This window comes from Hydractinia symbiolongicarpus, chromosome 12 (genome assembly GCF_029227915.1).
Source record: "Hydractinia symbiolongicarpus strain clone_291-10 chromosome 12, HSymV2.1, whole genome shotgun sequence".
NCBI lineage: Eukaryota > Metazoa > Cnidaria > Hydrozoa > Anthoathecata > Hydractiniidae > Hydractinia > Hydractinia symbiolongicarpus.
In genome coordinates, this window is record NC_079886.1 from 17,855,233 (window position 1) to 17,987,606 (window position 132,374).

General features: G+C 33.2%; 8 protein-coding genes and 1 long non-coding RNA gene across 37 annotated transcripts; 3 read left to right on the plus strand and 6 right to left on the minus strand.

Annotated features, from left to right (window-relative positions):
* The first annotated feature begins 10,834 nt into the window (after positions 1-10,834).
* Positions 10,835-14,746, plus strand: LOC130622249 (uncharacterized). 3 transcript variants are annotated; one of them, XM_057437691.1, is made up of 6 exons: positions 10,835-11,220; positions 11,712-12,469; positions 13,152-13,220; positions 14,095-14,184; positions 14,258-14,323; positions 14,538-14,746. In XM_057437691.1, the coding sequence occupies exons 1-5, from the start codon at positions 10,968-10,970 to the stop codon at positions 14,294-14,296; spliced, it is 1,209 nt and encodes a 402-aa protein (XP_057293674.1). In that variant the 5' UTR covers positions 10,835-10,967; the 3' UTR covers positions 14,297-14,323; positions 14,538-14,746. The 3 variants fall into 3 exon arrangements, with proteins under 3 accessions (XP_057293674.1, XP_057293673.1, XP_057293672.1); XM_057437690.1 differs by having other exon boundaries at positions 14,258-14,746; XM_057437689.1 differs by lacking the exon at positions 14,258-14,323 and having other exon boundaries at positions 10,837-11,220.
* A 341-nt stretch (positions 14,747-15,087) lies between these two features.
* Positions 15,088-16,817, plus strand: LOC130622250 (5-hydroxytryptamine receptor 4-like). The gene has a single exon (XM_057437692.1). The coding sequence runs from the start codon at positions 15,564-15,566 to the stop codon at positions 16,563-16,565; it is 1,002 nt and encodes a 333-aa protein (XP_057293675.1). The 5' UTR covers positions 15,088-15,563; the 3' UTR covers positions 16,566-16,817.
* Positions 16,818-19,464: 2,647 nt separating this feature from the next.
* Positions 19,465-20,534, minus strand: LOC130621428 (adrenocorticotropic hormone receptor-like). The gene has a single exon (XM_057436713.1). The coding sequence runs from the start codon at positions 20,436-20,438 to the stop codon at positions 19,542-19,544; it is 897 nt and encodes a 298-aa protein (XP_057292696.1). The 5' UTR covers positions 20,439-20,534; the 3' UTR covers positions 19,465-19,541.
* A 4,676-nt stretch (positions 20,535-25,210) lies between these two features.
* LOC130621855 (protein lifeguard 1-like) lies at positions 25,211-36,327 on the minus strand. 2 transcript variants are annotated; one of them, XM_057437210.1, is made up of 10 exons: positions 36,231-36,327; positions 30,558-30,905; positions 30,201-30,214; positions 30,034-30,098; positions 29,448-29,501; positions 28,985-29,159; positions 28,020-28,061; positions 27,194-27,295; positions 26,827-26,874; positions 25,211-26,058 (listed from the first exon to the last, which is right to left on the minus strand). In XM_057437210.1, the coding sequence occupies exons 2-10, from the start codon at positions 30,874-30,876 to the stop codon at positions 25,915-25,917; spliced, it is 963 nt and encodes a 320-aa protein (XP_057293193.1). In that variant the 5' UTR covers positions 30,877-30,905; positions 36,231-36,327; the 3' UTR covers positions 25,211-25,914. The 2 variants fall into 2 exon arrangements, with proteins under 2 accessions (XP_057293193.1, XP_057293192.1); XM_057437209.1 differs by having other exon boundaries at positions 36,200-36,301.
* Positions 36,328-39,346: 3,019 nt separating this feature from the next.
* Positions 39,347-44,976, minus strand: LOC130621146 (uncharacterized). Of its 2 annotated transcripts, XM_057436457.1 has the most exons (6): positions 43,816-44,976; positions 43,592-43,671; positions 42,860-42,896; positions 41,694-41,775; positions 41,478-41,603; positions 39,347-40,829 (listed from the first exon to the last, which is right to left on the minus strand). In XM_057436457.1, the coding sequence occupies exons 2-6, from the start codon at positions 43,647-43,649 to the stop codon at positions 39,375-39,377; spliced, it is 1,758 nt and encodes a 585-aa protein (XP_057292440.1). In that variant the 5' UTR covers positions 43,650-43,671; positions 43,816-44,976; the 3' UTR covers positions 39,347-39,374. The 2 variants fall into 2 exon arrangements, with proteins under 2 accessions (XP_057292440.1, XP_057292441.1); XM_057436458.1 differs by lacking the exon at positions 42,860-42,896 and having other exon boundaries at positions 43,592-44,976.
* Positions 44,977-45,149: 173 nt separating this feature from the next.
* LOC130621147 (E3 ubiquitin-protein ligase CHFR-like) lies at positions 45,150-50,386 on the minus strand. Of its 2 annotated transcripts, none has more exons than XM_057436459.1 (3): positions 49,899-50,386; positions 46,162-47,047; positions 45,150-45,640 (listed from the first exon to the last, which is right to left on the minus strand). In XM_057436459.1, exons 2-3 carry the CDS (start codon positions 47,045-47,047, stop codon positions 45,318-45,320), a joined length of 1,209 nt encoding a protein of 402 aa, XP_057292442.1. In that variant the 5' UTR covers positions 49,899-50,386; the 3' UTR covers positions 45,150-45,317. The 2 variants fall into 2 exon arrangements, with proteins under 2 accessions (XP_057292442.1, XP_057292443.1); XM_057436460.1 differs by lacking the exon at positions 49,899-50,386 and adding an exon at positions 47,674-49,184.
* Positions 50,387-53,496: 3,110 nt separating this feature from the next.
* LOC130621148 (endoplasmic reticulum junction formation protein lunapark-A-like) lies at positions 53,497-67,658 on the plus strand. The gene is made up of 12 exons (XM_057436461.1): positions 53,497-53,614; positions 56,107-56,148; positions 56,756-56,943; positions 57,544-57,602; positions 57,848-57,888; positions 58,428-58,511; positions 58,740-58,797; positions 59,220-59,393; positions 59,584-59,642; positions 60,031-60,139; positions 65,514-65,678; positions 67,243-67,658. The coding sequence occupies exons 1-12, from the start codon at positions 53,579-53,581 to the stop codon at positions 67,386-67,388; spliced, it is 1,161 nt and encodes a 386-aa protein (XP_057292444.1). The 5' UTR covers positions 53,497-53,578; the 3' UTR covers positions 67,389-67,658.
* Positions 67,659-71,058: 3,400 nt separating this feature from the next.
* On the minus strand, positions 71,059-75,653 carry LOC130621149 (uncharacterized). Its single transcript, XR_008980803.1, has 2 exons — positions 74,836-75,653; positions 71,059-71,437 (listed from the first exon to the last, which is right to left on the minus strand). It is a non-coding gene; the product is annotated as an uncharacterized LOC130621149 (long non-coding RNA).
* An 18,650-nt stretch (positions 75,654-94,303) lies between these two features.
* On the minus strand, positions 94,304-109,699 carry LOC130622160 (uncharacterized). Of its 24 annotated transcripts, XM_057437573.1 has the most exons (18): positions 109,525-109,687; positions 107,579-107,617; positions 107,219-107,254; positions 105,732-105,770; positions 105,371-105,406; positions 104,095-104,133; positions 103,736-103,771; positions 102,460-102,498; positions 102,101-102,136; positions 100,826-100,864; positions 100,467-100,502; positions 99,192-99,230; positions 98,833-98,868; positions 96,927-97,013; positions 95,900-95,986; positions 95,185-95,298; positions 94,612-94,667; positions 94,304-94,527 (listed from the first exon to the last, which is right to left on the minus strand). In XM_057437573.1, the coding sequence occupies exons 1-17, from the start codon at positions 109,580-109,582 to the stop codon at positions 94,630-94,632; spliced, it is 834 nt and encodes a 277-aa protein (XP_057293556.1). In that variant the 5' UTR covers positions 109,583-109,687; the 3' UTR covers positions 94,304-94,527; positions 94,612-94,629. The 24 variants fall into 24 exon arrangements, with proteins under 24 accessions (XP_057293556.1, XP_057293566.1, XP_057293567.1 ...); XM_057437583.1 differs by lacking the exon at positions 95,900-95,986 and having other exon boundaries at positions 109,525-109,699; XM_057437584.1 differs by lacking the exon at positions 96,927-97,013 and having other exon boundaries at positions 109,525-109,693.
* Positions 109,700-132,374: the final 22,675 nt, after the last annotated feature.

Below are 132,374 nucleotides of genomic sequence, written 5' to 3' on the forward strand. Positions count from 1 at the left end.
TCTCGCATATAATTTTCATATTTTATTCTCGTATTCCATTCTCGTTTTTTATTCTCATATTTTTTCTCGTAATTTATTCTCGTGTATAATTTTCATACTTTATTCTCGGTTTTTATTCTCACATTTATTCTCGGACTTCATTCTCGTATTTTATTCTCGTATTTCATTTTCGTATTTCATTCCCGCATATAATTTTCATATTTTATTCTCGTACATTAATCTCGAATTTTATTCTCGTATTCCATTCTCGTATTATATTCTCACATTTATTCTCGTATATTAATCTCGAATTTTATTCAAGTATTTCATTCTCGTATTTATTCTCACATTTATTCTCGTATGTTAATAGCACTAACATGCTTAGTTTTGAATTTAATTCTATATATTCTTAGATGTAAAACTTGTATAGCATGCAACCTCTTTCCCAGTTCTTTTCTATTCCTCAAAAGAGACACTATAAAAACATGGCATTTGTTAGTATTTAGCTATTGTTCTTTTACGAGTATTTCACATTATTAGTCCATACGAAAAACTGATGCAGTAAAGGCGGGCAGAAAATCAAAAACAAACAGGTTTGTTATGAAACATCCACATAACCGTTTATGAGCTCTTTAAAATCGTTAAAGCATTAGTTTGCCTTCTGTGCAGGGCCGTACGTCCGAGAGCCATGGGAACAACGGTTGGAAGCCTATGTTGTTATGTGATGTACTTATTCTGCGACAAAATTAACTGAACGGATGTTTTTAAAACATCCATAACATTTCTATGGCTTCTTTAACGTTACATCGATTCTTAATTTACTAGAAATATAAAAAAAATTAGGAATAAACTTTTCCGAGCATGTTTTTTTAGCAAAGTTTTTTTACTATAATAGCGTGCTAGACGAGCCTTCATATAAGTACACTTAATGGCGATTTTTCCGCTGTTATGTATGTTTTAAGTTTTATTTTGTAGATTTCACGTTTGACTTGGTATGTACTTATCATATTTTCATAATTCTCGGCACGACATGCCTCTTCGTAAATAGATTTCATATGTTGTATCATATTATTTGAGAAAAAAAAGGCTAACCCTTTACCATAGGATAATGGCGACCAGGTTGTATGTTCCTGGATAATAAGTTAATACAATCCAATGGAGGTACTTTGAAATATTATTTTAAATAACCTCTAATGTGTTGCAAGACGAATTGAGGAGTATTTTCAGAAAAATTGATTTGGTACTCTATGATATGAAGTACATGAAGTGAGGCTAGCCATGTAAAATATGCACATCTATCTATCTAAGCGACACGAGTTAAAACGTGTACTGGCGTCATATGGAATTAAATACTAAAAAAAAAATATCAGAAACTTTGACCGAAAAATTTCGTATTCGCAAAAAGAATGGGGAAAAAGTGACTAATATTTTGCACCAACTAATATTTTGTACCGACTATTATTTTGTACAGGCATTTTTATCACCGACCGACTATTTTTACCGACTTTAACTTTTCAAAGATTAGGCTTTTTTTTCGCAGATTTTCGATTTACGTTTTTTTGTACAATACAAAAAAAACATAAATTAAGTTTGATATTTTAAGCTTATAATTTTAGTTAAAATTGTGACATTTGGATATATTGGATATATTTCAAATTTTTTAAAAATTTAACAAAAATTCGTCGGCAAAAAGTGACTATGTTGGTAAAATTTTATACAAGTGTCTAAATATTTTTGCCCCTTAAAATTGTTAATCGAGTTTTTTATCCGATTTTTTTTAAGGATAGGGTACCTAGATTGCTTTATATCGAACTTTTGCATTCTAACATAAAAAAAACAAACCATGTAACTATATACTTAAACTGTCAAATCCCTCACGTATTTAAACAAAATATGTGTGAGCGATCTGATGCATCGATCAATTCACGTAATTATCCATCTCCTATTGTTTTTAAATGTGCTTCAATGGTTCGGAATATCATGTACATTTAAGTTAAAGAAGTTGAAAATATCACAAATCGCATGTGAAAAAAAAATTCAAGTGAAGCGGCTTTTCAGATCAAATCTAACATTTGGGATAAAAGTAGAGAAGTTATGGATGAGGTATTATATATCCTGCTTGCATTTTCTATTATACGTCTTTTAGTTTGTATTTTTTCTATAATAAGAATTGTATTCTTTGAAGAAATTGCAAATTGGGACACTGCTATAGTTCCCTATATCTTAAAAAAACTTTTGAAATGTGTTCTTGATTGGGCAAAAACCTTCATCTTGATTCTATTTAAGCAGGCTTGTTAGGGCTTGGTTAGGAGGGGTACTAAAGATCCAGGAGAGAGAGGGTAAAGATTTGCTAACCCCTACTCCCAGTATTACCACAAAACTTGAAGCAAATGTTGTTAACACATTGGAGAATTTAGGATTACCAAAAATTTTGGATGACGTCGTTTATCGCAAGATGACGTCATCATATATTTCCTAAGACTAATTTAGAATAGAGAAATGTCTCGCACGGTTTAGATGTGGAAAATTACATTTAAAAAAAATCTGACTTTTTCTGTGTTCAACCGATGAGTCACCATATCAACATAGTTGGCATCAGATAATAAGTTTCTTGACTGTCCTGTAGCTTATTAAAAATGGTTAGAATAACTAATTTTTAATCCATTAGGGTATGCACTCCCAACCCTGACCTGAACAAGATTAGTAAAGTTAGTGAAATTCCAAAAATGAATATTGAAACTGGCACACTACACCAAAAATCTTCCAAAACAAAATTTTCTAAGGGCGTAAAAAATTTGTCTATCGTGTTTTTATTCGCGGTACAATATATGTACCAAATGAAAACAGTCCATGATGTTCTACTTTTATATATCTATGGTTTTAGTTAAAGAAAAAGAAAAAAAATATTCCAGCTATCTTCGTCGACATCTTTTTTCAGTATTCAACAATAAAAGCAAAGACTAGTTTGGATACTTTCCATAACTCAACAAAATTTGACGTCATATACTTGTCTGATTTAAACACAATGGATGAAACAACTCACAGTACAATCACAGTAACCCATACCTTAACTACAACAATAAAGTATTTATGCTGCGTTGCGTTACCATAGATACTCAAGTAAAACAAATCATTAAACTGTCTGTAATTAGAACGAGCACGGATAATTATATGCTAGTCTGTCGAGACGTGTAAAATATAACAACGATTGACACTGTAATTATGTCAAATTTGATTGCCCAGTTTGGTGCACAAATATGCGTTGATAAAAACTATCAACCTTCTCCTTTCTTCTTGCTTCTGCGTATCAGAACCAAACAAGTTGGGTTTTAGGCTGCTGTTAATTTATCGTAATTTTATTGATTCAAAGCTCTGATTTGTCCCAAATTTATCAAGTAACAAGAAAGTTAATGATAAGTCTGTCTTTTTAACAAAATATGTATTTCAAAGGAAAATATATATACCCTTATCTGCACCCTCGTCTCCAGGTTTTTTTGTCTTTTTAATATATCTTTCATATTAAATAGTCAAAAACGCTGGGGACGAGAGTGCCTTATCTGTAGAAAGATTTAAAATAAATTGTTCATTTCTCTTAAAGCACGCAAAAAAATGTTTGATTTTTTCCCAAATAAGGAATTTACGACGAAACACTTTTTGCTTTTAAATGTATTGTTAGAAGCATGGCTTAGTTTAGTTTTTTGTTTTAGCAAAACACAAGCCTTTTTTTTCTCATAAAATTGAATGCCCGTATATTTGGCATGAACAGTTTCCCCTTCTCCAAAATAAATAACATTTCTATTTAGAAATTATATAATTATTTCTAAATCGATATATTAACGGCAAGAAACATTTGGATACAAAAGCCTTAAATGTTTTCAGTGAAATCCTGACATTACTAGGAAATGTTTTTTATTCCTTCTTTGTCTTTAAAAATCATAAATCACATCGCTGATAGTCAGTTTCTAAGTCAAACCAAAAAAAGTTCAAAGTAATTTATCGAAAGAAAAAAATGTTGGACAAAAGTGACGAACATTTTTGACAATGACGAAAGGTTTCTCCATGATGATTTTGTGCGACTATATATGTTTTAGCGGGGGAGTGGGAAGAAGAACAAGAAGGAAAGGGAGGTGGAAGAGGTGAAAGTTATATTAAAAACCAACAAGAACATTTTAATAATAGCGCACAGAAACCGAAAAAACGTAGCAAAACCTTAGATATAACACAATTCTATTTATTCTTCTGTTAAACTATATAGCACTTAACTAAGAGAAGCATACGTAATATCGTATGTAATAGCATATGCGGCATGACATATATAATATCGTACACTCACTTTAGGGTGATTGAGAAAATTTAATTCAATGAAGGCGTCATATTTTTAGGTAGTTTTTTGAGTCACTTCGGTGCACAGTGAAACCACTTCTTGACGAAGTGAAATTTCAAACCGGTGCAAGATTTCTATTTAAACGCTTCACGCCAGAGGGAAATGCAGTTTTTGAACAGTGCACGTGCCTGAAAGTGACAGAAACAAAAGATTCTGTCCTTTACACGTCACCCCCAAAATTACATTCAACCTGAATTAAAAATATAATTTAAACAGTCACACTTTTCACAGCGATGTGGATTTTTAATTAATTAAACTTCCGTTTAACAGGACGGTCATTGATAGCAGTTTTTTGTATACATGTACATATAAACTGACCATCTTATCCTGTATAAATATTCAGAAAACAAAAAATATTGTGGCGATATATGAATTTTTGTGTGACGCTATGTTGTAATTTTGCATTGAAAACAAAGGACATGGGCGCGGTGGTAGTGAAAAAGAAAATATAAACAACAGAGATCAAGGAAATCCAGGGAGCAAATAAATTTATGTTATGTTTAAATTCTTGCAACTTATTCTTGAAAGGAGAATACTTAAGAAAACCAATTTCAGCGCCTTTAATATTTTTTATGGCTGAAAAATCTATCAAAGAAAATAGCCAATGTTTTCCTATGTGGTAAATTTCGGAGGCGGGGATATGATTGGGAAAATAGAAAACTTGGATACTTTGAGAAAAATCTGTTTTGATGGTTAATTAGTAATAGACTAAAAAACACATCCCTTTCAGAGTCATTAAACAAAAACAAATGTTCTCTTTTGTATATATTCGATTAGATGCGCGGTCATTTTAATTGTTTTTCTAAGAACTGCCGTTTAATCAAGACGGGGCGCCAAATCAAGCATGTACTGTAGCAGTCCAACACCTTTTTATATTAATTTTGTATATTATTCAGGAATCAGCGATGGAAATCAAGACCGCCATGGAACAAGAAACAACGGACAGAAATTCCAAAATCATTCTGCAAAATAACACTCTACCAAAGTGCAGATCTGAGGACGAAAATAGAAATAAATATGAAAGTGTACATGAAACACCATATTATAGAAACGCTGGTTTGATAATGCATGTTCAACCACCATACAATTATAACAACTCCACAGAGAACGAACCACCACCTCCCTATACACCATCAGCAATTTCCTCACCAATGCTCTCACCAATAACTCCAACTGCTCCACTATTGACGTCATTTGATTATCCATTGCCGAGCAGTACTCTGGAGTGTGAAAGGACATCTCAGTATAATAAGAGAAATGAAGTGACAGTAGCACATGATAATGATTTCTTTAAACACACAATACCTTTGAAGAAAGTTAGTACGATAGTAGGGGTAATAAGCGCAGTTTTTATTTGCAGCGTTCTTGTGCTTCTTCTTGTGTTAGGAAAGATGTAACACCAGCTTATCTACAGCCATTTTTCACATTCATGTTGAAACACGTCCTAAATTGTTAGCAAAAACTTTAGTTGTGTCGAACAATTCGTTTACAAGTTCTTTTATAAGAGTACCAAAATTTCAACCAGACTGGCCATTTTTTTATTTCCCCATTGTTTTAAACAATAGACCTATTGTTTTTGACCTGAAATCTCAGCCCTGATATACGTCAAGGGATATTTTTATAAAAGAAAAAGCGTGTTTTTCACATGATGGGATACTTCTTATCTACTCTATGAAATGTTAGAATCATCACTGTGCAACAATTATATACAACAGCCAGCGTTAAAACTTTGTTGGATACACATGTTACACAATTAATGTTCCGGACGTAAAAATATTCTTTTGCTACAACACTTTTACAACAACAGATGTAAAAGGATTAGAGCTTTTATTGGAAACCATCCTCCAGCAATTGTTTCTAACAGCGCAAAAAAAAAAAAAAAAAAAAAAACAGACCGCGAATTTGTGTAGTTGATTTAATTAGTTTTTATTCTGGCTATCATAATTCTTGTATTTTATTTTTTATTATTTTGTTTTTTAATTTACTATTGTTATATTGACATATTTTGTTAATCTCCTTACCACATTTTAGTAGGTTAAGAATATACAGCTTTTCAAAGAATTTATTAAAATCTTTTACTTTTAGTTGTTTTCATAAGTTTCATCTGTTTGCGTAACGATGTTTCATGACTGAATTGGTATCGCGGTTTTTTTATTACTGGGCATTCATCAAGGTACTGTACTGACCCAACTACGGACAACGGCCCAACTTTGGACGTGGGACTGGTCCGTCTATAGACAGGCCGGCCCGTCAAAAGACGGGTCGGTGCGTTCGCAATCGGGATGGCCCATTTTTTAAAAGCCCCGGCCCAACTTTGGACAAATTTATGCAAACACGTCTTAAGTTGGTACAGGCCAAACTATTGACAAACATTTCTCATACTTTTCAAAGACTGTGTCATAGGATGGGATAGGCCCAACTATTGACAAAGGACACTTGTGTTTTCAAAAATCGTAATAAAAAAGGGACGGATCCAACTATTGACACTTTTTAGAAACAGCCACAGCATGGGTCAGTTTGAAGACTCCCAGACTAAAGTTCAGCCTTGATGGGAAACACACTGTTTCAAATTTAATAAAATTAAAGACAGGTCTGGCCCAACTGTGGACAAATGCAGTGTCTATAGGTGAGGACAAAAGAAAACAAAAAATATACGGAGGAAAATAAATTATGAATTCTCTAAATATAATCTATTACAAATCTATTACCCACAACAATCTTAAAATGCATAACTCGATTTTATCTCAGCTAGCTATCTACAACAATACCTCAGCAAAAGTTGCAGCAGTTCAGTTTTTCACTTTATTGTAGTTAGTTCACGTTAAATACACCTTGTGTAGCTTGAAGTATGCAAACATATTTTAACGCCGTGTCGCAAGTTGATCCAGTTGATGTCAAAAGATTGGCCACCGTGTCAAAAGATGGGCCACCGTGTCCTAACGTGTTCTAAGTCGGGTCAGAATAGTACTTTGATGTTTAGTGAACATGTGTCACTTTTAATTATGTTGATTTTCCATTAGCATACCATAGGTACCAAAAAGGCTCTGAAATAAGTTTGCCAACCAGCCTAATTTGTCGTAAAACTTTGCCACGAAAACACCCCCTCTTTTCTTAATAATATGCACATTTTTAAATGACCTCTGAAAATTTGTTTTGTTAAAAAGTATGTGCGTGCCTCTTTTAGTCAATAACTTTTGCTGCTAAGAGATTACTGTTGGCAAGCGGATGTCCTCTATGGTTCTCTCTGAATAAATTAATATATAAATGTTAATTAATAGTATTAATTAATGATAGGAAATTAAGCAACAAATGTAGTCATTCCAACAGGAAGGAGTTGTTTTGTAATATTTATTATATATTATTTAGTATAATGTCATGTAAACATGATCTTTTATGATCTTTTAAAATTTTAAGAAATACATCTTTTAATAAACTTTATATATTATAATTTTTGTTTCTCAGTCATCAAAAACAGCGAGTTTTATAAGAGAAATTGCTCTCAAAGAAAAACAAAGTGCTAATGTAAGTATTTACAAGGAATACGAGAAAAAAACTTCTCCTCTAAATTTTTGTAATTATAATTTTAAGGGGAAAATTCTTTGTGTTTGCGCTAAACAGAATTAAAATGGAAAAAGAAAGAAAATTTATTTATTATGATGTTGTACCCCTTCTTTTTTTGTCTGTGTATATAAATAATCTATATTATAATACCCGTATACGTCTGTCCGTCCGTTCGTCCGTTCGTCCGTCTGTCTGTCACGCAAAATGGTAGCTTAGCTGCGCAGGTAGCGAGACGCACGCAATGCGGTATAAAAAGGACGGGCGAACCCGTGGATTTTTCCACGGGCTAACGACTAGTATTAATAATAATATTTAAATGAAACATAATAAAAAAGTGCTAAAAAAAGAACATGTAACGACATTTTAACAACATAATTCATCATCAATCTATTTGAAGATGTAGCTCTTCTGCCAACAAAAATTGTCCTCTCTGATGATATAGGTGTATTCCAAGATGCAACATTGACTGCAGTACGGATTCTTTTAAATCAATTTGATATGTGTAAAGGGGCAAATTCAAATTGTATTATTCTTTGAATTACTTGCTCAACTATTATAACATATTGTGACTGTTAATATTTTTATGAATTACATCTGCTTTAACTTTTTTGACTCCGCCTGATTAGGACGTCACGACTTATGAGACATTGCTCAAAACCACCATCGCGAATTCTTTGAAATAAACAATGGAATAAATTTTGACATAATGATCATATAAATATAAAAGTTTGAATTTCCCGATGCACACAAAACATTGTCTAGAATGTTCTCAAATAGGATTCTGATAGGCAATTGTATTTTCACAGATTTTGAAATGGTTTTTATATTTTATAGACGGAATTAATATTTTCAGTGTCCAAAAAAGCCTATAGAAAGTAGGGTTTTAAGGTTAAAATGTATTCTCTTTTCTCATTTCAAGATGTGGCGCATAGTGCATCATGGTAAGAATGTTAAAGAGAATGAAGTATTTGAAATATTTGTTATTCTGAGTATGAACGTAATTACCCTAAAACAGTCTTAAAAATCTTTTTTTTATATCTCCCTGTGACAAATTGACATTATGTTTGTGGCTTAAATTGAAGTTCGTCGTTTTGTGGATTAAAACATTTAAGTTTGGCTTACTTGAGTAAATTTTACCCGTCATCATAGAACACAAAGTAAGTACTATTCATGGATGCATGCTTTTTCTGATGCAATAAAATGAAATACAAAGCAAGATTTTTGATGTTCAATCGCGGTGCTTTCACACTGTTTTGGCGTTACTGGCTCGAGAGGCCTCAATATTCACAAGTAAACTGACAGAAATGATCGCCCTAAAAACGAAAACAACAACATAGCATGGATTAGGAGAAAATTTAAATTTACTCTCATTTGTGCCTAAGTGAGTGCACTTAGAGGAAAACGAAAAATGTCGCAACACTTTAAAGAAGTTGACCGGTGCAGTATTCCCCCAGACGCTTTAAATGACGTAAAGTTCGATCTTGCTTGTTCTTTTCTATGCTATGCCAACTTTTGCATGTTATTGTATCAGGGTTTAAAACAACAAAATCACTATATGTTAATAAATAAAACGCCGCATTGTCATGAAGTCAAAATCCGGGGATGCCAAAACCAATTTACAAAAATACTTTTTCTAATAAATTCACAACATTCACATCTGTAGCCTACAGGAAGGATATCGTCAAATGTGAAGGAAGCTGGATTATTATTATAGATCCAAATAGATTCAAAATATACGTAACTATAGTGTATTTTTATGGAGTGGTAAGTAATCAAAGATAGGGGTAAATCACGCTTCCTTCCTCAGCATTGAGGAACACCCATATAGCTCAGCAGGAATAGGGTTAAAATTTTTTTGCAGTTTTAATAAACACTCAGCTTCTTTTAAACGCCTACTCTATAAGTATTAAAAAGTATTAACGCGTAGCATTTGTAGAATGTTCAAAGATTACTTCGTGCTTGCAGGCTAAGAAGAAAAATTTCGGACATGCCCAATACAAACATATTAAGGCCGATTTCCATACAGCAGCATTTTGCACCCAGTCATAAAAAGTGCCGTGACTTTTGATCTACACGTGCGCATTATAAAAATAATTCAACTAATCTCGCGCTTTTTATGCGATAAGGCAGTTGAGAAAAAATTGAACAGGTTTAACTGTTTGTGTGTTATGTTCTGGGTTTTAGCTTAACAGCCACAGAATTCTACTAATAAGATTGTCATTTCAAAATGGCTAGCAACAGCGATCTCGCGTTTGTTTTCAAATTCTACCCAAAATTAAATAAAAGCGTCTAATTCATAAGCCACATAGCTATGCATTTTTTCTTTTAGATTTAAAATACAAATACCTATCAATCAAGTGATCTGAGTAAGGAACAAAACAATACACGAATCAGTAGAGGTGCAAAGCAATAATTTTTTTTCTTGGAGGCATTCAAGCAGGACTAATGATGATGATAACGGCGCCGTCTCACATGCATTCTTACATATCTTGCGTTGTTATTTATTTTGTGTCACAAAATGTTTGACCAGTCTCAAATTTTGCGGCAATGAATATCTTTCATTTACATCTGCATGCGAGCAAAAAATGTCCAAATGGAAATGGTTAAAAGTCGCGGCGTTTTTTACAACTGAGCGCAAAATGGTGCTGTATGTCATTCGGCCTTAACTCAGCAGGTAAATTTATTACGTGACGAAAAAAAATCTTTATTACATGAATTAACGTCATAATAGAACAAATTGGAATAATAAAGTGGGAGGTAGGATATAAGTTCGTTAAATATTAAAAAACTAAAAATTATTTTTATTTTAAAATGTCCACATAAAGTAAAATCAACAACGCATTCTATAGTTTGCACATTTTATAATTTTGCAATCAAACTTTTATGGCGTTTACTAACTCCTTTAATAAACAACAAATATTGTCAAATGAACATTTGCTATAGATTAAAACCTATGAAAGCAAAACTAAAAGAATGTTGGTAACTTTTTACTTCACCATTATCTCACAAAGAAGTGTGAACATATAATCCTCATATTTTAAAGATGGCGGAAAAAGAAGAATTCAGTCCTGTACCAGGAGATATCCCAGTTACAATGGGCGAAGAGATCCAGAAGAGGAAACCCGTGATTAAAGAAAGTCTTGCGCCGGTGTTAACACTAATGAAGTTGTTTGGATTGTATTATGAAGACACATGCGAGAAGATAGGATGGAAAAAAATTTGGAATAAATCTTCCAAAATATACAGCATTATTATGCTACTTGTGTTTATGACAGCTGTTGGAAAGTCAGTTGCAGGTAGGAAATTTTTTTATATACATGATCCCTGTAACTCAAACCCCTGATAACTTATTCTTGTATCCGGGGCTTCCCCGGCCCTGAGCTGTCACTACAGCCATCAAGTTAATCAAAAACGCAAAAGGGATTAGAAGTATATTTGATGAAAACCAGAAATTTCAGAAAATCAAACCATTTTTTTATTTCCTTTATATTTTAACTAATGCTTTCTCAAATACATTACTTGTAAATAGAACATTCGACAACTCTAACATTCGCTTAGTCTAATAATTTTTGCCTAGATTTCCTAAAATGCAGAAAATCTGTGAAATGTACAACTTTTTTTTCAGTTCGTTTAGCAGAGATACAAACCCTTTTTCTCCAGTAAACTATAAAGCAGACTTATGACGACATCACCAAATTATAAAAAAAAATTTGTTGCTAAAAAATTCAAGTTAGCAAGTAGCCTGATAGGTTTGCGTTTATACTCAATATATTTTTTATCTATTTAGCGTTATTTTATCAATCAAACAAAGATGGCTACTACACAGCTGCAATTTTCATCATCTATTACTTCAAATGCACAGTGCAAATATATGCTTGCCTTAAAATCAGTCCCTGCTCACAGACATGTGTACTTTGGACTTTTATCGACAGAGTGCAAACCTTTCTGGATGACATAAAATTGTGCCACTGCCGCAAAGTCGAAAATAATTTCCGAAGTAAATTGAAACGCTGGTTGTATGCTTTCGTGGGAATTTTCTTTACTTGCGTTGCAGCCAACGTCTTTGTTCTTTTTTATCCACTAAAAGAACTTGATATGGTTTTAAGCAAGTTGGTGTCTCCGTTACCCGACACATTCGGTGTTTATGCTGCGCGAACAGTATTTGAAGTTTTCGTTCTAGCTACCTGGTTTTTGCCAGTGGCGTTATGTGGTGTTTTGACTCAATCGATTTCATATATTTTTGAGGAGTTCTTCCGATACCTAAAACACCGCAAAATGAATGGCCTATGTTTGCGAACTTACATTAAAGAAATTCGAGAAAAGTACGTCGCCATGACAACTATGTGCTCGGATTTGGATGATATGTTGAGTTATATATTCATGATATCATACCTGACGGATATAGTGCTGGTGTGCTTGGAACTGAGGATGTGCGTGGTTTCAGTTGGAAGCCTAGTTTCAAGATTTCTTGTCCTATTCTGGTGTGTGCCATCTCTTTTTTCGCTGGTCACACTCTCCTACTATTCGTCAAGATTAGTAGAAAAGGTATGTATGGTTCAACGTTCACCTGCTGCTGTGCTTATTCAAGATGGTGTTTAATCACTGAATGGTACTAACTTTTGCGAGCATTTATTTGCTGGTGTAAAAATACTGTTTTAGGTTAAAATTCCGCTTATATTAATTTCCGTAAATTAGCTCCGTAAAAAACAAAGAGTTAGCAACATATTCTGGTACGCACATAATGTTATAGTTAATTCATTTAAGAAATAAGACATGTTGACGAAGAACTACTTTGTTCATCACTAACATACTGCCTAGCAGTGAGCGGGATTTGATCTGCGGTCCCCAGAACTGGGAGCCTCAGACAAACCCACTACACTAGTGATGAACAAAGTAGTTCTTTTTCAATATGACTTACACGCATTATACTTGCCCGTCATGATTAGAGGTCTGCTGGGGTGAAACATTCTCCGTTGGGAATGAAATACTGATGTGCTATGATAACTATTCACCTATGAATAAGACGAGGTTTGAAAAGACTATTTTTTCATTAACGAATTACAAATTTTTCGCGGACAAATAATTTCGCCGCTTTGGTCCAAATTCGTGAAATTAATATTCGCAAAAAGTAGTACCATTAATGTACTGTGTAAGTATTTTGTCATTTCTTACGTTCTTTTAAAATGAAAATTGAACACATCGCAATCAAACTGAACTTTCTTGACAGGGAGAAGAAATGTTGCAGTACATACAGAAAGTGGATATTTATAATGTCGACATGGACGCAAAGGTTCAGGTAAAAGAAATTGCTGCAAATTTAAGCAACAAGAGATTTTGTTGTAGAATGTTTTTTTCTTGTTTTCTCTTTTTCTGATGTTTTTTTTGAAGGATGCATTGATGGTTTTAGTCACTCTAGTTTATTAAAAAGAACAGATAGGACTTGGTGACTGTCTAAACTGGAATTAAAATTTTGCAAAAGTTGCCGTGTATTCATTTTAGATATAAAAAATGAGATGTTAATCTTTTAGACGACAAATCACGAAAATGTTCGGGCGGGAATTTAGAAAACCGCCTTACAGCTGGACCGTCGTAAATCCTAAGGACTAGGTTACCATGAAAAGTGTTCTAAATTCTCAGAAAGAGGTCTTGCTCTGAGCTAAAATATGCGGTCCAAATTTCACAAAGCTAATTCTTTTTTTGCCACAAAAAGGTCTTTAGCCAGAAAACCCAGTCCGGTTTTAACACTTGGGCGGATTCACACACTCTAAATATTGCTATAATCAAGTCTGCAGGTTTTCAATAGCAATACTAAAGATACACTCATTAATTAACAATGTCAATATCAACAATAAGTACCAAAAAAAAAATTGTATAGGAGAAAGAAAAAAGAAGCACAGTTGCAGAAAAATTCAAGAATTCAATTTTTAAGAACTTTCCAATATGCTCGAGCGCATTACACTGCATTTTACAGTATAGTACGAAAACTTCGAAAAAACGAATTTTCTAGTACAAATTTCGAGTACACAATTAAATCCAGCACATTCAAGTACAGTGTCCAGTAAGAGTGTCCACCAAGCGTCTCAATAGCGGACTTTATTTTTGAGGTCCAGATGGTGTCTGCTAAAAGAAAAATAAATATTAATAAAATTTATAAAGTAAATACTTTTTAGTTGGATTTGTTGTTATTTCACTTGAGTGCACAACCAGTTGTTTTGACGATATGGAAGATGATTCCACTGTACAAGTCAATCATTGTTTCAGTAAGTTCTTTTGGTATGCCTTAGACGCAGGTTGTTTTCCCATCACGTAATCTTTTCACAAGAATTTTTTTAGAAGTTGCAAGAAATCTTTTGGAACACCAAAAATTATTAATTTTGGGAATAATTGTTTTCGCAACAGGTCTGGTAATGTTTGATATTTTCAGTAATATACTTATGGAAGCATAAAGAAACTACACAGACATACCGTTTTTTTTACCAAAACGTAAATTACAACAGCGACAAAAAAAGACGACAACAACGGCAAAACACGAAGACAACAACGGAAAAACACAACTTTGACGGCTGCAACAACAACAAAGAAACAATTAGGAATTATTTTTTCTTTTTTTTAGATCTTTGTCAGCATCATAACGTACTTTACCATTCTCATTGCGTTCTGATGATATCACCAAATTACAACATTGATGCAAGATGATCAATATCTTAGTTGCATGGAACCGAAACGTGAAAGTTTAAATGAAAACCAAAAATACGTTGACATTATAATTTTGTTGATCAGTCGCAAAAAACACTGTAATATAGTTGAATTTATCATTTACAATTCTCTTTAATTGTATGTTTCGTAACCCTATCAAACTATCATTTTTAGGGCTCCTATATTTCGCCCTGCAACCCCTCCCATAACTTCTGACGGAAATAAAGTGTAGTAAATATTATTAGTAAAGACAATCAAGGGTGGCACTCAAGGGCCAAAATATGCTGATATCAGCAGCAAAATAAATAAAAATAGAGAAGTACCTTCTTTCACTTAACTTGGAAAGTTCTAACAGACGTCATCATTAAGGCTAAATTACCTAGGAACAAGGTTGCTTCTAAGATATGCTGACCAAATTAACAAATTGGACAGGGTCCAATTTCATCTAGAATTGAGCTGATATGGAAAAACAAAAGTAATTTTTCAACGCAGACATGATTATTGATCTTACACAAAGAAAAAAGAACAACAATAGAGGCTTTATTTTCTGATATTATAAATTGTCTACATAAGAGAGAAAAAAACTTCACCTGTTTCAATAAAATGAAGATGAACGAAACAATCATTTTATCTGCAAATACGAAAGAAAACAAAAAAGAAAAATTAGTATTTGTAAACAAACTGAAGTTTTTATTGTTTTGTTGCTAAGCGAAAGAAACTGAAGCAATAAGGTAGTTGAAATAAAGTGCTATATGGTTAAACAAAAAAACAACTTCTTATCTGCGGTGATTTATTTGTGTTAAGAGAATTTAGGGTTGTTTACGTAATTGTACAGTTTAAATGAAATGAAACCTAAAGATAAAGAACAAGAATACAGATTGCAGAATTAGCATAAATGAATACGTGAAAAGAAAGAAAAAGGGTATCAATATAAACAAAAGCAATGACAGATGCCAATTCAACATGTCAATTTCGAATGTCCTTACTACACGAGCCACTTGTAACTGTATTTGGTGTACTTTTCAGCTTCATTGCAGTTGCTACCGTTTTAGGCAATATACTAGTATTAGCAGTCTTAAGGCTTGGCATAAATGGGAAAAAATCAAATCATATTTTGACTTCATTGGCAATTTCAGATTTATTGGTAGGCTTGATATTAGCACCTCTGACCTCCTGGCAATTGATTACTAGAAATTTACACAATTGCGAAGTTGAGGCGGTCCGTGTTTATTTCACAGCATTCTTGATATGCACTTCATTGTTAACGGTTGCTTTGATTGCCTTGGACAGGTACATTTTGCTGACTAAATTGGGACACTACCGCCGTTGCATGACAAGTAAAAGAACATCGATTCTTATTTTATTCGCCTGGTTAATCCCTGGAATTGCTCCGTTACTTCGCTTTGTTGGGAAATATACATATCTATCAATACTAATTTTGATATGTTTTGGTTCATTTTTATTACTGATTCTGAGTTATTATTATTTAACGAAGGCAGTTCGTGAAAAGGAGAAAACATTGAATTCACATCGGCGTGATTCGAGAATTTGCTTTCATTTAGACAGTCGGCGTTCAAAGAAACAAAGAGCGAGGGAAAAGGCACATATAAAATTAGCAAAAATTGTCATTATTATTGTTATGTGTCATTTCTTCTGTCTCATCTCAACTAACATTTGGATCGCCTTTGATTTACTCAAAGTTGCATATTCATTCATAAGTCCTTTGACACACCAATGTTTATATCTAGCTGCGTTGGTAACATCTCAAATCAATTCCTGCTTAAATCCAGTGATATATTTCTTGAAGAATCCAGAGTTTAGGAGAGGCTTTCGATTTTTGATCAAACAAGAATTGGCTTATTCGTCAACGAAAGAACATTATGATGTTAGTTCTACTTCAATGACCGTGTTTAATATTACAATGAAAGAGAATTCGAAATGCTGATGAAACTTACGTAAGTTAATGTCATACAGAGTGGAATCATTAATTAGCGGACACCATTGATGAGGAGAGATTTACCTGATAATTAGAGAGGTCTGCTAAAGAGAGAGTCAACATTTTTTTAGTCATTTTTCTGACCTATCCAATTAATAGGTAATGGATATAAAAACTTTTCAAGTAAAGGCATCCATATATATTGTGGAATAATGTAGTTTCAAGCCATTTCTTTTACATTATATTTTTTTAAAAAATCTTTATGCGAGTTTGTTTCTGTTATGTGCTTGTGAAGCCTTCCATTTTTTGCGTATACCGATGGCGTGATCTACACTCGTGCCAGCTACATTGACTAGCCTATCGGGCTAGTTTGTAATTTGTGATAAAAAAGAAGCTAGACGAAGAAATTAAAGTTATTCAAGAGATGAAAACTAAATGTTTAAAATGACAAATTTCCCTATTATTCCTTTCGTCCGTTAATTAAAGAACTAATACAAGGCGATATGTACTCTGTTCGCTAGCTAATCGACTATCCGTTAATTAGAAATTTTAATGTAAGCTTTCGATCATTAATTAGAGGCGCCTGTTAAGAGAAATTTACTGTAGCAGTCGGCAGTCCCTTGCTTAATCTTATCACGAAGAAAAGATGTAGTTTTACTTGATATGGTTTTTCTTTTAGAACATCTCTTTAGACTTCTTGTAGAAAAATGTTTCCACAAAATGGCTTTAAGTCATTCATTTTACGCTTCTTTGCAACGAAAATATTCTTTTTCGAATTATAACACGACTCTTGACTGTGCTATCGCACATAGGTGAAACTTCTTTATACGACACATCTATCAGTTATCGAGAGATAACTGATAGATGTGTCGTGTAAAGAGATAACTGATAGATTTATTGCGTTGTTTTGAACTCGTTACACAGGTATAAAAGAATTATAACTGAGAAAATGATCGCAAGTTTGTAAAAACTTATTATGTATAAAGCAATATCAATATAAAACAATAAAATTAATGATAACCATATGGCTTGCAAAAAGACTAAAAAGATAGACAGCGATATATCACAATCCTTAGATTAGGAGCCGTCGTTGTTATCCCAAGCTTCGTTATTTCGTGTACCCTTAACAAAAAGTACCGATTTAGTTACCATTTTAAACTATATACGATTATCATTATAGAAAATTGTAAAATAATCTACGGATCTGCTGGGCCTCAGATTTCCGCCCAATTTTCCGCATCGCTACAGTCCGACCTGGTTACATCGGACATGCTATATAACAGACACCTTGTTATAACGGACACAAATTTTCGATGCCGTATAAACATTTTATTTGAAAATCTCGTATAACGGACACATCATTTTTTCGGGGTAAATGAATAAACACGAAAAATAAACTACTTTTATTTATGCCACACATTTGCTTACCTCAAACCAATGCATCGGACAAGGTTATCAACGGCTTTTAAACCATTCTATGATTCCACTTTCTCCATAAAGGAAGTGGCGTGTAAGAGTTTGATAAGGTCGTGACGGGTAGCTAATGACGCAGAAATATTCAAATTACATCTACATAAGTGGCTTTTCTCTGAAAAAGACCGAACCTCCATATAGTGGACACCTGGTTATAGCGAAGATCCCTTTCAGGAACCGTAGGTGTCAGCTATAGCCAGGTTGGAGTGTATTCCTAAAGTGATGTTCACCTACCGTTTTAAACAAAATATGGCTATTATTAAAGAGATAATAAAGATAATAAAGAAACAACTGACGGAAGCTAGGTCAAGTAGAAATTTTTTTGATCATTTTATGGGTTTTGAGAAGGAACTTCCAATCTTGTTTACACGCTTAGGCATGCTTTGTCAAGGATTACGTCTTCGCTTGTTACAACAACAAAAATAAAGAACACTTCTCTCTGAATTAGATTGACAATCTTCCCTCGTTTACGACGTCTATACACGCAGACAAATTACTTCTTGTTGGAGAGAAGCCAAAAAACAGTCGGGAAACAATAAAAACAAGTATTTGCTAGCTCTTTCCTCCGAAACTGTCAAGAAAACCAAACATCTCTTTATCGACCGCATGACGTTAACTTTGGCGGGAAATTATATAAGACAAAAAGGAAGATCAAGATCATACAGGAAAGTAAATAAAATAAAATAATTTTCATTAAAACAATAAAATGATGGGAAATAAAAAAATCTGTTTACTGCCGGAACAGCACAAAAACCTCTAAAAATCCTCGAATCGCTAAATCTGGACTATTTTTTCTACTTTTAAAGCGTGCTCTCCAGGACGTATTAAGTACCTTTTGTGATTTAAGTAATATAGATGCCCGAAAAGCGGAACAAATAAGCTAGCGCCAGACTCCTATTAGGCTTCCTTGTTTTATCGATTTAAAGAAGTCTTGTTGGCTATAAACCTTTTTAAACCGTCGCAGAACGTGTTGTTTACTCGCCAAGATAGAACAGGTTTTTAAGTATGCTGTAGACCCAGTTTATTCCTTGAATATCTCTTTCACTTGGTACTATTCGTGTTATAAAACGTAGATTTAAAAATCACACTACGTGTAGGAGCGTTTAAATGAATTTCCCTTTTCATGCGTCACAGAATACAGAATTAAAGCACTCAGGAGAAGCTTGATAATTGTTATAAAGTTATATATACAATAAAGCTATTATGTTTAGATTATTTTCAATTGGTGTAATTTACCTAAAAAATATCATAACTTGATGAGAAACTTAGATAAAATAGGTTACAATTAAACTGATTTTCTTCGTCATTTAACTTTTGGTTCTGTTGTCAAAAAATGCTTCAGGGTCATTTAATGCTTTTATAGCAATTTCTGGTTCTTTCAAATGCATACATTTTTGAAACATCAGTCTTTCGATATATGGTACATGTTTCACTGGACCAGCTTTTTTTATGAAAACGCATATTCTTTATCTCATTCATCTGCACAAGGAAATCAAAAATCTTCTTTGCTGATCATCCCTGTAAACCTAAAATGCGATATAACGATTTTCGAAATTCCGGAATCTTAACAAAATATATAAAGGGATTTAAACTGGAGTTGATTGTCAACATTAGCATAGCTGTGACGTATAAAATTTGCATGTTATATGCCGTCATAAATGGCGTCACAGTATTGATGACGTATATAATAGCCCAAGTAACAACTGTAATACCACAGACAAAATGGCACCCAATTAGGATTGTAATCGATCGAGCTAACTTAATAACATGTTTATTGATTCGTTTACTTCTACTCTGTGCACGGCTGGATATAACAAATACTGGATTGCATTTATACGTGTTTAAATGTCTTTCTTTTTCACGTAAAATTCTCAAAATCTGCACATAGCCAACAATGAGAGAAAGAAACAGACCAATGTATACAGCTGATGTCATCAACAAGCATTGAAATTTGCCAGCATATCGCAGCAATGGTAACGCAGTAGGAAATGACCAACTAAGCGTAATTAGAAAAATAACTTTTCTTTTCGGCATGTAAAGGGAATAATTACTCAGCTTTGTCAATAACATATATCTGTCATAAGCTGTGAGAGCCAGCGTGCAGTACGAACAGCCAATTAGAACAAACGTTAAGTTAGAGCGTATGATATCAATCTCACAATCATACCTCGCCTTCTCATCTTGTAATTGCCATGAAAAAAGAGGTGCCACAAATACACCAGTTAAAATATCAGCCACAACTAATGATGTTAATATTTTATTGCTTTTGTTTTTTTCCAGACATGCTTTTAATATAATCAATACAATTAAGTTAGCAGTGACAGTTACTATGGAAACAACACAAAATATAATTCCAAATAGATTGGTGACAGGCGGTGTTAATAAATTCAAATTTGGAACGCATATCATAATGACGTGTTTCTGTAATATATAAACCTTTTCCTTTCCTTTTCAAGTCTTCTATTTCCCTCCCTGTCTTCTTTCTTTGCCTCTCTATCCTCTATTTTTTTTCTTTAATACCATTAATAAATGTGTCCTTCTTTCCCAAACATATCGACCGATTATTTTATTTAAATAAGATAAGCAACGAATGAAGTTTCCCGCAAGTTACTGATAATGTACAGAATTACAGTTCAGAAGCATAAAATAAAAGAAAAACATGAAAATTACGTTTTAATGACAAATTATTTCCGTTACATGTTCGACGACCTTTACAACTCTCCACGCATCTGCGCGTCGGCGATGTATTTATTTATTGCGTAAAAACGAGCAATAAAGTATAATTGCGGCATATGTAGTGGTATTGTATGCAATCTTTATTTAAACAAAAAGAAGGATATCGTAAAATGCACACGCTTATTTTGAAAAAAAATGGAGAACGACTAAAACACACTTGGATTCAGCAAAAAAAACCATTCGCTTGCAATTCCTGTGGATAGAATTGCTTCTGAGAGATAAAATTATTGCGTGATAAAAATAATCCAAATAATAACTATTTATTTCGGGCAATACCTCTAAATATTGACCTCTGTCACGTATTGCCCTTACAAGCTCGGTCAATACTTTGACATCGGTCAATATTCTCCGGTATTGCCCTCATAAACAGTTATTATAGGGTTAGCTTCTGACAAATGAAAAACGTGTAATGCGGCACGAAAAACAAGTTAAGTTCGTTAACTTATCGGTCCGGGGATAAGAGGTTGTGGGGGAGGGGGCATGTGGGTTCGATTCCATCGGGTGTTTTAAACAACGCTTTTTTGTTATGCCATTACTCGAAACTACCCCTACTACCCCTACTCTTTATAATAACGGAAATCTAATAATTTGTATTAAGATTACCCTTAGAACTTTTATCACGGAGAAAATTCTGTAAAATTTGGGTACGTGATTAATTCAACTTTTTCGGGGTATACATGAAAATCGGTAATATCGGATTTTCGGGCAATGTTTTCATTAGAATTATGTGAAAACTGAAAAAAATCTTAGCTATCCGAAACTTAAAACAGAACGTTAAAATTCCTTCTTTAACTTAAGTAATTAAATTTTAACCAGATATAGTGGTATTTTGGACAAAATTTCAAGCGTCCGTTGACGTCACGGAAAAGTGCGAACACCAGTTAAAATATCATCTACAACTAATGATGTTTTATCGCTTCCATTTTGTTCCTTTCATGTCGTAATAAAAGGGTGCCCAGTTTGATTCCATTTTCAAAACTATAAAAAGAAGGGGGTGAAATCATCCCTACCTTCCCCTACCCTGTCATAATATGTAGTAAGTAAGTAAGTAAGTGGGAGTTTGGTTGGCTCTTCCTCCCCTCTATGTTACATTACCGCTAGAGTAATAGCATTGCTCTAATTTGCTTGTCAAGCCAATTGGCGATCAGTAGATGGCACTGAATGGGCTGACACTACATTGAAAGTGCGCCGGAGTGGGACTCGAACCTGAAACCTTATCATTACAAGCCGAATGCGCTACCACTACATCATATCCGCCGAAAAGTTGAATACTTATCCGGGTACTGCATTTTACAAAAAATATAACATCATAATCAGGATGTAGAAACCATAGACACTATTCCCATGGAACAGACATTCGAACTAAAAATATATATTTTTTTTGAATCGAATATCGTGTAACATTACAGGTTTTTATCGTAGCTACAAAAAAATAAAGTAAGTTTCACTTCTTTTTTGCGTTATTTAAACTATATACACGGTTGCTATGGTAGCGGGCAATACCGTGGAATATTGCCCGCTATGATGTGAGTTCTAACCAATCACATTGCACGATTTTCGAAAATATTGATGCCGCCCTTTTACCCGGGTAATAACAATTTATAACACTCACTAGTTTTAAATACGTAAATTTTAAGCAAAAGAGTTTTTTTACACGTACCTCCCATCACTCAATGGCATTCAAGTATTATTACCTGGTACAACAAGAAATTGGATGAATATGGAGTATGCTGACAAATCAAAAGACTATTTAAATTTTCCCAGGACAGACATTGGTTTATATATTGCGTAAAGGACGCATTTTTTATCTTTTCTTGTATAAATGTTGATAAAGGTCCCTGCATTCCCGTCTCCAGAGCTATTTAGATTAAAGCCTTGAAAGTTTAGGGGTCGAGAATGATCTCTTTGTTGTGTTAAAATCATGTTTTAGTTTTTTTTTTTCCCTTTCATGGACCTTGCCAAAATAAATAAACCTGCAACAAAACTTTCACTAGTAGAATATAAAGCAAAATCACCGAATTTAGGAACCTCTTACCAGTATACTCTTTACTTGGTATCTGATAAAAAACTTGTATTAGCGAGTGACCAAATTTTTGTATTTTTAGAAAACTAGTGTTTAAAATCCACATACAAATATTGTTTTCTTACGTACGATTTTCTGCGCCTTTTTCTTACTTGGTTCCCCAGAAAAGTTTGGCTGGGATTAGTCGTTTTTTCAGAGAAACACTTTTAAAGCACATTAATTGTACCCAACCTCGGTCCCAGGACTTTTTTCTCTTTCCAATATACAAGAGACAGCAAGAAAAAAAAGACGAAGTGCGCGGGGGCTGATGTTGGATTATACCTACACCCACGATGGTCAACAATCAATTAAAATTTCATTTCTTAAGAGCACTACAGACACGATTTCAGGCGTAAGCATTATTATACGCAGGATAAGCATTTATGTTAATCTTATTCATAGGACTTCCTCAAAAAAATTAAAAACATTTTTATTTGAATTGATTGGCTACTGTTCGAAAATAAGGTTTTTGCACCGATTGCTGTAATATTCCTTGTAAATTGCATAGAGCAGCGTAATGAATAAACATGTTTTGTCAAGAGCACTCTGTTAGCAAGCTAGATGCTACCTTAATGGTACAAAGTTTTGAGGGTGGATATTGTTTCCAGAATTCTTTAACCCAACGTCGTTCCTAGGGCCTCTTTCTCGACCACCACCGATCGAATTCACAATATGCCTGGCAGCCTCGCTTTTATTAATTATGCTTAAAATTTTAGAGCAACCGCGAGTGTGAAACGAGTTGAATTACGGTCCTAACTCAAGTAATTACTAAAAATGGTAGACACTGCACATGGGGAAACAACTTGAAAAAGCTGGTGTTCATTCATATAAAATGTTATGGTTTGGTTACTCTAAAGAATGAAAAAGAGAGATTTATGTAGCTCTAGCTATATAATGGAAAAAAATGTTTTGTTCATGTAGTTCTGTATATTACATTACAATAGTTAGCTTACCTAGTAACTGGCAGTAAAATATTTTGTTAATATTGGTGCCTTACCAGCTAAAAAGCGCAAAGGGGCACTGGGGAGACTTCCTAACCCTAAATATACGTTTTGGAGGCCTGTAACCCTAGACAAGAAATAGGAAGAATTTGGCACCTTATTATTTTTGATAAGCTCCTTAGATTTTTGGATGGGAATTATAAATATTTTTGGAATTCCAATTATAGAATTTCCGTGAGTGAAAATGGGGTGTATGACGCAACATGAAATAACAAAAAAAGCAAATTCTGCATTAAAATGAAAATGTATATTAGATGCCCAAAACTGTAGAGATAAAGTGTAAAGGATCAATTACTACAATCTTGCTTAAAATCTTGAAAAAAAAAGATCAAATTTTAAAGATCATACACACCATCAATCAAATATTTTCAAAACAACAACAATTCTTGCTGATTTTTATGATCTTTTTGGGCCGTGGTGTTGATTGTTTCATCCGCACACAATGCTCATTACCCGGCCTGCAAATCTGCAAAAGTTTTCGAGGTTTGTGGATTATTGATATTAGGACGCGATGAGAAGAAATAGGCTAACTTAAACACAGTTACGAAAACAAGACCTTGCGATCTGCAGCACTCTTTGTACTTTAAGGTTTTTGATAATGCTTGTGGAAGAGCAAATTCATTAAAAAATATGCTGCCAGTTGCGTTAAACCTTGGCTGCACATGAAACTTAAAGGCCCAATGTTTCTGGGTACTAACATTTTAAAATAGAAGCTTTTACTTGTGCTTTAGTTATCAGTGAACCTCCCGACAAAAATTCCCTAAAATTGTGTTGAGAACCCCCCAAAACCCCAAAACCCCAAAAAAAAAGAACAAAACAAAAAAAAGTTTCGTTGTTAATGAGCCAGTCATTTGTAATCGCAAACTTAGAAATTAAATCTGCTGTCAAATTCTTCTCGCGATACTCATATTGGAAGAATCTGATGTTTTTATAATTTTTTCATAGCAAACCAATAAAAGTATATTGATATATTATAAATGGGTGGTCATAGCAACATGTATTAAAAATATCTAACCTGTTTAAGGTCAAGTTTTTTGCAAAAGTTTTTCATCAGCACTTTTAAGTTTTAGAGCCAGTCTCATATTAACAACTCCCTTCCAAGGACAAACTTTAATGACATAACGACAAGTAACAGATATATGACGACCATGGAAATTTTCTTGAACTGACGTCTTATTTCTAGGATAATCTAGTGATTTTAAAAATCGTACTGAATTATCCAAAAAAAACACCTCCAAATACATTCCAGGGTTTAGAGGACACAGCAAACTAGAGTAATATTCAGGATTTCTCAGGACTTATGTGATTAGATTAGATGTCAAGAAAGCAATCAATCTTAAACATTCATAATGTGGGAAATTATGGACAATAACAAGACTATATAAAATAGGGATATTATGTAATTATTCAATGTTTCCAAAGCGAATTACAAATAATTATACACAAAATTCACCTTACAATGCAAATGTGCAACACACAACACACATTCTCTGCGGTGCCAAGTTGCTGATTAAAAGACATTCAAGAAGGCTGTGGAATTACTGTTAGTTTTAATTTTCACAAAAAAACATTACGCTTGTTAACCTACTTTGCCAGGATATAGCATATTGATCCGTCATTATTTTTTTTCAATTCAATATTTGAAGAGATTGTGGTATTGTAGAGGTATAGAATAGGGTGAGTGGAAGAAGCTGGGAGGGAGTGTGGTTTTTATATTTTTCAATTAAAAAAATTCAAATTTTTGCGTGATTTGATGTTGTCTCACTAAAAATATGGTTTACTTAAAAAAATAATATAAAATCTAGAACAAAAAAATAAAATAAAAAAAAAATAAAATAAAAAAAAAATAAAAAAAATAGAACAGATAAGTTTGGGGAACGTAATTTAATAACAGAATAATTAAAAAAAAACACAAGAAAATACAAATTGTTTTTCTCATTATAAAGAATAACACAAACTTGTAAGATTGCGAATTAAATAATCGTTTCCCGTCTCTACCCTAAATATACAGCCCACGAGGCTAATTTTATCATCCAATCAAATTGCGTATACATGACCACATGGAAGCATTGGTGCGTTTCTTTATTTAATTATTTCCAAATAAGGAGAGAATGAACAAGAAGATGTAAACGATATCCACGTACAACATCATGGCGGCAAAAACGTAATCCTCAGGACTGATCTCATGTTTTTTACCACCCATGATTAACTGTGTGTCAAACGCCAGGAACTAAAAATAACAAATAAAAATAGATTTAATAGCCGTACTATATACTTGGAAATTTTAGAGACGAGTTGCTATTAATTATAAAGTCTATCCAGTAAATTTTTTTTTAAAAAACATGACCCAGTTCGCGAATGACATCCTCTACATTTTAGGCATTTTCCCAAATTCGGCAATTATTCTCTAAATCGCAAAATTTTTGAATTAATGTTTTTCTAAGAATCATAAAAAATAGCGCTATAGAGTCAGTAATTGAGATTTGGCAAGGAGAAGAACACAGGTACTGGGGTTTGAGAAGGCCATCATCATACATACATATATACATAAACATACAGGGGAGAAATTTTTTTTCAATTTTCGAACAAAAGTTAAACATACGATAGGTTATGTTTTAATAATTTTTTGCTCTATTTTATCAACACTGTCATGGTATGTCGTTTTTAAAATCCTTAGATTTCTTATAAAAAAAACCCGGGCAGGTCTCCTTTTCAAAGGTTCGCAGCATGCATTTTTTCAAAAGTTAGGCAACATTATCCCATAACCTTCTAGCGTCTGCACCAAACGGAAATAAAAGTACACTCCTTGCCTAGTATAAAATCAAATTAGTGTTTTTTTTAATAACTGACTTAGATTGCTGATTTTAGCATTTTCTAAATCAAAATGTAAGCCTATTCTCCATTACGAGAACTACGAGTTTTATCTTCCTGGTTATTACAGGTTGTCTCAGCGCCTCCGAAAAGAAAACGAAAAAGAAAAAAATAGAAGGAATCTTACCGCCATAAAAAGCATCGCACCAAGCGCAGAATACACAATATTTACAATCTAAGAAACAAAAACAATTTCCTTTACACATTATAGAGAAGAGTAAAAGCTCTAGAACATTTCAGAATTCTAGCAATTCTTTCACTTTCCTATCAAAGAGCGTCTTTAAAAAGTAATACATGTTTATGTGCAATTAAATCAGGCTGGGCTATACTTTTGCGAAAACACAATCTGGCTTACAGTATGCTTACCTTATTAATAAAGAAACAAAAAACCCTTTTCATTTAAGATAGATCTAAGTTGACCAAACTGTGTAGTCTGTTATATCATTCACACTGCAGAAGGTTATAAAAGGAGAATGTAAGACTAGAAGTCATACCTTAATGCTACCAGAAGGAACAAAAATGGCAGCGAACAAACCAAACAGGAACAATGAGATACATGCAATAAACAACGCACCGCTGCATACGGTAATATCATACTATAATGAATAAAAAACAAATGTTAAACATTAAAAAATATTACAGCCTGTTCGTACCGTGTTAACTTTCTTCATGTTGAGGATAAAGCACTAAAACAAACAAGTTTTCTTTAATCCAAAATCTTATTTATAGGGGTTAATTTATTTTGACTTGCAATGAAGTTAAGCTTTATGTATCAATCATTCTATTTTTCAGTTTTTATGCGGTTAAGGTGAAATGGTCCTGTTTTACCTTTAAAAGAACAGCAACAAAACTAAAGGTATATTTACACAAAGCAAGTTTACATAGTATAGCGGCGTTGAAAAGTCTGTGTCTTCACTCAAGAAACACACATCAAAAGCACTCGCTGAGTATATGCTTAAAAAATTTCCCTATCTGAGCCTACAAACATGTAATTGTTTACTTTGACAAATGAAATGATCATTTTCACTTTCTTTGCAAGTGACACACTTTTTTTATTATTGGTTTCTTTCAAATGACAGTAGAGATAACCAGACTTTAAAATACATGAATTGCATCGTTTTTGAATGATCTCACTGGACTTAGTTTTGCTAAATTGTCTGCCCCTCAAGGCCAACCATGGTAGCCTCTCAGGTATGCGCCACACCATGCCCTTATATGAACCTAATACATACATTATATAGCACAACCAAACTTTCTAAAACCAATGTCAATACTAGGTTTGTCATTTAAACAATACAAAAACAATGCATCAGTTCTTACCTTCGTCTGTGATGCGAATATAATAATGGCAAAACTGCAGATCTAAAGAAAATATTTGTAACAACCATTGTACACAAAAAAACATTTTTTTAACAGCAAATGTTACTGTTGCGTATGTATGTCATAATTTATAAAGCATAAATAATTCTGAAAACCTATAAATGTGAATATACTTATTTAAAGAAATGGATGGATTTATGGATCCCTCTAAAAAACCCTCTAACTGCATTTAAAGAAATGGATTTAGAGGGTTTTAATAATATATAAATCAAAAATTAAAATGAAAATAAACAGGACAGCAGGTGTTACCGGTAAGTTTTATCATAACTGTTCAGTAGAATAGGTTGAAGTATCTGAACACAATTTACCCCTTACTTCTTGTGGAGAAGATTCTCGCTGCACAAGATGTTGCTTTTAAGACTTTCTACTTAAACTACACAGAACACTTTAAATCATTTAAAAATATGTTGCTTTTTGCACAAGTTGGATTCTTAAATTATGGCGGTTATTTTCGGTTTTAAAAGAGGGTTTCTATTCAAGGGGCGCAAAGGGGGTGTCCATTCGAGGGAGCGCTCGAAGGTGGCGTTTATCAGGGGCGTCTATTAGTTTAATAAATTTTTAGATTTTTTCTCTTCCTAATGGATTATAATGTTCAAATTAAAATTTATTAAAATTATATTTATCTAAACTATCATTAATATCGTCCAATTGTACAAAGCTTATGCAGCATCAGCTGTATTTCACTTGTGTTTGGAATCCGTTTCTATGAAAATAATTAGGGTCGAAAGTTAATATTTACATTTATTTTCAAATATTCCCAAGACATCTAACGGGGGCGTTCCTGCTGACTACATTTAGCCATGATTTCCGTAGGCAAATTAAATAGGTCCACGTACATCATTGTGAACAGGAAAACAGGTTATCATTTATTCAGAAATCACACCACTGATTAATTATAAACCTACCATTGTCATTCCAAAAGCAAGCATTACAATCTTTGTTTCGTGAAAACTCGAGATGACCGCAACCATGTACGACAAAGTCAATGTAAATAGGGCCAATAAAATAAGATTAATCGGATGTTTTCGAGCAACACTGGTACAGCAAGCAAGCACGATATATAACACCAAAAATAAGACACTGTAAAAAAAATAGTGTTTATATACAGTGTGAAATTTATTCTAACCAGGAACACCAGTTTCATTCTAGTTTATCGCACACAAAAGAATAAGTTATATTATATTTAGCGTCACGTACGCTCTGATCGGTCAAGAACATGATTCAAATGATTCAAAATACTTTCCTTGATTATACTTGCTATTATAATTTCCCAAATTTTAACATTGAAATTTTGAACTGGTAGGCTACAAGGAGCATATCTAATTTCATCAAAATACGAAGAACAAACGAGTCACATAGAATACATACTAAGCAGACAGGTACAATCCCAGGTTCTGTTTAACATATTCTTGTATTGGTTTACTAAAGACAATTTAAAAATTAATAATAATTGTAAAATTAAAAAATTATTCTACTACACACTAAAGAATACAATTATTAAACTTTTGATCCTCCATATTTTTCATCTCTGTTTGTAAATAAACAGATTTAATATCAGAAAAGTTAATCAAAGCGTAGTGTTTTTATTACAGCTTGATCCCTTTAATTTGGATAGTACCATGTACTCTTTTAGAGTTCAGAGGCATGGGTCTAGAATTTTACTTTTTTCTGTATCACACACCAAAAAAGCTTCAGTCTACCCATCAGTTTAAGCATAGCAAACAATTTGAACATACTAACCAGTTATTGAGTCAAAGTAAGTAAAATGGTTGCGCAAAGACCTGAGTATATTTTAGATAATTTGAAATATAACTAGTGATCCAATTGGATAATTTTTTTTTATGCTTTTTGTTTTGTACACAAACTCTTCATCTCCCCTGTTTTCAGCTTGTAACTTACGTTGTACAATTTCCATCTTTCTATTTCAGCATAGCTTCTAATTTCAAAAACTTACTGAAAAATAAACAAGGCAGACATTGCTACCGTAACAGCCATTTGAAGGGACAATATTGCAAAAACCTAAAACAAGAAATTGGTTATCATGTTTACGAAAGTAAAAAGCGTCTAAATTGCATAAAAAATAATTCTTTCTACAATTAAAAAAATAAATAAATTACATACCTTTCGAATGAATCCTATAACAAAAAATAACGAGAGTTTATTATTAAAAAATATTATACTTGAGGTAAACAATATCACCTATTCTAATTCAGTTTTTTCGCCTCAGCAAAAATGTCATTTTTTCTGTCTGCCTTATTAACACTCCAGCATCAGGATCTGCAGGTGTCAAGTGTCAATACAAAATAGAAAGGCAGTATATAAAACAGTCTTTTTTGTATTTTATTTTTTAGGTAGATATGCATCACCTGATTTTAATAATCAGTTTTTTTTTCATAACATAAATTAGATATTCTATTACATAGTATTATAAAAAAAACAGAAAAAAATAAATCAGTTCTAACATATAAGAGCACTCACCCAAACGCAGAGATTTATTATCAAATGAAACAATTCCAACCATTTCATCTTGGCTTTGTTTGCGATATCCAGACTCAACATCGTCAGCTGATTGGTTATATTCAGGGTATTGGTATGGCACATTCTCACCAACATTTTGAGAAGAATATGCAGGTGGGTATGCCCCTTGTGTTGGAGGAGGATATGCCCCTTGTGTTGGAGGAGGATATGCACCTTGTGCTGGTGGTGGATAAGCATTGTTTTGGTATGAAGGGTAAGGAGGCCCAGTTGGATATTTTTCTTCACTCACCGCAGCATTGTAAGATGGTGGCTGAGCCATGTTTAATCTATTTTAGAGTTGAACTTATCCTAAAGAAAAGATTTGGGTTGAACAAAATCTTTAGATTTATTCTAGACATTATGTAAAGCCACCTTTACACCTCCCATTTATTTTTTATTTCTCTGGTTTAGGTATTTCCTTATTCCATCCCTAATTCCATGCTAAACTTTGCCGTGTCATGAGAGGTTTAGGATAATAAAAAAGGTTGTGCAGAGTGAACGTAATAATAATCTGACAAATGTCAAATTCTGAAATATATACTGAACAAAACTTACTAATAAATAAAAAAAAATCACTTAATTTTCAATTAATCACTTAACATTCAAACTTAGAATAGAAACCTGCATAATCTTTTTCCCCTTTAACAAAGGGAAGGGCACAATATTTATTTTTGCCTGATATGAGTTTCCATGTCAAAATATTGCAAAAAACAAATTTTTTTCTCGTATTTCCATAACAAATGTAAACTCGCAGTAGTTAGTTATACAGTTTGGAGACTGGCTGACGTGAGTGTGAACCACCAACTGAGCTTAGTCTGATATAAAAATTGCTTTTAGTTTAGACAGTGTCAAAGTAAAAAGTAAATGATATAATTTCACTCTTTTGCCAACCTTCTGTTTATATGAAAACCACATGGTTATAAAATCATATCTTTAACCAGAAGTTTAGGATTTATAATTACATATTTCACTGGTACCAAAATGTGAACTTTCTCTTCTGTAACTTGTTACATAATACAAGACCAAAAACAAGTTGTGTTGTTCACTATTAAGTAAAATTAGTGCATGGTGAAGCACACATATTAATCTATTTATTTTTTTATTCTTTATTAAAAACAAAACAAAATGTACATTATCAACACTAATTTCATTAGTAGTAATGAGAGCCATACTTATAATGGCCTACTATGGACGATATAAAATTAGAATTTACCTTGAAAAGTAACAAAATCCTCAAGAAATCCATAGGTACACTTATAATGGCCTACTATGGACGATATAAAATTAGAATTTACCTTGAAAAGTAACAAAATCCTCAAGGGATCCATAGGTACTTTTACAAGTTGGATTTACCTGAAATATTTGCATGGGAAACTCACAATGATATATCCATTTTGTTCAAACTAGCTCCTGTTTTTTCTGTAGCATATGAATTTCATGTCAGCTTCAATTATTAGTAACTGTTATAGCCAAAAACAGATGTCTTCTCACCCGAAGTAAAGCCATTTTTATTGAATTTCCGCGCCCGAAGGCGTAGGAAATTCTTTACAACCGTTGTTTTTTTCTTTCCGAGCATTTTTTGAGAAAAAATCAACCCTGGGATTTCACGTTCCTCTGAGAGGAGGATAGTATTGGTATAACCGACTAACTAACCCTGTCCCAAATAGTCAATTGCAACTTCACAGATTTAAACTTCGTGCCCAAAGTACTGGGAAGTCATCTAAATGATGTATGGTATTTATTTTTGACAAAATTTGGCACAGTTAACAAATGAAGTATGCTGAAAATGATGATGATACAAAAGTTTGATTTTTTGTCACCTAAATGTCATTTCAGGCCAAAATTTGTCCAAAAATTAAAACTACTTTATTTTCAACAAAAATTGGCACAGTTAAAAAAAGTATGCTGAACATGATGGTCACATCACAATTTTGATTTTTTGTCAACTAAATGCCGTTTAAGACCATAAATGTTTCAATCGCAAGACTTTCAACCATGAATGAGAGGCTGTAATTTCTGTTTGCAATTTCTTTTAAAATGTGAGTTTATTATGCCACGTTTCGTTTTGTTTGCGTTTGTTGTATGATATAATGTCACTTGTGTGCTTTATCTTCAGAGCTTCATGCACCAAACCTCTTTGAATGTTTGGCACAATAACACAACGAATTAGCAGGTTGTCATCAAATGTTTTGGTAGCAAGTGGAAATTCTTAGAGCCCTAGGGCTTCTTGTTTTTATTTCAAAAATATTTATTTTAAAAAAAACAAGTTGTAAAAATATTTATGCCGCACTATCTATAATAGTATAAAAAAACAACAATATTTTATCATAAATTACCTAGTGATTAGTGTCTGTAGCATTTACACCTTACAAATCTGACCAAAATAGCGTAAACCATGGTTGCCCTAAAATGAACTGCAGTTTTGACTTATTAGAGGACACTAGGTGCTAGCAAGTATAGAAAGTGCATAGACCCTTTCGTTGAGTACAGCTAAGCCTTGCAAAATATATACTCATTGATAGTCAGCACAGGCGTACAAAATTATTCACAAGAACATTTGCCTAAAAAGCCGAATGTGGCTTGTAACCTCCAATCTCTCCAATGTCCGGTTAAGTAACTTACAGTACCGCTTGAATGTAACTTTACATGTGCGTGAATTATAAGACCTTGCATAAAGTCTTATGTCTACATAAAGAGCCTATTTTACACATGACCTTAAGAATACTGTAATGGTTTAAACTCAATCTTTTTAATAAAATATTTTTTAAAACAAATATCTGAAGTTTGATTTACTGACTTTTAATTTTTTTTAAAAAAATGGTAATTGGAAGTAGGATAAAAAAGAATTTACTTCTTTTGGTTGGTAAACTTCAAACACAGTTTCTTTTAATCATCATCATCATCATTCTCGGCTTAACGTCCGTTTTCCATGCTAGCATGGGTTGGACGGGGTATATTAATGACCCTCTTCCAGTCTGATCCAGACTGTGTTAGATCTAAACTCAACTTCCTCTGTATCAAGTCTGTCCTTATAACCTCCTGCCAAGTCTTTCTCCCTCTAGGCTTTGCCCCAGGAACTATGAAGTCTCTGCACTTTCTTACCCAATTATCCCCCTCCATTCTTTCCAAGTGCCCCAGCCAATTCAATCTTCTTATCTGGACAACATCTTTAATTCTACGGATACTTAGCCTGCTTCTTAGCTCATCTGAACGTTTTCTGTCTCTCAGACTGGCCTTGCACATCCACCTAACTATTCTCATATCATTCCTTTCTAAACGGTCAAGATCTTCCTGCTTCACTGCCCATGTCTCACTACCGTACAACATAACACTTCTTACACAGGCCTCATACAACCTCTTTTAACTTAATTGACAAGACTCTGCTAGTCAACAAAGGAAGTAACTCTCCGACCTTTTCCCAAGCAGAACCTATCCTACAAGTAACACTTCTTCCAACACCCCCTTCACTGTCCAACATATCACCTAAGTAACAGAAGTTCTCAACTATCTCTAACGAGCCACTGTTGTACATCATTGAAGCTGGTAATACTTCATTCTCTATAATCTCACCTTTGCAACGCTTGCATACAAACAGGATGTCAGCTCTTAACCTTCCACCAATACTACTGCACTTCTTATGTACACAATGCTTGCAGGTCTGACAAAAAATGGAGTTACTACCAACCCCTTTCCTGCAAACTTTAGAAGGGAACAAAGAAATATGTGTAAATCTTATTTTGAACATTCCATGAATTTTAGCAATCACAAGTGTGCATAATTATTACACAAACAAGCTAAATTATTGCAGCACATTTTTTAAACTTTTTTAAAAATAGGTAGATTTAATGTTGTGAAAAGCCTTTTAAAAATAAAAAAGAAATCGAAACTATAAGTTAAAAAACTAAAGAGTTTAACATAGAATTGAAACGTCAACTTCCCACTACAAAGCTTTATGGTTGAACAAAGTAAATGTAATGATATAGAAATCGATGATGAAATCGATGATGAAAAAAATGTAAAGTAAGTGCCAGTCACCGTAAAAATATTAAAGGGTATTGAGGCTGATTATAATGACAATGAGAACGCCCAAAAAGATTTTTAATTATGGACATAGCTATATTGGAAGACACTATAAAAGAGTATCTTGGTTGTAAATAATATGGTGGAGAAGTAAGAATAAAAGAACAAAATTTATTTTGATGGGGGTTGGGAACGAAATAGGCATTCAAATGTTGCGAAAAAAGTGCAGTTCACGAAATTCTGATGATTCTTTCAACAAGAAAATGTTGCCGCTACGTTATTGCTTTATGTGTTATTGACAGAGGTAGAACAGCTGCTGAGAGCTTGCTTTCGATCATGAGCCTTGGATCTCCTTTATGGAAAAATAACAGAGATATTGAAAACAAATGAACAAAGATTTCTGAGCAAAATATGTCTGAAGCTGTGGACTAAATAGAAAAATTGTCTTGTGATAATTTGACTGACAAAATTTGAGTCGGAGTGAGCTTGGATGCAAGCTGGGGTATATTAAGGACCCTCTTCCAATGTAATCTAGATTGTGTTAGATATAAACTCGAATTTTCTTTGTATCAAGTCTGTCCTTATTACCTCCTGCAAGTCTACCTACGGGCTTTGCAGGAACTATCGTGTCTTAATCCTATTCGGTCTGGGGTTTTTCCAACATATTAAAAAGCAACATCTTGATTTGCAGTTCTTACAAAAAGTGCATATGCCATTGGAAAAATTCCTCATGCAAATCTTTTTGGTAAGTCCAACTTGTAAAAGTACCTCTGAATCCCTTGAAATGCTTTAGCTTTAAACAGATTTTTTTATGCGGGTTTCTTCAGGCGAATACTTGAATTTTTTTTTCAAAACTTGCCCAAAAACGCCTGCACTTTTTACGGTGTCTGGGCTTATCGGCACCTTCAAAAAATTTTTTGGGCCCTGTTAAGGGGATATCGCCGCTAAGGGCGGGAGGGTGTCTCAAGTTTGAAAAAAAAATCCGCTAAGGATTGAGAAATTTCAAAATTTTGTTCTTGACCGGAAAATTCTTCGTCGTTCGTGAGCATAATTCCTCGTCATCAATTCCGATAACTTTTATCTACAAAACCGAATGTGTATGCGAATGTGTGTATTTCACGGACGGAAATCCGCTAAGAGGGAGGGGAGGGGGTCTGAATCTTAGAGGAGATATCTTGCTAACAACGGGGCCCTAAAATTTTTTTTTGAAGCCCCTTGCTTTGGCCTGCCCAATACACTCAACCACATGTCCATGTTTTTCCTGCGTACACAGAAATGAAGGTAATGTGTCCGCTTGGTTTGTTTACATTTTTACCTCCATTTCTGCGCGCGCACATCGGGCATTACGTAATCACTTAGATGCGCGCACAAGTAAACATCGGGAATGTGATTCCATGTATTGTGGCGTATATTACGGAAGTTTGTGAAAAGTTAGTTTAGAGCTAAATAAAGATGCTTGTTGTAATTTTCTTGACCTTCTGATCCGAGCAACAGAGTAAAAACATTGGTATAGCATTTACACAAGGTACATCTACAAATGTACGCTACATACTCAATCTGTCCTCTGACTGTTAAAGATGTACCTGAACACGTTCTGTGTTTATTTACTTTTACCTTTGATTTTGATCGACTCTCTAGTTGCGTGCCTTTCTGTGTTTATGTCTTTCTAAGATAGAAGACCACCGTTACATCATCTTAAGGGCCGTGTGATCTTTGTAAACACTTTCGACCCTGCGAAACACTTTTGATCTCGTCCCCCGGGTTCTGTTACGCCCTCTATGAACCGCCCTAACACCCTTTCGAGGCCCTGGGAGCCCGTTGTACTAAAATAACCTTTAGTGCTACCTGATTCCCAGAGTTTTTTTTGTGTTTCAGCTTCCTTAAAAAAGCAAAAAGAATCCTAGAAGCGACGTTGACTTACAAGCTCATAGTTTTTCAGATAAACGGCACTTATTTTAAGCTGCTATTCCTTGCAAAATATATTGAGACCAACACCTCGATCTTGCATATCGGACGGCGAGAATCTATCAATAAGCGCAGCGCCGATAAAAGATAAAAAAACCTGAGACGAGATTGTATTGAGATTTTGCTTTAACTATGAAAAATGTGCTAATTGCTGCTGACGCAAGCTGCTCAACCCTAGGGCATCCCGGGATCAAAAAGATACGAGATGCCCTGGGGACGAGGTTGGCCATGGCTATATTTTTTAACGTTTGGGGCGTTAGTGGGCCCCGACGTAGATTATTCAGTAAAGCAGGTGATAAAATAATGTACAACCAGCGTATTTTTAACGTTATATACCTAACCTATGCATCTAAAAAAGTAGCACTTCATCTGCCTATTCGCCAACTTTTTAAAATGGCCGCAAAAGTGCCATTGTCGTAAAATTTTTGAGAGGGATTGTAGTTTATTCTTTAACTTAAGCTCCAGCTTTTTTTTGTAAACTTGCCAGACAAATTGGTTGTTTGAAATTTTCTCAAACAGCAGACGCTTTTTATGACATTTCCTTGGGCGTTTGGACTTGTGACAACGTTTTTAATGACAAAACTTACAAAAAGCTATTCAGGGAAAAACAGTTTTGAGAGCAAGAAGCTAGAACGTGCTACAAACAAATTATCAAGTGATGTTGCATAGTTTTGCTAGACGCTTAGATTGTCTCCCCAGCAATGTAGTTTTGGATCAAAGCGCGATTGCGAATATACTAATTTTTCAGATAACACAGCGCTATTTAGCATAAAACTCCCTTTCGGCATTATTACAATGAAAACTATTGCCAATATTTCAGGTTGCAACCTTGTTCCCAAGATTTTTTGTCTCTTATTAGCGCTGCATTTATTGGCAGGCCTGAAGAAAAGGGTGTTCATTATGTTCGTCTGGCCGTCAGATGTACTAAAAGGAACAAAAGGTTTCATCGATGGTTGCTGGGCCTACATTTAGCAAAGAAGAAATTTTGCAAACCAACAACTGCAGAGCATTGACTAAGTAATGCTGTTTACCCCTGTCAAGGATGATCTAAAAAACGGAAAAAGTCTCAACTATAATTTCCACGGTTTTAAATGGTCTACACCATAACAGAAAAATAGTCATGTGCGACATGTTGCATTTCATAACTTTTATTTTAAATGGTATGAATTTGACAGGATTATGTTATTTTATGAGCCTCGTCCATATCGTTGGGGTACTGGTGATAAGTGGCAGGATACAAACTAATCATAATAAATACATTGCCGGAATTAATTTTTGCGTACTTAACAATTCGTAACATTTTTCACAAGTATTGAATTTTTTGATTCTGTGTTCAGAACAATGGACATGCGCACTTTTTTCTGTAGGTAGAAAATGTAAACAACACACTACAGAAGTCAAATAAATTCATAAACGAAATGCTTGCTTAAAACGGAAAATATAGTTTAAGTTAGTGCAAGAAAGGCGGCTTTGTGTCCCTGTGGCACAACAAAGTGAGAAACATAACCGCTAAACTTCAACGTAAAGTTTGAAAAGATATTAAAGTGGAACCACAGCTACAGCCTTTGACCGGCGAATCGAATCTTTTGAAGCGAAAACTGCAAACATTTCTGATGAGGCCTGCGTAGATCTAAGCGCCAGAGGTTTTTGGATAACAAGCCAATTAGTATTTTTTGACGTACGGGTTTTTAACCCAACTGGTAATAGGTATGTTAGCCAAAAGCTTCTGAAAACATATGAAGTTAACGAAAACGAAAAGAAGAGATCTGTCGAGCATGGATCTTTTACGTCCTTAGTCATGTCAGCAACGGGCGGTATGGCACGCGAATGTAAGAGGTTTTATGATCGTCTTGCTGAAATGACGGCAGGGAAGCGAAAGCTACAGTATTCCCTTATATCTGCGTGGATTAGGCGGAAGATCTGCTTCGCTTTTCTTTCATCAATTTGTATTTGTTTACGCGGCAGCAGAACACTGTTCCACAATGTAAAAGTTGGAAGATTCTATTTCTTCCAACGCTCTAGTTAGTGAGGTAGCATCATGTTTCTAATGATGTTACATCCTACATTAATCTATACGATTTAGTCAAGTCTGTTATTCTTAGCCTTTCGTAGCCTTTTTGTCTGTGTGTGCTTTATGCCAGTTGTTTCATACTCATTTACAATATATTTATATTTTTTATATAATATATTTTAAATATTATTTATTTAATTGTACAGTACTTTATTTTTCAAAAAGAAGTTAATTGTATTTAAAAAAAATATAGTTTAAAATAATTAATTTCGATGCTTTTTAGATCTTATCCTTCCCCAAAATATATAAGAATTTTAATAATAACCATTTAACCCTTACGGTCTAGGCCAGCCAGCCTGACGTTCTTGAAAAAAGTAAAGGAGTCAGACTAGCCGGGCTATGTATGGTCCTGCTTTTTCACTTTCAAGAATATGTGCGGATGCACACAAATCCTCAAAGTTTTGTAAGCTTGAAGTCATTGGTGAGTTTTCCAATTATTTTTTAAGCAATTGCAAAATTGACAAAAACTGTATTTCCGTGTAAAACAGTAAAGCTGCTGTTTTTGACTTTGTGTTGCATGGAAAACTTTTGTTGCCAGAAACACGAGAAACTGGCTAAGTAGTGAGTTTATTGACACCAAAAGCTGCCATTTTTAATACACCCTATCGGAAAATCACTATCAGGCCACACAACATAAAATTGAAATAAAATCAAGGTAGCAATGCATTAAGGCAAATATTCCATACACGAGATATTCCAGATAAATGTTTTGAACTAAGTAGTTAGAAATTTGTGTTTATCTTTCTACAAAACAAAATTTTGCTGACACAATCAAAACTATTCCTCCACAGTGCAACCCTGTGAGGGAGAGAGTTTAAAAATAAATTTTCCGTTTGATCTTCAAAAATTTCTGCATAGTCTTCAAACACTGTTATTATGCGTTCGCATATTAGCTTCTTGTACATCGATACGTCAAATTTAAACCAATGAGGTACCTCATATTTGTCCAAGCTACTCTCCTTCGTTAATGTTTCACTCTCCATCGTTGGTGTTCCAAACTCCATTATGGTGGTAATTAATTCCACAGCTTTTCTTTCAGCAAAGCCATTGCCTTTAATCAAGGACCTACCTCTTAAACAACAATTGGTTTTAGCTAAATAAGCATGAATTCGTTCTGACAACACATTGTACAGATCTAAGGTTCTCGAACACAATAACAACGAATAAAAATGCACCTTGGTGTTTTCCGCACTTTGAACCAACAATTGGTACGATAATTTATTTTTAATTGAAAAAATTCTTTTCTGTGATTGACTGGTATGATCACGTTGAAGGATGACAGAGACTCGGGCCGCCGCTGTAACAGCTAAGTCATTAAACTCGAAAAGAATATCACACGATAGCATAGTTGACAATGAAAATAACACATTGTAGCTGCTAACTGAAATAAGTAATACGCCTTGATTATCCAACGTACTTTTCATATCTTTTTTTACTTCACCGCGATAAAAAACAAGACAACTAGGGCAGGCTGTAAATTGTTTTTGCTTCGCATCAAAACTGACCTCCTCGATTTGGCTTGTTATTTTATAAAGTCTTAAATCTTTAGAATCTGGCAACATGTTGCCATAAGATATATTATTAACTAAAGCTACCTTTATACTAAGACCTTCCAGTCTTTTCAATACGTCAACAATATACCAGTCATCACATGGTATTATTATTCCGTTATAAACGCTCGATGTGGATTGGCTGATACCGATTAACGGTTCGATGATTATATTGTCTCGATTTAAAACAAAACTCTGAAAAGCTTCGTTACTGTCTAAATTAAACACGTGATTTTTGTATGCAGTTTCTACCACGTTTGAAATAATCTCATGTACAATTTCGTTGGATTGTCCACAAACATTTATACAAAGCTTCCGTAACAAAGCAGACTCTTTTTTACGGTTTATCTGTTGAAGATCATTTTCTACATCTGTCATTGCATGTCGGCTGTACCTGGAAAACCTGGACCGAGCATGAGTAGTATTCTTTGAAGTTTTTGATGTCATAATGGGGCGGTTTTTTGGTTCTTGGGTCCTGCTGGCAGCGCTTTTTGTTGCAGAGAGTTCGCTCATGTTTGTATACGCATCTTTAAAAGTCCTTATACTAAGTGAAAAACGAGACAACTGGCTGGTTATTACTTCCAGAATTTCTGACATGACGATGGATATGACTTGTGCAGGAACACCCTGAATAGAAAAAGTAGCGAGATGAGGTTTAAATTTGAAATTTTTCATATAACACGAATAAAAAAAAAGAAAAGGTTTACAATATTAAATGGGTGAAATTTATCATCAAAACCAGAGAGCTTGAAGTTATGTGTACACGAAACCTGTTTCTTATAAAGACAGAAGGTTATTGTTATTGGAGGGTGAATACGGGTGTGAGGGGCTGGGGTGGGTGGGTGATTATACCACCCCTATTGGTTTACTTATTTTCGATAACCTTTATTTTAGGTTAGATAAGTTAAAGACCAGAGACTTGCATGACTTTACTTTTTTCTTTTTACATAAGATGTGGAAAGTTTTAGTCGCGTTAATATTTATAAAGAAGCAAGTTTCTTGTCTTTGGTTTCTTGATGCCAAATCACTTAATGTTAATGTGTCTAGTTTGATAGTAATATCATTTGTCCTTTCACGAAACGTACGAAATTGGTAATCACAACGACCCCCTAAAACAGGGTTACGGGAAAAATTTGTCAGCACTTAATCATGGGAAAGTTTTTCTTGCAATTTTAGACCCTATTCGTAAAATTGCATTTTAGAAAGCAAATCGAAAGTAAGTCTCACAACTTTCGAATCCATCGAGTAGTTAGTGTGATACTTGTAAACACTTACCTGATTAAGTAATTGTATAAAACATCCACACCACTTTCCCACGAAAAATAAAAAAGATGCTGAACCATAACCATAAGTCTTATTAAATGCTGCACAAAAATCATGCACAATGTGATACACCCAATGCTACAAAAATAAATTATCATAAGTCATTTAAAACATTACTTGGCGCAACAATACGATTTCGTTACTAAATTTATAAGAGTGAGATTTTACCTTTCCTTGGATAGCTTGAAAAAATCTCAACCCATCTGCAGTCAGTTCGTAGTTTCCATCTTCGTCAATTATACACTTCACACTACAGATAAAAAGATTTGCAGCTGTCAAATTCACTGCTCCTGTAAAATAGATTTAACTTAAAGTACGAAAAGGTATTGCGCATTTGCTTATTTACGAGAACGGTATAAAAAAACCCAGCCTTCTTTTATAACTTTTAAAAAACAAGCTGTTTGTGCTCCATGACATACAAGAACTGATGTACCTAAGGAAAAGTTAAATCAAGGTAATTTTTTATGGGAAGCAGAAAGTATTTTATAAGCAAAAACGTTTGCCTTGAGACAAGCCAAATCACTTTGACACTTTCTAGCTGTAGAAAAAATATTGACAACAATCTTGAACTTAATGACAATGACGTTAAAATATAACAGTTGAATTATATGGTCAACACAAAGTTTTTAGTCAATGTCATACTGATTAAAAGTGCCAAAAATTTAGGAGAAGAAATGCATATAATAACAGACTTTTGGGTTTACACAATTATCCAAACACCTTGACGAAAATGGCCGCTTACTTAGTAATGCTAAATAAACATGGTTTTGCATCTACGTAAAATATTTTAAACTCAAATTTAATTCGGTTTTTATTGTATCATAATTATTTCATTGTCACTTGTCCAGCTACGTTATAGCACACTGATTAAAACTTACAAGTAAATATATTTTTTAGAAAAATTGCAATGTCTTTAAATCTATTTTTTTCTTCTAAATAAAATGTTTCTATTGACATAAAATGTTTCTATTGACATTTCACTTGCTTACACATAATTTCAATTCATTTCCTCATAGAGTCGTTATCATAATCTTTTTTAACCGTCAATAAAAATAAGCTAAAGTGAGTATATTTTGCGTGTCTATGATCATTAGAACAGGCTTAACTGTGATGGGCTAAAACAACATATCGCTTACTTTAATGGTGCCTGTCTCTATAATAATAGCCGTCGTTTGTCTGTTATGGAAACACGAAATGCGATATATAAAGATAGGGCAACTCCGTGGATTTTTCACGGTTGGCGACTAGTACAATAGATTTAGTCATTCTTATTCTATTTCTTCTCATGTCTATAGCACGTGACATAACAGATAAAATTGGAAGCGAGAACCCACCTGTCATTTCCTGTAATTAAACTGTCGACCGTGGAAACTACATGAAAAACAATAATATTACGGTATTAAATTAATGAACGGTTGATTCTAATTTTTAAAAAAATGTAGTCTGTTTATTTTTTGTTACAATTGTATAAACATGTTTTAAAAGTACATCTTCTTCATTTTATTGTAATTTCAAATCCTTATTACCTTACCGTTGGATTTCGCGGGAATTTATTTTCACATTTGACATATGAAAGCATTTTGCGAAATGAACAAAAATTCTCGAAATCGCAAAATTCAATTCTTGCGAAAAGTTTGAGGTAAATCAAAATCCACTAAAAAAATTACACTTTTCGCAACATAACGAAAGAAAAAGAACAGAATAATAAGACAAATATGCGTTTGTTACCAACATAAAGAGCTCAATCATCTCACATTCCAAAAGTAAAGGTTAATCAAAAAGCGACAGAACTTAAGGTATTTTATTGCGATTTAACTTTAAGATAAATTAAATTCTAAGAACATGATGTGATTTATATCTTAGGACTATGATGTATACATCCATGATGTACAGAAAAATTTACTTGGACGCGGGTTATTACTATAAATATAGGCACCCTTATTATGGACTTATCAACTACCAAACCCACGGGTTTTAAATTAGCTCAAAGACAGACAACGAGCATTATAATACAGATGCAACAAACTGCAAGATGTAATTATATTTTTTGAAATAAGGAGTTATACCTAACTTGATTACTCTGAGCAGGTCAATTTGTTTCATTTCCATCGTTTCAATTTGCATCCCAATAAATAAACTGTTTCATCTATAAACAAAGAAGACACATAGTATTTAAATAAATGCGCAATATGATAATCTTCGATCACACAAATTGATAGAAATTAATTTCTCTGTTTAGAACACTTTTAAAACTCAAATGCTTTAAGCATAGATGGTAACTTCTTTCCACCTACTGTTCTTTCATATGCCACAAGTACAGTTACTTTCGTGTGGCAGATTTCATTACCTTTCACCCCCATTTTACTACAATCACTTTCACCGTTGATAATTTTTTTTCTACATAATAAAAAGTTATGTAGTTTTGAAACTTTCAGAAAATATGTCTAAACAAAATACACGTATTTATATAAAAGCAACCTAATTACTAAAGATTGTTTTTGAGATCGGAGCCAAAAACTAAGCAACAGCTATAAGCGACGTGAAACAAAACTGCTGAAAATTTGAAGAGAAGCTTCTATTCCTACTAGGCTGTGATTGACTTCCCTTTCCCTTCTAAAACTTGACATCAAAAAATTAGTCGTGATGTCATCATTTTCTGCTAAGGACGGTATCAAAATTGAACTAATTTCTGGTGATTAATTAATTTAATTAGTTATTCATAGCATTAATTTTGATGCTATGTCATATTCACAATCTTAAAGTGATTTTCAATCTAAAGATATATAATACACATAAATTTGATTAAAATTAAAAATTGGTAAAATAATTTAGTCCACAAATGGATCATATAAATAAAAATTTAGATTACTTTTGGAAACCAACTGAAAACATCAAAAATGAGAGTTAAAAAACTGGCAAGGGGGGACAAAATAACCCCTCCCCTAGTAGGAATAGGGTTAAAGATTCAAACAGTTCTATATAAGAATAAGTGCTTTGTAAACTGGTTACTTGAAATAAAAATAACATTAAAATGCAAAAAATGGCAAGTGTAGGCTAAAATCTTGTAAAATTTGTATATTATATGATCCGCAATTTCTTAGCAATTATGATGCTGACATCAACTTTTTGCCCTTAACAAATTAGACTGATTTGTAAAATAAAGTTGCTCAAGGACAATGTAAATATGAGAAAATAAAAAATGTTCTCCTTAAACTGGTTTGTACATATAATATACGTTTATATAATCTAATTAAAACCTAAAATACTTACGGATGATGCCATGCATCACAAAAATATTAAAATACTTTCTATGGTATTTATAAGGTAAAAACATAACTTTCATATACACATTAAAAACAAAATAAGTTATAAGGTATTTGTTTTAAGTGCAGAAACTTTTGCAGTCAGAAACTTTCGTAGATAAGAAATTTGCAAAATTCTTGCATTTTGAGATTAAAAACATTTGAAAATGAGTACTAATCTGTGCTCTTGCAAACTTTAAAATGTGTTCCTTCAATCAGCAAAAAATTGGAGTGGAAATTGTTAAAGGAATTGTATGATCATATATTTGCAATTTAAAATAAAATAAAAAAAAGATATAAATTTTTTCTTTTCTTTTGTGAACATAAACTTTTGCGAATTTAGTCAAAATTCATAAAATTCACAAAAGTTTCTGTTAGCGAAAGTCTCTGCACTTACAGCAGTCATATTATATATAACATAGTTCCTCTATAAACATAATGTAACGCAAGATAAGTTGTAGACCATATTGAATGGTGCGATTATGCAACACTAGTCTTCCAAGCCTTTCATAAGAGAAGGTGATAGATTTTTAATCATTGCTTTCACTCTGTCCTGACTGCTTTTAAGTGTTTTTAAGGTCTTCTCAACCATTAACAGTTGGTGCTTTTGGTTTTCGTATTCTTTTTCTAAGTTATTTACAGTTTCCGTCTCCATGTTATGCTGTTCTTCTAAAGACTTCAATTGTTTTTGTAAAGTTTGAATTTGTTGTTTTATAGCTGTAGCATTTTCTTCAATTGATTTTATTGAGTCTTTTTTATTCACTAATTCCACAGTGATTTCTTCCATAGAATCAATAATTGATGTTGCTTCGGCTGAAATAAAATTGTATAGTGTGTGCAGAAAATATCATGTAAAACCATTTAGAAGACTTATATTGGATCATTTTGACAAAAGAAATTAACCATTGCCTCCCTTAAATTGCACTCATTTTGTAAAAAAAAATTGAAAGCTTATCTGTACTAATATTTTCAAGACTACCTCTTGAAAATGGCAGCTCACGCGAGGAAATGATAAAGTTAAACCATTTTTTATTTACTTTGTAACTATTCTTTGCCACAAATATTCAGGTTTTCACATTACTAAGAGGTTCAATCTATTAAGGTCCATTTACTAATAAAAGCAGCCAAAAAGGGACCAAAACATTTATCATATTTTCCCTAAATGTAAATTTTTAAGAAGAACCAAAGTACTGTTACCATACCAACCAGGCCTTCCTTTGTATTAAAGTGCATAGAATGTATGATGAAATGTAAAAATACACATAGCAATATAGTTTTTGCACAAAATACACATTTAAAAGGAAGAAACCACCAACAACTAATGAATTACAAACCTTCCATCACTTCAGTCCGCGTGCTCAATGATTTGTACTCTTTAAGATATTTTTCTGTTTCTGCTTCTTTTCTTCGAAGTTCCTCTCTTTCTTTCTCTAGTTTAAATTCTTGAATAACATTTGACAACATTGCATTTTCTTGCATACCAGCAACAACTGATTGACAACTTGGACAAAACTTTGCTCCTGAGACACATGCTAGACAAAAGGAATGTCCACATGGATACAAAATATAAGGTGCATTTCTTTTTCCAAGCATTAGTTGATGGCAAAGACTGCAATAATGATTTTTCATAACCTCTTCTTTTATTTCTGTTTTAAAAGTTCCGTCAACTTTTTCCCGCTTAGTAATGTTCGTTTCCAACTCATATTTTGTGCTGTCATATTCTGAATTACCAAAATCAAGTCTCGAAATATAGCCTGTCATTTTTTGGTCAAGGCTTTCTTCACTGTTTCCAGTGCTAGGACTGTTGTTATTCATTTTTTTCTTGGACTTGCTCTTCAAAAATTTATCAGATTTAGCTGAAGATGGCCTTGATGGATAGTTTCTTAATGATGAATGAGTTAAAACGGTTGGCTTTGAACGACTTGTTTCACTACCTGGTGTATGTGTTGAGGGCTTCTTGCGAACAACAAATCCATTGTAAGAGTTCGAAGTTCCTGTATTCCAAAGTAGAGCATCGTGTTTTTGAGCAGTATTTTTAACTGAAGTTTTTTTTGACAACACTTCAGCTCTTGATGATTTTGAAGTATTGTTAATTGGGGTTGAAGTTGTAAAACTCGATAGTGACTGTGAGCGTTGCTTCATCCACGTGTCCTGTTTTTGTTTCAACTCTGATAATTTGGCTTCTAGGTTTTGGTCCCTTTCTTTTCTTTTTGATGACATCTAACATTAAAAAAAGAATGCGAACAGCAAATATATAGATTTTATAATTATCTCACCCAGCTAACAACCATATTAGTTCCAGTCAACATAAAATCATATTAAATATACAGTAAGCGGGTAAGCATGTCACAAAGTCCATAATAGCACGTCATTTATTGCTATTTTTAAAATTTGGTGCTATTATAGACTTTGTGACATGCTTGTTAGAAAAATTAGAAAAGTAAAGTCAGTTCGCAAAACTTTTGGCACGCTGTAACAAAGTAAACCACCATATAGATGTGGCCTGGGAACACCTTAGATCAATTACTATTTTCTATCACCGTTCTTCCTTCGTAAGTTTCAATACGTGATCTAAAAAAGCATTTTTATTGCCGCTTTTCGATCTTAAATTTTAAAAACGCAATCTAAAGCATTTCTATCGCCGTTTTTCGTACTTAAACTTTTAAAATGCGATCAAAAAACGCATTTCTATCGTCCTTCTTTGTCCTTAAACTTTTAAAATGCAATCTAGAAAAACTTTTCTATCGCCATTTTTCGTTCTTAAAGGGAAACTCCAGTAAAAATCACTTTTTTTTGTTTCGTTTTATACGTACTCAAAAAAGCATAAGATATCAAAAAAAACTTACTTCACTTGTTTTTCTTATTTAAAATTGCTGTACAGGCCTTTGCATATTCAATTTTTTTCTCTTAAAAAAACAGACAGTCGCGATTTCATTTAGGACTGGACCTGATTATAAATATTGACATCACATCGTGCAGAAAGTTTAAACGAGCGCAGAGAACGTTTATGTTAAGACCTATAGCTTACGTTAAATCGCTTTTTGTATGAATTTACGTTTAAATCTTTAAAAATGGCTTGGCTAAACAAAATACGTCATGCAGGTGATCTACCAAGCGATCAAAGTTTTTATATTTGGTTGGTGCACTTCACAGATAGTTCGTTTAAAAGAAATCTGCAGGAAATAAACTTCCATATTAAAATATTTCCATTTTGTAAAAATGCCATATTAGCTGGTGAACACAATCAAAGTTTCTCATTTCTCATTTCTTTTCATTTCAATATTTGTACTTATATCCACAGAACACAACCAAATAACGTTTTGTACATTTTTATATTATATATATTTATATTTTTATATTTGGCCAGTACCTTTCCTTTATTATCTATTTACAAACATTTACTAAAATCAAAATAGAATGGCAAAATATTGCTCTAACATTCTTAAACACAATCCACTCAATCATAGTGCCGTGTTTTTCCTGCCCGCACATCAAATAACATTACGTAATGCTATCTAAAAAAAATACGTGCGCAGAAATGGAGGTAACGAAACATCAGTGCAGAAAAACACAACGCTAGCAAAGCGGAAAAAAAGGAAAAAGATCGACTAACTGCTGTGTTATAGGATTCATGAATAGCCAATAGTCCTTGGAAAAATCATAGTTACAAAAATGGAAAAATGAAGAGATGAATGCTCAATTCACGAGGGTTTATGTCATCATTCGTGCTCATGCAAAGGACCATTCGTTAATGCACATGTTATGGTTCAAATTATAGTTAAACGATTAACGAAAACGATTAAAATAAAATTGGGCAAGTATAGCATGGTTAAAACATAAAGTGAATAAATGTTGAAATCTGAATTTCTGCCACGTTTTTATTGTGGATTCTGTTTGTTTTGAACGTTTTCCTCCGTGTTTGCTTGGTTTGTTTACATTTTTACCTCCATTTCTGCGCACACATTGGCCATTACGTAATTACTTACAGTACTGTGAAAAGGTTTGTTAACATCGTGGTTCGTGTTTATTTCATGTTACGCACAAACCACAATAGCCCACAATGTGTACTTTTTTAACAATTGTGGACCTCACGATAATGTTTCGTGGACTACACGAACAAAAATTAAACATTACACCGTGGTGTTCACGATAGATAACTTCTATTGTAAAACATCAAAGACCGTATTAGTTTATCAATTAAATCAAAAACCGACTGCAAAAAAATAAATTAACACTTGTTGTTTTAATTCATTGTCATAAAGCTAGCTACATAATAGATTTTAATCGTTCATGAATCAAAATGCGATGTAAAAAAACATTTCTATAACCGCTTTTCGTCTATGAACTTTTAAAATGCGATCTTAAAAAACATTTCTATCACCGCTATTTGTTTTTAAACTTTTAAAATGCGATCTAGAAAAACATTTCTATCGCAGCTTTTCGTTTATAAACTTACACCAAGCAAAAACTACGAATATGCTTTTTTAACTTGATAAAACCTTAAACAAACAAATTAACTTTAATGAAAGACTTTTTTAAAAAGAAAAAAAATTAAATTATACTGGCTATAAAAATCGTTGAGCTCGCGAAAATAATCGTGGCACACACGATCCTTTGTGGAGATAATAATATTAGCGTGGTGGCCACGATAAAATGTTTGCATGTTTGTTATACATAAAGACCACAATTTTATCGTGCTTTGTGTGCACCACGCTCATTACACGAACATGATGTTAACAAACCTTATCACAGTACTGTAGATACACGCGCAAGTAAATATTGGGACTGTGATTCCATGTATTTCTATTATTGGTAATTAACATTATGTATTTCTGATACATCATCAGACACAATTATGCTAATTTATTCCTTATCTTACTACAATTATGCCCAGTCTTATGGCCACTTGTAAAAATTAAAGAAAAACTGAAAACTGATTTTTAAACATTAGAACCTGTAGCTATGTATACATTAAACCGATTGGCAACATATGAAAAGTGTATATATTTGCTTGTACGTTTTTTTAAATTCTACTGTGAATAGGTTTATTTTTAAAGAAGTTCGCGTTTACCCCATTTAAAGGTGACCATTGAACATTATCACCACATTAGGTGTCAAGAATCACTTGTCTGTTCTCTATAGCTATACCTAGCTAACATAGATAAGTTGCAAAGTTCTGTATGCATATATACATCCAACAGACTAGAAAAAAAATGACAAAATAAGACAGATTAGCTATATTAATCTTCAGATTTGAAGGAACAACATATTGAAAAAGGAACAGAAAATGTGAATTGATTTTTCTTATCTTCTCCTACTTTTATAAGAATTTTTTGATTATTTATTGTAAGTTTCTTATTTAAATTGACTTCATTCATTGATCGCTGTGGTATATAGCTAGCCAGCTATATTATATTGTTTATAAATTTCACTTGTAAAAATAAAAAAATTGAAACATCACACCAAAACTTGTAGTAGAATGCATCCGAAATAAAAGGGAGATTATGCTTGTCGTAAGACCTCCTCCCAGTACACTGTTTTTATAAGCAACTGTTTGAACAATTGCACTTGTCTGCTTATACATCAAAACAAACATGAAGAACTGACTGACTGATTGATCTCTTGGCTTGCCATGACAGTTCAATCGCGGTGCAAATAACTCGAAATTAAAAAAAAGACTGGTGCTACTTTTTCACGAAAAAGCACAACAAAAACAAGATGGGAAACGAAGAACTCGTGTCTTACTGGTGCAGTGAAATTGCGACGACACACCAGCAGTGACTGTCACAGTTTATCTTTTCCTTGTTCCTTTTTCGTTGCACTTCTGAATCATATATATATATCGGGGTTTTGTAAATCTATTCTCTATAATATTAAATTTTCAGTAAAGTAGATAATATAGTTATCATTCAGCTATCATTTAGCTAGCTAGCTAACTGATCCTGTGAGCCAACAACCCCTGCTAAAACGCATTCTCCGCAGTTGGTAGGATGTTTTCTGTTGGTGGGGAAGTGCCACTTTTTAATTGTGTTGGGCGTGCCCATATTATCACATACCTCTTCTCCTTAACCTAAATTGCTAAATGACAAGGGTTATTTTAAAAACATAATGTAAGAATCCATATATTAATTGACCTGAGTGTTTTTAATTAAAATAGTGAGACCATAGTATTGCTTTTATCAAGGTGGTTAAATCAGTTAATTTCTACTGTGCTATTAACTAGGGACCATCTGGGATTAAAATGGGCTAGTTCCTCCTCAACATTGTATTAATGGTTATTTCCTGAATAAAAAAATGTTCACGTTACCGTCCTAATTACGTGATTATCTAAACAAACAGCTCTAGCGACAATATAGCAACTCCGCTAGCCATATAGCTAGCGTTACGGTTTTGACTATAAAGTATCCCTATAAATTGCAAAAATGCCGGTGAACAAGGAGGGTGTTTGACCAGGGTTGAGCAAAAAAGAAAATGATTCCCATGCTTTTTGCATGATTTGCTTCTGAATTCCATAATGTGTATTTTCCACGTGAAATCCACTGAAATTATTTCTGAAGTCTATTTTATGATTAAGATGGTTGCAACACTTGGAGATTTGTGACAGATGGAGCTAGTAGCAGCTTGCAACATCGTCATGTACGTTTTTCTGATGCTTAAAACACATGTCACATTAAGAAAATTTAGTGACCCAATTTACCAAAGGAGATCTGTGGAGAAGAGCACATGTGGTAATAAAAAAGAATTTTAAGATATTTTTCACCCTGTCTAGTTTCATAATAATATAGGTTTGTTTGATATTTAATAAATGATTACAGATTAAAATGTCATACCCCCACCACACAATAATTTTCTCATATGTGATCTACCCCAGTGATATTCAGTCTGTCTGTTCTGTAAAGTGCACAACTTTCGGTTCCGGCGAAAATGGCAATAGGGTACATCATGGACGTAAAGCTCAGGATATCATTTCATAGCCAGCCATTGTTTTCAGTGAAAAGAGAAAGTTTCTGAGAAAGGTGAAATCACGGAGTTAAGACGTTCACGGAATCTGGTCGGTATACGTTAGGTAAAACGATGCCAAATAATGGAGTACTGGTAAAATCAATTTTTAACATATACCCTCGAGCTTCCCCTCTGAGCTCTTTCCTCACTGCCATTTTAAACGAGATACAAAATGCTTAAACCGCACTTTCTACATGACGAGATAACCCTGACTGCGCTGTATAGACACCGTCACTTTAACCCTTGAATTTTAATTATTTTTTTTAATTTAATTTTGAAAAAACAAAAAACACAATGTGTTTTTCTTACACAAACTTTTCAGAGATTTAAACTGAAATTGACAGGAATAACCTTTTGCTTGTTAGCTTGCTATTTTTTTGTACGCTGGAACAGAAACATGAACAGAAGACCTAACAAACAAGACCTGGAATGAGGTTCTCGCAGAAAGAAACTTTTGCAGTAAAAAATCACTAAGAAATTACATTTTGTGGTCAAATCTTATAAGAAATTTTCATGGGAATAATCTTTTGGAGTTGTCCAACACCCTAGCACAAAGAGACTTTCACTGAAATGAAGATAAAAATACCACATTTTTTACATTTAAGATATTCTTGAGTGTGGCCTGTATATTAATTTTTATAAAAGAATGCATTAAAAACATCAAACGTAAAAAAGAACATTATTTATGCAAAACATCTTACAGATTAGCCCATGGATTATTCCTACGCTTAATGTGCAAGTCTAAAGTAACATTTTAAATATCAGAACCTAAAAAGCAGTCAAAATGTAACTTACATTCATTAAAAGCCTCACAAAATAAGAACTAGTTACCCACAATGTTCCTTTCTGGTAAAAGTTATTATTTAGCGTTTATAAGAACATAAAAACATGATTATGTGCAGTATATATCAAGCCTATGAATAAGGAGAGAGCAATTGCTCTTGCTCACACAACAGCTCGCCCAATTCTGGAAAATGGGAAACTAACTGAGCAATTAATTGCTCCCCCAATTCCAAAAAACGTTTTTCTGGCTGAGCAATATCAACTCATCTCACATGGAAATCAATGTGCTTTTTCTTATTATTTACAGCCAAAAAGAACCAAATATATAAAAAAGTTAAATAAAATAAATAAAAAAGACTGTGATAAAATGTGCGTTATAATCTTATTCTATTTATTCAGATTGCTCGCCCAATTATTGTAACCTTGGGGGAGCGATTTATTGCTCTGGTGTTATTTTCTTATTGATAGATGTGATACATAATCAAGTTTAATGGAGTTAACAATGTTTATAGTGTCCAGCTTTCCTTAGTTATCTAATCGTCCTTAGTTAATTTTAAATCTCACGCATTTACAAACGTTGTTTGTCCCATAAATGTTTTTTCCTACCCACACACTACTATTTATTATTTCATTTTAGGGATGGAAATAAGAATATTTCGCCCACATGCTTCTCTGTTGAGCAACTCAGTGAACTTGAGTAAGGGCACAGCAGAAAATTATCCCACGTTTGTGTAACTGGCCTCACATTCAACTGCCATTAAATTTGCTGTAACCCACTAATTTACATTTTAGCACTATTTTATTTGTCTGACCTTAAAAAATGTCACAAACTGCAAATGTTAATTTTAACTGTCTTTAAAATTTGTTAGGTACAAATGTTGTCTGAATTGCATTGACACATAAAGACTCTTTTTTTTAGATAACATATAATGGTTTGTGAATGCTAAAAAACTGTTATGAGAAGAAATGGGGTTGTTATTATCAGTTGTGTCAAAGTTTCGTGTAAGTCCTCTGTTCAGTTTTTTTTAAAATTGGATATACTACAGCTTTTTTTATAAAAAAATTTAAGTGACAACAATGTGGGTTGCAATGGAAAACAACAATTAAACGGCTAAATTTTAATGACTTTTCCATTTCTTTCTAAAAAAACACTTTCATCACAGTTCTTTTCCTAGAAATTATTTTTATAATTTTGTGAAACTTAACAGATTTATCGTTCTGAAAATATTTCCTCTTTATCTTACAAATCTTTGGGCATGATTAACTGGTATATACTGATTTTACACTTTTATTAACATTACTTTTATTTAAATGGCTTATTACATCTGCCTATATGCTCATCGCAAGATAGCCAGCTATCTTTGTTGGGTAAAAACGAATCACGTTACACAACCTATCAGTTTGTACCACGGGTTTCTTCATCGTTGGCTCAATGTCAAAAAGGCAAGAACCCCTGAGAATGAGGTTTACCTCAAACACTGGATGCTTTGCAGCCCTCACCTTTACCGTAACATAAATCTCTTTTTTCCTAAGGCTAAATAAAATCGGTTTGTTCTAATTGTGCCTATATATATTACTGGTCATTAAATATTTCTTATGATTTTATACCAAACATTTTGGCTTTATAAATTCACTTTCTGATAATTTTGTGAGGAAGTGTAGATTTCTGCTTTGTGCATTTTAATTGAGGATTTTATATAATTTGACAATATTTAATCGTTAATTTTTTTTAAAAGCAACCCGTCCATAAGTAACTGAATTAGATTTAAGAAATAATTAAGCAGCTTCAGTTCTACACAATTGCAGCAACTCTTTAAATTAAATTAAAACACTAAAATTATATATAATAAATAACTAAAGCTGGCAGAAAAATAAAACTGCAATGACTTCTCACTTAAATCGCCTAATAACACAAAGAGATTGGAAATAGAGATGAAGAGAGTGAAGAAAGAAACATTTTTGATGTTCTTTTTTATTTATCCGTGACTTTTTTTTCATATTTTCCCTGCTCTTATAGAAATAATGAAAATTTATTCAAATAAAATTACACAACCATTAAGTAACTTTAAATCTAGGTATTAGCTGAAAAACAATTAACTTGAAATGTGACCAAACTTCTACGTTGCTTATAAAAAAAATGTGTATTTCAGTTTATTAAATAACTAAAATAAATTAACTATATAAAAGATATGAAAAATCTTTGACACTAAGAGAATATTATTTTAATGATTTGCACGATCCTGTTAGCATTGTGAACACAAAGTTATTATTAAATATTATTTTTTAGTGGCCCTTTTTGTAATGTAAAATATTTGTTTGTCCCACAAGTAATGACAAGAAGTATGCGTATTTTAAAAAAAACAAGAAGCCCAGGGGCTTTAACAATTTCCTCAATGAAGGCAATATAATGTAACACAAGCAAGGAATGTTTTGTGCTAAATTTGACATTTAAAGTGAAGCTTTAGTAGCCTTGCTTTATTTATAACTTATAAAGAGGAGGAATGACACAATAGAAATTTCAATGGCTGTTCCAACATAAACTTTAAAAAACCCGTGCACAAAGCCGTGAATAAAAGTTAAATGTTTCTGCATGATTTGTATTTTTTTTGAGTATAATCAACCCTCCCACAAAGTCCTTTTTAAGATCGCCAATATATTTCATAGTGACGCTAATCCATCTCTGTTTGAGAGCACATTTTGAACAAGTGAAAGGAATAAACATTTTTCTTTACAAAAGATTTTAAGGACTAAGTGTTATAACAATGCGACAGAAAAAGAGATTTAAACCAGAAAGATACCTTGTTAAAAAATAAAATCTAGGTTGTAAAACAAAATTATTTGTTGAAAAATAAAAGTTAGTAGATCATAGGACCATAATTCTGTGTTTTATTGAAAGTTGCAAGAAATGCTGGGTGGGCGGTTAGGATTTGGAAATCAAACAATTTCGCCTTGTATATAGCATGCGAAAATTAAATAAAATTAATTCTTCAACATTACTTTTTCTTTAGCAGGAAAAAATATAATGAACAAAGCATGCTATTGCATACCTTATGATGTAATTATGTTTTAACTATAACTTGTTTTCAATCACAATCTTGAAATTTTTTTTCTCACTTTCGTTCGTAAAAAATGATGAAAATCCCCCTGAAATTTGGCAATTGTTAAAAAAATTGGCAAACACCCTGGAGTGTTATTAAGAAGCCATTGGAGCATGCCCAAATGCGTAATACATACTTTTTGCTTCATATATGCAAAGATTACCCTAAAGAGCTGCATTTTATCTTATTTAAATATTCAACCTTTTAAGTGAATTAGCTTTTGTGATTTATTGAACGACAGGAATACATCTAGTTATCAATGTTCTGAAGGCTGCTTAAGAAGTTCTACCAAGCCTAGAAAGTGTAATGTCTTTTCCAAAGCAGGAACTCAATAAAAAAGTTTGAATTTGAAGGCTGCCTGTACTTGATCTAAACAGGGAATTTGTCCTAATTTAGAAAAAAACGACAACGAAAGAAACTTTGGAGCAAATAGAAGAGGTATGTTATATATATAATCAGATTATTTAACTGTCTTTTTTTCTATTTCTTAAGACTTTTGATCAGCATTGTGTATCCCATTAAACAATTTAGACTACATTTTTTGAAAAAAATACTAGTCTTTTGTGATATATTAAGAATCTTGAACGTTACATTGATTTATATCAGTAGCTTTTATTTTCTTCTTTTTTTCTTCTTTTATTCAATTAAGCCTTAGTGGTTGCACTGAAGGGATTTTTCAACTCCCTTGAAGCTATAGAAAGCTAGGATAAGTGTGATCGTATAAATTGCGCTTGATATGCACAATGTAAAGGTCATGTTGTAAATCATATGTGCTAATTCTGAACTTCTAATCATAGCTTGTTATTTAAAAAAAAACAAGTGGAAAACCTGGAAAGGATGTTTTTTTAGATGTAACAAGGCCAAAATAGTCTTCTTGTTTTTAATGTTTGCTTTTACCTACTTATAAGGGTGAAAAATTTGATGTTATTTTTAAATAAAAGAACCCTGTTTCTCTCAATGAATAAGTGCATGCTGTATAATTGTGTGTATCAATTTTCCATTGCAAACTTGTAGCATTTTTTATTGCAAGGCATTTACTTTATAGGACATAGAACACCTTGAATCAACGCTACGAAAAAACCGACAACGTCAGAAATCTGCTGTGCTGTTTTTGCTCTCCACATCTGTGTTTTTGTACTTGTTGGCTGCAGTTGTGTTTTACATGTGGTATATGCCAACAAAATGGTCTCAACGATTGTTGTATCTGTTACCTTTTGTTGGTTTCCCATTTTTGTAAGTCTTGTTGTGATGCAATTTACAAAGCTTTAGTGAGGGTAGACATTACACAGACAGGTAGACTTGAAAATAGCTAAAAGTGTCAATTGTAAACTGTAAACATGCACTAACATCGTAAGCATCAAGAAAATGTTTTTCTCAATATTTGCTCAAAACTAAATAATTTTTTAAACAATAACACTTCACACGTTATCCTAAAAATTTATGCTTTAGTTGGTTTACTCACTTAAAAAAATGCATTTTGTCAAATCAAGTTTGTTGAATTCGACAAATTCGATTGTGTACCACTCCTTTTTTGATTCAATTTTTTGAATCCAAATTGTTGAATTCTAGATTTCAAAAGTTGGGCATGTTCAACATTTTAGATTTGTTGAAAGAAATGTCAATTAATCTGTATCTCAAATTGTATAAAAAATTACAACCAATCACACCCTTTGAAATAAAATTTATTTTCGATTTCAAAAAATTGAATACAATAATGGATTTTGTATCGCATGCTATACGTTATTCAAGTTTTTTATCTTTTCTTTATCATTCTTTATCTTTATATTTCTTTTAATTTTGAATCACTTTATATATAATTTTATTTCTTACTAGAGTATTTATTCTAAAGAAGACATTACATTTTGTCTATGTAACTGGTATTAGCAAAAGCGGTAAGTATCTTTATCACGCTTTGTTGTTTCTGTTCTGAAAAGTTGTCATTTTGGGACTTCATTGAATAGATAACTTCAATACTGAAGCACTATAAACATGCAGATTTGTAGACAGCACGCCAACAAATGTTCTTAATTTACTTGCTGAGCTAATGATAATATGTTTCCAGTGTTACATAGTGTTTGCACAACTTGTTACTGTGCGTCAGTTTGTGTATATTGAGATTCTGTATTTTTTGTTATAGCAAAACAGCTAGAAGAAAAACGAAAAGAAAAGAAAAAAATTGTAAGAACTTTTTTTAACACCTTGAGTTTCTTGTGAGTGTTATGGTACAGGATTGGTGAAAAGATTAAAAAGGCATGGTTCTAAAATTTTCTATTTTATACTCACTTAAGCATTGATTTGATTATTTTTTGATTATTTTTGCTGGTAATTTCTACTTCATATTTTTGTCATGTTATTATTGCACACATTTCAATACAAAAAGTAAACACACTCACGAAATAAAATAATCTAATTGGTTAACTAATTTTTTGCCAGTCGTTTTCGCACAGAACACAAAAAAAAGTTGAACTAGATTCCACTTTCCCCAGAACAGAACGAAAAAGAAAATTTTGTGGAAAATTTCTTGAAATAGAAAGTAGCTGTAAAACCACGGGAAATATTATTCTTAAAATCAATGTTTATACTCGATGGTTTTACAAAGAAAATTCTTTCACATTTAAATTAGGTGGCGTGAAGCAAGATGTTTCATTAAGAGTTTTCACTGTACAAACTGAGGCTCAACTTTTTTTTTCTTAAGTTCTTAAACTGTTTCTTTTTAGTTGGAAAATGTAATGGAAACTGAAACATACAAAGTAGCTAAAGAATTATTACAAAAGTTTGATCCAACCCGAAAGCTCGTTGAGGTGAGTCAAATGTAACGTCAAAAATCTTACTGCCGTTATACAGATTTTTAATTTTATTTGATAACTTTAGTTCATATTCTTCCTGCTCGTTGAGCATCAAATTTCAAACTTTAAAAGTTCTGATTCCCCTGCAAGATTGAGATATCTCTTTCCAAGCATTTGAAAGTTGCTACTTTCTCGGAATAGATAACCTCTCCTTGTAATGCGTTCTATATACTTTTGCTTTAGATTGATGCAACTACTAAAAATTCTCCGCAAAACTCACCAAGTAATACTCCGGGCCAAGGTTTGTGGAATTGTACTAGAAAGCTGTTATCGCATTTTGTAAATCTTTTCCAGTCTTACAGTTCAAAATAAATAAAAATAATAAATCTCATTGAATGTTTTTTAAAACTAATGGTCATGTTTCTCATTATTTCTATATATGTTTTTTCAATGAGCCTTGCTCCATAAAAGAGCACTGGTTTTTTTTAGTCTAAGGAAGAACCCTTAACTAGACAAGGCGTTGCGTGTCTAATCTTTCACTTATATTATGGTTGTATTTGTATATATAAAAGACTCCTTTGTATCCATCCAGTGTGCTTTCCTAAAAAAAGATGCTCTTAAATATCCTGAAAATGTAGATAAAATATATGTTGACAAATTACTGCAGAGTCAGACTAAGAGTAATTGTTTGATAATGGTAGTGCAATTTCTACTACTTTTCAGAATTAAGAAAAAGAAATTTAGCAGGAAGTCAACCACATCCTGAAATGATCCGGCCAATTCTAAATCGACCGCAAATAACCCCCTCAATGAATAACACACCAAGAATGATTAATGGTTCAGGAATGCGCAGCCAAGCACCAATGCAACTTAGGTTTTCTTCTCCTAACCAATTAGGTATTACCTTAGGTTTAATTATGTTTTTTTGTGGTTTTGTGATTTTTTTTGTGGTTTTGTGGGTTTTTTTTGTTGTTTTGTGGGTTTTTTTGTGGTTTTGTGGGTTTTTTTTGTTGTTTATGTTTTTATGTTTTGTGTTTTGTTGTTATTTTGATTCTTGTGGTGACTTTGTTTTCTTAACTATTCGCAGGTGGCACACCACTCCCAAACGCTCCAATATTACCAAGAGATCGTTCTTTCTTTGATAAGGTATGTTCTAATGGAAGTTATCTCATTTTGTGACGTATCACCTAGCTGGTAAATGGTTGTCACACCTGTTCCATTTCAGGAATGCGACAACTTACTCACCCTTTTTTTATACAATTTGTGGAGTTTCAGGTTTCAGAAGTGAGATATTTTCAACTTTTCAGGTTTGCCAAAAGAAACACCGTCTAATCAGTTTTTTTAAAATTGTATCAAAATAATACAAACCACGAAACTGTGACCAAATAAAATTTGACTTTAACAAGTTGGATCAAAATGATGATACACGATTAAATTTGTGGAACTCGAAATCGATAAAATGGATCGTGTAATGCCCGCTTGAGGCATTAAAAAATATTAGTTCTAACGTTTCAAGACAAACTTTACTTTTCAGGTTGCTGAGTATTTTGTAGGAGATGGACCAAATAGCAGATACGCTTTGATCTGTTCAAATTGCTTTTCTCATAATGGTATGGCATTAATGGAAGAATTTGAATTTACAGGTAATTTTAGTGTACCGTAGTTTGTGTTTTTTGTCTACAAGTGGCCACACCCAAATAACCTAAACATATAATTAATCTTCTATAATTTGGACCAAAAATATTGATTTGATAAAAATTTGATTTCTTTTTCGTTTGAACTAATTAACTTTTTATTATCAAGGTATAAAAAGCTTTATGTGTAGCCTGAGGGCTTAACTAAGCTTAACTATGAACTTCCTTATATTTTGTCAAGTAAATTTTGACCTCAAAACAACCTAAATTCTCCTTTAATCTGTTGCCACCTAACTCAAGAACAGATAGACTCTATATGTTACCAATTTACAAATATGTTAGAAATCCTGTCTGGTTTTACTTCTTATATTTATCACAATCATGTGGAGTTAAGCAAGAAAATATTTTGTTAAGATTTTTTGTGCCTTCCTGCGTTCGTTTCTGTGACAACAACGTGAATAATGGGGCTAACGATATAGCGTTATTCACTCTTTGTTTTTAGGCTTCTTATTACTGTGACACTTTTGAAGTGCAAAAAACTTTCGGCTGTTAACGAAAGTGCCTTTTCTTTAGAAGTATCCGGAAATTTATTGCGCTTTTCGCTTTTATATCTAATCTATCGTGTTGTTAAATGTTTCATTACTTTTTGTGACGCACATCCTTCTTAGTGGTGTGGAAATGAAATACATGCCGATGTTTTGTGGTCTCGTTTTGACGTGTATAGTATTGCGGCAACAAGAAAGTTTTGGCAAGATTGTGTTTTTCTATCAGTTCTCATCGAGTTGTCCTTAAATGTGTTCATCTGAGGTAATTTCCCTGAATTTGTTTAGAATGAGTTATTTTGTGAACCACGAACTTAAATTTTTTTATTTAAAATCGTTTGTGACGATGTTTTCAAAAATTTGTATGATAATAAATGTGGGGAATTGCTTAAGTTGAAAATTTTATCATAACTTTTTGTTAAAATAACTTTAAAAAATGCCATATTTCTGTTCACTGGGCATCATCCAGTTCTTGGTTACGTAAAGCAACTGAATAACTCCATCCCGTTCTTGGTTACGTAAGCAACAGAATAACTTCATTCAGTTCATGGTTACGTAAAGCAACAGAATAACTCGAATCAGTTCTTGGTTACGTAAAGGAACAGAATAACTCCATCTAGGTCTTGGTACCGTAAAGCAACGGAATAACTCTATCAAGTTCTTGGTTACATAAAGCAACAGAATAACTCCATCCTGTTCTTGGTTCCGTAAAGCAACAGAGTAAACTCCATCCAGTTCTTGTTTGCATAAAGCAACAGAGTAAACTCCATCCAGTTCTTGGTTACATAAAGCAACAGAATAACTCCATCCAGTTCTTGATTACGTAAAGCAACATAATAACTCGTATTAGGTACACGTGGGCGTGATTTGTGTGAAATTTGTAGCGTTGTAATGATGATATTGTCAAAAAAGATTGCCATCATTGAACATGACGTTGATATTGTATTTTATCTTAACCACAATTACTAATTATCTGTCTGTAAAACAGTTTGATGGTAATAAGCGCAACTGCGGTCAGTTTCATTTTTGATAAAATGAAGGTGGGTCGGTGTAAACGCTCCTTTCTTCTTTCTCTTGACTATATGTTGACGAGTTACAAAGTCATTATTAAAATGGTACCTTAACAATGTAAACAATTAAAAAAAAAGAAATTTTGTAGCCGGTAGCAAAATATAAATTTCGTAAAACGTCTTTTTTTTTCGTTTTATTTAACAAAATTAATTTATTCATTTTTTTGTGTGAAGTTTTAAAAAGCTTAGTTAATTTTATAAAATGAAAAAGAACGGAAACTTGAAATTTGAAGCATTGGATTAATTTAGCACCGGGGAATTTACTTCAACATTTGAGGTCATTTTGTTTGTTTTGAAATTATGTACCCCCCTTTCTTATCAGTGTCATTGTTGATGTTCTGTAAAAGTTTGCCACTGTACGCTTATGGTTTTAAAAAACCTAACTTCGCTATACGACCTTCTTCTCCGCAGCTATTCGCGTTGAAAAAAGGATAAAGGTTGGATCTTAAATGCACACGTGGCGCCATGTATACAAGAACTAATTTTACTACATCGTTACAATAAACATAATTTAGGTGTATGTGTTTTTCTTTTTAAGTTTTTAATAATAAATAATGAATTTTTGGTTCATTCTCCTTTTTATTGTCCTTTACTTCTCTATACCTTTTCAATCTTCTTTAAATTTCTCACGAAGTTACGTTGCAGCAATTTTCGGGCACTTTGGACACGTTTGTGTGCAATTGTATCCTCGTTGCAAACTATCGCTGACAATCGGTCTGCAGTTCAACCAACACGTTCGACAGCATGCTTCGCGTTCTGCCATATATAATTCATTTTCTGTTCCTCGATGACATGTACCGTAGTAGCCGCAATAATCAATAAGGTCTGTTTCTTTGTCTCCCCCATCGTCTTGCTCTTTATCTTCTTGCTCTTCATCGTCCTGCTCTTTATCGTCTTGCTCTCCATCGTCTGAAAGTTCTAATATTACATTGCATATCTAAAGAAATCACATCGAATTAGTCGCTTGCGCGAAGCTTTCACGTTCATTTTATATCACTCTCACATTAATTTTCTCTTACTCTCCTGTAACTCTCCACCACTCTCACGTTCCTTCCCCACTCTTATCTTTAATTTCACCCACCACATGTTGTCCTACAGCCTTCAACCTGTCTACATCTAATCTCAGCTGATTAAGACTTATTCTCCAAAGGCTATTTGCAGTAGTGTTTTTCAAAAACGGAAATAATGTTCCTTCTCGATTTGTAAATCAGTTTTTTTTTACGTTGTTCGCTTCACACAGTAACACTATCTCACTACATACTATATTTTTTAAAATTCATAATAACCTACCCCGTTTGACAGGAGAATAAACAGAAACGCTTCGAGCAACTGTAATCTCATGTTGATTTTCGACTTTCGGGTAACGCACTGATTTTCTGACTACATAGCGCTCCCTTATATGTATTTTATTTGGTAAAACTTCCGAATTTAACGACGTGATTAAGAACAATAACATGACAATTGTTGTACAAAGAAATCAATCAAACTGTATTTATCATTAAAATGATATTGCAAAATAGATTAAAAGACATTTTGGCTCCTTCTTATTTCCTGACGACATATAATTGGTGAGCAAGAATCTTTATATGGAAATGCGTCCAGCGCTGGACGTTTTTTTAGTCAGTGCTGTTGGGACAGACTCTTTTAAAATAAAGGTCATATTTTTGCAGCAGAAATAATTTCTTGGTATTTAGGTTAACTGCAGATGAAATATTTTTGCATTCTTGGATTTTTTTGAAATAAGGATTAATATTTATTGAAATTATGGATATTAGTCTGACATGTTGTTGGAAACGCCACAACCCCTCTTTGATTTTTCTTTATGATCATTACAAATTATCTGTACGATACTGGATGTCGTTAAGACCTAAGCGGGAAATGATATCGCACAATTACATTCCTGGATTTATAATGGTTAATGTAGCCACATTTTCGTCCATTACATTTATATTTTAGCTACTCTGAAGTTTTTTATTCATTATCTGATTCTTAATCATTTGTTTATCATTTTCTAAATCAGTCATTGCAAATAATGAAGTGATAAAATGCGCAGAATTTCCTTGTTCTTCTTTTTGTTGTTGTTGTTCGTCCGATTCATCTCGTTAATAAATGCCTCCCTTTGACAAGTATTATTGTTACTCATACTAAAACTGACAGACAAAGCTGTTTCATGTCTCTATATTTAGTACTTCTGTGAAATAACAAAGTCACGACGCCGTTTTTAATTCCTTATTTATTCTAAGATGTTGTTCTGTAGTATAATCGGGTTTGAAGGTGTATTATTTAAGTTGGCATTACGATGTTTTATAATCATTTTTTTCTTTCTTTCATGTTTTACCTTATTTATCTCAGTGGCTGTTAATTTTCGCGCTTTTTGCGGCTTTTGCTGTAATTCGCAAAATTAAGTACCCGTGAAAGTTTCTTCAAGACACCATGAATTTTCGTGACAAAGTAATCTCATTAGCACGAAAATAAAAATGAAAGCCTATCAACAAAATCCTTAGCAAAAAAAAAAAAAAAATTCTGTAACTGTTCTAGTAAGAAAATGCTTTTTGTTTTCAACAATGTCTTGTACAGCTTACGTCATTCGTGGAGGTTTATACCTGTAAATACTCTCTAAAATAATACAATATAATAAAATAAAATAATATCCGCAGAAATTTTTACCCGCCAAATTAAACAACCACGAATATAGCAAGATAGGACAAATAGACATCCTACATTTTATACAATCCACTTTGCATGATAAAGTGATCATTTTTAACCATTTTGACTGTACAACTCATTGATTAAACTGGAGGTCTTACTCCACTAATAGCGTGCAAAGAAAAAAAATAATAATAATAATACCAAATTTAACTACTATCATAATTCCCTAAATTCACGGAAATCCTAACAGTTTCACTTGTAAATATTTTTTTAGTTCAAGTTTTTGATAGTAAAATGTTGTTTTGTTATGAAAATGTTCGTTTTTATCCAGCCATAACATCTACGGCGGACCAGAGTGGCGACGATGCAATGTACTTCTGTGAACCTCCTGTTACTTATTATTTCATCACGCCAATCTCTGCAGTGTAACGCACCACAAAGTAATGTCGTCATTTTTCAAATTGGCATTATATTTTAATCACTTCCCTTCTGTCTTTAAAAGAACAGAAAGCATTGATTTTTCCAATTTAAATACATTGCAATAGGTTAAACAACTCCCGTTATTGTCAGATTGCTTGTTAAATATATTATAACGCTTTGCACTTGATACTACCTTTTGCATTTTTTCTTTTTTGTGTGTGTCCTTTCGTAAAAGCTTAAAATCACACCTGCGAAAATTGGATACTGTTAGTAGCACTTCAAAGTTTAAAATCTAAAAAATAATCGATAAAAGGTCCGTTTGAAATAAACTGCCTCCTATACGAGGTATCCGTGGAAAAATGAATGAATAATGAGTGAATATAAATGAATAGATGAACGAATGAATGAATGAATAAATGAATATTCTTTGAAGTGGATTAAACGGAATTAGCTTATCGTTGGAGTTTGAGTAGGTTGTTACTTTTTATTTTGGCGAGCATTTAATTTGGCGATGGACCAAATTGATTTTTTTGGTAAGCACTAAATTTGGCGATTTCAGACGAAAATCGCCAAATTTAGTGCTCGCCAAAATTAGTACAAATAAGGTAAATGCGCGGTTACAAAAATGAAATTTTTAATGAACGTTTATTAAAAATTCCAAATTTCTACAAGTAAAACATTTTTCCATTTTATTTTTTTTAGCTTTCAAATGTTGTTACTGCGGTCAGTTCAATCCTGCAAGAAAGAAAAGACCGAACGCACCGAAGCTAGAACAAAATACACGTGATGAGGTCAAGTCAGACTCAGCGGGGAAGCCGTTAAACGAATCAAAGGACATCGAGGATAAAAATGATAGACAAAACAGTGGTAAGATCTTGTGTTTGGGTTAATCAAAATTTAATTTTTGACTGATTGAAAGATTGAAAAATATTTTTAATATTTTCTTTTTTCGTAGTTTCATATCCTTTTAATTGTTGTTATATTATTTGCTTCCAATATTAGAGAGCAGTCAGGGACCATAAATTATCCTGGGTGGATCGATATTTCGCAAATTCGTGAAATTCGTAAAATTTTGACATTTTTCGTGCGGGTTTGCGAAAATTAATCCTCGCAAAAGAAAGGGGTAAATGGCGAAATAAAACATCGTCTGCATGAATTGATTAAATAGGGTACGAATGGGGGAGGTATCATAGGACGAGTCTTTACTTCGACTATTCTCTTTAAAGCGTCATCAATTACACTCACTTTACACTTTTTGCTACTAATATATGTATCACTAGCCGTTTTTTTTCTCATTCGCAAATAAATTTTCGCGAAAATTATTAGCTTAAAGTAAGCATCAAAACAAAATATGATTATTCAGCAATAATTACTTGACATCTAACATTAGGTAGGTGTTTTTTTTTGAGAATTGAGTTCGAAAAACAGCCATGACGAAATTTCGCAAATAAGATGCCAATTCGGGAGAGCGCGAAAATTTCTGACATTAGAGTGCCTAAAATGTCGAAAACAATAGCTTCCGTGTCGCCTTAATTCTTTAAAAAAGTTTGGGTAAGTTTGTTGTTTAATATTTTGACAAAAATTTTGTACCAAACAAAAAAAATTTAACGAACAACCATTTTTACTGACTTTTAATTTTTGGTCGATTTTGAAAATTTTTATTTTACTTTTTTACAACGTTAAGAGCCAACAGGTTTCTAAAAATGCATAAAAAAAGGTATTAACACGAAAATCAGAGAAGAAAAAATGAAGTTTTGGATAGAAATGCTTTTTGGTACTTACATAAAAGTTTAAGCTGTATACTTTTTTCTTTACATTCAATCACGAAAACAATCCACATTGTGTTGACGAAACTACAGGAGCAGGAAATCGTTTAAATTCATAGCGATGATTACTAATGATTAATTTCATTAATTCAAATATTTTAAAAGAAATGATGTCTAATTTAGTTTTCCTATGTTTTGACTCAAGTATGACGAGTGTTTCTTAATTTTGCTAATCATGATGATAGCAATGTAATATCGATCGTCATTACACATGGGTGACGTGTTTTTGGTCACAGGCGATAGCGAAGTGTCTATGAATTAAGGTCCGTCTGTCCGTTCGGGTTTTTCTTTGAGTCCTTTCATTATTAGTTTTCTCCAATTTTTGCAAAATTAACTTGTCAATTAATGCTAAAAATGCATTGTTTATTTGAAACATGACAAATACCCTATCAAAATATCAAAAGACAATGTCAGAATAACCAATTATTCGGAATCCCTATAACAATAGTCATATTCGGTTTAAAATACTAGCCGAATCGCTACTTATGATGCATTAAATTGCTTGCTAGATATATCCAGCATGTAAAAATCGGAGAGCCGGAATATGTAGTATGGCAAAACGTGGGCTAAGGACTAGTCTATTGTACCTTTTCATAATGTTTTAGATGATGATAGCGAAACTTTGACCGAAGATTCTCAAAACGTGCATCAGGCAGTAGCAAAACAAATAGAGGAGACAGCAGATAAAGAGAATGGTGCTGAAGAAAATAAAGCTGATGGCGAATCTGTTTATAGTGAAAGCAAGAGTTGATGACCAAGCTAAAATGCGTGTTTATAGAAGATTGACGCAATTTGAAAACAAGTGGTTGGACAAAAGCTACTGGAATATTTAATACAGAAATTTTGATATATTTTAACTATAAGTCCGTTTCCTGAATGTTGAATCAATTTTGAAGAATAGTATAGTGTTGTTTCGTGAAGTATTTACAGAATCCTTTGTCTCGTCATTAAAACACAACGTTCCAATGACCTTTTCCTTACTTTTCTTATTGTTTTGTTTTTAAGTTAAAAACGTAATTTTGTTATTGTGTTATTTATTGCGAAAGAAATTTTTATTTGTTTTTCTGTATATGCGTAATTATGCGAAATCTTTTGAGTTATGTTATAGTTTTTGCCCTCAATATTCAATGCCCGTAAAAGGAAAAAAATGCATTCGAAAAAAGGGTCAAGCTGTACATCATTATTATCCAAAGCATGGAACATACATTGTTTTGTTTTATAAAATTATACACAAAATTTTGGATGAGGCAAAATGTTGCTTCATTGTTTCACAAGCTAAAATAACTGTTCCTTATTTGTTGCTTGTTGTCTATCTGTTTGCGAAACTAATTTTGTTTTCTGCACCGGTTGTTACATACGCAAGAACCAGCAAGCACAACCAATGAAGTCCGAAAATCTGAAATGTCATTGAAATTTCAAAATTTAGTGTAGTGACACTGAATTTTCCGCATATGCCATCAACAAATAGTATCAAAAATGCTCTAAATATGTGTACATCCCTTCGATTTCTAAAAGAAGAAATTAAAGTGTATTTGAATTAGAAAGACTCTAGAACGGGTTGGCGGTAATTACAAAAAACTTTTCCTGAAGCAAAGGTCGCAAATATTTCCAATCCTCAATGAGGAATCCAGAGTCGCCAATAATTTCAGCCCTCACTATCCTAAGAAAGACGGAGAGGATCATTGAAATTACAGTGCCGTTCTCTGTAGAGGGGTACTTCACATATTTTCGACCCTCTGAGTTCAGGGGAAAAATCGCCCACGGATTAGAAGTAAAACAGATTGTTTCTAACCCTTCTAACGCGTCATACAGCTTCACCTCACTTTTTTGTCTCGTTTTTTGATGGTGCTCCTTTGTTCAAACGGTTAGTCGCTTTTTTATGGAGAGTACTGCCTGTACATTTGCGGAATTTCCCCTTTGACGCTTCGAGATTATTTATCTCTAGTTGTTTAGTTATCTTTCACTTTCCCCCGTTTGAAGTTGGCAAAAACTATGCAATGAACCAGACTATACATTTAAATAAATAAGGCGGCAAACATTTAGTGGCATGTGGCAAAGAGATATACCTACTTCTTTTTGTTGCTTTGTTTTGCCTCTGAGTTTTATTGATTTCCAAAAGTAATTTAGCAAACTCCGCCTCAGTACTTATAAAACGCAAGCTCGTCTATTGACCTACGACCGAAAACGATTATTTTGCAACAGCCCGTTTCGTGCCCAGGAATGAGTGATCAAGGAAATCGTTAAATATGGCGACAAGAAAAACAAACAGGAAACTTAAGAAATTAAAGTATTATTATTTCCACTTCTAGTAACTTTAAGATCTTCAAATTTTTAGGATAGTCATAACTGAAAACTCTCCAAATCCTATTTGATTCCATTCCATAAACTATAACATCACTACTATGTCAGTATCACCCGCTACTTTATCACCCGCCACTATATTACCTACCACCGTGGGTGTTTCTTAAAAAGTAGCCTCACACAACAAGTCACTCAACAATTATTCAGTTCCAAAATTTATACAAACTTCATGTGCACAAAATTTAAATAGTAGCTCCACACCTCGCCTCCACTTTTTGTATAAGTCCACTTACGATACGGCTAGAAAAACTATTTTAGAAAACAAACCCGCTCCGTCAACAGACTGTGGTAGCTAAAACAGCCACTTAGCTGTTTTTATTTCATAGAATAAGTTCATAAATTGAACTTAACTAACTAAATAAGTAAACTAACTCAACATCCCGGATAAAAACTTCGATATCACTCAGTTTTAGCTGAAACAGTTCAGCCATTTCTTAAGATTATTACCAACAACATAGAAACCGAATGTTTATGTTTGCTGGTTGTTTTCACTTCAGCTAGGTTATCACTACAGTAGCTACCTATAACATTACTGGTCAATTAGACTTATATGAAAACAAAAATAATCTAGCTAGATAGCTATACAGCTAGTATACGGCAACAAGATTGTTAGCATACATTCAAGCAAATTCAAGAATTTTTACATGCTTAGGGTTACATACAACCAGATTGATTCGGGATAACATCGATCTGGAAATTTGTCCTGATTATTGAAATAATCAAAACGTTGAGAGGCTTTCACTGACCTTGACAATTTCAACTAAAAATACAAACTAAGAACATGCAAAGTTTGTATTTCATTGTTTTGGGGGCATCGCACCAAAGCAGTAAAAACAAGGTCAGTGAAAACTCTTGTTCCGAACAAACGAATCCGTCGCCTGTATGTCATATAACGTCAATCTGTTCCATTGTTTTTAAGTATGAAATATATCGATTGTCTTTATATTACACATGCTCGAATTTTCAAAAAAGCTTGGAAATTAAGTTTTTCTAGCATGAAAAGACGGGAAATTCTGTCTGACTTAGCTATACGATATAAGGAAACTTTGAGCTTATAAATATTTTCCCAACCAACTTGTAACCGTCATTTCTTTAATTTAACGAATCCGCTAGTTAACACGAATGGCCTTTCGAAGCGACCCTCATATCGCTACTTTTCGTTTTTTTTCTAATTTAGTGCGACAAATGTCGAATTTTCGTCTAATAATGGCGCGAAATAGTTAGATCCGAAAAAAATCGTGTTTTTTTCCGCTTAAATTTTCTCTAATATATTATAAGGCGTGAATAGATTATCTATGTCACATGTAAACCAATCGCAATACAGATTTTATCAGCTTGTACTATAAGTTCTTTCGAAAAAAACGTTATGCTACAGAAAAACGAAATATGCGATATATAAAGGACGGCAACCCCGTGAAAATTTCCACGGGCTACCAGCTGGTCTCTATAATAATAGCCGTATTCTGTCTATCTCTGTGCAAAAAATTCAATTAGCGAGACACAAGAAATTCGATATATAAAGGACGGGCGATCCCGTGGATTTTCCGCGGGTTAACTACTGGTATATATTGTAATACCCATATACATCTGTCACGCAAAATGGTAGCTTAGCTGCGCATTGCTGCTTTCCTTTAACAACGCCTGAGCAAGTGTGGAACAACCATAGTATTTGTTTTTTTTATAACCTTTTTTATCGTCTTACCAACCTTTTTATACATCTTTTTAAAGTCACGTTCCTTTTTACCACGACCTTCGCCACTGCAAAAAATTAACGTTTACTGAAACTTATTCTGCAAATTAAAATAATATATATTGACTATTTGTTTTTTGCTTTGACGGGGTAACAACCGGTTGTAAACTGTGCTAAAAGTGTATTAAGCATAAACTGTGTGCAACGCGGTTTACCTGTACTAAGAGCTCAATACAGTGTTTACAACGGGTTGCTTCCTGTGTTTCTGTTTACCCGAAGTTGCGTTAAAGTTTTTTTCGGAAAAGGGTATTATACCTATATTGATGTACAACATTGTTTATTCCTACAAAGTGCTCAGCCTGAAGTAAAATTCATGGTTATTATTACATTATTTCAGCTTAAGTTTAAAAATACATTGCTACCGAAACACTAAAATGTTCTGTTTGCCTTACAAGATCCACGGCATACTGCATACTTGTACTAAAACGCTCCACTCGAATATGTGACAATTTGCGGTTCTTATTAGGCGCTGCATTGGGCGTTCAACGCCAGGCCGCACTGCTGCTTGTGGCTTAACTCGGCCTTTCGACGGCGGGTCTCCCAGCTAGTTTAAATACATCACCACAACTTTCATAAAACGAAAGTCCTAATTACTACTTGTTTTTCTTTCGTAACCTCCATAGACCCATTGTTGCTCTAATCTCATCCCAAATCTCATATTGAGGCTGTTCTTCTTCCTGGAGGTGGTGCTATAAAAAAAAGCAGTCATGAATTTTTAAAAATAAAATTTACGATAATTCACACTACCCCACACAAAACAATTCTCAAGTAAATTAATGATTTCATTAAACGAAAGCTTGAGAGATAAGTTGCCAACAATGTAATCTTTTTAAAAAGATTTCGTTTGCAACCCGCAATATTCAAAAATCGTCTAACCAAACTATTAGTGAAAAGATAACACATCCTTTTAAAGTAAAACGTAAAAATAAATATTTTTTGAAAGTACATTTAAATAAGTTAAACACCACAGTCTCACACCCTCGTCCCCAGGATTTTTTGACTTTTTGATATGAAAGATGACGTCGAAAAATACCCTGGTATGGTTAACCGGATTTTGAAATATGACTGGCTTTCACATTTTTGTATAATTATGATGATTTTTTCCTTAGTCAGCACTTTTTCATGCTAATAACTTTATAAAGCCAGCAAAATTTATGAAAAACGTTTTTAGTATTACTCTGTTAGGATTATTAAAATATACCTGACTCAGTCCTGGTGCTGCGTTGTACATTAAGAAAGAATAGTAGACTGCTAAAATAATAAAAGAACAACCCTGTTTTTTAGAAAATGTTTGTAAACTAGCTAGCTATAGCTAAGCTAGCTAAAAGAAGGTTGTTAATACGCTAAGGAACTACTGCAGACGTGCTGATAACAGCTATTTTTAGGTATTTTAGCTTGGTATTTTGTTTATATTTAGCTAGCTATTAGCTACTAGCTAGCTCAACTTTTTCAACGTTTGCAAATTACGATAGGATTAGAGACTTTATTCCTCCGTAGAATGCCATTCTCGGATCCCGGTTAACATGCTTGAAATTTTCTGATCATTTTTAACAAAAATGATCAACATATTTTAATTCAGCACCAAAATTTAAGGAAACATGCAAATTTTCAAGTTTATACACTAAGTACAACTGCCTCTCCAAACTTTTGATGTTTTATGAAGAAATGACCACACAAATTAACTGCAGTTAGATATTATGGTCAAACTCTTATAAAATATACAAAATTTAAATTACAATAAATCCTGTTCTAATATTCTTTTGGTATTCTAAATTTCCTATGTATAATTTTTGCTGATAAATCCAAATATGCCACTTATTTTTCTCAAAAGTTCCTTGTTTTCTTTTTCAAAATTGGATAATGTTAATCCGGATCCAAAAATAGCAACAAATTTGTTTGAAATCAGATGCACGAGAATTAATCCTACAAATATGTATATTTCTGGGGAGCCTATTTTCAAAAATTTATCAATTATTTACTTAAATTAATGAATTTATTCAAGAAAAAGAAGAAGGGGGAATCTTAGCGTCTCTGAGAAATCTATGAATTTCAATAATACCCTAACCGTATTCATGCAGAGGTAGGTAAAATCAACTTGCAGCTTAAAAAGACACTGATTTCAAAAGTTCTCCTAAATTCTCCTCAAAAAATTTTGATTTTTTATATATGCTAGTTTTTATATTGTTTATTTTAAATCACACTTTTGTAAGAAAATATTGAGATGCCACTCTGTGTGCCTTCATTTTTACAAGTGCAAGTTTTTCGCCTCAAATCTCCTCAAGTTTGTTAATAAACGATCCTCAAAAGTGACAAAAATCTCCTCAAGAAAGTCCTCAAATCTTCTCAAATTTTGTTTTGAAAAAAAAAAGAGTGGGAACCCTGACCAATCAGGCATGGCACATATTTTTATTTAGACCCTATCTGACAATTTCAATCATGAGAATTGGTCATGTTTTTTGCACATTTATCTTTGTCAAAATTGATATACTGTCAAACATCGTTTATCGGTGTGCCTGAAAACTACCAAATTCAGAGACTCAGGAATTAAGATAATAGTGGAAATATTTTTTGACTCAAAATTATCAAACCAACATAAAAACAAGCTATAGCAAGATTTAAGTCTTTATTTCAATTTTATTTTTTGCAAACGGTATGGTTTCCAACAAGAAGTAATTTATAGCTCACTTTAATGGGCAGGTGCCCATTAAAGTGAGCTATAACAGCTATTTTCCACTTTAAGAAAATTTTTCATGGTATGAAATGAACAGGAATCTTCCATTTCATAGTTTTGTACATTTTTACACAGAAAGTAATCACACTTTTCGCAATCCTCACAAAATGAAATAACCTGATTGGCTAAACAATTCTGTACCTGTCTTTTTCGCACACAACGCAAAGAACAAGTTAAATTCGATTCTACTTTGCTCAGAACATAATAGACAAGAACATTTTTTGTTCATGTAAAAATTGCATGCTCAGAAATTTTCCTATCAGTACTTATACTCATACTAGTATTCAGATTAAGGAGGTATTTTAAACAAGAGTAGAACTTTTTATCTCGCAAAAAATAAGTTCTCGTAAAAATTTAAAAATATTTCAAAAATTAATTCGCCAAAATATCCCTTAATGGTGCTGCTGTTTTACATAACAGAATGCCAGAATGTCTAAAGCAAGCTTTTGTGATATCTGTGGCTGTCTACATACATTCTTCTCTTTATACCTTTGTTTTTTTTTTCATGGTTCAAAACGCCACAATTAAATAAAAACCTTTTTCATAAATTTGATTTGAAATCTAACAATGAACTATCTAAGTTTGTTTTCAGGAAGTACCTAGCTAGCTAAACTATATTAAAATATTATGTAACCTGCTAATAAAACAGCACATCTTTTTTTTCTTAAATTGAAAGACGCTTATTGCAGTTACCAAGTTAATTTTTCTTGTATATTTTAGACAATAACTTTCTGTTGCTGGTTGCTGGGACATAAAATTCTACCCGCTAAAGTTCAGCCATTGTTAGTCGCATAAATTAACGCATGACGCGTTCCCATAATCTGGCCATTTATTGGCCAAAAATCACTTAACAATACCAGGGTATTTTTCGTCGTCTTTTTCCATATCAAAAAGACAAAAAACCCTGGGGACGAGGGTGCAGGATTCATAAAACGAAAATCTTGATTACTATATTTAACTATAATAATCTTCAACTCTTCTTTTGGCTGTATAAAAAAATAATATTTTGTTCTTTACTTCCTTTTTTTTCTTGTTTTACTTCTACTACATCATTAGTAAAACATTGTATTTTGAACTTATGATGGAAACAAAAAATCTCATATAGAGGCTGTTCTGTTCTCCTTTGTGGACGTGGTGCTACAAAAAAGTAGTTATCAACTGAAAAGTAAAATTTACGATTATTTACACTGGCTTACACAAAACAATTCTCAACTATAACAATGATTGAATTAAACGAAAGCTTGCTAGATATTAGTTGGGAACACTGTAAACTTTAAAAGAAATTGCTTTTTTATACTAAACATTGCAATTGCAGGTATGGCAAAAAATACTAATTTATTCAATATATATAAATACCTCTTTTAAATATGGATAATAATTTCCCCATCTTCGTACAAATTTTACTAGTCAAAATATATGTGCAGTTCAAATTGTTTCAACTGACTTTTTGATTAAATACTGACATTGAGAGCAACAGCAGCAGCGGATTTATATTCTTCATCTCTTTTGGGAATTTCCCTTTCTTTTTTTATTACGAGACGTAAAATCTTACGAAGAGCTATGGGAATTATTTTGTTCAACTCAATCTAACTTTCTAAACGTAAGGTTATAAAAAGTTATAGGGAATAATTTTTGACTCAATCTTAATGTCCCTGCGTCATAAAATAATTACCATTTATTCCTCGTTTATACTACTGAATTATCTTCCTCACAAAGACACGTAAACACGTGTTTACAGACAGTAAAACACGTCACGCCATGACTCATTATTTACTCTTGAAAGCATTTCTGCATTAAAAATAATATTTTTATATGTTGTGTAGAATAAAAAGTTGTTTACCAAAACCTTTGGAAATTAATTTATTTTGTTTTTTCATTCTCAAGTTATTTAAGATTTAAATGTTTAAAATCCGGGAACTTATGATGTCATAAGTAAATTTTAAAAAATGCTGACTTTACATTACCACCTGTAGTTAACAGATGAGATCATTTTTAAAGAGGCTACGACGTGGCTGTTGGTTTTCGACTCTAGTGACTTACACGAAAGTCGAGCTAGTGGAAGTAGAACAGTTTATGATCAGTTAAAAAAACAACAACTTAAATCAACTCAAATATTATATATAACTGAAAAGTTCCCTATATATATTGGATATCAATGAATTATTGATATGAGTACTTACCTTGCTTTTAACTCAAACTTTCTAATAAAATAAACTTTAAACCTTTCGAACAACCAAGCTAGCCATATCCTTTGAAACTTCGCATAAAAGCATATAAGTTTATGATGCATAAAGCCAGTCTGAGCAACAACAATGAACAAAATCTATTGATTAAATCAAACGTTTTAATTACCTTCTGAAAGCTAGTAATATAGAATTTTTTAAAAATTACAGCTCTCTGTGTTGTCTTTGTTCCCCGCAAAACAAACTTTCGATTAACTGATATTAAATATATTTTACAGACCTTAGCCTAATTTACCGCAAAAAGAATACTGAAGAAAATTTTTCCTTTTTTAGAAAATTCGTCATAAAAAATTACTCATAAACAGGTTGTCTAGACGTCTAGGTAGTTCTGAAGTGTGTATAATTTCTTGCACCTTGACCTTTTGAGTGGTCCGTTTATTACACGTTTATTCTTTAAAATTGCGGAGATTGAGCTTATTCAATCATTTCGTAGCCTTTTTTACACGCCATTGTTCAGAAATTGCGTGGATTTAGCTTATTGAATCGTTTCGTAGTCAAGATATCGTCAAGAGCATAAGTTCACAGTGCTTAAAAGTTTTAATATTATGTAAGTTTGCAAGGTCCTTCAAGTATCAACTTATGCTTACCACCTTATTACGTCACCCAACAATGATGACGTCATAAGGTAAGATGGAAATCTTTAAAGCTCCATATTTAAAAATAACACGATATTCTCAAAATATTTCAAAACATTGACAAACTACTTTTTATTCTCTATAACATAAAATACTATTTTTAAAGGAATCCCTTTGAACATTAAAACATAGTTGATAGACAGAACCCTAACTTAGAAATTGGCAACCTTTAAGGGGTCGCAGTGACAGTATTTGTCACAAGTTTATCTGGAAATTTTTAGAGTAGTGTAAACAAATCACTTTGATTTTAGGAACTTCGTTTTAATCAGTCAAGGTTAATCGTAGCTTTTTATAAATTTTTATAGTCGCTAGTTTAAAAAACGTGCTCTTACAGAATCTATTTGTCATATGTTAAATTAGAAGTTTGTTAAAAGTATTATTTATACTTCGACATCTGACAAGGAGAAAGTCAAACCACTTTTTATGTTGTTTATTCTCTCAGATAATAGCATTAACAGTAGAGCGACGAGTTTCAAGTTCTTATGACGCCAACATAAAATTTTTAATATTAAATTAGTTATTAGTTGTGTTGTGTAGAGCTTTAAACGCTTTTAAAATAATGTGTCATGTGGTTTCGGTGATTTGGGTTAAGATGACACTGGGATTTCAAAACAGAGCATTTATATCCTTCACAAAGACTTGGAAGGGAATCATGAATTTCTAAAAATCTAAATTGGTTTTAGCCTATATGTGTTTTGTTGCAGAATATTAAATCACAAGACGTATAGTACACGTAAACTAACTAGCAAAACAACAGTTTAAATGAATTCAGGATAGGACTTACCCAAGGTACTTAAACCTATTTATTTAAAATATTTTTAAGTGGAGTAAAAAGCACTGAAAAGGAATTTGTTGATAATTTGTGTTTTCCTATAATGAAAACATCAGGAGACCTAGTGACAAACTTAGTTGTACCAATCCACGTGCTTGCGCGTTGACAGATGAGCAATTTTGCTTGACTTATTTCTTTTTTTTTACTACAGCTATGATGTGTTGACAAAAAACAAATCTTTCGACTCTCGGCTTTTGTTTATCGGATTCAGCATAATTTGCTTGTACAGTGTACCAATTGTTATTTTAATCCAAGCACTCGATCGCATTATTGTTTTTAAGAACTTCCCTACACATCTCAATTTTTTGTTTACGGGAAATCAATCAACTAAAATGTTTGCTCCACAATCAGAAATAATGACAAAAAGAGTCATTTAAGTTAAAGCGATGATCTCTCGTCGCTTTTATGATAATGAGGTGACAAAACAGCTAGCTGTAATGATATTTCTTGTCTAATGACAGCTGGTTCTACTATAGTTAGAGGTTGCAACCCTCTAAAGATTTTTCAAAAAATCAAAACCCTCCTTTTTTGAAAGAATTTTCTAAAAACGACCGTTAAGAGGCAGAAAAATACAACAACGACAGAACACAACACAAAACAATAGATATTAAAGCAATTCAAAATGTATTGAATTGGTACAAATGAGATAAATAAAACTTATCATAACGTGAATATCCGTAAACGGATAAATTTAAAATTATTCTAATCAAACAACTATCTGTGCGCCAGGACTTGTGACCCTGGCTGTAGCTTTCCACATGCGTTACGGGGCTCCAACACTCAACCTTACACAGATAATTGTTGCTGTGGACGTGCCTAATGACAGTACCAGCCTGTCGTAACTGGGTAATATGCGTGAGCGTAACACCACGAAGACCAGATAAAAAAATCTAACCTCCTTGCAAAGCTTTTTCTAAAATGACTAAGGGGAGCAGGATTGTCAATCCTGAAAGCAAAGTGAGCAAACTCTGCCTCCCTACTGGACTGGGGTAATAAGTGGGATCGTCAAGCCCAAAGACAAGATATGATGTCAAGCCCCCTTGCTGTGCTTCTTACAGTGTCTCTATACATTGAGTAAGCAGACTCCGGTTTCACGGTGCACTGACCTCCCCCATTTGTTGTGTGACATACAAATAAGTTAACTTCTGTAAACGAAAAGTATGTATGACGGAGAATTATTCAAGTGGAATGTGTCTACATGAGAAAAAAAACGATCTTTGCATTTGAACTAGGTGTTTTGTTGGTTCTTAATAAACGCCCAGTAATGAGCTGCTCTTAATGTACCTGAATGGTTAATGGTAGCAACCAAGTTGTACTTGTTGTTGAAAGACTTTTTAAGGCGATAAATTTTTCTCGTATCAGTGGGAGTGAAAAGCGATGGAATTTTTTTGCTCATCGCATGTTAAAATGCCCTAAAGAATTTACAAATTCATCCTTTTTTGAATAACAATTTCAACTAAAAATATAAACTAAAAATATCTGTACTGTCAGCCTCGATGTTAAAAAGGCAAGAACCCCTGGGACGAGTTTGTGGAATTTACTTAGCCGGGAGATTTTTTATTTTAAATAAACATTTTCTTTAGAAATATTCCTATTTCAAACTTTCCGTAATTTTTTTAAAAAGTTGCATCAGCCAACCACACTATCAGGAAAAAGAATACACATTCTTTTAAATCAATATAACGTATAAATCTTTTCTGAAAGTACATTTAAATAATTTAAAATAAAAACAGTTTTCATAAAGCGAAAGTCTTAATTACTATATATAAATACATGGTATGTATAGATATATATTATTCATTTGTCGATATAATAAAAATTCTTCGACTCATCTTCTGACCGTATAAAAAAAATTTTATTTTGTTCTTTACTTCCTTTCTTCACTTGTTTTTCTTCCTTACCCTCCCCAGCCTCTATTCTTCGTTTTATTAATCCACCATCCACAATCTGTTCCTGAGGCGGTTCTCTTCTGCTTCGTGGAGGTGGTGCTAGAAAAAAAGCGGCAAGGAACTTGTCAAAAAATTGAATTTACGGTAATTCGCACTGCCCTACACAAAGTTATTCTCAACTAAAGTAACAATTTGATTAAGGTAATGTTAATGTTACAAAGAAATTTTGCGTTTTTTTGTTAAAGAATGTTATTGCAGTATGACAAAGGATACTTGCACATAGATAATTTATTATATAAGTACCTTTCTTAAATATGGATAATATACCTCCCATCTTCGTACAATTTTACTAGTCAAATTATATTTCCAGTTCAAGTTGTTTCAACTGACTTTTTGATTAAATACTGATATTGAGAGCAACAGCAGCAGCAGCGTATTTATATTCTTATCTCTTTTGGGAATTTCCCTTTCTTTTTTTATTACGAGACGTAAATTCTGACGAAGAGCTACGGGGAATATTCCGTTTATTTTTTCACAAAGAGCTACGGGGAATATTCCGTTTAATTCGATTACAATTTCCCAGCGTAATTTTATGAAAAGTTAGGGGAATAACTTTTGACTCAATCTTAATGTACCTGCGTCATAAAGTAATTATTATTTATCCCTTACATACAATTATATCAGAACATTTATCAAGGGATCTTTCTCCAGCAGACAAAAACTCTTTGTTAGTTCGGCGTAAAGAAATACTTGAAAAAGTTAAGATATATATTAATGCAGAATTGAACCCAACAAAGAACAATTTTTTAACGAAAGTGCAGAAACTTATGAAGCAATTAAGTCTACTGATAAAATTCTTGGTTTTCCTAATATTGAAAGAGGTGATTATTATAAAGCCTATATATCAGAGGATGACAATTTTCAGATTCATTTGAAACGCAACCCAAACTCTTACTTTGTAAATAACTATTTTCATGATGGTTTATTAGCATGGGAAGCTAATTTAGACATACATCCTGTTTTCAATTATTATAAAGCAATTACCTACATGTGTGCTTATTTATCTAAATCCGAAGATGAATGTTCTCAGGCTATGAATCAAGCAGCCCAAGAGGCGTATGAAAACAACCTAGATGCTTTTGAGAAAATGAAAGTTACTTCTAAGGCGTATGAAAGCAAACGCGAAGCATCAGTGCAAGAGGCTGTGTATCTTGTCATGCCTGACCTCTGGCTACGCAAGGTCTTTCCTGGTGTATTATTTGCTAACAGTAACATACCAGCAAAAAGGTATAGAATGTGTTTGAGTGAAAAGGAACTAAAAGAACTACCTGAAGATAGTACTGAGATTTTTAAACACAATATGATAGATAGATATTGCGCCCGAACTTTGCCAAGGGTCAATATAGAGTACAAGATGGGCTTTGCTTTGCTGAGTTTATGAGATATTACAAATTAAAGTACAGGAATGCGGATAATAATTGTCAACCAGATGAATTAGAGCACAAATTAGTTGAAGTTAATCATGAATCAGTTGAGTACCCTAAACTAATTCCCCTGATGGATTCTAAGGAGAAACTGAGATGCCAAAAAGTACCTCTAGTATTATTATAACGCACCCAACAAAATTAAGCGCCCTGTGGATTATGCTCACCATTTGTTATTTTTGTATTACCTGTTTCGCTCTGATGCCTCTGAACACTAATGCCACTGCCAAGATGCATATAGTCAACAAGAAAATCCGGAGGTTCTAGATCAATTAGTAGATAATGAAGATGAAGGAGAGAATGATAAAATGCAACCTGGATCTTCCAACCCAGTCATTTCAATTGCTAGTACCTTATTGACAGATGATGATATAAATGCGTAGTATTAGAAGCCTAAATTGCCAGCAGAGAGAAATTTTTGAATTTGTTCATAATTATGCTAGAAAATATTTAAAGAATTTGTCTTGTAAAGCACCTACTGAAATTAAACCATTCTATTTATTCTGACCGGTGGTGGTGGTGTTGGTAAATCTCATCTTCTTATAACAATGTACAATGCTTTAAGTAAGCAGTTGATTTACAGGGGCAATGAACTCAGTAGAAGTAGGATATTAGATTTGGCGCCAACAGGTGTAGCTAGCTGCCATAAATGTAAATGGGCCAACAATTAATTCAGGGTCGACTATTCCAACAAGAGGCAGACTCTTTCCTTTAAATGACAAGGTAAATACTAAATTGCGCTTAAAGCTAGCTTTTATAGAATTAATTATGATTGATGAAATTTCTATGGTTACAAGTAAGTTATTCAAAGAAATAGATTTACGACAGCGAGAAATATTTAGCTGCGACATGCTATTTGGAGGAAAGTCAATTATCCTATGCGGAAATCTCTATCAGCTACAACAAGTACTTGGAATGCCTGTGTACATACATGACTGTTGTGGCGTAAATTCTGTATTGCAGAAGTGACTGAAGTTATGCGACAACGCGGAGATATTCAATACATAGATTTACTGAATCAAGTAAGAGTGGGTGAATTAGATGAGGAAAATATGAATCTTTTGAAATCTCGTTTTTTGACTAAAGATAGTGCAGACTACCCTCTTCAAACTAATCATATCTTTGCTGGGAATGCACCTGTAAAGGCCGATATACACAGAAGAATAATTCAAAAATAACTTGAGTATGTTAATATTCTTCCATTATTTCCCAGTGTATCTTGTGGAAGAATAAAAATTTTTGAATATTTTTTCGTTATTCTTCGAATAAAAAACAAGCTGAATATAATCAAATCAGTTTGATTATATTCAACAGAAAAAGAATATTCAAACAATGAATTATGTACAGCATTAGCATACTTCTATTGAAATATGACGTCATTGACACTTTTTCTTTCGAAACTGCAAAAACCCACATGACCTGAAAAGCTGTGAAAGAAACCTTAGTTATTGTTGAGTAAAGCCATAGTAAAGACAAACAATAGCAATTTTTTCAAAATTATTTACGTGGAATAAAAGCAATGGAAAACTCAGAAGCTAGATATGATAGCGGATCTTCAAAACCTTTTAGATACAGGACTAACGCTACAAAATTTCTACGTTAGGTTACATGAAACGTATGAAACGTATGGTAACAAAGAGTATAGGAGTCTTGAGGAGCATGGTAATGCTGAATATAATGAAACACCAACAACATTGACTAAAACAGTTGCTATTTCATCTCAGAACGTTGAGGAACGAGGGAGACCAAAAAAGTCGGATGATCACAAGATGAGGAGATTGCTGTTCTCATTGAGATTTGGTCTCAATTTGAGAATCTATACAACACTAAACACAAAATTTACTTTAAGAGAGACGAGCGACAGAAAAGTTTGGAAGCAATTGAAAAAGCTCTCAATGATCAAAACATCACGTCTACTACAAAGCAGATTCGTAAAAAGTTAACCGATCTGAAAAATTACTATGGTGCTCAAAGCAGAATGTGTTAAAAAGTTCCAAAGCAAGTGGCTGTGATACGGGTGATGTTTACGTGTGGCAAAGTAATTTGAAAACTGCCAGCGTCTTGTTTCATGTTCGTGCTCTTCCCACTCTTCTCTGGTACGTAGAACTTAAAAAATAGCTTTTCCTCTACGTGCTATATATCTTTGCATTAACAACAGGTATAAACTGTGAAATAGTAGTTTTATGAATCCAAAATTGATACATTAAGCTTTCATGCGACTCGGCAGTGGGCAAGAAACGAAGAGTAATAGCTAATTTTTCTCCAGGGGAATTGGCGTTCTCATCATTGTTGTTTGCTTGACCAACTTCGGACCAACCAATTCCACAAGTTTCTAGAAGAGGGTCAAAACGTCTGTTATTTATAGCATAGAGAGAGTTATACCATAGTGATTTTATCTTATTTTGCCTTCCTGCAGGGAACATTTTACCTCCCCTTGAAACGCAGGTTGTAACCTCGTTTCCAGAGTCCTCCAAGAACCATACAGCCATGGTCTCTAGGTTGCCCAACGACACGCATATCCATAATAAAACATAAAGGAACATGGATTCGAGGTTGAAGAAAGAAAGTACTATGCGTCTGAAATACGCTTACCACAAAAGCTGCAGTATTGATTTTTAAATAACGTCGAAAACTTTCAAAATCTCTTAGTCTTAATTCAGCAATTAAACCATGATAAGCTCCACTATCTCTTCGTAACCATTCCTTAACCCAAACTGTGAGCTTTTTACAAGACTTTTTTGTTTTACTCTTTTTTATAACGCTATTGCAAGTAGCGATGATAGTAATGAGAAGAACAGCTTCTTCCTCGAAGTTATTCATAGTTGCACTCTGACTGTAATAATCTTCCCGTGTATATGTTTGAGAAATAACGAAGGAATGTGAAATTAGTAGGCAGGTGTTACAATATTCTTTTAATATTTTTACGTGTATTTACCCAAAAAATATTACAAGAATAATGAAATAATATTTAAAAAGTGAATATTCTTTGTGAATATTATTCTGTATATATCGGCCTTAAATCAACACAATCAGCAAATGCTTGAGCATTTAGAGACACCATTAAATCAAATTTTAGCTATCGATGAACTTCCAAGAGAAGCCGAAATTTCAAATGTTGATTTGACATGGGTTAAAACAGCCAAACTGAGTAAAACTGGGGGCTTACTTATAAATTAGATATAAAAGTTGGTGCGCGAGTTATAATAACCAAGAATATTGACATCAGGAATAAGCTCATCAATGGACAAATTGGGACAATTTCTTTCCTTAAATTTAGAAACAGTATTGTTGCTCCCATTTAAGTTAGCGTTGATGATAATACTGCCGGGTTAAAATCAAAACAGACAAATTTAATTACAAGGCAAAATAACTGGGTAGTGATTGAAAGATCACAATCCAGAGGCGGATCTAGGTTTGACTGGTGTAAAAAAGCGTCGAAGAAGCTGTACGGTGGGTTTTTTTAGTATTTTTAGCTGACGAAGGTTATATTTTTAAATGTTTTTTTTAGCTGACGAAGATTATATTTTAAATGTTTTTTAGCTGACGAAGATTATATTTTTGAATGTTTTTTTTTAGTTGACGAAGATTATATTTTTGAATATTTTTTGTACAACTTGATTAATTAAAATGTTGTTTTTTAAAAATTTTGATGTCAAGCCTTATTACTTTTAGGAAATTTATATATGGGGGCCTTTAAGCAACAGATAATAATATACAAGATTTATTCCCTTTTTATCAAGACTGTTACACTTTTAATCGTTGTTCAGGATATTTAACATTTTAAGTCTTTTTGGATATTTTTTGCCGGCATATCGATTATGTCATCTAAATTTATTTTCATCTCGTTGTGGATATTTAGCAACACCAAGACATTAAATTGACCCTGAAGAAAAGTTTCAAAATTGTAATTAAATGTACTTAATGTGGTGTTTCACAATCAAAACAGATAACCCAATAAATTATTGGCAAGATATATACAACAAAATTAAAATTGTCACATTCTCCTTAATACGCAACGTCATATTGTGGAAACATACCTGGGTCATCGAGTTTCTTAAATATGTCTTAGCTCGTCGTAGCGTTGAAATAGATCTCTCACAGGAAACTGGTCGTTACTGGCACTACGGCAAGGCAAGAATATGAAAAATCTCGAAGATATTTGGGTGCAACTTACTTCTTACCTCTTAAACGTTTTGTCTTTTTTCATGGTGGTTGGAGGTATATACAAAGTTGGCTCAAATAACCCAAATGACATTTTTCTCACCTCACCCATAATGGTTATACATTCGCTCGTATATTCTGTACTTGTTCTTGAGGTAATCAACCCATTATTAAAACTTCCATGGATGTCACCTATATCATGAGGGTATATGGTTTTAATATTTGTCCCAAGCATATTCATTAAAGATCAGAATGTTGTATTTTTAGGATTATAAACGGCTTTCTTGATGACACATGATTTCCTATCTACGTTTTTATTTCCTGTAAATTCATCAGCAACATCATGAAAAAATATTGACGCAAAAAGTTCTATTTCATTACAAGGAAAGTTCTCCATAATCAAGTTCAAATATAAACAAAACACACTGTTTATAAAAATTCTGCTGAAAATTTTACTTGCTGGTGTTTGAACTTATCATGTGAGTAGCTAGGTAGCTAGTAACTATTTCTGTATTTAAAATTTATATTAAAAAATACACAAATAAAGAAAAAAAATTTCTTACCTTAAACATCAACAGAGTCTGTAGGAACTTTTGCTAAGTGAGGATTCAGTAGCTAGTGTCTGTGAGATTCAGTCCAACTTTTTCTTTCCAACTCCTGGATCCAAATCTGATACTTCCCCAATACATGTCGAAGTATGTTGCTTTACATCTCGCTCCAAATCTTCAATTAACTTCAGTTGTTTATCTGATATCGAATCCGCCACTTCAACACTCTTCGAGACATAAATCAAGTAAAAAAACACTGACCTGTTTCACAGCGGTCGTAAAAAAGAAAGTTTGCAGATCACTCAACTGAATACATGTCCACGTATAATGTCTCCAGTCGAATTTATATGTATTTAATGTAATTTTTTTAATATATTTTTTTATATCGGTATATCTCCGTTGGACACCGGTAAAATATACGTGTCCTGGATCGTCATACCGTATAATTTTCATTTTACACAAGTTGGCTACACCAGAGAAATACACCAGGATATTTATTGTCCAGAAGAATGCGCAGCTTACACCAGTAGAACTGGTGTAAATAGTGAAGCCGGTGCCGATTAGGATATTAAAAATTTCACAGGATGAAAAAGCCGCATTCGGCTAAATTGGCACAAAAACCCAAACGGCGAGCAAAAGGCTCATAGAAATACACCTAATTTTTTTTGAGCTGAATTTTTGCTGGTGTATTTACACTAGTACACCATAGCTAAATCCGCCCCTGCAATCAACATTTAACACAAAAAAAGGATATCCAATTCTCCTTGTATTAGACGAACACAATTTCCTTTGACGCTTTCTTGGGCTTGTACATGTCTTAAAGTGCAAGGTCTCAGTTTACCAAGCGCTGTTATTAGCTTCGAACTTTTACGACAACGACAATTTAACGTTGGTCAGATGTATGTTGCATCAAGTCGAGTTACTACTATTAATGGACTGTTTTTAATTGGTAAATTTTCAGACAAAGCAATTAGAATTAATAAAAAAGCAGATGCTGAGTATAAGAGATTAAGAGATGAAAATGCCCTTAAACCTTTGATGAATTTAGATATACTTCCTAACAGTGTAACAGTAACATTGCTTAACACAAGGTCACTCAATAAGCATGCTGTAGATTTTGCTACAGATAAACATCTTTGCAACAGTGACATTATATGTCTGACTGAAACTCAATTATTACCAGAGGATTGAAGATAAACTGAATGAATTTATTCTTGAGTATAACAATTGTGCATTTCATAAGTTCAAAAGCTTAGCAATTTGTTATAAAGATGAAATGACGTTGACAGAGCATGTTAAATTTCCTGGAGTTTCTATTGTTTCTTTTTTGAAACCTAACTTTTCACCAAATTATTTTACTTTGATGTTACTTTATCACCAACCAGATAATATTTCGTAATCTTTTTACGATAATTTGACAGGTATCTTTCAGAATAAGGAAATTGATGTTGTTCTTGGGGACTTTAATATTGATGCTTTTGATCCTATGTATGATAATCTTCGGACACTAATGACACATTTTACATTAGTTGATGACAAACCAACTCATTTGAGTAGTGGCCTACTTGATCATGTATATATTCATGAAGATTTTATAAATAGAAGTGTTTTCCATGCTTATGTCAAGAATGTTTTTTTCTCTGACCATGATGCAATTCGATTAAATCTTGTTATTGCTTAAATTCTTTTATGAACATTGTTAAAGAATTACTTCGATATTTACAGGGACAATGTCATCCAAGTTCATGCTGATGAAGATTATCAAACTAGCTAAACTTTTATTAGAAGATTTGATCTTTACTGCAAAATACTGGAAAGCAAACGTTATAACCACTATTGCATCCATTACTTCTAACATGTTCTGATTAGAGTTGATGTAATACTGCTGCATTTGAAACGATTCTTTATTTTTTTTTAAATAAACTTGTAAACCTTATTTTTGTTTTATTCCTTACCCCCTTTTGATTTCAGTGTTAAAATAAGCTTCCCACGCATGCATCCCTCGAAGACTATTACTTACTTGTTGTTTGTTCCCCAGTTTCTTATTTGCCGCTAGACAAAAATTATATTGAATAGGCAACGAAATTCACCGCTCAAATTTTGGCCGGGGCTAAAAGTTAAGCTTACGCAAAAAGACGTATCTTGTAAAGTCTGTCCTTCCAAGCTTTTTCACCCGTAAATCCCGATTTGCCGATTTGAATACAACTTGGAACGGACTTGTTTAACAAATGCCATCGATGAAAGTACTTTAAGGGAAGAAACTTTCGCGGTATGAAAAACACCGCGAAGTTTTTGGAATTAACTTTCGCAGTTAGCCTGCTCTATAAATTTCGCGGTTATAAACTTTCGCGTTTTGCGATTTTAAAAGTAAGACATTCAAACTTGAGGAGGCGGCATCTACCGCCTGGAGTTTGAGGTTTCTTCAAGAAGAAAACGTTCAGGTGTGTAGTTCTGTATATAACGCCGTTCTGGACTTTAATACTTTCTCAAATAATACTTTATCCATATTTAAAATAATATTTTTACTACTGAAAATAATACTTTCCTTGAAAAGACTTACTTTATAACGGTAGGGCTTTTCTTATCACGTGACTTAACTAATTAACAAAATTAAGTATTGTTTCACGAATAGAAAATATAATAAATGCAAATTAACACAAGTATGGATAAAAGTAATATTTCATTTACCGTAAATCTTCTAACAAAATCGCAAAAAGCATCGTCCGCAAAAGTTTATTCCATAAATTTTCTTCCTTAAAAGTAATACATATGGAAATCAAATTTTTGTTGTGAAAACGTTTAATGATCACGGCCAAGATACTATAAAATCATTCTGAAATATTTTTGGGGATATTACCTGTTGTTAGCATACTCAAATAATGGTCTTTTATTTACAACTTTATTAACTTCATGTGCACCTCGTGCATACAAAAGGAGAGCACCATTAGCGTGTTCGCTGCACCTTTATAAAGTCCTAAACGGCGCGCCATACGCTAGCAACGCTAATCCCTATGCTTAAAACCGTCCCAGTGTAATGTAATTTTCAAAAAAGTCTGGTAACGATATTAGTTGCGAAAGAAGATTTTTTATTTGCAAGCACGAGGTTCTTTCCTTCTTCGCTTTCACATCAATGTGCAAGCATGGCATAGGAAAAAGGTAGGTATTTTAATTTGATATTGTCACATAAATTTGATATTTTCAATATTACGACTTAACATTATATAACTTTATTTTTGTGTTTTTTTTTATCTAGATATCACTGGATATGTTTCCGCTGTAACTCCTTCAAAACTTTCAGCTAAACGAAATCAGTATTTTGATATCGAAATCCAAACTAATCCCCGTGAAACGCAAAAAATTCGCATAATGGAGAGCCAGTCTGCAAAAAGGGCAGCATTCCTGAGAGGTTTGAGCAGAAATCTTCTGTAGAACTCACCAAAATGTCTGTGGTAAAAAAATTGTGCTTTTTTAACTCAATTTCTGGATCTTTATTGGAAGAAGCTAACCAAATGGATTTCATTTATACAGAAAATACTTCTGTCACAAAGGTAAATAAAATTAACTTGGAACATTCTAGTTCAATTAAAGTTGTCAGCTTCGTGTCATGGTCTAAAGAAGCAGTAGAGGTCCAGGTAGGTTCAAACAAAGTAAATAAGAGTGTGAGAGATGGTTTTTTTGTTGATGAGACGGGAATTATACCAATATCTATATGGGGTGATTTAATCAATGAAATACAGGCAAATGTTTGTTATCAAATTTTAAAAGTTGTAGTCGTGGAATTATCTGAAGCTTTACAAAACATATCAAGCTGTTTTTTGTCTGGCATCCTGTAACAAAAATATCATGTTTTAGATCTAGTTCATTGTACAGTTTTTTTGCCTTGTGGTTTATGCCAATTGTATTCCTCATTTTCCAATCTTTTAACAAGGTAATACGTTGACACGCTATCAATTGGATGCAAGCGTCTGTTATATTTCAAGTGGTGTTTCATGTCACTTACGTTTACTTTGTTAATTAAATGTGCACTTGTTATACCATCGCATTCGTTTGTTCGATATTCTCGGTTCCCCAAACTATCGCGCAAATCTTTGTAAATGTCTCGAACAGGTACACGATAGCTACCTTGTGTTGAATATCAGTGCGAATTGACTTTGGAATTCGATGATGGACAGTGTTTTCAGGAGTAATTAGATGGTTATGCGAGGTGATATATCAAACGGATGTGATTCCAGAAAAAATTCTGGCAGGGCAAAACTTATCAGCTTTAATTTGGCCAGAACGAAACTTTTTACTAACTTTAAGGGCCGTTTTTACTCAGAAATATTTTCCATAGGCGGGAAAAATTCCCGCGGAATATTTTCTACTGGCATTTCCACAATGCGGAAGAATAAAAATGGCTGCAATAAATAGACGCTTGCTTTTACCGATTTTGCTGCCCAGAAGATTACTTAGAGCAAGGCAAGGAAGTGATGTTGGGTTTGTAAAATATGTTCCGAACCTACTTTTAAAGGTGAAGACATCTGCTCATTCAATAAATGAAATTGTTTGACCACGGGTACTTTCTTAAACAATTTCCCATGTCACCAAACCGGTTTGAGAATTTATTGTCACTTATTACCAGTTTACCCTTAATACCCAGAGGGTGAAGAGTTCAGCTTATTCTTCTCTGGTAACTTTAGGAATCTTAGCAAGGGGGTTTGCTTTTGTAACGACCCCATTTTTTACCCCAGTTCAGTAAGGTGCCCAAGTTTACTAACTTGCTCTTCAGGCTTGATAACCCTGCTGTCCTTAGTAAAAATATCGACAAGCTGGTCCTTCCATGACAACCTCCTGTGGCTAAGTAGCCTTGTAACACATGTGAAAAGCTACAGCCAGAGTCACAAGTTCTGGCACAAAGAAGGGTTTTATTTAATTCTTTTTTTATATTTATATATTTTTGACATATACATTTTTTCTATTTGTGTTTGTTCTGCAACCAGTCCGTTTATGTTGTTAGCTCTGTCTTGCGTTGTATTGTTTGTGATAGAAGGATTGTTTTTTCTCTTTAAGATTTTCTAAGAGAATAGTTATAGGTCCAAGTTGGACATTACTCATGCTTGTAAGAAGCAAGAAAGTGTATTCAGCACCTTCTTCTACAAGCCTAACCCCAGCTTTGACAACCACTGTCCCTGTAAACAAAATACTTCAGTGCAGCTCATTGTATTGTAAACCTTTTTCCTTTTATTAACAAAGTATCAACACTCATTTGTATATCTACTTTCTTTTGGAAGATTTTTTTCTTAATTGCTCAACGTTCTCCTGGAAATCTTCGTCAACAGTTTGACTTTCGATAGGTCGGGTACATTAGATGCAGTTTTTCAAAGCAAAAAAAAATTTGGGCAGCTTTTTGTCGCCTGCCTCTAAACGTGTCATCTTCCTTCGTCGAAGGCACTCCCTTACTTGTCACGCAGCTTCTCCCATTCTTTTTTTAGATATTCCACTTAAGTAAAATAAATCTTTTAACATATATATCTACTATTCGCAAAAAAAAACCACGCCAAAATGAGAAATGACATTAATTCGTGTAAATTTGAAAGTACATGTATAGCTAGACAGCTTCAACTGAAAAATAATTTTAAGTTTTGTATAAACTAAGCAAAAAGGGTAGTAGCTAAACTAGCTTACCATCAATGTCTCCCAAACTTTTTGAAATTTCCTCCCAGGACTTTTTTTTTCTGTCTTTGTCTTTGTATTCTGTTGAGTACACTTTCCATATGCACGAATACTGTGGTTTTAGGTTTACTAACCTTTCATGCACAGAGAGTTCTTCAGGTTCTCCACAAGCAGAATTATCAGCAAGATCTTGCTGCTGTTCTGAGATCAGCAGAATCACACAAATATGGATATTTTGAATTATATTATATACCTTTGAGATCTTTAAATGAAGCAAATTCAACCACTTTATGAACAAGTTCATTTCGACTTTTCTGGGCTCTTTTACATAAACTTTAGGTAGGTCCAGCATTGCGATGTCTCAAGTTCATTACGTTCTGTAACACATCAGGTATCGGTTTCTTTTTGGCTGACGAAGGTGAAAATTAACCAGAAATATTTCTCGTTTTAGCTTCCATTTGTGACATCACATCAGACAAAGTCAATCCGAAAAAGTCAAAACCTGACCAACACTTTGACGAGGAAACACTTAATTTTGACAGTGCCATCCTGACAACACCAGATATTTTTTGTGACGATACACTGAACATTTCATCACCTGATGTTTCACCTATAAAATATGGTTGATCACCTTTTTTATTATTTTGCAGTGTAACTAGTTGACGGTATCGTCTGTCAATTTGATATCGTGGACTGACTCGAAACCAGGAGGCATGCGAATAAATTTCTTTCCAACTTTTACAACGAAAGTTTTGACACGTTCAGTAATGTCAATGTCCCCGATGGATATCACTCCAGCCCATGCAGAGCTGTACCGGCTATAGCATGTTTTCACCATAATTTTATCAGTCATTGCACAGTCTGTGGTTGATATATTCTTCAAGGGAGCAACCTTTAGAGCATCAATAACGTCTTTTTTGTGAAAACCAAAGAATCCATTCACATTCCATACTCTTGTTGGTTTTACAGCGGTAGATTCAAATACATTCTTCATGGCGGCTGTTGGATATATTATATATATATATATATATATATATTTCAATTTAGACAAAATAATGTGCCACCATTTACCCCGATGCAGTAATATCCATAAAATCACCTTAAAAGGTACTTAAACAGTGTTTTAAACTACTTCACAAAGCGGACAGTTACAGTTATCTACCCTCTCACACAGTAGGTGCCAAGAAAACTACTACTAAAATCTCTTATCATTTCGGTGCTGCGTATGGGAGAATTTTATGAACTCTAAACCAAGCCCTTACAGAAAATTGTCCACAAAAATGACTTCTATTTATTTTAAGTACGCGATCAATTCAATTTGAGACTTTAGTTTAAGATTTTTAAATTTTGTGTGATATGTACAGTTACGTTTTTGCTCATTAGAAAAGAAATCTTGCATCCACATTTTTATAAATTAACTTAAGCCGTGGTAAAACAAACATTTCCTTACTTCATATTGAAGAACGGCGTTGATGAGAAAGTTTTGTGAAATTAAATTGATCGTGTATTACCCCCTGAATGAAAAACAAAACACTGCAACATATACATTAATGGGAAACACGTGAAAAAGGTATGCTTAATGAATTGCAGGATCTCCAATATCTATAAAGGTAGGTGCAACTCGTGCAACACTCGCCTGAAAAAATATATTAAGACAACAACCAGTGTAGCTGTTTGTAATGGAAATATTGGACTGTTTGTTCGGCTTCAGGAGGACAACATTCCTGGGATTCCTTTACGAATAGTTTTTGCAAAGAAAATAACGAATTCAAAGAAAGGCAGAGACAACATTACAATGTCATTTTAGAGGCCAGTGACAAAAAACTTTCATGGTATTTTACAGAATTTTTTGCGACCTTTGTTGGTGGGTCTAAACAGTTCTGTTTAAAGAATCTTTTTGCATGACAAAAATTATTTCATCTGACATATCAATGTCAATAGTTAGGGTCTAAACAAACACAAGTACACTGACCCATCCAAAAAATCTGCTTAGCGTGACTAAAGTGATTTATTTATGTCGCTGATTTGTGTCGCTTGCCCCTAAAATGATATTACTTAGTTACCTTGCTGCTTTAGTTTGGTCTGTGGCTTTCTTTTTCCTGTTAGCTACTTGTGTTAGAACATCTTTGCAGTTTGATTAGCCGTAGTTTTGTCTTTTATATCTTCCGTTTTTTAGACAGCTTGGAGTTTTTAAAGTAGTAAAGCTCCCCTGCAACATTATCATCAGCACCACCAGGAATTTTAATCTTTCTTGCTGACATATTCTTAGATACCACCGTAATTTATGAGCAAGGAAACTCACTGTTATCTGTAGTTAGTTAGGTCTCATAAGACTTGCACTATAACATAGACATTACAGACTGCGACACTGAGCTAATCATCAAATCAATGAGCGTGAATACTTCTGTCCCTTCGCCATTTATCTGTCTTTTATGTTCCTCTATGATCCTTTCCGATGCGTGCCTTACAAATATAGCAAAAAAATACGATTTTCATAATATATTTGAAAAATCATGTGTTGTGATTATCATAATATCCTTTCTGCGTCAACCTGGAAGTATACTACGAGATTTATTGGGCATACCTAATTAATGTATTGGTATTTGACGGTACTTGACAACACCTTTAAAAAAACTCAACTTGTAACTTTTGCCGTCTCTGTTATGTCAAATTAATGTGCCCGATTTTTATGGTTTTTCAGTGCTGAAAAACGAATACGGAATGATCGGAACAATGACAGACATTTTAACTTTTTTGTCCAAATAGCTTTTATTTTACTATACTTTTTTGGTATGGTTTTGCATGTTAGAATAAATAAAAATGAAGGGGGATTGCTTTAGCAAGGCAGGTCAACGACAGGTCTAAGCTTGTGTTTTTATTTAAACAGATGCTGCAATGCATTTTTACAACAACTTTTTCTACAGAATAGAACGTGTCGGGTAACTAACTGTTTCAGATAAACTGGGTGGTGACAGGGAAAAGGTTGTGTTTCTATTTAAACCGAAGTTTAATATGTTCACCACTTTACATGTTGTAAAAGGACCGCGACCTCGTTTTTCTTTACGTCAAAATGGGTATGTAAATAGGTTTATTGTAAAGTAATTCTATTAGAATATCTCTTCTTAATGTAGAAACGATACAAGGACGAAATTGTTTTTAGGGGCCGAAAATTGACCCCAAGGTATGACTTAACGAAACTATGTTTAATTCGCAATACGATTTGCAATATCCCTTAATATTTTTTGGCGCGAAATGCGTATCTTCATAAGCAGCGTCATACTAAAAAAACAGAAGTTTGTTTTTCTTGAAAAATTTTCCGCCCTACACATTCGACATGTTTGCAAGGAATCTTGTTGGTTATCTTCCAGAAAGACAAAGTGTACTGCGTTAGTTATTATTTTAGCTAAATCATGTGCAAAAATACAAAAGACGGTGTGTGCTCCTGTCTAACAATTCTACGGAGTGATGACTTTCGTTACATGCTAATTATTAAAATTAAAGTGTCTACATTGCAATGACGTGATAAATATTAAAAATAACATAGACGTGCAATTCCATTCAATATTTTTCTTCGGCGACCAATGTGAGTTATATTACTTGGCGCCTGAAAGAAAGTAAGTTAAAATTTAAGAAACTATTTACCTTCGCATAAAAAAATAATTAAAAGGAAGGGTTAAAAGAACTTTACCTGGAGGTGTTACCGAGATCACTCTGACAAACTTTTTGATGCATCGCGGTAAAGGGCTAGAAAATTAAGGGCCAATTGGGTTTTTTTTCAATGACTTTTCAGTGAATGAGACTCATTATACTTAATAAGCATATAGAAATTGTTATTAGAACATTTTAAATTAATCACAGTTAACAATATATTTTTGCACGAAAGCTAAATAATTTTCCCCCTTTACCTAGGCATATTTATGTCAATTCTCTCTTTATACTAATTATTATGCCTTAGAAATAATTTTAACACTCGTACGGAAAAAAATCAGTTCTAAATGCATTTTAAAAATATAAGTCAGATGGGTTAAGAAATGTGATTTTAGTAGCCACGAAATTAAAACCTAGAGACAGTTCTCCCGTGGTAATAACACATGAAAGAGAATCTAAAATGGCTTATTTAAAGAACAGATTTTGTGATAGTTTTAATGACTTCTCCTGTGCTATAACATTCTTCGTCTCTTTATGTGTCCCAGAACGTTATGACATAGATTTGTTCAAATTCTATCTGCCACAAAAATCAAATACGTGTAATTCCATTTACCTCTTCCCTTTCTTGCTTGTCCATTACCACGTTTGTAATCACGTATCCGAAGATCACGTTTGTAATCACGTCCCTGAAGGTCACGTTTGTAATGACGTGCCCGAAGGGCTGAATCTAAAACGATAAATTTATACAAAATTAATCTCACACGGCTTAACGCTTTTTCATTTTTCTTGCACGCAGCTTTTACTCCTAATTTAAATAGAAAATTCTTTACTACTTCAGGCCATTAGTTTTTATTAAGAGTCTAAAATTTCTTTAAGCCACATATCTTTTCTTTAAACCTGTTGCTTGGCAAAACGACAGGCATTGCTGTTAAAACTATTTGCAAACGCTCCAGAAGATCCAAATCAGAAACGACAAAAATATAACACTGTTTGAATGGATTGAAAAAAATATTAACCAATATTTTTTCTAGCAATAGTGATTGGTCTACAGGTTTATTTTTAGAGAGGTGACTATGTGAGAAGGGATATTTGGTCTCTCATTAATGACCATACATTTCCAATTTGACATGAAGAACGTTGATAAAATGCTATAAAAGCAGAGGATTCGGAAGATCTAAATGTCTTGAAGCAACGCTGTTATTTAAATATTATTTAAAAGCATTTGCCAGTTTCTTTTTCCGATAAAATAAACTAAATGTCTGATAAAATAAAAATTGATTATTCCAAATGCTATCTACCACAAAATAAAATGTGTATAATTCATTTACCTTTCCACCTTCTTGCTTCTGCACTAGCAGCTTTGTAATCATGTCCCTGAAGATCACCTTTGTAATCACGTGCACGGAGGGCGGAATCTGAAACAATAAATTTATACAACAGACATTTTATTTTAGTTACAACTTTTGTTTGTATGAGCCAAAGATTTCTGAACAAAAAGTCAAGTTCGAGGGAATGTAAAGCAACGAGTCTAGATTCTGCTCTGTTTGAATTTTAATGATGTGATTGGCTGGATGTAAATATGTTGACAAAGAATTTTTGCGGAAAATAGCGACACGAAGAACTCTTTAGTAACAAGGGCTTTTTGTTGAAAATAATGATTTTGCGTTAAACGCAACATTTTATTAGAACCAGTATCAAAGTAATGTTGTGAGCATCAAAATGTCACGCTACCAATGCAATTTAACATTTTCAGGCGATAGTAATTAACTTAAATTTGTCATTATCGCCTTAATCTCACGCACCTTAACGTTTTTTCATTTTTCTTGCACGCAGCTTTTACTCCTAATTTAAATAAAAATTCTTTACTGCTTCAAACCATTAGCTTTTATTTAGAGTCAACAGTTTCTTTAAGCCACATATCCTTTCTTTAAATCCGTTGCTTGTCAAAGGGAGAGGCATTACTGTTATAAATGAGAAATAAGATCCAAATCATAAACGACAAAAATATAACACTGTTTGAATGGATTAAAAATAATATTAACCAAATACTTTTTCTAATAGTAATGACTAGACTACGGGTTCATTATTAGAGAGGTGACTATGCGAGAATGGATATTTGGTCTCTCATTAATGACCATACATTTCCAATTTGACATGAAGAACGTTGATAAAATGCTATAAAAGCAGAGGATTCGGAAGATCTAAATTTCTTGAAGCAACGCTGTTATTTAAATATTATTTAAAAGCATTTGCCAGTTTCTTTTTCCGATAAAATAAACTAAATGTCTGATAAAATAAAAATTGATTATTCCAAATGCTATCTACCACAAAATAAAATGTGTATAATTCATTTACCTTTCCACCTTCTTGCTTCTGCACTAGCAGCTTTGTAATCCTTTCCCTGAAGATCACCTTTGAAATCACGTGCACGGAGGGCGGAATCTGAAACAATTAATTTATACAACAGACATGTTATTTTAGTTATAACGTTTGTTTGCATGAGCCAAAGATTTTTGAACAAAAAATCAAGTTCGAGGAAATGTAAAGAAACGAGTCTAGATTCTGCTCTGTTTTAGGTTTAATGATCTGATTGGCTGGATGCAAATATGTTGACAAAGAATTGTTGCGGAAAACAGCAACACGAAGAACTCTTTAGTAACAAGGGTTTTTTCTGGAAAATAATGATTTTGTGTTAAACACAACATTTTATTGGAACCAGTAACAAAATAATGTTGTGAGCAACAAAATGACACGCTACCAACGCAATTTAACATTTTCAGGCGATAGTAATTAACTTAAATTTGCCACTATCGCCTTAATCTCACGCGGCTTAACGCTTTTTCATTTTCTTGCACGCAGCTTTTACTCCTAATTTAAATAGAAAATTCTTTACTAATTCAAGCCATTAGTTTATATTTGGAGCGTACAGTTTCCTTAAGCCACATATCCTTTCTTTAAATTTGCTTGGCAAAGCAACGGGCATTACTGTTGTAAATATTTGCAAACGTTTAAGAAGATCCAAATCAGAAACGACAAAAATATAACACTGTTTGAATGGATTGAAAAAAATATTAACCAATATTTTTTCTAGCAATAGTGATTGGTCTACAGGTTTATTTTTAGAGAGGTGACTATGTGAGAATGGATATTTGGTCTCTAATTAATGACCAGACATTTCCAATTTGAGATGAGAAACCTTGTTTATTATTAGAGAGGTAACAATATCTTAGAAATTGAAAAATGTTAGGAGAGCAATAGAATATTGTCGTTCTTTTATGCAATGAAACAGTAAGTCACTTCAAGAAAAGTTGGTAAAAAGAGAGTTTTTTTATTTCTTCTAAAGGACACCAAAGTGCCTACATAGCCTTAATTAAGGTGGCAGTAACCCTTTTAAACAACAGGATTTTTTTTTACATAATTTGTTACGAAAGGTTACTTTCAGACTATATACATATATTTCTGCTGTTATAACACAATTGTCACGATTTTATGGCTAAAATACTATTATCTTTCACCAAAAATATTCAACCTTAACAATTCCTCTTTAAAATAGAATTCATGAATAATTAATTAGTTCTGCCGAATATAGTTTAAGTCTACCCGCTGGCGAACAGTGTTGTACAGAACGAAATGACGTAATTATTAAAGAGAAACGTTAATAACAACAAAAATGGCGCATTATGTAGATCTTCATTATGCTACACTGCAAGAGTTTTAACTTTCGATAGCATTTTGGTTTTACTTTAAAATTTTCAGACATGCTTGATGAACCATGCAGCCATGATACGATGTGCGGAAATCTTTTTGTTCGGAATATTTTTCTTTTAACAGCGTTCGATGCAGCAGGGGATGCTAACAAAGAAGCTTTTAAAAACAAAAACAAAAGGCTATTGTTAAAAAAATAAGAATGAACGAAAAAAATCCGCACACCGTTTTAGCAAGGTTAACCCAAGGACCATTTAAGAACAGAAGCTGATGAAAAATAATGAGATTGTAAAAAGTTGGAGCTCGTAGAAGCCGATTTTTTTCTTGTTTATGATATATCTTTAAATATAAATTTCTGCTGACTCAGCAATTTTAGTGTTAAGTTAAAATATATATATACGACACTGAGTAAATTTATTGAGCTATTTGGTCAGCTAACAAAGGGTTACTGGCACCTTAAAAGAAAAATTTTACCTTAATTTTTTTCCAATTGCATTTAAAAAAATAAGAGTTCGGTAAAATTGTATCAGTTTTTGGATCAGCAAATTAATTTTACCTTCGCTATCTTCAAGTTGACTAGCCTGGAATGAATCTAAAGAACGACAAAAGAATAAAATTATTTGACCTAAAGTAGATGTAGTTATTCATTCTAAAATAAGCAAAGTTGTACAAATTAACATAAATAAAAAATATTATGGGAACAGAAAATAATTTTTTTCTCACTTTGAACAGTGCATTTTTTTAATTTTAAAGAAAAACAGTATTCCGACATTAACGAGATTGAAGGAACACGTTAACATATTTTTGGATCATAAAAAATATATCATAAGAGACAACTGTACATTACGCTTCTCTGCATTGGTGAAAAGCAATGAGATTAGCGTACGAGTATGTGTTTTTTTCAATTTTTTTTACCTTGTGCCCTGATTCCTTGACGCCTTTTTAAAGCGGAATCTAAATATAAAAAGTATAAAAGTTACAATGAAACTTTCAATCAAAAAATTTCATCATTTCTATGTATTCATTATCATGGCAAGCTATTTAAACTAGTTGATTTCAGGAGACAGGTATAGCCGCAACAAATGTTTCTCAAGATGGAATGTACCATTTTTGAGATTATAAATTTCAAAGCAATTTATATCTTGACTTGCTTAGAAAAAAAACTGAGCGAAAAAAATTAATGCTCCAAAAATACATTGATAGACAATCTGAATGAGTCTAAGAAATCAAATTGATTTCTCTGATGTAGATATTCATTCTGATAGTTTTAAATGTTTAAAAATGAAATTTGGCCACTCAGGATCGAAGGCTCGACGGATCAAGGAGATAGACAAAACTGACAAAAACGTGAATTTACGGCAATCTCTTTAACAATTGGTCGAAGAAGAAGAAAGAGGCTGCCCGTAAGATCTCGGATCGATTCATAAATTTTAAGAAATGCTATTGGGTAACTCAGTATTAGACAAAGCTTTTCATAATTGTAACACAAATGTTAAAGTGATTGTAGACAATTTGTATATCTTAATCTTTTGTTAACACTCGAGATCAAAATTCGAAACAGTCCTGTCTAAAAAAAATTCTACTTAAAATTCGAAAGTACCTAAAGAATAAAACTTTGTAAACAAAACATTACGATGTTCGACACGTACAGAATAACGTGTAAAGTTGAATGCGGAGCTAAAATATAGTTACAACGAATATCGAAGTAATTTTTTAACTAGCTAGGTAGCCAAGAAAAACATCGGCTTCAACGAGCTTTATATCGACTCGGTACCACAAAGCTACACCAAGTAATCTGAAAACGAGAGGAGACGTATTTGTTATGATTTCGTCGCCCTGTATTTAGTAATTTTAGTAAAACTGGATATCAGCATCGTTCTTATGGCTAAAAAAGGCTATTGTTAAAAAAGTAAGAATGAACAAAAAAAATCCGCACACCGTTTTAGCAAGGTTAACCCAAGGACCATTTAAGAACAGAAGCTGATGAAAAATAATGAGATTGTAAAAAGTTGGAGCTCGTAGAAGCCGATTTTTTTCACTGAGTAAATTTATTGAGCTATTTGGTCAGCTAACAAAGGGTTACTGGCACCTTAAAAGAAAAATTTTACCTTAATTTTTTTCCAATTGCATTTAAAAAAATAAGAGTTCGGTAAAATTGTATCAGTTTTTGGATCAGCAAATTAATTTTACCTTCGCTATCTTCAAGTTGACTAGCCTGGAATGAATCTAAAGAACGACAAAAGAATAAAATTATTTGACCTAAAGTAGATGTAGTTATTCATTCTAAAATAAGCAAAGTTGTACAAATTAACATAAATAAAAAATATTATGGGAACAGAAAATAATTTTTTTCTCACTTTGAACAGTGCATTTTTTTAATTTTAAAGAAAAACAGTATTCCGACATTAACGAGATTGAAGGAACACGTTAACATATTTTTGGATCATAAAAAATATATCATAAGAGACAACTGTACATTACGCTTCTCTGCATTGGTGAAAAGCAATGAGATTAGCGTACGAGTATGTGTTTTTTTCAATTTTTTTTACCTTGTGCCCTGATTCCTTGACGCCTTTTTAAAGCGGAATCTAAATATAAAAAGTATAAAAGTTACAATGAAACTTTCAATCAAAAAATTTCATCATTTCTATGTATTCATTATCATGGCAAGCTATTTAAACTAGTTGATTTCAGGAGACAGGTATAGCCGCAACAAATGTTTCTCAAGATGGAATGTACCATTTTTGAGATTATAAATTTCAAAGCAATTTATATCTTGACTTGCTTAGAAAAAAAACTGAGCGAAAAAAATTAATGCTCCAAAAATACATTGATAGACAATCTGAATGAGTCTAAGAAATCAAATTGATTTCTCTGATGTAGATATTCATTCTGATAGTTTTAAATGTTTAAAAATGAAATTTGGCCACTCAGGATCGAAGGCTCGACGGATCAAGGAGATAGACAAAACTGACAAAAACGTGAATTTACGGCAATCTCTTTAACAATTGGTCGAAGAAGAAGAAAGAGGCTGCCCGTAAGATCTCGGATCGATTCATAAATTTTAAGAAATGCTATTGGGTAACTCAGTATTAGACAAAGCTTTTCATAATTGTAACACAAATGTTAAAGTGATTGTAGACAATTTGTATATCTTAATCTTTTGTTAACACTCGAGATCAAAATTCGAAACAGTCCTGTCTAAAAAAAATTCTACTTAAAATTCGAAAGTACCTAAAGAATAAAACTTTGTAAACAAAACATTACGATGTTCGACACGTACAGAATAACGTGTAAAGTTGAATGCGGAGCTAAAATATAGTTACAACGAATATCGAAGTAATTTTTTAACTAGCTAGGTAGCCAAGAAAAACATCGGCTTCAACGAGCTTTATATCGACTCGGTACAACAAAGCTACACCAAGTAATCTGAAAACGAGAGGAGACGTATTTGTTATGATTTCGTCGCCCTGTATTTAGTAATTTTAGTAAAACTGGATATCAGCATCGTTCTTATGGCTAAAAAAGGCTATTGTTAAAAAAGTAAGAATGAACAAAAAAAATCCGCACACCGTTTTAGCAAGGTTAACCCAAGGACCATTTAAGAACAGAAGCTGATGAAAAATAATGAGATTGTAAAAAGTTGGAGCTCGTAGAAGCCGATTTTTTTCACTGAGTAAATTTATTGAGCTATTTGGTCAGCTAACAAAGGGTTACTGGCACCTTAAAAGAAAAATTTTACCTTAATTTTTTTCCAATTGCATTTAAAAAAATAAGAGTTCGGTAAAATTGTATCAGTTTTTGGATCAGCAAATTAATTTTACCTTCGCTATCTTTAAGTTGACTAGCCTGGAATGAATCTAAGAAACGACAAAAGAATAAAATTATTTGATCTAAAGTAGATGTAGTTATTCATTCTAAAATAAGCAAAGTTGTACAAATTAACATAAATAAAAAATATTATGGGAACAGAAAATAATTTTTTTCTCACTTTGAACAGTGCATTTTTTTAATTTTAAAGAAAAACAGTATTCCGACATTAACGAGATTGAAGGAACACGTTAACATATTTTTGGATCATAAAAAATATATCATAAGAGACAACTGTACATTACGCTTCTCTGCATTGGTGAAAAGCAATGAGATTAGCGTACGAGTATGTGTTTTTTTCAATTTTTTTTACCTTGTGCCCTGATTCCTTGACGCCTTTTTAAAGCGGAATCTAAATATAAAAAGTATAAAAGTTACAATGAAAACTTTCAATCAAAAAATTTCATCATTTCTATGTATTCATTATCATGGCAAGCTATTTAAACTAGTTGATTTCAGGAGACAGGTATAGCCGCAACAAATGTTTCTCAAGATGGAATGTACCATTTTTGAGATTATAAATTTCAAAGCAATTTATATCTTGACTTGCTTAGAAAAAAAACTGAGCGAAAAAAATTAATGCTCCAAAAATACATTGATAGACAATCTGAATGAGTCTAAGAAATCAAATTGATTTCTCTGATGTAGATATTCATTCTGATAGTTTTAAATGTTTAAAAATGAAATTTGGCCACTCAGGATCGAAGGCTCGACGGATCAAGGAGATAGACAAAACTGACAAAAACGTGAATTTACGGCAATCTCTTTAACAATTGGTCGAAGAAGAAGAAAGAGGCTGCCCGTAAGATCTCGGATCGATTCATAAATTTTAAGAAATGCTATTGGGTAACTCAGTATTAGACAAAGCTTTTCATAATTGTAACACAAATGTTAAAGTGATTGTAGACAATTTGTATATCTTAATCTTTTGTTAACACTCGAGATCAAAATTCGAAACAGTGCTGTCTAAAAAAAATTCTACTTAAAATTCGAAAGTACCTAAAGAATAAAACTTTGTAAACAAAACATTACGATGTTCGACACGTACAGAATAACGTGTAAAGTTGAATGCGGAGCTAAAATATAGTTACAACGAATATCGAAGTAATTTTTTAACTAGCTAGGTAGCCAAGAAAAACATCGGCTTCAACGAGCTTTATATCGACTCGGTACCACAAAGCTACACCAAGTAATCTGAAAACGAGAGGAGACGTATTTGTTATGATTTCGTCGCCCTGTATTTAGTAATTTTAGTAAAACTGGATATCAGCATCGTTCTTATGGCTAAAAAAGGCTATTGTTAAAAAAGTAAGAATGAACAAAAAAAATCCGCACACCGTTTTAGCAAGGTTAACCCAAGGACCATTTAAGAACAGAAGCTGATGAAAAATAATGAGATTGTAAAAAGTTGGAGCTCGTAGAAGCCGATTTTTTTCACTGAGTAAATTTATTGAGCTATTTGGTCAGCTAACAAAGGGTTACTGGCACCTTAAAAGAAAAATTTTACCTTAATTTTTTTCCAATTGCATTTAAAAAAATAAGAGTTCGGTAAAATTGTATCAGTTTTTGGATCAGCAAATTAATTTTACCTTCGCTATCTTCAAGTTGACTAGCCTGGAATGAATCTAAGAAACGACAAAAGAATAAAATTATTTGATCTAAAGTAGATGTAGTTATTCATTCTAAAATAAGCAAAGTTGTACAAATTAACATAAATAAAAAATATTATGGGAACAGAAAATAATTTTTTTCTCACTTTGAACAGTGCATTTTTTTAATTTTAAAGAAAAACAGTATTCCGACATTAACGAGATTGAAGGAACACGTTAACATATTTTTGGATCATAAAAAATATATCATAAGAGACAACTGTACATTACGCTTCTCTGCATTGGTGAAAAGCAATGAGATTAGCGTACGAGTATGTGTTTTTTTCAATTTTTTTTACCTTGTGCCCTGATTCCTTGACGCCTTTTTAAAGCGGAATCTAAATATAAAAAGTATAAAAGTTACAATGAAAACTTTCAATCAAAAAAATTCATCATTTCTATGTATTCATTATCATGGCAAGCTATTTAAACTAGTTGATTTCAGGAGACAGGTATAGCCGCAACAAATGTTTCTCAAGATGGAATGTACCATTTTTGAGATTATAAATTTCAAAGCAATTTATATCTTGACTTGCTTAGAAAAAAAACTGAGCGAAAAAAATTAATGCTCCAAAAATACATTGATAGACAATCTGAATGAGTCTAAGAAATCAAATTGATTTCTCTGATGTAGATATTCATTCTGATAGTTTTAAATGTTTAAAAATGAAATTTGGCCACTCAGGATCGAAGGCTCGACGGATCAAGGAGATAGACAAAACTGACAAAAACGTGAATTTACGGCAATCTCTTTAACAATTGGTCGAAGAAGAAGAAAGAGGCTGCCCGTAAGATCTCGGATCGATTCATAAATTTTAAGAAATGCTATTGGGTAACTCAGTATTAGACAAAGCTTTTCATAATTGTAACACAAATGTTAAAGTGATTGTAGACAATTTGTATATCTTAATCTTTTGTTAACACTCGAGATCAAAATTCGAAACAGTCCTGTCTAAAAAAAATTCTACTTAAAATTCGAAAGTACCTAAAGAATAAAACTTTGTAAACAAAACATTACGATGTTCGACACGTACAGAATAACGTGTAAAGTTGAATGCGGAGCTAAAATATAGTCACAACGAATATCGAAGTAATTTTTTAACTAGCTAGGTAGCCAAGAAAAACATCGGCTTCAACGAGCTTTATATCGACTCGGTACCACAAAGCTACACCAAGTAATCTGAAAACGAGAGGAGACGTATTTGTTATGATTTCGTCGCCCTGTATTTAGTAATTTTAGTAAAACTGGATATCAGCATCGTTCTTATGGCTAAAAAAGGCTATTGTTAAAAAAATAAGAATGAACAAAAAAAATCCGCACACCGTTTTAGCAAGGTTAACCCAAGGACCATTTAAGAACAGAAGCTGATGAAAAATAATGAGATTGTAAAAAGTTGGAGCTCGTAGAAGCCGATTTTTTTCACTGAGTAAATTTATTGAGCTATTTGGTCAGCTAACAAAGGGTTACTGGCACCTTAAAAGAAAAATTTTACCTTAATTTTTTTCCAATTGCATTTAAAAAAATAAGAGTTCGGTAAAATTGTATCAGTTTTTGGATCAGCAAATTAATTTTACCTTCGCTATCTTCAAGTTGACTAGCCTGGAATGAATCTAAGAAACGACAAAAGAATAAAATTATTTGATCTAAAGTAGATGTAGTTATTCATTCTAAAATAAGCAAAGTTGTACAAATTAACATAAATAAAAAATATTATGGGAACAGAAAATAATTTTTTTCTCACTTTGAACAGTGCATTTTTTTAATTTTAAAGAAAAACAGTATTCCGACATTAACGAGATTGAAGGAACACGTTAACATATTTTTGGATCATAAAAAATATATCATAAGAGACAACTGTACATTACGCTTCTCTGCATTGGTGAAAAGCAATGAGATTAGCGCACGAGTATGTGTTTTTTTTTCAATTTTTTTTACCTTGTGCCCTGATTCCTTGACGCCTTTTTAAAGCGGAATCTAAATATAAAAAGCATAAAAGTTACAATGAAAACTTTCAATCAAAAAATTTCATCATTTCTATGTATTCATTATCATGGCAAGCTATTTAAACTAGTTGATTTCAGGAGACAGGTATAGTCGCAACAAATGTTTCTCAAGATGGAATGTACCATTTTTGAGATTATAAATTTCAAAGCAATTTATATCTTGACTTGGTTAGCAAAAAAACTGAGCGAAAAAAATTAATGCTCCAAAAATACATTGATAGACAATCTGAATGAATCTAAGAAATCAAATTGATTTCTCTGATGTAGATATTCATTCTGATAGTTTTAAATGTTTAAAAATGAAATTTGGCCACTCAGAATCGAAGGCTCGACGGATCAAGCAGATAGACAAAACTGACAAAAACGTGAATTTACGGCAATCTCTTTAACAATTGGTCGAAGAAGAAGAAAGAGGCTGCCCGTAAGATCTCGGATCAAATCATAAATTTTAAGAAATGCTATTGGGTAACTCAGTATTAGACAAAGCTTTTCATAATTGTAACACAAATGTTAAAGTGATTGTAGACAATTTGTATATCTTAATACAATAATAACCAATTACCCCGGGCTGTACCGCCAAATATTGCCCGAGGTCTAAGTGCCGACCGAGCTTGCAACGTCGGTGCAATCACTGAGGGTGATATATTTGGTACAGCACGGGTAATCGGTTAATATTGTATTTGTTAACCGTCTAAGTTAGATAAAAATAAAAAAAAGAAATTTTAGTTTAGTGTTCTTATAATATAATTAAGTAGCACTACTTTTGTTAACACTCGAGATCAAAATTCAAAACAGTCCTGTCTAAAAAAAATTCTACTTTAAAATTCGAAAGTACCTAAAAACTTTGTAAACAAAACATTACGATGTTCGACACGTACAGAATAACGTGCAAAGTTGAATGCGGAGCTAAAATATAGTTACAACGAATATCGAAGTAATTTTTTAACTAGCTAGGTAGCCGAGAAAAACATCGGCTTCAACGAGCTTTATATCGACGCGGTACGACAAAGCTACACGAAGTAATCTGAAAACGAGAGGAGACGTATTTGTTATGATTTCGTCGCCCTGTATTTAGTAATTTTAGTAAAACTGGATATCAGCATCGTTCTTATGGCTAAAAAAGGCTATTGTTAAAAACATAAGAATGAACAAAAAAAATCCGCACACCGTTTTAGCAAGGTTAACCCAAGGACCATTTAAGAACAGAAGCTGATGAAAAATAATGAGATTGTAAAAAGTTGGAGCTCGTAGAAGCCGATTTTTTTCACTGAGTAAATTTATTGAGCTATTTGGCCAGCTAACAAAGGGTTACTGGCACCTTAAAAGAAAAATTTTACCTTAATTTTTTTCCAATTGCATTTAAAAAAATAAGAGTTCGGTAAAATTGTATCAGTTTTTGGATCAGCAAATTAATTTTACCTTCGCTATCTTCAAGTTGACTAGCCTGGAATGAATCTAAGAAACGACAAAAGAATAAAATTATTTGATCTAAAGTAGATGTAGTTATTCATTCTAAAATAAGCAAAGTTGTACAAATTAACATAAATAAAAAATATTATGGGAACAGAAAATAATTTTTTTCTCACTTTGAACAGTGCATTTTTTTAATTTTAAAGAAAAACAGTATTCCGACATTAACGAGATTGAAGGAACACGTTAACATATTTTTGGATCATAAAAAATATATCATAAGAGACAACTGTACATAACGCTTCTCTGCATTGGTGAAAAGCAATGAGATTAGCGTACAAGTATGTGTTTTTTTTCAATTTTTTTTACCTTGTGCCCTGATTCCTTGACGCCTTTTTAAAGCGGAATCTAAATATAAAAAGCATAAAAGTTACAATGAAAACTTTCAATCAAAAAATTTCATCATTTCTATGTATTCATTATCATGGCAAGCTATTTAAACTAGTTGATTTCAGGAGACAGGTATAGCCGCAACAAATGTTTCTCAAGATGGAATGTACCATTTTTGAGATTATAAATTTCAAAGCAATTTATATCTTGACTTGCTTAGAAAAAAAACTGAGCGAAAAAAATTAATGCTCCAAAAATACATTGATAGACAATCTGAATGAGTCTAAGAAATCAAATTGATTTCTCTGATGTAGATATTCATTCTGATAGTTTTAAATGTTTAAAAATGAAATTTGGCCACTCAGGATCGAAGGCTCGACGGATCAAGCAGATAGACAAAACTGACAAAAACGTGAATTTACGGCAATCTCTTTAACAATTGGTCGAAGAAGAAGAAAGTGTTAAAGTGATTGTAGACAATTTGTATATCTTAATACAATAATAACCAATTACCCCGGGCTGTACCGCCAAATATCGCCCGAGGTCTAAGTGCCGACCGAGCTTGCAACGTCGGTGGAATCACTGAGGGTGATATATTTGGTACAGCACGGGTAATCGGTTAATATTGTATTTGTTAACCGTTAAGTTAGATAAAAATAAAAAAAAGAAATTTTAGTTTAGTGTTCTTATAATATAATTCAGTAGCACTACTTTTGTTAACACTCGAGATCAAAATTCGAAACAGTCCTGTCTAAAAAAAAATTCTACTTAAAATTCGAAAGTACCTAAAGAATAAAACTTTGTAAACAAAACATTACGACACGTACAGAATAACGTGTAAAGTTGAATGCGGAGCTAAAATATAGTTACAACGAATATCGAAGTAATTTTTTAACTAGCTAGGTAGCCAAGAAAAACATCGGCTTCAACGAGCTTTATATCGACTCGGTACCACAAAGCTAAACGAACTAATCTGAAAACGAGAGGAGACGTATTTGTTATGATTTCGTCGCCCTGTATTTAGCATTTTTGGTAAAACTGGATATCTGCATCGTTTTTATGGACAATGTAGCTAGTTAACTAGCCATGTTGAAGAAGCATCCACACGGAAAGTTGCTGAATCTGGTTATTTTAACTGTTAAACTTGCCATTGTTGTTGTGTTTATCCTATGAAAATGTTTTTATCGATGTATTGTAGGAGTTAGATATATAATCATTTCTAATGCTTCTTAAAACTTGTTTTTCGTGCTTGTTTACATTTTAAGCTACCATTTTTCTTGACGACGGGCAATATTGCAGAATATCAGCCCGTCGTCAAGAGCGCTAAGCCAATCAGTATGCCTAAAAACCCGTATTGCCCGCTTGAGAAATCCAGACGGTTAACAAACAATAATATTAACTCTGACAAGTCTTTATTAACCAACTGGTTCTGATGCAAAAGCGATGTGAGTAACGCACGTAATTGTTTACATACTCCTACACAAACATCGTCGAATGTTGCGTGGAATAGTGATTTTTTTGAAGTTATTTTGTTCTTGTTATTTTATTATGCTCCATGAAACTCCAGGATACTTACTAAGTTTTTATATTTATCTATTAGACGTCTATTAGACGACATTGGCCATAACTCGAAACTACCCCTTAAATTTCTTTAAAATTCTTATAATCAGATAAATATAACTTTCGATAAGATTATCCTTAAAACTGGAAACTGAAATTTATCTAATCTTTTTAAAGTTTTTAAGATTTTTATATTAAGAGTAAACATTACCATTTCGTTTAAAATGTACTTTATACTGTTTTATTAGCGTTATGTAGTACTGTATATTGGCTGGACTCCTACTCGTTATTAAAAAAGTGATACGACAGTCTTTTTGGTATTGAATTACATGTCCTTTAAAAGTAAAGTTTGACCGCCCACTTACCTTGATAAGCTGATATCATCGAAATAAATGCAAAAAATATTGCTACTTTTATCTTCATTTCTGCAACGCTATGTCAAGACCTCGATATTCTGATTCAATACAATGATACTGACTTTCAGACTGGAAAATCATCACCTTTTATAGAAGAGTTTTCAGTGGGTATTATGAAAAATGTTCATCTATTTTTAGAAATAAGCTATTTTTTTAACAAGCATACATGACGTGAATGGTACTTAATCACGGATTCGCAATTTCTAAATCAATTAATATGCACACAGAACTATTGATCAGGGATAAAAATACAAAAGCATCGGCTCATAGTTAAGAAGGTTTTCTTTTCTACTGTAACTTAAACAAATGCCGAAGTAATATGAGAAATGAGATGCGTTTGTGCCAAGACCACCATCTAATGCCATATGGATTTTTTTTAATCCCCCGCTAACGTTATTGATCTTGAAACAAGCAAAAGGTATAAACGGACAGTTTGGCTTTGTGTATTTACATTGCAATTAGAAATGAAAGAAAATGACAATATCTCTGGCGTCATTAAACACGGAAACTTAATTGCATTATTAGTACAAAAAAGGCGAGAAACACGATCAATGTCCTCACTATAACGTAAAACACCAAAACACATCATTTTAAATGTATATTTACTTTTTTTGAGTTTACAACGATGCAAACTTTCACAATAATAAGGTACTAAATTATAGTTACTAAATTATAGTTTTTATATTATCATATTAACGATTTTCAATTTTTTTCATACTGAACTCAAATCAACTAAAATACCAAGCATAGACGGTAAAGAATAAAAAGATTAAAATATGAGAGAAGATTTTCTTAAAAACTATTTACATCATCAGTCTCTATATACAACTAAATTCTTACAATAAAATCAACCAACTTTTAAACTTTTAACCATCCATAATTATTCGACTTGGGCGTATTTAAAAGCACGATTAATTACTTAAATTTTGCAAAAAAATGACAACGATTGGTGATTTACTAGATCATTTAATTCCAGTTTGCGTAGAGTAATGTTCTTAGTCATTTAACTAAGAATCTTCGGGAAAGTGAATGATTCTATGTATTGGTGATTAAAATTTCCACTGGTTATTAATTTTCCTCGGCTAACATTTACCCCGGTGTTTTTTCACCAAAAGAAATAAAGATGCGGCAATTTAAGGATGGCAAGCAAATAGACAAATTCAAAAATTCAATTACTAAGTAGTTCTACAGCATGGGCCATCACTTAATAGCTTTAGTGACCCATTTACACTATGAAACGTTGTGACAATTATGGCCTGGAAAATTACTCCCGGACAATTGTCCTTGTATTATATTTCCGTTCAGATGTCTCTCATTGTTAAGGGTTTCCAAAGTTAACAAATGTTTGCTTGGTATTTGCGTTTTAAAGAAGGTACATTTTATTCTAAGCAACCATGTGGCCCATATTCATAAGCTTATTGTGTCCATGTGTGTGACTTTTTCATAGTAGTTTACGTCTTTTACAATGTTCCTTAACAAAACTATACCTTTAAAATTGCTCTTTTATTTACAAAGCTTCTTTGTATTACAAAGATTGACGACAGTAACATTATTAAATTATTGAGGCCAGTGCATTGTACTTATAAGTTTAAAGCTAAGAATCTTGGACGTGAAATAAACAAAATAACTACATATCAAGTACTTAAACAAAAGGAACCGGGATTATAAGAAGTAAATCCAAGCATGACGTAGAAAGACCTTTCAAATATTCCTCTTTATGGTAAAATTAATAGTCATCTTAAAAAGTTAAGCACTATATATATATATAGACACAAAAATTATATTTCGTTCTTTTTTAAGAGACTAGCGGTACCGCTACATCGACAGTTATAATTTGCATTCGTTCTTTTCGCTTTCTTTTTAAGTGTACTGTAACAATTTTAACTATATGTAAATATATAATTGTAAGTTTTAACTGTAAGAGGTAATTTTATTAGTATTGATGTGAATTCACTCACTTTTACCTGTGCATAATGTAAATTAGTGATTAACTATAGATCGACAACTTTTCACGAATTAAAGTGCTTAGGCTAATGAAGCGTGTAAGAGGCAATAAACAATGTTGCAAGTTTGTACAGTTTATTCTGAAGAAGTTTCGTAAGAGAACGAAATATAAATACTTCTTTTAAACAATGTGTTATTAGCTGTAGAACACACAGCTTCTAGTTTCGGCTGAAAGCTCTAACAAAATCCTGATCTTCTGGGATTTAAGTCAGGATATGCGTATCTCGAACGCGGTTAGTAAAATTGACGTTTAATCTGCCATTTTAAAAGCTGCATGCTCAGGTTTGAAAAAGATCTCTCTTTGTCTTGTAAATGCTGCGTATGTTTTCTATACTATATAAATCTTTACCTATGTAAATCTTAGTAAAATGTTTTTATTATTTTGGCTACAACAGACGTATATGGCAGACCAGCTACCGTAGTCAGTGTCAGTTAGATGGCAATTTAATACATACAGACAGCTAGCTAGCTCTATTTTGTGCTATTCTCTCAAGTTTTCCATTTAGTTTGGTATGAGTCCATTTTGGGCTAGCCATTGTTACTTCTTGTGTTGTTTTTACCAACCTAAAGGTAGCCACAAAGTAGTAGGGAGGCATATAGCTTTGGTAATAACAATCCTGCAAATTTTAGCTATGATGCTTTTTTCATACATCATAATTTATTGTGTTTACTTCAACGTAGAAATAGAATAAAATACTTTATCCTAGTGGTATAAACGAGCTTCGATGTTTATGTTTTAATGGAATTTCCACGCTTGCGCATAAAATCAGAAAAATCGACAGATTATAAAATGGGCCAGACTATATAGAAGAAGAATGTTAACATTCAGGGAGAACTGATAATTAGCATGTATAACAAGACAGTTAGTCCACGCTTATACGACTATAATACGGTGGAGATCTTTTTCGCTTAAATTTCCACAATTTTCTTTAATATGTCGATATTGTAATGTATGACATCTCCATGTTTTTCACGCCTGACTGCGTCTTTTCAATGCTTTTCCATAAAATCAGCGCTGTCGTTTCAAGAGCATTCATAAATTGAATCTGCTAATTACATATATATATATATATATATATATATATATATATATATATATATATATATATATATATATATATATATATATATATATATATATATATATATATATATATATATATATATATATATATATATATATACAAAATTTATATGGCTAATTATACAGTAACAGCTGTCACATTTGTTGTGATGAAAGCAAAGTCTGAATTTAGACGGTTAATTAGCCGGTATATATGAGTTAAAAATAAATATCTTTCACACACAGTCGTTTCTTGTTCTTTTCTTGCTTTTTATTGAAACATAACTTGCTATGGAACTAGGTAGATGAATATTGGAATATCAATATCGAAGAAAAGTACAAAAATTTAAGCAAATCAGATCTCTACCGTATAATTAGCCGCACAAGCAGCTCATTTTACTGCATGTATCGTATAATTATCCGGTAATGGCTAACTAAAGTTAAAGGCTAATTATCAGTTCACTCTGACAGGTCAAGTTATGGTTAAAAAGTATCTAGTAGCATTTTTTCACTGATGTATAATGTAAATTATAATCTGCATGCAAAAACTAGATTTTAATTTTAAGATCAAATTAAGATGCCTTCACTGAAAATTAAAGTTTGTAATAGGCTGGTTGGTCTACGGCTTATCGCATGCTTATTTTGCCTGTCGTTTTGTGCAAAAGATCTTGGGAATATATACAACACCATATCACAATGGAACTAGTCTGAAATTGCTCAGATTTGTAGAAATTTTCTGCAGAAAATGTCTCAAAGGGTATTCTATTGGACTAGCCTTCAACCCATAAAAAAAACGGTTGACAATCCCAGATATCTTTAGATTTTCGTCCATGATATATATCCCTGTCATCCTTTTACAGGCGTCCTTGGCACAAAATTACAATTCGGCTACCAGTTTAAATAAAATATACATATTATTATTGAGCTCACTGCTCAGTGACTAAACAGGAGGGTTCTACAATTTAGCCACCCTGTTTAATTTTTCCTCTGTAAAACAAGCACCAAGCATTAGTTATGCTACCTAAATTGCAAAGTCAACCTTTTGTTGCCTTAATGAATTTCCTATCTTCAATGCTTTAAAGTGTTTTCTATTTTATTGACATAAACTAGCTCCTATGCAGGGATATTGAGTTATTAAAACATGCTTTTACTGGTACAACTTTAAACTTTTATTAGAAACCTTGTTTACTTAAAAAAATGATGTAACTTTTCTATTTCATTATATTTCAGTCTTGCGTTTGTGAAAAGTAATAAAAACGATTTTTAATAATTAGTCTAGCATCACCTGTTGCAAATGCTAGGCAAGCGAGGCTTAGGTTTTTGTTGGTTTGCAATACGTTAATGATTAGAAATAGGCTTTGTGTATCCTCAGTAACAAAAAAAAAACCAGCTCCTCATAATTCCACAGCTTCATAGCTGTACAGCTAGTTTGTTGTTCTTGTTATAACTCGTTTAAGCTTATTTGAAAATATAACTATATCAGGTCTTAGTTGTGACACAGCAATGTGGCCTGGAAAAACAAAGTTTGGACTAGTGTCGGCCACAACTATCCAATCGTTGGTGAGATGCAATATACCTGTAACCTTTGTCTTCGATTTAAGGCAACATAAGCACCTGCCTTAACAAAGTCGTGGAATTACATCTCCTAGAGATGGTAAGTGGAAGTGCTGACAGGAATTGTTTTAAAGTGTTAACCAAGTGCACTAGCACCTAATCGTGCCTAAACGTATATCTTCCCTGAACTAGAGCTATTTTACATGCACCCAGAATGTGAGCGGAAGTGCAGATTTCTTTGTGGCACAAAAACAAGATGATTCAGTAATTATTTTCCAACGTTTTAGATTATTCGGGGATGGTAAGACATCATATGTGGACTGGAGACAGAAAGATAAAAGGTTTGGCGGGGTAGCTAGTATGTCTTTCCTTAAAATAATAGGAATAAATAAGGCTAGCCAGCTAGCTGTCTTCAGGAGGATGCAGCCTTGAAATATAGTATAACAAATATGGCGTCCTTGAACTCGGTCCCTTGAAAGGAACGATTTGCACCTTAACCCCTAGAGCTCGGTTTAGTTTAACAAAATCCTCCTCGTTAAAAACATAACTGGAAACGAAAATTTGAAGGAGTATCTAGCATAGCTCTTCAAATAGTATTAAAATAACAGTCTATAACTTTGTGATCTTTGTGATCAAATTCATAACGCAGTCTTTACTCTTTTTCCAATTTAACGAATGGATACGTACACAGCTGTAGTGCTGCGTCGCGGGGTCAGGTCAGACTTAAAAACTTGGATTTGCGCGCAAAGCATGATGGAAAGCAATGTATGCGTGGAAAAACATGCAAAAATTTCGACAAGACGATCCCTTGCTAAACCAAACAACTCGCGTATACGCGATTTAAAAAACAAGTTACATCTTTTATGTAAAATTGGGCAAACAATATACGCTCGAGCGATTAACAGTAAATACGTTGCTATATAAATACGTATAGAATAACAATAAAAAGTTTTATTCCTGTAGCTGGGAGAAAGAAAATAAATAAAATGTGCAGAGTACATATTGAAGTTTTAAAGTACAGGTTTAAAACTTCAATATGTTAAAACTTCACTTCAATACAAGCTTTAGGAATGGATGGTTGGGACACAATAACTTAGAGTTTATCAGCAAGCAATTATCCGGCACATAGAACCGGGTTGTATAGTAATCAAGCATTAAAATACGAGACCTCACAACATCCCTGACTGGGAAGTGCCCACCTCCTTCTAAGCCTTATAGGTCGTTCCCATCTGCCTAAGACCCGTTATACCTTAACATTTTACCAAGCTGTACCGTATTATCTTCAATAACATTGAAATAAAATCTAGTGTTTATATGTGAGGAGGCTAATAGCGTACCATTTGTTTAAGAAGATGCCGCTATGGCAGTTACACTATAAAAGATAAGCGGAAGAAAACGTTAGAGTGCACGATTTCTTTGAGAACCTGATTAAAGGAACAAGTGCATTATGCGAACATAACGAAAAGAGTAAGTTTGTATGTCCTATCGTTACCAATAAAACAACAGTGGAATAAAAAGAAAGAAAGGCTACTCCTCATACCACCAAAGTACTACTAGGCCTAATGTTTAAGTGGACAAACAGACAGCGAAGTATCTTCTCCAATGTCACTGCGGTTAGACAGTGTAGTAGTAATGCGCTAAGTGGGGTCACCGGATTTGCATCCAGTGTCTAAAATCCAAAATGTAGATCCAAAATCACTGCACAAAAACAAAAACAAAAAAAAAAAAATAATAATTATAATAAATAAAGGATAAATACAAAAATTAGTAATACAATTAGTAATACAAGGTAACACGCTCATTAAGCCCACTAGGTTAGAATGAATCTAATCTGTGCTGCCAAAAGGATTCTTTACGCCTTAACCAAGACAAACTTTCGGCATGGTCAATTAACGTAAATGACCAATCTTCCATTCCATTATGACCAGGCTGTTTATAATAAGAGTGAAAGTAAAGCTGTATAACAAGCATCCCTGAACTAAATTTTCGGTGACTGCATTTTTAGTTGTTGAAGCGCATCCTAAATTTAGTTCTACTTTAATTGGAGAAACTTTCGCGAGAAAAAATTCTGAAAATTTCGCGAAATTAACTTTCACGAATGTAGAAACCCGATAATTTTCGCGAGATAAACTTTCTCAAACAAGGATTTTTCAGTTGGAAAAACTTCAAAATTCTTAGCATAATTGTCATTTTTTCTAGCCATAATATAAACTTTCAAAAACTCTTATATTTTCCAAAAAATGTTTCGTCATCAAAATCGTCAAACATATCGAATGCATTGGTATGATGTTCTTCAGGCTCCCATAAACAGATATTAGAATTGAATACTGGAGAATACAAAATATTTAGAATAGTTAAGTTTTTGTGCTTACTGGATAATCTTTCGCGAATAAAGAATTTCGGAAACTTTCGCGAGATAAAGTTTCGCGAATGAAAAAACCCGCAAATTTTTGCGAAATAATTTTTCACGAAAAAAGCGAAAAATCGCGAATTTGCGAAAGCTTCTCTCGCAAAAGTTTCTCCAATTAAAGTACTAACAACATACTGCAAGCCACATTTTCTACACTGTGCCAAATAAACAACCTTATCAGAATTACAGTTCATTTTCTTACCTTTAATTTTAAAAATCGTGAAAGGTTTTGTTTCTTCCACATAGTCCCAAACATCGCAACGCTTGGTACCACATTTCTGACTTACCCCACATACCTTTTCCTTAACAGGCAATTCTGCCCTAACTAACATGTTTTTCCCTCTCCTAAAACCAACTACTGGGGGTGCAGGAAAGACGTCACGGTGTTCTTGATTAGGCTTAACAAGAAGATAAATGTTCCGCAGATTTTTTTAATTTATTTTTACGTGTTAAAAACATCGGGCTATTAAATGTCAACGTCAAGGGGACGTTCGATGTTTGTTCCATTTTTTTCAGCATCGAACCTTGCATTGTCTGAAGACGCGTTGTTCGTGTTTTGTTTTGGTAAAAGACAATTACTTATTTATTTAAGTACATGGTTTTGAATTTTTAAACGATGGATAAGGAAACGTTTGTTTTATATTTTAGGAAGCGTGAAATAGGAATTTCTGATAAAAGCAACGATGTTGAAATTGCCAACGTCGTACCACCTGCCATTCTAGATGTTACAAATACTGAATTGAAACTTGTTGCGGAAAAAATTAAAGCTTCTCGTAGTCAACGGGATAGTTACCAGAAATCAATTCCTGCAACTACAAAAAAAGGAAGTTGGTTTATATGCATTGGTTAATAGAACAGCTGCAGCACTTAAAAATTTTTCTTCAAAGTATATCAAATATACCTTCAATCGTACAACTGTAATTCCTGAAAGAAAAAATGCAAACCTGGTAACCTTAAAAAATTTAAAACAGCAGGTACATTCAATTTCTTGAATGAAAATCTTCTGAAAAAGGTGAAAAACATTGCAATTGGCACAAGGGCAGCGGAAGGAGTAATCAACAGAAGACTTAATCTGAACATTGCGAAAGGTGTCGTTGAAGCAAACAATTCAAATATTTTAAAGGAATACGATGGAAGTTTGAAGCTTACTGTGGAGCAAAGTAAAAGAGACAACTGGCAACTGGCAAAATGGAACTGTCATTGCAATTCCTTGCTAAAGAGAACTTTACCTTCCAAAGGTCGATCTCAACTGTCAACATGGAACACGATGTTCCTGAATCCTTAGTCTTAAATTTAAATCAAACACCACTTTCGTATGTTTCCCCTGGAAAGTACACGTTCAGTTTCAAAGGTGCCAAGAACGTACCAATTAAGAGTGTTGACGATAAAAGAAAAACCACTGGAACATTTGCTCTTTCTTTAACGGGTAAATATCTGCCTCTCCAACTTATTTACAAAGGAACAACTAACCGCTCTCTACTAAAATTTGAATTTCCCAAGTCATTTTCAGTATGCTTTACAAAAAACTACTGATCGCAATGGAAAAAAGGTCACTTTTAACGAAGGAAGGGTATGTTTAGCTAGTATATCACTATTCTTTTACATGTAATGAACCCCTTTCTAGGTAGCTTGACTCACACCTAAAGCTAGCTAGCATGAAACTGCCACCTTAGCTGGAATAATAATTGAGCTTAGATAGCATATAGCTAGCTAGCTATTTTAGGACTCTTAGCTGGCATAATACGGCAAATATGTAAATAATAGCCGGGAAACCCGGCGTCGAAACGCCGAGGTAAGTCACAAGTCAAGGTGTGACCCGCCATTGAACACTATGTGGAGCGCTTAATAAGAGTCGTAAACTGTGCCACACGGTCACCTGGAGCGCTTTAGTATAGGTATGTAGTATGTTGTTAATCGAGTAAAGCGCACACAACACTATAGTGTTTGGGTTGTAGTGTATTTTTGAAAATATAACTCTACTGCAACTTTAGCCAAAATAAAAACACAATTTACAACTATTTGTTACCCCGTCATAGGAAAAACAATTGGTCAATTTTATTTTATTTTGCGAAATAAGTTTCCGTAAAGGTTAACAAATTAATTGTGACACTGGACTGAGCGCTTAGTACAGGCAAACCGCGGCACATGCGTTTAGGCTTAAGACCCTATTCAAAAAAACTATTGCAGCTTTGGTTTACAAAACACAGGGTACACTCTGTTGAAACACCGGGTTAAGGCACAAGTAGCTGTTACCCAGCATTAAACACCAGATTGAGTGATTAATAAGAACGGTCAACTGTGCCACACATTCAGGTAAATCGCTTTAGTACAGCCATATAGTGTGTAGAAAATAAATGAAGTGCACACAACTTTATGGTGTTTCCTGTGTAATATACTATTCAAAAAATAACTTTCGACAACCTAGATTACAATTCATTGTTACCCCGTCATAGCGAAGCAGCTGGCCAACCTTCTTTATTTTTCAGGGAATGTTTCCGGGGAAAAGTTCAAAAAAATGTTAAGCTGAGCGCTTAGTATAGGTAAACAATGTGTATATACTTTCTTTCTGTAAAAAACGTTATCACAACTTCGGTTAAACAGAAACACAGGAAACAGCCCGTTGTTAACACCAGACTAAGCACTTAGTACATGTAGACTGTGTCGCACATGAGTATAGGCGTAACACCATTTTTAAAAAAACTTTATCGCGACTTCAGTTTAAAAAAAAATCAGGAAACCGACTGTCGTTATCAAGTTCAGTTAAAAAAATATATACTCAGCAATTTTATTTTTCAGCATAAGCTTTCATAGCAGTAATAAAAATGGAATCTGTGCGAAAAAACAAGATTTAGTCACATTGCTGACTGACATTCCAAACTTTGAACAAACTTTTGTACTGTAAACGCTGCTCTTGCCGTTAATAATTTTTTTTCTCAGGTTTTACGAAATCTCTAATGATGCATCTGGTGACATGGTACGCAAAACATTTTAAGTAACTACTGAAATTCTGTACAAAGGCTCTCTCCACGATGTTAAAATTTTAGGCGATACTCTAGTGAAGTTTTTTCTACAATAACTACAAAAATAAAGAATACTCGGGATTAAAAAAAAAACATAGACATTAAGTTGAATGACGAAGTTCTTGCAGACAAGATCTCTATACCATTAATGGACTAGTTATGTGTCACACACTGGACACTGCATGTGTTTCGATTTGAATTATTTACTCTTTATGAAACGTTGTTAGCCTTGTCTTTCAAAGTACGATTGGTTGCCAGAAACAATATTGAACTATTCATTTTTCTTTGGATTATGTCTTTAAGAGATGTTACTTATGAATTACAGATTACCTACTCGCAAGATTACAGAACAAAGATATGTCATAAGTCAGTAGTAAAAGGTATGCTGAATTGATAGTTAAATCAATGCAAGACATGAAAAGTGTTGATTGCTTCAGTGAATTTTACCATGAGGGTTTTACCCAGCAGGGAAGGCCGATGATCTTTCTTTAGACTATCCAAAGCTGCCAAGAAAGTGAAGAAGGCTAAATAACTGCATCCTTCAGTTTATTGAAGGCCATGAAAGTAATAGTACTCCTCATCACCCGACTACATCAGATACCGTGCAATCATTTAGGACTTTGGACAACATCATCACTGCTATCAAAGATCGACCCAGTCAACCTAGTTTTAAAACCTATGAGAAACTTGAGAAACCGCAAATTCACGGTGCTCAAGGAAAAAACTATGCTTCTGAAAATAAACAGGTTAAAGCGTCATATGAGGGTGTAGTTGATATCACAGTCCTCGAATGATAATAATTAAACATTTGTTCGAAGAAGACCCAGAATGTCTCAGAATAATGAGCTAAAGAATCGTTGCAAAAAAGAACGCCTGCTTATTCCAAACATCATTATGCGTTGTAAAATGACTAAAATAGTGCATATGGAGGATCCAAATTGCTTTTATCGAGACAATCCGTATCCTATTGGCTAATAACCCTTGCAGGTAGGCTAAGAATTCGCTCCATATTAAGCTGCATTAAAATACACAAGAAAGTCCAAAATGAAAACAAGGTCAGTGAAGTTGTGAAGGGAAAGAATGTGGAAATGTATTTAGCTTTAACTTGCATAGAGCTTTACGAAAATTCTTTATTCTACTACCAATTTTTGTATCCGTATGTCAATCTTCAGGTTCTTTTTCCTGTGTAGAAAGCACATTCAAGTTCTCAGGCAGCCATTCCTCTGTAGACAGCATATCTTGTACAGAATGAACCTAATCTTTTGCGTAGTAAAATATAATGACCATCCTTTATCTGTATACTTGCCGTTCCCATTTTCATAAAGAGAATTATATCACCTTTTTATCCTGACTGTGGTCAGCTACGATTCAAATGGATTTTTTAATCGAGATATGTTTCCTTGCCTGCTTTTAATTAAAAATTTACAGCCTGTGTTAATTTTATTTTGTAACAATGACAAATAATCTGGGCAATTTAAACCCAATCATTGTGTCCCTTTAGTTTTTATTAAAAGTGCAAAAGGCTACGTAAAGCGGGTTGCTCAATATTTCAAGCTAGGTTGCCATACTTTATGAAGACAGAAAGTAAAATAAAATATAAAAAAAAACGTATTTGTGTCATCTGCAAATTTTTCCTCTTTATTAATCCAAACATTAGTTAATCAGTGTGGTACTTCTAGCACTGATGACGGGACTTCTTTCATTCTTGAAAAGCAAACCTTTAATTTTAGAAACTTTTCCATCAAAGGAAATTCTAAAATTTCGAAACATGATAAACCTAAAAATGTTTTATCTGCAGAACCTTCATTAGATTCTTTCCCTTCAGGTTATATTGACGACATTGGAAAATATGATGTGGCACTTACTACAACTAAGTACTACACCTTAATGATCATGAGATTCATGATCACATGACGTTCATAACGTACCAAAACCATATCAAGGATTTACTTTACCAAGGGACACACTCAATTGGCGATTTTGATATGTTTGGTTTACTCAATTTCCATGGCTAGCATCTTCTAAACACATGGATGCTGTGTGATGTCTGCGTTGCATATTATACGCATTTCCCGAGATCGATGATGTAATATAATCCTCGTTTTGAAACTGAGGCCCGTACTGACAAGCTGTAAACAAACATGGCTGCGGGTGTAGAGGAAGAGCTGGTGCTTATTGAGAAAAAGAATGTAAACCTCGAAAATTATATGGGAGATGAAACTCCTGATGCAAAAATACAAAGTTTACTTTCAAAGGACATAAACACCAGTTTTACTGTGCGAGTTAGCACTGAAAAAAGCACTGTAGTGGATGATTTGGAGTGGGGAAAATCCTTGGATTTTTTTCCTGTTTTCACCAGAAGGGAAATAGACAATCATGTTAAAAATTGTGGGAAGCAGAAGGGAAAGTCGATAGTAAAGACCTTAGTATTTATACCGCAAGAACTCTGACACACTTTGTGGCCAAATGTAGTTGTAGAGCTAGTATGAAAAAAATAAAACGCAATGTTTCTGTACACATAAATAGAAGAAGCAGTGCAGTCGATAAGGCCACATGTAATTGTCCTGCTAGTCTTAATAGTTATTGTAACCATGTGATGGCCTTATTGTTGGAACTGGCAGGGTATTCCTTAAACTCATTTTCTACTGTCCCATCGGAAACAGCATGCACCAGTCAGCTAAGAAAATGGGGAGTTCCACGCAACATGGAAGCTGTCAAATCACCAGTAATGAAATGCTCAATATACAGCAAATTTGATAAAAAGGGCATAAGCCCAACTTTGTATGACCCTAGACTAAACTTTAACCTTATTAAAAATAGTGGAAACATATTGACAATGAAGGGGCAGCTAAAAGCCATAGACAAGAATATTGGGTTTGCTCATGCAATTCCAAAAAGTTTCTCTATTGACTCAGAAATAACTAAATTTGGTGTTCAGTATATAGGATCACTACTACATACCAATTATTACCAATTGAAAGAGATTTTATTGTCTTGTCAAATCTAACCAAAATTGATTCAGGGCTTATAGGCACTACAGATTTTGGTCAACTACCACAATCATTTCTGAACTATCAGTGTGATTGGGAACTTAACGAAACAGAAATAGACATAATTGACAAATTAAAAATATCGATTGACAAAAGTGTAAAATTGGAGGTAGACGCCAGGAAACAACGTGATTGTCAGATTTGGTTTGAAGCACGACAGAACAGAATAAAATCGTCGAATGGACACAAAATATTTATTCGTAAAAGAAATTTTGATACATTAGTACCACAAATTATAAACAATAAAAAACTACTACAGCTTTTGTAAAAGAAATGCTTGATCACGGTATATTTAACGAAAGCCTTGCAAAAGATAAGTACATGTGTGTCATGAATTTTCGACTGTACAGAAATGTTAAAGTACAAGAAAGTGGTATTTTAATTCAACCAAATACTCCATGGCTTGGAGCTAGTAATCGGTAACGCTTGTAATCCGGAGGTTGGTCTAATCGAAATAAAATGTCCCTATACAAGGAGAAATTCGAATCCTTATGATATGATTAAAGATCCTACATTTTATGTTGGAATTCAAAACGAACAGTTAATTTTAAGGAAAGAACATCCTTCGGGTTATTACACACAAATTCAATTAGCAATGAGTTTAAGTGGCTTAAAATGGTGTCACTTTATTGTATATGTTTACAAAGGTATAATAATTGTACATGTGGAATTCGATCAGTTATATTTTGTCGATATTGTTAAATCCTTAGATGCTTTTTATAAAAATTATTTTTTAAAATACCTTGTTGCAAATAGCAAATGATATGAAGATTATACCTACCTTAAGAGGAAGTTTTGACATGGATTTGATTTTACATAGTCACATAATTAAAACTTGGCATGTTTTTATTGTGGCGTATTTTTCTCCACACCAAAATTTCTCCTCTTAAGGGACACACATTTTTGTAACAAACTCATGCTAAGCATTAATGTTGTTTTATAAGTGGATTCTTAAAATTACACAGTAAGCAATCAACTGTCCAAATTTGGTTGACAGAACCATGTAACACAAGTGGAATTTCATTCCTAATTTTTCGAAACATTTTTATACGTTGGATAGCTCCTTCTACATGCATACGCACAGCTGCAATCGTTTGACTTTCAGAGATATCCTCACGACTTAATTGGTCTTTTCCTTTTAAAAAAGCTGGAATGTTTAAAGATACACCTAATGGTTCAAGCAATTCTTTTATAGTAAAGCCACGGCTAGCCATCACAGAATCTCCATCTTCCCAAAGTTCTTTCTGGAAAATACCAGAACGCTTTACAATCTCAACATCAGATATCGAACCATCAAATAATTCACTTATAAATGTTATTCCTCCTGTTGGAGCGATTCCAACCAAACCTTTGTAAGTTACATGATGTTTGTAATGGGATTTGTCAAACTAGATGTTCTCTGACAAAAAAGTTCAGTACAATCAATAATAACTTTTGTGGTGGGATAAGTGTCCTTAAAACATTGTGGCATTGTCTCCCGTAGATCTTATGTTGATGGCCATATTGGTACACATCCCAACTTAAAATATATATAATTTGACCATGTGATAATATATCTAGATACAGTTGATTTCGGAGTGTCAAATAACCAGGCTGTATGTTGCAGTGTAAAACCCAAGCGTAACCATGTTAAAAACATGAACAGCTGTTTAATAGCTTTTGTCTTCGCTCTTGGTCCAGGTTTGGATTCTCTAGTTAAAAAAGACGGTGAAGACATGGGATCATCTGGAATTTTATCTTCTGTGTTAGTTTTACTCTTTTCGTATAACTTAACATTTTCACAGTTTTCACCTGGATCAAGATATTCATAAAGTATCATAAATTTTTCTTTTTTGATACCGGTTGCTGATTTAAATAGCTCACCGTTCTTTGCGATGGATGTCACGACTGCGGGTAGCACATAAAAACATTGTAAAATAGAATTGATGTAACAAGTGTTACATCAATTCCATTTTACAAATTTATTGAGCCGCTGTTGTTGACTAATAATTCTTGTGCTAGCATGCTAGTGCAGTTATTTGTTAAGCACTGTTGGCTCGAATTGTGCTTAAAGCTAGTGGTCGTATATGCTTTATATTGTGGTCTAGATGGTAGCTTTGAAACGACTGGTGTCGATCGAGATATGTCATGTGGATCTTTGTCGGGATGAATCCAATTTAAAAAATCTTTAGATAGCAAGATGTAAAGCGATGAGCTCAAAGAAGATTTAGTAAGAGACTTCAAAGTGGAACGCACAGACATGTATGAAAAGCCAAGGCGACGGAGGTCAACTCTAACTGTTTCGGAAAAAAAGCACCTGGCTCCTACTTCAACAACAAAGGAATGGACGGAGAATTGTTAGATTTTATGACGGAACAAAGGGATGAGTATCTATCAACTTTAACTAAATGCCAAGTGTCCATGTTCTCTTCACATGAGCAAGTTAATTCAAGGATAATAACAGTTTTGGTAGTGCTAGAAATTAAAAGTATGCCCGGAGAAAGTTGAGTTATTGCGAGATAAGGCAGAACTTTAATGTTGGATCTAAGTCTGACAGCATTCTCCAATCAGAGGCCAAGTGAAGTATTTAATTTCCTTAACTTTCAAAAGGTTTTTGGGCGGGAAGACGTGTACCAGCCGGAAGAAAGAATATTTTGTGACACCTAGATAATTTTGCAGGCTCATAATTAGATAAGAACGTTTTAAAGGGCTGTCACGAACACACGCAAAATAGCATCGTGGTGGTATGTGTATCTACCTTGCGAAACGTTACAAGAGGGTTTTTAACATAAGGTGCAACTTTTGTCCTTTTAAATTCCCCACTTAACAAGATTTGTAGGAGAAGGACGCGTGTCATATGTTGCGCCAATGCAAAACAAAGGTAAACTTTGCTGCAGGGACTTCCAAGAGAGATCGTATTGAATAAAGGAGCACCAATTAGTCCAGAGACCTTGAACATGAAGTTGAACAGCCGGAGCGTAAAATATGTCATCCTCATTGGTTTGCACAGCATCTGATACAATATTGCCGTAAGCATGGGTACTAAACAAGAATAATTGGTTTCCACCAGTCTTGTAGGGCAGGCTTGGGACACTTGTTTTTAGGTATAATATATATACCACTTTTGGCCGAAGGCCAAACTCAACCACGTCATATCAAATGATCGAAGAAACGGGCATGGTATATAGAAAGAATATAAAGCAATTGCACCTTAAATTGCTTAAAGAAAATCCTGATAGTACTTATTCATGCAGTAAATTTGTCAAAAACAGACCGTTTCATATATCGAAGAACAGTCGGAGAGGGAGAAGCAATCTTGCTGGTGTATTGTGTGCCAAAAAAAACACACAAAACTTTCAGGAATCAATACATTCCGGATGAGTATTTGATGTCCCAAAAAGAAGAAAACGTCAATCACGCGTTAAATCCTGAACGTGAACCACATAGAGAGATAAATTATTATGTTTTTGAAACCGATTTGGATACTCACGTTGAAGAAAGTATCACCAAAATCATATACACGGACAACGAGAGTGACCAAGGACGAGCTAGTATTTGATATTTACACAAAATTACATTCCGCTGACAAAACTTATTTGTACCATCGTTTAATTGTTGACAACATCAAATCTGTTCTCCCAAAACTTCGCTCAAATTTTCATGGAAAATATATTGAAAATAAACTTTTCCCAAAACATCGCATTGAAGCTTAAAGAAGAAGTCCAATCAACCGATTTTTCAGAAAAGCAACAATCTCCTCATTGTTCAATTGTAATCGATGAAAACAGCACACTTAGTTATGTTTACCACTTGAGCGACGATACTGGGTATGACCCCACATTTGTTAATAAAGTGCTGAATGACATCTTTGCAAGATGGAATATTTGTGATGAAACCATCCTTTTGAAAAGCGATAACTCCGGGAATCAGAATCAATGTATGGTGCGGCAGGCACGGAAAGGGATGTCAAGCTTTAGGGTCAAATCAATCCTGAGGAGAGACATGTTAACAGATGGTGTATGGTACAAAAATAGCGAGATAGGGCGCAGACACCTTCGTAAAGTACAACGGAGCGTAAAAAAGGTAAGAAACCAATGATATATCAATGCCTTTATTCTTTTTAAGATTGATACAAAAAGGATGACAAGAGAGGAATTGCCCATTGTTGGTTGTATAAAGCAGCACTTGTTCAATTACAAGCCAGGCGACACGAAAATAATGTGTAAGGAAAACGTGTGTGATTGTGAGAAATGTCTGCAATTAGACTTCAACAATTGTGTTGCCACAAAAAATCTCGCAGTTGGTGCTGAATTATATTCGATTTGCCATCAAAGCAACCTAGACGAAGATAATGATGGATATCATAATAAATTTATGATTTTGTGGCAGTACCTTCGTTTATTGCTTTGGTTTCTGGTGATTCTACTGAATCAAGCTATTTGTTGAAGGTCGAGGAAAAGAAAATGGCCAAAAAAGAAGAACGAATTCTTTATACATGGCAGATACTTAAAGAAAGAAAGATCTACATCTACAAGATGTTATAACTTCAGCATTTTATCCAGTGAAGCAATTTTTACTACGGATGAAGTGTTTGAATTATTTGTCAAAGTATCTGATGATCTAACAATCGAGAAGGAAACATTTAACGCGCTTCTTTAAAAAGCAGAAACATTTTTAGCAAACATTTTATTATTCAGTTCATAGTTTATATTTATTCAAGTTTTTCTTTGTTACAATTGTCCGAATTTGAAAAAAATTGACTATTTCCTCATAAATTACTCCGCTTTTTAAAATTTGATACATATCGTTCAAATACATCAACGTTCTATAAGTGTGTATAAAATTTGGATTTGTTTACAAGAACAAGTCACTCTTAACCCTATTAGCACTGGCAGAAGGGGGGGGGGGGGGGGGGGTGGGGGCTTAAAGTCCCCGCGGCTTTTTCTTTATTCAATATCCTTTATTGTACCCATTATTAGACCCTGAAAATTTGTGACTTTCCTAACTTTTATTGGACTTTCTGGTTCTAAAATCTTTTCCTTCTATGCTAAATGTTTAGTCAAAAATTATTCAGTTGATAAACATTTGAAAGTAGTTACACGTGTAAGATAAAATGAGGACCAGATGTGTAAATTACAGACCAGAATATATAATTTACGGACTAAAATTGATATTTTACACAAATTGCCCTTTGTCTTTGATGACGTCACTACAGTTAGTAATGACGTCATTGCACCCAAATTAAAAGTCAATCTATTCTTATTGTGTTGTTGTGTTCCAAGTTTTAAAACAACATGATTTGTAGTTTATAAGTAATTTATAAAAATGTGGCCGCTGGCACTTTATATAGGGTTAAAACGTCAGAGTTTGTTATTTGTCTTCATGGACTATTTTAATCATAACTCACTTCCAGGTTTATTAAAAATTACTTCCCAAACTTAAAAATCACATAATATACCTTTGCCAATTTGTTAAAAATGCTGAACATATAATTAAATAATGAGAGGAGTGGGATATGCTCAAAAACACTCATGGACTTCTTGATCGAAATACACCGCATTTTAAAATTTTATTAATTTTATCCATTACTAACTATTAAAATGTATTTATTTCCATATTTTCATTAATTAATACATTATTCTTCACTGTTTATTTAAAATTTAGTGATTTTCAAATTTTAGAACATGCAATTTTGGTACAGTAAAAAAAAAAAAAAAAAATGTGTCCATAACAGAAATTAGTTCAAAAGCCAACCTATTTTATTGATATAGTATCAAGAGATCAGACATTGAATGCAGAGATAACGTGATATTTTAAAGTTTTGAAATAAAAACATTCATATCACTCAGCAAAATTGAAACGGTGTTGCTTCTCTAGTTAATGAAACACTGTTAAATGAATGGAAGGAAGTTCCTCATTATTTGATGAATCTTATAATAAAGATTCATCTTTTTGGATGACACATACAATAGAGTAAAGGCATGTTGTTGGAATTCTAAGCTTTCAGGTAAAGCATCAGCTGATGGTGATTGTTTATGTTCTTTAGATTGTAGTAACATCCTTTATCATTAGCAAATTTACGATTAAAGCTCAGTGCTGATTAATTTCATTGATGTCAAATTTCGTTCGAGTTTTTCTTGATGTCAACTAATGCTAGATACAAACGCCTCAAGATAGTTGTTTTACTTTTGGTTAAATTTTGGTTAATTTTTTTGACTGGTTACAGAAATGTTATTTTATTTTTTATAGTAAAATGTTATTTCTATGCTTCATGTTACCAATACGTCCCTACCTAAAGGTTATTATATTAATTTTTGAACATTTATCACTTTCCGAAAGGTGTTTGTTCTTGACCTTCGAAATTAATAGGCTTTTAAAACCTAAGAATTAAAAAAAAGTTGTGCAGTTGATCCTCTAAAATCCTTTATTTTTCTTCAAAAAAATTCAATTTTGCAAAAAACTATTCTAAATTCAGTGCAAAATCACCTTAAAATCCTTCTTTTATTGGATAAAAATTTTGTGGCCACCCCGCCAAACTGTGATCTAAAATAACCTGATTTCTCTACCTTCCCAATTGCATTCCTAGTGGTGTGTACCTATCAATATAATCATCAGGGCGGTAAAAATCATCTGCATTTGTTTTCATTAAAATATGTAAAGCTACAACAAAGTAACGTGGGGGGAAACCAGTCCAACATTCGGATAAAAAAATTTTTAAAAAAGAAGAAAACAATTTGATCGCATCCAATATTTTCGGCAAGACCAAAGGAATTCTCTATCTGAGTTGCGTGAATTTTCATGTTGGATTGGTTTGGTGGTACATTTCATCTTGCCATGGTTGGTCTGTGGCCACCACAGTTGCTCCTCTTGCCCAGAGATATCAGACCGTATATTTCATTACGAAGGAAATCGAAATCCCCCACATCCATCCGAAACATTTCCCTAAATCCGAATCTGTCTTCGATCTTCAATTCTTTATTGATATTACTAAAATATCCATGTTGTTTCCTCCTCTTTATCCATTTTTCTTGTTTTTCCGCGGGTTTGTTTTTCATCGTCTAAATCGACGAGTTCGATCAGCAACATAAAAAGAACTTCAAAATTTCTTCCGTTCGCAATTCTTTTTTTCAGGAATGAATGAACTCTTTACCGTTCGGATGTTCCTAAAAGCAGTTCTACAAACTTAAAATTTTTGCTTGTTTCAACATAGAGTTTTTTTCATGCAACACTTCATCCAACATGGGAAAAAATGTTGGATATAACGCCTTTAGTAACTTGAATTGCAGTGCCAATTTTTGCAATGATTGGTCTGAGGAGTATCCAAAATCTCGATACAAGTGTCTTCTCAATAATATTATTATGAGATAACAAGACAGCAGGCTGTGATGATGGAACTGGGCTAACAACCCTTGAAGTTAAAATTGTAGAGGTTAAACCCTCTTAAGATCAAAACGCAGTTCAAGATCTTCCTTTTTGCAAGGATAATCTGTAGATTCAAGGTAATTGAACCAAATAACCATCTCTACACAATACAATACGTACAACTAACGGTAGGTACACAAAAACTGACAACATGAAAACAACTGACAACATAACGACAACAATACAACAAAGAATTTACTATAAAAATGAATAAATAAATAAATATAAAACTATAATTATGAGCAGACAACCACCCGAGCGCCAGGACTTGTGAACCTGGCAGTAGCTTTCCACATGTGTTACGGGATCCCAACACTCAGCCTTACACGGGTAGTTGTCGCTTTGGACCAGCCATTAGCTTCGGAGCAGCCTGAAGACAGTGGAGTAATCTACGTGTATGTAAAGTCACGGAAACAAGAAAGATAGAAATGAAAACCCTTTATATAGCTTCTTCCTAACATCAGGTATTGCAGAATCGTTAACCCTGTAGACTTAATGAGCCCACTTAGCCTCGGTACAGAACTGGGGTAATAAGTGGGGTTGCTACACCCAAAGACAAGGCAATTGCCAAGCCTCCTTGCTAAGCTTCCTATAATTGCTTTCTAGGAAAGCGGCGAGTGAGCGAACTCGTGAATAACGGTAAACTGTATCTAAAACACACAGCAGGGGTAATTTCAAACCGCTAGGAAAAAGAGATCCCTCCTCCTTCTGATATAATGTACTCCCGTTTTAGTCCAAATTCACACTATTTAAATTTTGACAAAAAATAACACATACACTGTGGAGTTATCTAGATCAGATGGCTTGACACTAATCTCCCTATCATCACATTTTAACCATGTACTAACACCCTGATCTCTTATGTAAGCCCAATAGTGACCAGCCGCCAGTGGGCCTGAATGATTAATAGAGGCGGTTAATTTATATTGGTTTGTGAATGATATATCCTCCGCAGGATGGGAATAAACTTTTAGGGTGTCGTGACCTTGGGCGAGGCAAGAAACAAATTTATTATTTTTCACAGATCTTCCTTGGATACAGTTAAACCTTTGCAGTTGGATGATCAGTATATCTCCACACTGGGTGAAGACAGTTTCCTGGGTACTGTCTTGAAGGGAAGAGCACTGTGGAATTCTGCAGTGTGAAATGCGGTAGTTGAACACTCGTTTCCTGACGTGTTCATAATGCCTTACATCCTCAAGACGTGTCGTTACACCATTAGATCGTTGACTTTGTTATTATTCATAAAATCTGAATTGTACTGCAGGCATTTCACTGCGGGCCTTTCACAATCCTTGTGCATTGCGTACTTACTAAAAGCAGTAATTACCTAAACCACCTGAATTGAGATGAAACAGACTGAAACAACCTTAAAAAAGCTGAGATTAGGAGAAACCACCTAGGACCATTACAAATTTTTCTATTATAAGCCAAAGGGAATAGGAGTAACTACATCGCAATGTCGATATAACTAGCATTTTTAGACAAAACATTTAATGAAAAAGGAGGTTTCCCTTCAAAGAATAAGAAGCCACTGGAGAACTTCTGCACTCTCCCCTTTACAGGGATAATCAACAAGCTAATGGATTTCGGCTGTACTGAAACAATCACCTATGCGGAAACACGAGGATTGGTGAAATTCACTAATGCTTGGGATCTAGTGCGGGCCCTTAAGTAAGCATCTAGCTGCGCATTCACAGGTAGTGTATCAGATTTATTATTTTGTCCAGCAACATGGCCTGATATGCGTCGCTATTTTAGGAGAGCCTTGGGAAACTCACGGCAGTTGCTTTACGCAAGAGTTTGACAGGTCTAAAAAAAAGTTACGCAAGTCTAACTTCTTTTATTGTTATTATTTCACTTAACACACATTAAAAATAGCAAATTCTGGTGAAAGTTTACTTTTAAAACACCATTACTTATTTAGGCCTTTCAATGAAGAAACAGTGCAATAGTAAATAGTGAATACAATCACTTTACCTCTTAATAATATCATTTTCACACTCTCTCTCTCTAACATAATCTTGCTGAACATATCTTTTTACCTTTTAATGATATTAGACTAAGTCACACGGGATTAATTAATTACCTTAAGGAAACAAGTTTTGGCAGAAAGAAATTTTGGCGGATTTGGCGGATCCAGCGAAAATCTGCCAAAATAAAATACCGTCAAAATTTTTTTTTAAGCATCCGCCTAAAAAAATTCTAGCCAAAATTCTTTTTTTAAGGATCCGCCAAAATTAATTACCGCCATATTTAATTTTTTTTCTTCATCCGCCAAAATCGATTTCCGCATA

Coding starts and splice junctions, on each gene's coding strand:
- LOC130621147 (XM_057436459.1), bottom strand. CDS start 47,047: ATGTCATCAAAAAGAAAAGAAAGGGACCAAAACCTAGAAGCCAAATTA. Junction 45,641..46,161: donor GCGGACTGAAGTGATGGAAG/GTTTGTAATTCA, acceptor ATTTTATTTCAG/CCGAAGCAACATCAATTATT.
- LOC130621428 (XM_057436713.1), bottom strand. CDS start 20,438: ATGATATGCGTTCCAAATTTGAATTTATTAACACCGCCTGTCACCAAT.
- LOC130621146 (XM_057436457.1), bottom strand. CDS start 43,649: ATGCAAATTGAAACGATGGAAATGAAACAAATTGACCTGCTCAGAGTA. Junction 42,897..43,591: donor GCTCAGAGTAATCAAGTTAG/GTATAACTCCTT, acceptor TTTTTCATGTAG/TTTCCACGGTCGACAGTTTA. Junction 41,604..41,693: donor TTCAAGCTATCCAAGGAAAG/GTAAAATCTCAC, acceptor TTATTTTTGTAG/CATTGGGTGTATCACATTGT.
- LOC130622250 (XM_057437692.1), top strand. CDS start 15,564: ATGACAGATGCCAATTCAACATGTCAATTTCGAATGTCCTTACTACAC.
- LOC130622160 (XM_057437573.1), bottom strand. CDS start 109,582: ATGAAGATAAAAGTAGCAATATTTTTTGCATTTATTTCGATGATATCA. Junction 107,255..107,578: donor TCAAGGAATCAGGGCACAAG/GTAAAAAAAATT, acceptor GTCGTTTCTTAG/ATTCATTCCAGGCTAGTCAA. Junction 104,134..105,370: donor TCAACTTGAAGATAGCGAAG/GTAAAATTAATT, acceptor TTTTATATTTAG/ATTCCGCTTTAAAAAGGCGT.
- LOC130621148 (XM_057436461.1), top strand. CDS start 53,579: ATGGGGTTGTTATTATCAGTTGTGTCAAAGTTTCGT. Junction 56,149..56,755: donor CTTTGGAGCAAATAGAAGAG/GTATGTTATATA, acceptor TTTACTTTATAG/GACATAGAACACCTTGAATC. Junction 59,394..59,583: donor TTCTTCTCCTAACCAATTAG/GTATTACCTTAG, acceptor AACTATTCGCAG/GTGGCACACCACTCCCAAAC.
- LOC130621855 (XM_057437210.1), bottom strand. CDS start 30,876: ATGGCTCAGCCACCATCTTACAATGCTGCGGTGAGTGAAGAAAAATAT. Junction 29,502..30,033: donor TCTGCCTTGTTTATTTTTCA/GTAAGTTTTTGA, acceptor AATTGTCTTTAG/TAAACCAATACAAGAATATG. Junction 26,059..26,826: donor GTGCGATGCTTTTTATGGCG/GTAAGATTCCTT, acceptor TGTTATTTTTAG/TTCCTGGCGTTTGACACACA.
- LOC130622249 (XM_057437689.1), top strand. CDS start 10,968: ATGGCGGAAAAAGAAGAATTCAGTCCTGTACCAGGAGATATCCCAGTT. Junction 12,470..13,151: donor CGTCAAGATTAGTAGAAAAG/GTATGTATGGTT, acceptor CTTTCTTGACAG/GGAGAAGAAATGTTGCAGTA. Junction 14,185..14,537: donor ACAAGTCAATCATTGTTTCA/GTAAGTTCTTTT, acceptor TCTTTTTTTTAG/ATCTTTGTCAGCATCATAAC.